Source organism: Trachurus japonicus, chromosome 11 (assembly GCF_045865225.1).
Source record: "Trachurus japonicus isolate A0001 chromosome 11, Traja_1.0".
In the NCBI taxonomy this organism is placed as follows: Eukaryota; Metazoa; Chordata; class Actinopteri; order Carangiformes; family Carangidae; genus Trachurus; species Trachurus japonicus.
The window spans coordinates 19,146,726-19,290,904 of record NC_140917.1 but is presented as its reverse complement, the minus strand read 5'-3'; the positions used below and the strand labels follow the sequence as shown (position 1 = coordinate 19,290,904).

At 41.1% G+C, this 144,179-nt stretch overlaps 1 protein-coding gene and 1 long non-coding RNA gene across 3 annotated transcripts; one reads left to right on the top strand and one right to left on the bottom strand.

Moving 5' to 3' along the window:
- Window positions 1-37,237: 37,237 nt before the first annotated feature.
- Window positions 37,238-101,624, bottom strand: tshz1 (teashirt zinc finger homeobox 1). Of its 2 annotated transcripts, none has more exons than XM_085791508.1 (3): window positions 101,528-101,624; window positions 65,853-66,548; window positions 37,238-41,210 (listed from the first exon to the last, which is right to left on the bottom strand). In XM_085791508.1, the coding sequence occupies exons 2-3, from the start codon at window positions 65,890-65,892 to the stop codon at window positions 37,864-37,866; spliced, it is 3,387 nt and encodes a 1,128-aa protein (XP_085647634.1). In that variant the 5' UTR covers window positions 65,893-66,548; window positions 101,528-101,624; the 3' UTR covers window positions 37,238-37,863. The 2 variants fall into 2 exon arrangements, with proteins under 2 accessions (XP_085647634.1, XP_085647633.1); XM_085791507.1 differs by lacking the exon at window positions 101,528-101,624 and adding an exon at window positions 66,791-67,227.
- LOC146978665 (uncharacterized) lies at window positions 68,141-80,970 on the top strand. The gene is made up of 4 exons (XR_015037109.1): window positions 68,141-68,484; window positions 70,362-70,446; window positions 80,427-80,560; window positions 80,632-80,970. It is a non-coding gene; the product is annotated as an uncharacterized LOC146978665 (long non-coding RNA).
- Window positions 101,625-144,179: the final 42,555 nt, after the last annotated feature.

Sequence of the window (144,179 nt, the reverse complement as noted above, 5' to 3'; positions counted from 1 at the left end):
TTCCCACGGGAACATCTATATAGGGCAAGAACTCCTTGCATCTCTCTGCCTCTCCCCGTCGGTCTCCCTCTCCTGGGTGGTGTGAAGTCCTAGTCAGAAACAGCCTCTAAAAACCTCCATCGACAAACAACCACCAAGTGTTTGGCTGTGGACACACCCCGGTCCTCTACGTCATACAAAAGCCGGTTCAGTCGAGTGCAGCTTTACAACATTTCATTGTTGTGACAAAGTTGTTCCTGATAGTTTATGGTGTTATAATCCACTTTGCTTGGAATCATTAAGGTGAGTTTTACTAATCATTGGTTTAATCTAGATTTTACGACACAGCACAGGATTCTGTTTCAATAAAATAATTAACCCAAATCTTGTTATAAAGCAATACTTGCTGGTGCAACCCACCAAGGATGAGGTAAATTTAGGGTAAAGTAATTTGTCACAATTTGCCAACCTTTTGTCACAAATCAACTTTGCAGAAAAAACAAACTCTGCATGTGTCTGCCTTGAACGTGCCGAGATTAGAAAGATAAAAACTGATAAATTCTTACAGGGGGTGTACTTGTTTGTGCTTTGAAACTTTTTTGATAGTGTGTTCTCTCTTCTGCTGGAGCACAGCTCCTTTTTAGCAGGAAAAAAAACAATATTTGAGTAACTAAATCGGAGCATAAGTGCGAGGTTTGTTGTTTTTGATTTCACTGATGCCTCAGGAAGGAAATTCTAGCTTTAGTGGTGAGGCTTTGAAGAGAGTTTTCTTAAAGGTGTGCAATGTTTTTCCTGTCTCAAAACAGCATTTGATTTTTATTTATCCTGCTAATGTCACGTATCAGGCACACACACAAAATACACACACACACACACGCTTACGCTTAGATCAGAGAAATGTTCCTTAAAGACAGAATATATTACTGGGCCAGACTGTAAGATTATAAATGTTCGTATGAGAATTTAACAAGATTTTTATTGCTCTTTGGTCTTGCCTTGCCTTCCAGACAACTTTGCATTATTTTCATATTCATCCACTTTGCTCTATCATAACATTTAGATCCAACGTTCACCGGGGGAGCCTGGCGACCTTGAGGCGAAGGTACCTACTGTGAACTGCAACATCCCTGGTTAGAGTGCGACTGAGGATCTTCTTTGCATCAGTCGATAATAGACGAATCTCAAACAAAGGCATAAAATGCACCAAAGAACAACAACAACAACAATGAAACTGTACATAATCCTGTGTATTTCACCTGAAATTATAAAGTCTGTTTTAGATGCTTTGACTGATTATTTGGCGAAGAGACTGTAGCTAAGATGACTCAAATTACAAGGACTGTTTTTATGGCTTCAGACACAGTTTTTCCTCAGATGTGCAGCGCTATATCGACCGATATGGTTGAAGATGTGGATTGAAAGCACGGTGAGATGTGGTTGAAAGCATAGGGGATGAAAAGACCAAGAAATAATAATAAATGTTCCTACACCAGCTGATCATGTAAAATGACAAAAAGCAACATGGAGAAAATTGTAAGCTTAGTTAGAGGTACACAGTCAGATTTGCTTGTGGTCAGTCCTCTGCTTTGCCATCAACAAGGTTAAGCTGTAAAAATCAATCATTCATAAGATCTGCACTGCCTTTAAAACAAAAAACCCACACAAAACCGTGTGTTTACAGTACACTTTCTGCAAAGACGGCCTCCTGACCCAAACACAATTCCTCAGCATCGCACAATAAACTGACATTTTCCCACTGATGTGCGTTATTCATGACTGTGTTGAGCGGTGGCTGTAAAACTCAGGTGCTGTGACTGTGTTCATGTAGTGTTACCAAATGATTCATAAACTCCGCTGAGTCTGCGTTTCGCTGGCATGTGAACATTTTTCTCCTGAAATGTTCGCCATAATAGTTCTGGCCTGAATTATAGCGTTGCTGAAGGTGACAATCATGTTGCCAAATTAGTCATCTTATTAAAAAGAAGAAGAAAAAAAAGAGACAGGGCAGAGATTCATCTACAGCATCCGTACACAAATTAAATTACAGTCTAATTTACAAAAAAAAGAAGAAGCCTCTCTGTCTCCATCACTGAAACACACACACACACACACACACACACACACGCATCAGCAAATCAATATAACCAGTTTTAAACTATATTTCTATCAATACCAACGCTGTAGCGGCTGTGGGTTATCTTTGTTTCTTTATCGAGTTATTTGAAATGACTCAACAGAGCGATGAAAGATAAAGTGAAAGAAGTGTTTCTCACAGCCAGGGCCCCCGAGGCTCGGCTCTTGGATCTCTCACCACTACACAGGACTCGTCATGCTTGTCATTTCAATGTTCCTGAAGGTCGCTTCATCTGAAAAGGCCCGGGAGGGAAAAGAGGTGAAGAAATATTCGCCGACGTCAGAGTGCAAAATAAATACGCTCACACCGCGAGATGAAGCCGTTCACATGTGATCACTGATTATGTCTTGGTAAACAAACACATATTTATGATGAGAACAAACTATGATTTACTTGTGATATCTTTGGGGGGGGGGGGGGGGGCTGAACGATGCTGATGTTGAAGTTTGATCAAATAAGATCAGATCAGGAAAAAAAAAAAGATTGCAACATTAATACACAATACAGATGAATACTAGTAATACATATAAGTAGGTTCTGGGCAAATCGTTGTACATGCATAGTATTAGTATTCTCCTCCATTTTGGACCTTTGAAAACCAATTAAATCCACCATTTGTCCACACATTTTAATCCCTTGTCCGACATATTTACTGTGTCGGAGGAAACCCAGCGATAAAAAATTGTGAACACAACAAACTTTGTTCATTTCCAACTGATGCACATCTTTTTTGCAGTAAATTATAAATGGCATCTGAGTCACGCAGCTGTTACTAAGAGATAGTGATAATGACAAGTCGAGGATTGATGCTAAAAGTCAAAGGCTGTTATTGTAGTCTGCTGTGTGTGCTGCTGCTGTTGGCCGTCTTGCACTGCTCTTAATACAAAGTGTTTTCTATCCACCTCAGTCATCTCCCATGACCCATGATGCTCTTATTTATTTACTGATACTTCAGGCTCAGTGTCGGATAGATAATTCTCTCTGTTTGAGAACGAAACCAGCAGAATTTCAGGTCTCTCCCGGTCTACAGTACACGTCCACCTGTTACGATAAGAAGAAACGTGATTCACGCCACACTCACTGAACTCAGTCTTCTTCTAGCAGTCATCTCTGCACTGTCCAATATCTCATCTACGCAAAGCTTAAAAATTCAGTCTACTTTTCCTGTTACTGCTGCAGCCCTCACTGCAGCAATAACAGCTGTTACTAAGAGTCATTACACCAAGTTTACTACAGAGTTATGTGTCCATATTATTTTATGGATTCGGTGCCTTAATGTTTAATGCTTTAATGTCATTTACTCAATGTGTTATCAATGTCTGTGCAGGTCCATTTATACTGAAGATGCAGCTGTGTGCTTCACATAAAATTCAGTTTGGCAGGTTTACATGGGCCAAGTGGCAAAAAGAAGGACTTCATTGTGGTGGCTGAAGATCTGTCTCACAATAGCTACACGATTGGTCATCACTGTCATGCATCCAACACATTTTAAGTTGAATATTAACGTGTGAGCTGTGATAGAAAAACATGAGATTATGTCAATGTCTTTCGTAAACTCACAAGCTCCTCTGTCTGTTGTGGTCGTCATTAAACAAACACATCTTATGCCACAATGAGGACATTGGCATTAGCTTGTGATACGAATCAAACTGCAAGACATTTTGTTTTTACTTGATTTGATTATACTATACTGGTCTCCTCCTTCAATGGTGAAACTGGTACCAGACGCTTTTACAGCTGGAGAAATGTTCTGTGTTGTTGCAGTTCCCGCTGGTCACCAACAGAGGCTGATAAAGGTCACGGATGACTTCATGTCCTGTGGAGCACATAGTGATACAGTGCTACATATTAAGGTAATGTGATATTTACAGTCTGCTGTGCGTCCTCCACTGGTTCCACTCACTCTCCAGCCTTCCTTCAATTGTCTCCAGTTTAATTGCTTTACTGCCCCCTGAATACCCTTCATTTCGTCTGCCTCTTTATCCTTTCTCCCTCTCTTTATTTTCCTTTTTCTCCTCACTGCTTTCTCTCTCTCTCTCTCTCTCTCTCTCTCTCTCACACACACACACACACACACACACTTCCTCTGGCCTCGAGTCAGGCAGGGCAGCTGCAAAAGGCCTCACCAATGCGGGCTGACGAGAAGTGACAGCTCTCTGTATCACTCCCTGGCACTGACAACTGACAGATGGATACCACTCACACACACTGCAGGGGAAATGAGGGAGGGAGGGAGAGAGGGAGGAAGAGAGAGGGGGAGGGAGAGAAGGCGGGGAGGAAGAGGAGAGCACCAAGCAGGATGATGCTCCAGCATTATTCCCTTTTCATGGAGTCGTTGTGCGATTGCGAGCTGGGTAGAATAAGCTTGTGATGCCAACCTCAAGCCCTTTTCTCCTCACACAAACATAAACATGTGTGCGCGCACAGTCGCGCACACACACACACAGACATAAAGAATACCTGCACTGTTTTTACTCGTATCCATGGTCCATTTAATGTTAAAATGGCCTTCGTAATTTAAAAAAAAAAACCCAACATAAAAATCTCATTTGTTTTCATTTGTTGTAGATTGTATTATAACTTAATGTAACTGACAAACTTCTTAGTCATATTTAATGATCCATCTGTGTTTATAGTTTTGAGCCAGGTGATGGAAAGTAACTGAGAGTGATGAGCATATGTTGCTGAATTTGAGTAATTAGTGTTGAATATATTTCAGACGAGTTATTCATTGTTCTGGAATTTAAATGGCCATTTGCTGCTCATGTTATTTTTTTTTTTTACCCCTCCATTAGGACGTGTGCTTATGTGCATTCACAAACACTCCTGTTTTCTTGATCACTCAACATGCCAGATGTTTTTAACATGTTGTCACTGATGTGACTATGTTGCTTGAATGATGCCAACACGTTCAACCTGTGAATGTGAGGATGTTTACAGTTTTAAGCTCTGACACTTTGGAGAAACTACACTTATCTATCAGAGCATTATGTCTATTTCCCCTTTTAACAACAATATCAATTTGCATGTACAATGTGATGACACCGGAAAGACAAGAGTCTAAATGTAAGATATGTTGCTTACATGGTTTCCAGAATGATTTATGAATTGTTAATAGACCCACTTGTATAATGGAGTGAAATAGGGAAACAGGCACATTTACAGTTGGCGGAAGAAGCTCTTTCTACTCTGCCAGTGACAAATGCTGATTGGCTTGTTGGCTTGTACCCGTCTTTTAGACACTGCCAATAATGAAAATTCAAAATCGAATAAGTATAATGGAAGCAATGCATTTCACACCATGACCATGCATCAACATCACTACTTTAAGTTTGTCATGTTAAACTTAAGCTGAACCTGAACTTGGTGTAGATCCCTCACCACAGCAGAGGGCAACAGGATATGGAAAATATTACATTACAGTACTTTACAGCCTATTCATCTGGCAGATGCCTTTGTATAGAGAGACATGCTTTTTTTTTGCATATGCTGGGAAAAGATTGGGGTTTAGTGTTTTTCTCACGAGGACGGGAGGAACTATCTGAGCAACAGCTGCTACAGAAAACAAAGACTAGTATTAAATGTTTTGATCTGCAGGTCATAATCAGGTCATATGGGGAAAAAACAGCCATGAATCCACTCATGTTAAAGATGTGGCTCATGGACAAAAAAGTTTTTTTGTGGCCATCACATTTAAGTGTAGCCTATCTGGTTACTAATTGAATTTATTGACATAAAAATGATAATCGACAGCTCTTTTTCTTTATAACCAACAAATAAAATCCCATATTATAGCCTCTCAATTTAGAATATTTACTATTTTTCTATTTTACATCATTCAAAGCTGAATCTCTCAACTGATGTGGACATTTTACAGTAGTTTCTAAAAAAACAAAAACAAAGGGTAATGATGCAAATAACCTGAAAATTGATCAGTAATGAAAACAAGTTTGAATACCAACCCTGGGAGAAGAAAAATATGTTGCACGAGCATCAAGAAGTAGAGCAACACTTTGCTTTTAATGCATCTAAAACCTTCCACTCTACTGCTTCCTGTCTTCACCAGGTGAGATATTGATCAGGATGACAGTATCCTACTACAACTGAACTGAGGTACTACTACTTCTACTAGTTTGCTGCTAATGTCTGGTTTCCATTCTGGTTGTGAAATGTAGTTGCTGGTAGATAGACAGTCAGAAATGACATAAATCATGTTGCAAGTTTTCAGTAAAAAAGTCAAAAACACTGTGGCTGAAAGACAAAAAGAAGAAGAAGGAAAAAAAATCAAGCTGTTTTTCTCCAATTTGCAGAAAGAACAGATCATGTGCCTCCAGACATGAGCTGTTTGCCAAAGTCACATAACAAACCTATTTTCACCTCGGTTGTTTGGCTTGGTCGTATTCACATGAGAATCAGGAGCCGAGTGGTGATTGTGGCGGTTACTGACTCGACCGTGCAGAAAAGTGGAGAGTGAGAAATAGAGAAGATGAAAGGAAATATTGCAGCAGTAAAGGAGATCCCGGGGGACTGACGCTGAGCAGACACCAATAAAAATCGAAATGGACAATAAAACTGCACCCGACAACAGCAGACACTTGTACATCAGTAGTATGATCATAATCTCAGAGCTGCTGTGTCTTTACGGTTTACCAAAATAAAAAAAAAATTTAAAAAAATGCAGCACTGTTCCTCAAATAACAGAAGATTAAATTAAAGCCTCCTCTCGGATCCGTCACACTCCACACTGTGACTGCCGTAAACCACCATCTACTCGAAGGAATCTAATTTTTACACTTAACTGTAAGAGTCAGGCAGGGAGATTTGGCAAAGTTGGCGTTCAAGTGCAACATGCTTAGATTTGATTTTAAGTTGGCACACACTAAGCATCTGCACGGAGTCTGATTGAACTAATAAGCTCATGCCTGAAACCTTAAGTGACACTCTGAAATAGCAGCAGTGTCAAGTCCCAAATGGGCGACGCCACACCAAGGCGATGATGACACGAGCATTGTGTATCGGAGGTGAAGAGTGTGGTAATGTTGTCAGTGCACCCCGAGGCCTCGGAGCCATCATCCAGCAAAACAAGAAGCTCGCCGATACGCTGTCTCGTTACTGGCTGCCACATATGCTGTCAGTCTTCCTACCGCCAGACTGCAGCTCCGATTACTTCCTCTCCACTTCCTACATCCCTCACAGACTGCTTGACCTTTTGTAATTACGCAAAATGATATTTATTTTGCCGTTTCTGGAGGGTAAAAATCTCCCCGAACATGAAAACTTGTGATCATGATAGCTCGAGTCTCCTGTGGTCATCATAAGTACAGTCTCTTGTGAGCATGATTGCTAGTGTGTTGATAGCTGAAGGCAGCTTGTTTTCTTGGAGAGAACAGAGCCTGATGAGTTTGATTCTCAGCCAGGAGGAGTGGTCGTAAAGAGGCCAGAGCTGCTGTCTGAAAACCCAGAGAATATTTCACACAATACGTCGTCAGATTACCGCTTGTGGTTTCTCTCTTGTATCAGGGAGAGAATCTTGTTCTTTTGGAGATTATTTGTTTTGACATTTCTGCTACAATGGAACGTGGAGAACGGCATGAAGGACAGGAAACAGATGCTACAACAAAACAACATACACTGGAATTGAAATAATAGCCTAATGTTAACACTTGCCTGCAGATTTTGACACTCAAAATAGGGAGGCGAACATCCAACTTTTTCTTTCCAGCTAATAATTCTTCATCTCAGGGAATCTCCCAATACAAAGTGCTGATTCAATATCTCAAATCTATAATGTTAAAAGGGCCATAATATGTCTCTTTCAAGACAATAAGCCACTGCAAGAAAATACATTTTTCACCCAGAAACAAGAAACAGTATTCTTTCAGATGACTAAACTTTCTCATCTACCACAGCATCATATTCTTGGTGCGAGACATCATACCTCCAGCAGCAAGTTATCTTAGCATATAGCAGGGAAACAAAATTGTCCGACCAGCAACCTCCAACCCAACAAACCTGCAAATTGGGTTTCCTCAAGCTATGACATTTTCATTAGTAAACTGTGGTGGCACCTGGATTTTTCCCTGTCGGTAGCCAAATGTTTTTGTGCGAAGCTAAGTTAGCTAGCTGCAAGCTAAGGAGCCAGCTGACCCTTCTTCTCTTTATTTCTCAAAATGTTTTATGCAATTAAAGTTAACTTGCTAAAACAATGTAGCGCCTCGCCACCTCCAAAATGTTTTTTTTTATTATTATTACAGATGAACAACAGTTCATCATTCAGGAGATATAGCATTGGCCCTAAATTTCTGAAGCCTACTGTAATATACAAGCAAAAAGAGATTTTTCAACAATGGCTATGAAGTGGAATACTTTTTTTTACCCCAAAATGTTTGATAGTATTTATAATGATGGAACGTTACGAGACGGAGTTGTTTTCGAGGTAAATGTATGGGTAAATGCAAAGCCGCCGATGCATATACCCGTCGGGGGCAGTCGTTTTTCGGCAAGGAGTCTCTTTTTTTTTTTTAAGTATATTTTTTGGCGTTTTTGCCTTTATTTGACAGCACATAGTGAGATAGACAGGAAAGGGGGAGGCAGAGAGAGGGGGAATGACACGCAGGAAAGGTCCGCCCGACGCGGCACCCGAACCGGGGACGCCTGTGTTGAGGACTGTAGCCTCTACATGGGGCGGCCGCCTTAACCACTGCGCAACGCACCGCCCCAAGGAGTCTCTTTTTGACACAACACTGGCTTTGCATTTACCTCGAAAACAACTCTGTCTTGTAAAGTTCCATTATTATTTCATAGCGGGGTGAATGTGCAGGTCACAACTGCACATTCACCTTGTCCACGAGAGCGTTTTGGAGTTGTTGGATTGTGTATTTGATGAGTTTTGAGGGAAAGCCTGGAAATAACATGAGCCTCTGTGGTATTAGCTGAGCAGCTCGCATCTCTGCCCAGCCGATCTAAAAACAGCTTGCACCGACAATAACATACCTACCCCTAAGACTATAGGGATTATGGCAATGGCCGAATTTGCCAAAATGTTGAAATATCCCATTAATAGTCGGGGGCTATGACAGAATGAATGTTAGAAACACTGAATTTTATAATGATAATGATGAAAACTGAATACCTGACCGGCTTAATAAGGAAACAATCTGCAGTGAGACTGATCCTGCAAATCAGATCTACCATTGTAAAAAAAAAAAAAAACTCAGCTGCCTCTCTTCCCACTCCCTCCACAAACACAACTGTTTTTTCCTCCATCTGGAGGAAAATAGTAAAATCTTCATATTTTCAGACACTAAAATAAATTCCTCCCATGCACACACACACATACACACAGTGCATACACACATGTACACACACACACAGAGAAACACAGAAGAAATCTGCCATGAAACGTAATCACAAAAGGTCATGTTGGTGAATGAGGAACAGATTAAATTAGCATAGTATTAGATATGGAAAATGATTTCTGTCAAATCAAACTGTAGCACAATTATAATATGTTAATTACTTATTTCATTAAGGAAGTTGATTGCAGTTCACAGACGAAATCATGCGGGCAGAAACACCTGGAAAGAGGTGATGAAGCTTGAAATCCCCATCTCTCCCTCTTCTGTCCCCTGCTCTCGTTTTCTCCCGGAGTCCTTGTCGTCGTTTCTCATCTACTCGTGCCTCGGCTTTTCACGTATGCATTAATTGCCTGAACGTGCCACACAAAAACGCTTCAAAGGGCGCAGGACTTCTCATTTGTTCATCAAAGGGAAGATGATGAGTAGTGTGAGATCATATGACCTACCCACAATGCTCCTCCGGGAAACCGAGGAGCAGAGAATCAGTGTGTGAGGTGGCCAATGAAAACATGTTGGGGAAAAAATGGAGGCAAAGGAAACACTAACAAAGATTTTTCATGGAGTGGGTTGGATAAACAAGATCAGATTTTACCAATTAGTGCTATAAAAACATGGAATTGTTTGTAAGAGCAGAAAACATGAGCTGTGGTTGTGTGTTTATCGTCGCATGATGAGAGCCGAGGAAAATAAAGTTTAAACCCTGACAGAAGGGTTTGTTTATGTGTGGCGTTTTAATTTTAGGACGCGACCAAAATTTCATCATTTTTGTGACAACAATTAAAAGGCAGCAGCCAACTGCCTTCTTTTGTTGTTATTGTTCTTCAGAAGGCAAAAATAAATCACTGAAAATCTGAAGATTGTTGTTTACTTGTTTGTTCAACACATTGCGACATTCATGGTCTCTTGACTGGACCATGAAACATGGATGAAAATGGCCATGACAGATATAAAAGGCATGAAGAGAAAACAGGGCTCTTCAGCTTGACAGTTTGAGGCACTGTCTGATGTGATGGCAAAGATTTATCATGTGAATACAGTAAATTACTGTCGGCGTAATATTCACATCATAACTCTCCACAGTCACGAGCCCAGGACAGCCGAGATATACAACTGACCATCATAAAGCATCAGACACCACATTAAATGCAGAGCCCAACACTAGCTGCTGCCTTACCTGTAATCCATCTATAGGCTACCATGAACCAACCAACCAACCAACCAACCAAGCTCCTCCAACCACTAAGGAGAATACTAGTCTGGGGCCGTTGACTCGCTGTTTTGGTAGGAAACGGATCCAGGGCGAGAGAGACAGACCTTTCCTTCAAAATAAAAGCACCAAGCTAATAAAATGCGATAAAACCCTTTAATTTAAGGAATATAATTTACAAGGAAGTCCCCGAGCCATTAAGTTAACATTTTGCTTTTATTGTATTACAAGTTAATGTTTATTTTATAAGTTTTATGTTGGTGAACACTTTTATTTTGGTGAATTTGGTGATTTCGGTATCCACTACAGACAGGAACCAGAATGCAGTCTAATTTGGTGATGCGAGGCCAGGAGAATACAGTGTTTAGTGAACTGAGGCAGAAACAATGTCAGTCTGGCAGCAGCAGTGACTTAATGGTTGTAGATAACAAAGGTAATATGTAGATCTAAGATGTAGTGAATGATCATATAAGAATAACAATAAGCAAACTAACATCAGCAGGAGAAATGTGCAGAAGCAAGTTTTCCAGGAAACCAACATCTCAGATGTACTAATTGAAGGCAAGATACGTTTCTACCCTCTACAAGTGACTTCCACCACCTCACACACACAAAAAAACTTAGGCCTACTCAATTATTAAGTTCAAATAACAAACAAATGGACTCAAAGAAAAGAAAAAAAAATGCCAACAACAACCAAAGAAAATCATCACAAGCAGATAGCAAAGCCGATATAGGACACAAACGCACATAGCTACACACACAGCCAGCAGCAGCACACACCAAGAGGCAGCACAGCACAAGCAGGAAACACTCACCTTGAAGCAGTATTGATGATGCCATAGTCCAAATTGCAACCATAGACTGTAAAAAGAATGGACGTAGCGTCCGTGACGTCACCCATTGGTTTTGTGGAGTCGTTTTTGTGACTCAAATATGGCGGCCTGAACAGCGCCATGTTGGATTGGCCGGCCGAGAACCCGCCCACTGGCCTCGAAGCAGCTGTCCACGGAGCTGCTCGGACCTGTCACTCAACATTTCCGCGCCCTAATTGGCCAGAATTTTAACCTAATAACAGTAAAACGGTAGAGTTAAAAAAAATTCACCCCCTCAGAGTGTGCGGGGGTAGAAACTATCGATTGAGACGAAAAAACGTTCTGACACCAGGCTTTTAACATGTTTACTGAGGATGTAAAGACGGCGATTTTAACATGGGGGTCTATGGAGAATGCTCCCTTCTGACACCAGCCCCCAGAGGAATCCGAGGGGATTGCAGTTTTTTGAACGCGGAAGTGAGCTTCACTTCTCAGACCGACAACTGCCCCCTTGATTGCAACCTGAAGAGAGGAAAGCGCCATTTCCGGTCTGAAATCCACGTCTGACATCACAAACGAGAAGCGAACAGGGACAATTCCTTCACAAAACGATCACAAAAGTATGGTAGCAGCAAAGTGTTAGCATCAGTTTTACACCTGAATCACAGCGGGTAATGAGCCGGTGCGAGTGGGCGTGGCCTGAACGGGTTTAAATAGACCGCCTTCAGCAGAGGGAGCGCTGCATATACACACCACCAGGAGAGTTTGCACATGTGAGTTTGAAGGCCAGTCCAGCTGCCTGCTTGTTATTACCTCACAGGCCTCACACCATTAACAGTAGGGTTTTTATTTCAACGTTTTTTTTTATCATGACTATTATTTATTCAATTTTTTTAAAGAACAATTCCAGCAGCAAACTTATCGTAGTTTGTAGCCTACATTCAATTTTTAAGTAGGCTAATGAGATTGAAATAAGAATGAACCTGATTCCTTCTGACTACACCTATATTATTCTACTTAGGATACTGTAGATTTCTTACCTGCAGCCTTTCATTAGAAGCGTGGTCCATAATAATAAAGAGAACCACTGTAACCATGAAACTAATCTCCATTCCAGTGTCAAGTGAATAAGGAGAGATCCTGGACACAGACAAAATTATTCATCATCATTTAAGATATTCACACGTCTATTTTGTCTTTATTTTTTGTTTTTAGATGAGGTTCAAAGTTCATTTGTCACCTGAATGTCCATGTGCTTCCGTCCATGATCAAAGCTGACGGGTTGCACCCACTACAGTGCAACAACATGTGGTAATGTAGCCAGTAACAGTAAAGTATATTGTTTATGGTTTCATTTTCCTTGTTCCATGTAGCTGCTCATTACATCTGCGTAGATGACTGAGTCCATCAATACTGCGCAGACTTGTAAAACTGTATTGCCATATCACCAACTTCTGAGCGGCAAATCGTTCCACAAAGCCTTCATATTTTTTGCAGAATTGGATGCGTTTCTGGTGTAATTTATTATCTAATCAGTGGCCAGAAAAGTTTAAGCTGATCTGAAACTCTCTTTGCCTGATTGAAAGACTGACACATCTTGTGTGAGTTACCAAAGGGCTGAAAGACTGCAAGATGATGGCAACACTAAATGACACTTGCTTCTGACAAGTGGCAAATGGAAAGGATTAACATAAGCCAATGAGCTACAGAATGAATATATGTTCAAACCTCATTTGAAGTGGCATCTGTGACATTGCCATGCCAATTTAGAGAGAATTCAATCTGCCGGCATCAACTCTCTAAAACTATGATTGGACTTGTGAAGAGACCAATTTGTTTCTAAATGTGTGCAGTCAGGCCTCTTTGTGATTATGATACGATATCTGTATCTAGTCTTGAGCTTCAGCTGTATTCTCAACTCCATCAGCACTCAAATTAGCCTTTCTTATCAAGTATTTGAGGGAAGATTAGAACATAATACAGTCTATCATTTTGAGAGGCAGGGTTAATGTTTGCTGGGATGTTTGAGAGGTTATCAGCTGTCAGTAGAAATTGCTAGAAAGTTGATGAAGTCTGTGTTTCATTTGTGACCAGCGGTTAATGTATGTACCAGACTTGTATTCTGGGATGAATTATTTTTGATGAGCCTGTCATTCCTTTCTCACTGATTTCATGCGTGTTTATACAGTCCATAAGGGTTTTGCCATTTATTTCTAAGTGCTGCTGCTTTTGGGTTTGGTTCCAAAAAAATATGGTGGATGTAACCTTTAAATTATGATACTATGTTTCTGTCCATATTGCTGCAATAATTTGTTGTTGTTTGTTCCATATATATTGCATAGCCTATATGTTTCAAGTTAGTCATATTATTTACTGTACTTGATTTAAGAATAACACACCAACAAATATGACCCCTCACAGAATAGACTTAAATGTACATATGCCAAAACGTAAGCAAACAGACATTTTGGCATATACATTAATCGCATCCATGCTGAGAGTAACCACCCTCATATCTGACTAGCTATGTTTCCTGTCTTTATGTTATGCTAAGCTAAGCTAAGCTAAGCAGCTTTAAGCTATATATTCTCATTTAACACTTGGTAAGTAAACAAATTAGCATTTTCCTGAAATGGCAAACTTTTTTTTACTTTGTTGCCTGGATATTTCAGTTAGTAAGCCTTTTGATTTGTAACCAGTAATTGCATGTTTAGTAATTGCATGTGTGATTTGCTGCTAAGTATAGAAAAGGCTATGGGGAATGGCGGGCAAAATACTTAACTGAATAAATTCAAATTTGACGTTATATTGAAGTGTGCAGTGCAGCATTTACATCTATAACTTAAACGTACCAGTATTAGAAGTCGGATGTAGGAGGAATGTGCATGAAATGCTGTGTGTGTCTCACGGTTTGATTATTGTGATGAATGATTATCATCTTTCTTGCTCTCACAGGGCAGCAGAGTATAGGAGTGACCAGTTCCTTAGACTATTATCTCTCATCTGTTTGTGCAAACTGCACTTTAATGCTTCAGAGGAGATGTGTCTGAATAAAATTAGAATAACTGGATGTGAAAGAGGAGCCTCACTCTGGTGGGGCCTGGTGTTAAAACAAATTGTGTGAGCGGGGTAGTGCGTGCGTGTGTGTGTGTAGCAGTAGACAGGATTCCTGCGTGTGTGTTATGTGTGCAGGAGAGCTTGCGTTTGCCCTGTCATATGATAAATGTTCTCTCTCTTATAATCTATGTGCTTCAAAATATGATGTATGTGAGGATGAACTTTGAATTATAACCTAAAGAGTGAATCATTAATCTTCTGACTTTGGTGGGGAGTGGACCAGAGGAATCCATTTTGCGTGTTTATGTTTTATGAATAATGCAATATTGCAACTGGCCAGCTGGATCTGGGCAGTGATGGTCAGACGTATAGAAGTCGACATACAAGAAAACAGCTCTGTTTGCTGAAATGAAAAGGAGGTGAACAGGAAGGTCAACAGATCCTATTAGGGTTTCACTACGTGCCACACGACCTCGGTATCCTAGGATACAGTTATTGCCTTGATGACTGTTGACTTCCTGGTCTACTTTCTCACTCTGGGGTATTCTGAACTACAAATACACCTCATATTTCACCTGCCCACACAATTTTCCTAAATTATTTGTCCAATTACAAACCTGAATGAGTCCAAAACAAATCTGAAGTGAATGTTTGCACAAAGTCAGCACATCCAGGTTCCACCTTGCCATCCCTGCTGCAAAACAAGCCTTCATTCAAAAGTAAATAACAACAAGGATGCCATTAAACTTTGACAGAGACTGTCAGACTGTCAGGATGAACCGAAATCACCGTGGTAATTAATTAATTATCCACTAACATTTCATTAAGCTCCATTGTCAAGTCAAAATTACTCTGGTTTATTACCTGATATATTTAGTTTTAAAGAGTTAATTAGCAAATGTTCTCATGCTGAATCACTAGTGAAAATAGTAAACATTATAGGTTGAGGATTTTAGGTTTGTTTTTATTACATGAGCCAAAACTCCCATGGAAAAGCTGTTTTCTATTCCATCTCAACATGGTGACATAAAGTAAACTGAAATTGATTGACTGAATTAAAATGGAAAAGTCAACAGGATCATGCATAATTTCATACATAGCTAAATGAACAGTTGCTTTTTCATTTTTTCCGCTACAGCGACTGATTTCTCATTTAACACGGAGCATATGATGGTTGTTCTCCACCCTCGTCAATAACCAGCTTTCTTTGACCACACAATCCACTAGAAACAGGCAGCAAACAGGAACATATTTTCCACACATGTGAACTAACATTATTTCTCAAAGGAGACATCCATCCAAAAGATAGGTTATTCAGTTTACTGTCATGTGTGACAAGATAAACCTCCTCAAATCAGAGGGTGAATCCTGGAAATATTTGACTTTTTTATTTTATTTTTTAAATAGACCCATTAACTTAAGGGGGTGATTTAAAAAGTTGCAGATTAATGTTTTTGTGATTAAATGATGTATTCTCTTCTCTCACCTCAGCTCCTTAAAATGTGAGAGAAGATGGACTCTTGTTCATTTTATTTTGCTCAGTAAAAATCTGTACATTTGTTCAGATCATTTATAACAAAAAAATATGCCCAGTTACACAATTTTACAGTCATTTATGCATCTTATGAGTCAATTATTGTTTTCCAGAGGGAGCGTAAAATGATGCACAATTGGCCACACTGCAATTTCAAACAGTCATTTAGGTCCAGAGGCCCCGGTGGTGTCCTCAAGCAGAGTGGCAAAACCCTTTTCACAGGGAAATGTAAAAACCCACCAACTTATCAGGTGAGGCCAGACACAATGTAAGAGGTGATTTACTCTGAGCAGGCTACATGTCACCAGGGCTTTCTTTGTTTCCCTAAGGTCTGATTTGAACTTAAATTGCTTCTGTGAAGGCTCGGCTGGGCTTCGCATTATGTTGCCCCTCCTACTGCTCAAACATTAAGGAGCCTCATGTACCGTGTTGTACTGTATCCTCAAACAGCAATGCACCTTCATTTCCCCAGTATTACTGTATAACTATCTGCCAAAGTGCAGAGCAGGGTTTTTAAAGTCTTATTTTCCACATTGCATTGAACAGAGCAGAAGCCGAAGCTGAGAGGCCCCTTTTTATTTGATGAGCGTGTTATTGTTAAAATGTAACTTGTAATTTAAGGCATTTTTTTTGTTATAAACTGATCATTCACATGCAGAGACATGGCAGTGCACTTAGATGAGAAGAAAACACATGTTGCCATCTCAAGAATGAGTAAAAATCGCTTAAGAATCATCCAAGTTGACACACAGCAGTGTATTCTTCTCATATGTTATTTATTTTAAATAACACAGAGTTACAGAATGTCTTTAGGAAACATAACTAGTAAGTGCTATAATTATGGTGTGAAGGGTTGGACTAGTTCCAGATTTGGGAAATAAAAATGATTTGCTTCCTTTCTGAAACTCAAACGAGAAGACTGATTCCACTGTCACATCTGTACGAGCTAGCAACTGGTTAGCCTAGCTTAAGGTAGCATAAAGACTAAAGGAAGGTCTGCCTGCTAAGCTAAATGTCTCTTGGCTGTAGCCTGAGATTAAAGGGAGCATTTAAGCAAAGGAATTTGTTGCATTTATTATATATTGACAGCCGTGTAGTTAAATGAAAGTATTGTCGTGTGCTGCTAATGGACACTTTGGATTCACGCATGTATCATTCATCCTTAATTTTATCCCATCTTTACCAGAGATGTGTTTAAGTTATGCACATAAATAAGAATGGATAAAAATTATGACACTTTTTTTTTAAAATAATGGATTTCAGTTCATTCATCAACATCCACCTTGCTTTCTCAAATGAATCACAACAGTGCTGATTAAACAGCTTTAACGCTTTATTCGGCTCTATTAATTATTACCTGTTCCCAGCAACAGGAGATGACACACACACACACACACACACACACACACACACACACACACACGCACACACACACACTCATCTGTAAACACACACGCTATCACAGCTGTGCAGCTGGCCAACTCACCACAATCATCAGAAACAAGATAGAGAAGGATATGGCAGGCAGGAAACTATACATTAACAAACTTGTAACTGCTGCCGGAGTGCCTCTCACCCTTCCTGTGTGCAGCCAGGCAGCCATAACCAGATGCATCAAGCACACATTACATCCCAATACCCTGAGTATTTACTCTGCCATACAGCCAGAAAGATTAGTTTAGCTGGAGAGTTGATTTATGGACGACAGAAAGTAATCCCTTCTTGTCCTGCGTGCTGTAGTCGTGCCTCCTCCTTTGCCACCGTGCTGAGCTTACACAGTCTGAAAGCCCTTGATACCGTGTTCGCCCTAAGGTGTAATGTTTGATAATATAACTACTGCTTCTGTCACCCAGACCCCCCACCTCATCTGCACCCACAGCCGAGCCTCCACCCCCCACAAATACATTACAGCCCCACAATGCATTGGGATTTATGAGGGTGTAGTGTCACGGGAGAAGGAGAGAGAGAGAGAATATGCATTGATTGAAAGCCCCAGATAGTCCCATCCAATCCCGCCCCAAAGAACATCAGTTATTTTGCATCCTGACACAGCGATTGATAACTTGTAAATGTGTGTGGGGATGACAAATGCAGATGGAAACTGACTCTGACAAAAATGATAACGGCATCGATCTCGAGGGGATGACGGAGGTGGAGGCGGGATGCTGCTTAAAATATTTAATAATTGATACAGAGGCAGTGAGATGTTGTTTGACCCTGGAGGAGTGTGAATGTCATCACAAAATTGATAAGACTTTGAAGTGAAATACATTAATGATGCGTCTGTGTGTGTGTGTGTGTGTGTGTGTGTGTGTGTGTGTGTGCATTTAAGTATGTATTTGTGTGTGTGTGTGCATGTGTATTTGCAGGGGAGGGCAGGAGGTTATGGCCTGTGATGGACGCTAAACTGCAAGATTTACAATCATTGTTTATCTTCAGGAAATAGATTTTAACATTTTATACTTCTCAAGGCAAGGGGTGTCAAAATCAGTTGTGTTGTTGTTCTTCAGTATACCTGTGTACTTAGTATAAACAAGGAAAAGAAATTCAAACTACAAAAGACATATTTGCATGGATTTCTCTGTGTAATTTCCTGTAATAGTAAAAAAAAAAAAAAAGGAGCAATGACCTAATGAAAAGCTCCTCTTTGAGATGAGTAAAATGTGTTCAAAAATCACGAGTCTGTAAAACAAAGTGTTATGAAACTAATTAGAGGTTTACAAGGATGTCTTCTTATACAGTAGTGAGTAGAAGCTGAATGAGTCCGGGTTGTTGCAGCTATAATTCACACTCCTCCAGTTTAGCTCTGGAGGCAGGTACGCACACTGTTAATATTGTAGGCTCCATATAACAGGAGAATGCTTTGATGTGCACTTGTTAAAACATCTGAATTCCTCTCCATATGGTAAATTGTGGACCCCTGTGGTGGACACAGTGGGACGCTGGACAGTTTCAGCCCCTCATACCTCCAACTAAACAACCCTCAAAATCTTCCTCCCGTCTAGTTTGGTATTAAGACAAAACAGTCTCAAAAGTCCAGAATGTGAAAGATCTCAATCCTCTTACACAGGTCTGATGTCTGAAGACAAACAGACAACTAATTAACAAAGTGCATGGGATTAAGGATGAGCGGTGGTGAGGTCCATTTTGCTGCTGCAAGGAGGAACCACCGTTAAATAATGTTATACTGTGGGTCCACTTTGTACAAGAGTAAATGAAACCTTATAACTTTTTGTTTGCTTGTAGTTTTACGACAGAACGATCTAATCCTCCTCAAAGCCTCTTAAAAGTATTACTGGAAACAGACAGAAGATTGTAACAAACAAACAAAAGCCATTATCACGCCGTGACATGATTAGCCTCTTCAATAGACACGTGGTGAAAATGGAAGTTGTGATAAATCTTTGGCTGAGTTACATCAAAGCAAAGTGAGGCCTGCTGTATCTAGAAATGAGGTTGTGTATCACAAAACCTTCAGTTTCCTGACCCTCAGCTTCATGAATGGATTCCTGAACAGGCCCAGGGGCCTAAAGGGTCAGGGCCCCTTGGTGGGCTTCACCTGCAAAATGTCACCGAAAACAACACATTCCTACTACAAAGAGACACGAAAAGAGGCCAAAAGAGACACAACAGGACTACAAAGAGATGCAAAACAATCACAAAAAGACATAAAATCACTACAAAGAGATGCAAAGCAGTGACAGAAAGAGACAAAACGACCATAAAGAGGTACAAAATAACAATAAAGAGACACAAAATGGTCCAAAAGAAACAAAAAACAACCACAGAGAGAAGCTAAATATCCGTAAAGACTCATGAGGTGACCACAAAGAGACACACAGCGACTACAGATGCGCAAAATGACAACAAAGAGATGGACAGTGACAAGCAACGAGACACAAAGATGAGAAAAGCAACTGCAAACTTTGCATCTCCTCCAGTCTTAGTGTCATGCCCCCCTGAAGGAGAGGTTGGCGCCTTATACACAGCCCATTGTCTCATAATCCGTCCACAGCCCCCTGCCTGACTGAATGGAAGTTAGCTGGATGCATACAATACTGTATAACAGCTCTGAGTGGAGGAGAAGTGGGGATGACTGGGTTTGTCCTCCCTTGGGATTGTGAGAACAGGTGCAGAGCAGGACGTTACAAATGCCACCGCTTTCATAAATGAACTTCTCCAAAAAGCCGCACTAAAATTCTGATTAAAGTTGGACTGATGTTCCTCAGAAGTTAGTTCAAGCTCTCTTTTTTAATACGTTTGACAACGCCTACCTCCAGAAAGAGGAGTGAGGAACTGAAGAAGCAAAGGAGCAGGATACGACAGGAGCAGAATGTGAAGAGACATTAAAACATTTCAAATGAAAGGTGCGTCAGAAGAGCTTGTCAGTGCATTACCGCCAAGATTAAAGGGGTCTCGGTGTCTTCTGTCGGGTTCAAGGGAGACTGCATGAGGATTTGGCTCAGACTCTTAAATACCTCTGTCGACTAAGATTCAAACAAACACTTCCACAATAATTACATGTTGACTTTTCTTCATTGCTGGAGGAGAAGGTAAAGCATTTTCAAATGAAACTCCTACATTGTCAGCATAAGTACTCTGTGGTGTTTATTCAAGTTGAAAATTGTTGAGACCATTATTCTCTGATTAGGGCACATGGCACAGGAAACATAATGCGTGCACATTTATAAAAAGCCTTTGGAGTTCAACAGGAATAAGGTATTTAGTTCAGGTATTAGTTAGGAAATGAATGTGCCATTGGTTGTCATCACGAAATAGGCAGCCATGCCAAAGTGGTTCCTTGAAGGTATCCTGCTTAGAGTGTTGACGTTTGTGCTCACTTTGCAGTTTCTTCTCTTTTAGGGCTTAATACACACAGATACACTTAAAGTTCCTTATAACCTGACTGAACTGTCAGGCTGGAGTTTGCTCTTTCTTCCTCGTCTTGTTGAAGTCCCTCTCAGCAAAGCACTGAAACAAAATCCTTCATCCAGCCACGACCTCTGACCTCCCCACAGTTAGAAAAACGACCCTAAGCAAATCAATAGAATAAAATATAATTACCAGCGCGCACTCAAGTTTCATGTCTGAGGCTTTAAAAGCCGGAGAGCTCGGAAGGAAAACACACTCGCTGTGTTCTCTAAACCAGTCAGTAGCTCAGTGGGAAGCCATGGACTGCTGGTGTCCTTAATAGCAGAAGCTGTCAACACAGACAGGGTTGCTGAACTCTAGACGGGCCTGTCAGACATCCAAGCAGCTGTGACCGGTGCTGCTGAATGCAAACATGAGTGGCCATTTGTGTGAACTTGGCAGGCTGAGAGGTGACTGTCAAAACCTGGTTTGAGGAGAGAGACGCACATACGGTACCTGTCCTGGTAGTGAGAAGTTCTTCAGGGAAAAATACAGATAAACAGTGACAGCTTTTCATGGTATCTTGACAGTATGTTAACCTTTGAAACAGCAGCGTGACCAAACAATCTCAACTCAAGGTCCACTTACTAACAGTAGCTTGTGCTGCGGTTAGTCTGAATACAAATGTTAATTGCAGGTTATTGGCAGAAGGTGAACTCTAGTCCCTTGCATGGAAGTCACACATGCTATATATTCATCCACCACACTCCTTCTGCATTAGCACTCACTATTGGCACTGGCCACGAACTGTGAAGTGCAGAATTGTCCAACATGGATCTAATCACAGATAGTATTGATTGAGTCACTTGGATTAGCATTAGCAGAAGTCTAACAGTTTATATGTGATGAATTTCTGACTATGACGCTGGCTAGTGGCCGAGTGCAGGCAACACAGATTTTCACAGGTAAATTTTTCGACTAACTTACGAGATGCCTCCGTCACATCAAAATTCAAGACACTACGTTGTTTAACTTTTTCTGTATTTTCCCCTGATCACTTCCCAGTAATTTCCTCAGAGATTCCTTGAAAAGAAATCACAGGGAAAATAAAGACAGTGTTCAATTAGTACACAACCAGGTCATTAATCCAAATTAATTACTCATGCTACCTGGAGAGTAAGCCAAACAAACCGTGACTCTTGTGTACTGAAAAACAAATATGTCAACATGTAAAGAATAGTTTTCAATTATAATAGTGCATTTATAGTGATTATGGAGGGGTTTAATGATGCAGCTTATTTTCAAAGAAATTTGAACAGGAATTATCTATTTAGGAATTAGATAGTATCTATCTATTATCACAGGAAGCCTATGGGAATTATTGGGAAAATATACAGTATAGCCACCAAATTCTGTAAATTCTTTACAATGTGTACTAAACACCACAGGTTTTGAACTGTAAAATCCAGTTTTCATCCGATTTCTACCGAATGCAGTTATTTCTACAGTACCAAACTTTATATGCTGTTTTGAGGAATTTGGATGCAGAAATAAAAGTAGAACATTTATGTTTTTTAAAGATATTTTTTGGACATTTTGCCTTTAATTGACAGGATAGTGGAGAGAAACAGGAAAGTGGGGAGAGGGACTGGGGAATGACACGCAGTACAGATCAGCACAGTTGGGAATCGATCCCACGATCACTGCATTGGGAATTGCCAACATGGGATGTGCTCTTAACCACTTGACCATTGAGTACCCTGGAACATTTATGGTTTGTTCAGGTTCAAAAGTCTAAATTATTACTGACACACAGATGGCTCATTTCTGCTTTTACTTTACTTTAATGCATAGCAGCAGCAGCATTATACTTGGTTTGACTTTCTTGTCAACCAGAAGTACAAACACGCTCCTGTTTAGTTTAAGGTTTATAAAGCAGAGTGCACCATGTGGATAAAACAGCACAACATTTCACTGAAGAGACACTAATTCAAATACTTAAACAAGAAAGACAACAGAGTATTTCAGACGTCAAGGTTTTAGAAAACCTCCCAAAGACAAACGGACGTATCTTTCCCACAGTAATGAAAAATGGCAGTATACAATAACCCAGAGTGATGCTAAGCTACTTAATGTAAAATTCTGCCCTGGAGACGAAGAGCGCGCTCTCTTTAGTTGACCAGTACAAGGACGTACACATGTGACAACAATGAAGACAAAAAGCAGCAGGAATTAGCTGAAAAACAGTGCCGACTGAAACAGAAGTGGCTGAAAATTGATTTCAAGTTCTGTCAGCGACGGTGCACACACACAAGAAAACAACATCTCTCACCAACTGCCTAGAGAAAACAAAACCGTGCCATTAAAAACATAATAGGATTATCGTTTCTGTTTGTTTGTCACGGTGGATCAAGAAAATTATAGTTAAGAGAAGAGCTTAGAGCCACATTGTTATCGCCACTTCAGAAAACGAGGCGCAGACACAGACCATTTGCATATTCATTTCCTGCTTTTGAAATTCACCTTTTTAATTAGTCTGCGTGTAACAATCACTTAATATCTGCAAACACCTTGACACCGAGAGCCACCACAAACATGTCCTCAGCTGCCGCGCACTTAACACGGGATCATCAAACAGCAGGCAAGTTACACAATGCTGATGTGTGTCGCAGTGATGTCTGAGTGGGAGGACAGGAGCTGCAGAAGAGAAAGAGGAGGGGGAAAAAAAGAACCGAGATGAAGGCTAACAGTCACGCATGAGGTTGTGGGAGCAGTGTTTGTTTGTTTGTTTTGTTGTTTGTGCGAAGAACAAAAAACAAGACAAAAAGTTGCAAGACAAGGATCTGATGCAACAGCACTGATTTAGATCATCCTGGTGTGTTGTCTTGTTTGTCGTCTTTTGTTTATTTCCTACCAGACTGCGGCGTCAGAGGGTGACAAGGAGGACTTCCTTATGCGCTCTCGCCTGCCACAGCACCAGACCATCCCCTCCCTGCTTCCTGGTTTCTCTCTCTCTCTCTCTTGTCATAATTATCCTGCATCATTACACTTTGTGTGGTGGTGGTGGTGGGTCAGAGATGTGATTCAGGACACTGCTGGCTGTGTGGGGCTCTGGGCCGAGGCTCCCAGGAAAAGATGTTTCTAATTATGTGAAGTTTGGCAGGAGGAATTCGCCTTGATTTCAAGTGAGGAGGGAATTTTTCCACCATGAAGACAACAAATACGAAAACATATCTATGTGTGTGTGAGTTGACATTTTGTATAATCTCATCCATAATGTAATAGAAAAAAAAAACACAAACATTTTGTTTGTTATTATGCAAAATGTTACGTATATTAAATTAGATTCTCCTCAGCAAATCAAGTTGAGTTGTTTGAGGTTGTGTGTAGATTATTAGATTCAATTAAAGACTGACCTGCACTTGATTTTGCTTTTAAATACTCCATCATGACACATTATTATAATCTATTAAATAAGCTAATCATGGAAGTTCAAGTTTAATTTAGTCGTCATTTCACCCATAAAAAAAAGAAAAGAAAAAAAAGAAAGAAAGCTCAGGTGAGAGATTGAGATATTTCTCTGAATAATAATAAAACCACATTCACTGCATTAATGATGGGAGCAGTGTGTTGAGGCCATTCACAGGCATCATTACTGTGAGCTGACAGCTGCCAATCAAACCTCTGATGAGTCTCTGATGCTGCGGCGTAACCGTGGAGCTCTAGTGGAGGTTTAGTGTGATAATGATCAGCAGTCGTGACAGATGAGCAGCTAATGAACAGAGCAGTGGAACAGAAACAGCAGCGCACGCATGCACGCACGCACGCACGCACGCACACACACACACAAACGTACAGTCTACACCAAGCCGCAGCCTCTCTTGATGTCGTCATAGGTTCTGATACATTACAGTGTGGTGATGTTGGTACCACAGTTACGCAAAAACGAGAGATCACATGAAGACACTTTTTCACAGCTGTGCATAAAAAAATGGTTTCAAGGCTTCAATTTTTTGTAGACCTCAAAGACAATAAATCTAACAACCCCCCCCCTGCTTTTATAACATAAAGATTATTTCCAGAAGCAGTTGGTGTGTTTATGGTTGTAAGAAATATGAAAATGTCTTTGTTCCGTGTTTGTTTGTTTTTGTCATGATTTTGAATGTGATTGCATTTTCAAATTCATTCACACATAATTTCTCAGTTCACCTTGCAGGTTTTTTTTTTCACCTCTATGAATTTTAATAAAGTATTTATAATTTTGTCTAATTTTGGAGTCAGATTCATCTTTAAAGTTGGTCAGAAACAGACGTAAAATAACAAGTCAAACTGTGATTTCTTCAGAAACGTTGAGGCAAGTAAATGCAGTGTCCTCCCACCGCTTTGTGTCTTTAAATAATATCAATCAGAAACGCTTTTGAGATTCCCTTTCATTTCCATCATTCACGCAGATGGCAGCTTGGCTCCTCTGACTGGCAGTTAGACTCAGATGACATGACAGATGTTATTTCATTTCTCTGTTTCTTGTTTTTCTCTGTTTGGACAGAGAATAATAATTGGATCTGTTGAATGAAATTTCCTTCCAGTTTCTCAGTTATCCTCATAGTCTGTGCGAGCTCTGTTTTGTTTTCAAACTGCAACAGATTTTGGTTTGGTTGTGTGTTTTTTTTTTTTCCCCAACAATCACACTGCCATTTACAGGGACCAAACTACTGTAACAAGTGAATCAAGTGTTTTAATAGAATTAACTCTCTGCAACTCTGAATATTTCTACAACTGCACTTACTGTAAAAGATGGATGGGGCAGCGTTTAGCTCACTTGGTAGAGCTCCAGTTCAAATCCCACATCGGGCAGCCCTTTCCTGCGTGTCGTTCCCCCTCTCTGCCTCCCCATTTCCTGTCTCTCTCTCTACTGTGCTATCAATTAAAGGCATTAAAAAACCCAAAAATATACTTAAAAAAAAAGATTGATGGGACTCAATGCTGCAGATACATGAGGCTTAATATTGAATTTATTTCATTAGTTCCTTCTTAAATACTTTTGCTCCATCAGCTGTCAGTGTGAAATGCCACCGCCTGATGCCTTTTTATTTTTTTGGGATATCCCCGCAGCACTTGCAGGTAGTGCAGCCAATTCACCGTATACTGTGTATCCAAACCTGTTTTATTCTTAGGGTCGGTACGTAGCACTTTCTGACATGTTTGATGTGTTTGCACGTCTTGGTGTGATGTGAGTGAACATAAATAACACAACTCTGAATATGTGTGTGTATGTGTGTAGTAAAAGAGGGTGTGTGGGGGGGGGGGGCATGTGGATGTTCCTTCTGCAGCACTGTCTTGTTGCCGCATTTCTTGCTGACAGGTCTGATCAGAAAGTGATGACAGCCTATGATTGTCAAAACGCCTGTCGCTGAGTGGCAGCTCGGCTTCGGCTCTGCCTTATTTTCCACTTCCCTTCCCCCTGGTTTTTTGTCACATCTCTTTCCCAGCAGTGGGGTTGGCTTAACTCAGAGTGAAGGTAAGAAGAGATGTGCACAGGCAACATGATGAGGAACTCAATCTCGGCGTGTTGTGTTAAGGCCATTGTAGGTGTCACGCGTTAATACTCCCACGACGGTGGAGAAGCGAGCCAGATAGTGACAGTGTGGGAGTTAAACCAGGAGTTGGAGAGCTGAGTTTGGTGAGTGCCTTGACAAACAAAGCCGAGCTGCTTCTTGCATTGTGTGCTGGACAGGTATGACAAGAGCAATACGTGGAGTTTCCCTAGAAAAATGCTCAAACCATATGCTTCGAATGGTGCACCAACAGATGCATTTCAGAATAAAGTTCCCCTTTTATTATGAGGACTGAGAGCTTTTAAGATTGGGTTGGCCGCCGCCAATTCAGTGAAGAATTTTAACAGAGCTAAAAGGTTGTGTTTTTTTTACATAAAGAGGATACTTTTGTTCAATCAGTGAGACATTCATTTAACTTTCTGAATTCATCAACTTCTGGCCTCACCTCCAGGATATTTCTTGGACAAAGAATCAATGCTCACATTTCCCCCCCAAAGAGCTCCTCACCTAACACGAAGTGACATGAATTCATCTGTTTTTGAAAAGAATACACTTTGAAATTCACTTACACTGAAAGGAAGTTGTTTGAAAAGGTGCGAATACAGTTTTGATGGTTAGTCGAACAAAGACGACTCCAATACCTCTTTATAAGACTTTCACATGACTTTTCTTTTCATTCCTCAGATGGCATACAGCTGCATTTTCAACAGGTTACATTGGGTTGGGCGGGCGACCTGATCAGAGAAACTGAATGAACTTCACTGGTATTGTTTGCTTTACTTACTGTTCTGGCCTCACCTCTGCAGCAGGCTGGAGACAAACATCAGCCTCTGAGGGTTTCACTGGAAACTAACCCTGAAGTAAATTTAGTGATCAGTGATCAGGGGTGGTGTTAAAGCTGTACAGACAAGAAACTGAATTTGAGCCCACTCTGGGTCATAAAATTAGTGTAATAACTCATCTATTAGACGATGTAGGCCAAAATTTGTGCAAAATTCTATTTTTGATTAAATCCGGGATGAAAGCGTGGTTTTTCTTTCTCGCATTGGATAATACAGGCGCACAGATTATACATCAGCCTGCTCACGATTCATCAGCCATTAGTTGGGTTTCCATCCACCTTTTCTTATGCGCATTTTCACAAAATGCGCATAAATACTTGAATGGAAACGCCAGAAATTCGAATAAAGGCAGTAAATGCGCATAAAAGTTTATACGCTTGGAGGGGGTGGATTTGTCAGCGTATCGAATAAAGGAAATGCGAGTTTTTGTGATGGAAACAGATTATGCGAATTGAGGCAGAGTTTGTGGGTGAAGTGCTGCTGGACTTCACCCAGCGACGCCCCGGTCTCCCAGCTCTCCTCTCTGCACACCGCAACACAAACGCGCTCCGTAACCCGTAATGTTTTGTTTATGACGGTTAAGACTACACAAACACACGCCGTAACATCGGTAGCCTATGTAACTTATTGATTTTTCACCGGCTTCGTATGTAAACAGATGCACATGGAGGAGAGGAGCATAACCAAAACAGCGGAAAAGCGAGCGGACTGTCACAGTTCCCTACTGTCTTACTGTGTAAATATCTCATGTTACAACATGAAAACCTGCAGCTTAGATTCAAGTGCGGCCTATAGGCTATATGTATTTTCTTTTAAAATGTAGCTGGTGCGGATTATACAGGTGCGTCTATAGTCCGGAAAGTACGTAAATTGTCCATGATGTTGAGTGTCAGCTGAGTGTCAACTGTTGGATACAGTCACGCTCTCTTATGACGTAATCTCACGGTAATCGTATAAACAATAATGAATGGAAACGGGCATAAATTCGCTTTGCTTTTTGCGCATTTTCACAAAATCCGCTTTTAAATTCGATACGACTTGGATGGAAACCCAGCTACTGATATTGGATCCGTCATCCGTCAATCAAACATAGACACACACACACCGAGCTCGGTCTCTCCCCAAACATTGAATATCCCGCCCTCTCAATAACAACCAATCAAATTTGTTTTCCTTACTCGGGTAAACTTGTGCGGCAACTCGTGACAACTCGGCGCGACAAACAGGACAAACGGCCATTTCTGTACACCTTTAAACTTAGTTGGTAAAGCAGCCGCCCCATGTGTTGAGGCTACTGCAGGTGGCCGTGGTTCAAATCCTGCATCAAGCGGCCCTTTACTGCATGTCATGACTGTACATTCCATTAAAAAGGCTAAAAAGCCCAACAAAAGCTGGGTAGCTGGGTTAGTAGGAAAATGAAACTATATGAAATCACAGGCCAACAGTAACTAACAGCTACTTCATGACAAAAAGACAACAAATCTTTGGAGGAATAATATTGTACTCACCTTAGTGTTATCTGTCTGGCAACAAGATAAAAAAAGAAGTGGACAGATAATTTAAACAAGCCCACAGTTTAGCTAGCATCATCAGTAAAATGTACAGTATATTACATTACAAATATCTGATCTTAATAATATAATATCTGTCCACAGTGACTGCAGCATATTAAACCTTTATCTTGATTCATCTTCATCTTCTCTCCCAGCGCAGGACATGAGGTGAGGGAGAGATTGTTGTCTTGGTTTAATACAATAAAATCCCACAGTGACGTGAAACAACAAACACAGCAACAGTACTTTCTATCCATCATGTCACAAGATAAAACACTGTGAGATTTAGCTCCTTGTTCGAGTTGTAAGTGCCTCACATTAAAACGTACCCAGATGCAGGTGGGCTTGTGTGTGGGAAACAGCTGTTTGGGTGTGTTTGGCTCATCTGACTAACTCATAATATTAAGTTACAGTTTAGTACAAAGTTCACACTTGTCACTGCGCCGCCACTCCTTCACCGCCCTGCTGTCGCTCCTCCGTCACTCCATTCTGACTGATTGTTAGATAGATGTTAATTAAAGAGTAACTACTAAACACGTGCTGGTGACAGCGACGAAAGGAAAAACAGCAACACGCAGCTGCTTTAACGTGGAGAAAGAAAGTAAGAGGGAAGGCTGACTTGACTTTGAGGGAAGTTGGTTGTGCTGCAGATCCAGGACACGACTTACCCTCAGTGGAGATGTTAGGCAAGGCGAAAGTGACAGGCCAACATCCATCCGCCTCCTCAACTTGTCTATTTATATGTATATTCATATTCATGAGCTATTGGACCATGTGCTGTTGGCGATGCATTTAGCGTTATTGGAAAAACTGAATCTCAGTCCTCCCCCCTGGCAACTGACAGAGAAAGATTGCAATGCCCAAGTGACAAAGGACTGGCAGGGCTTGGTGCTAAATCATTATAGTGACGTGGGCAATGAAAGCAGAATCTCATCTCTGGACTTGTAAAAATGACTCTACCCTTCACTTTGGGCATTAAGTGGATTGTTGGTTCTTCTATTAACACATCTCTTAAAGATGCTCAAGTCTGCGGGCAAGCTGTTCGAAGCCAGAGGAGAGGAACACGGATGACGTGATAATTTACGACTTCCTTGCTTCATGACTCTCTCAAACTTTTACCTCCATGTCTCCACGGACGAGAGCGCTCTGGCCCCGAGAGCGCGGCGCATATGCATCAGATGGGATGACAGTTAACCTTTGAGTCAGCCAGTAATTTTAAAAACACAGCGAAATTAAAGTGACTTTTATCATTGCCTGCTGCACAGAAATGCAGCGTCACTTCTCCGGCTCTGAGCACGTACTGTATTTATGCTGTTTGGTGGGCTGACATTTCAATAAGCAATGTTCTTTGTGAGAAAAAAAAAATTCATTTGTACAATGTAAACAGATTGTTAGAAAAACGACCAAAGTTAAAGTAAACTCGGCCCATATGTTACAGCAGAATGGAGTTTTTAGACAGAACTCGCATATTGTGTGGTGACATTTCTAAACTACAAAATCTGATTGGGCTTGAGTAAAAATAAATGTCTTATGATGTGGATTGGTGAGTTGGGTGCACAAGACGCTGCGGGCCATGAAACGGCTTGTACAGCAATTTTTCTAAAGCAGAAAACTGAAAATGTATATACATGATAGATTACGTGATACCGGGAATGATAAATATTCACATCATAGTCACACATGTAGGAATTACCCTTTTCATTTTTATAGATACCTGAAGAGAAACACTGTCTGGAAGCAGTTGAAAGTGCTTCCTTTGTGTGCGTATACCACACACAAAACACCACATAAACACAACACTGTGTCCTCTTTAGCGGTCTGTGCAGGCAGGTGTCATGTAGCCTGTGACTCTAACACTGCAGAGCTGCAGCACTTGATCATTAATGACACATGTCTCACTGTGCCTCTGACTTGAACACGGTCCAATCCAGAGTGAGTCATCAAAATGCCAGAGGGCACAGGTGAAAAAGCAAAACACTTCTGCCTTGATGTGAAAAAATGCCACTTTGTTTCACAGGGTTTTTACCCTGATAGAGAGAGCACCTGCGGTTGTCACTTTATTTGGATATTTTCTTTAAAAAAAATTGTAATACCTTTAGATCAACAATCATTTTCGTTTTTGGGATTCAATAACTTCATTGAATCTCTTTGCATTAACACCAATCTCATCTAATTTTTCAATTTTACTAAAGAAAAAGACATTTTCAGTTCATAATCATCACTGAAAACAGATTCCTCCGCTTCTCTTATTGATTTGAAGCTTCTCTCTCCTCCTCTGCTCCTCCTCTCTCCCTCTCCCTCTCTCTTCCCCCAGGCCCCAGCACTTTCTTCCTCAGTTCTTCCTTCAAGCCTCTGACAGTAGAGCTGCACATAAAGACACTGCTACCTTTGCATAATGCGGATGCACCTTCTGTAGGTCGAATGAAGCTCCTTCGACATGTGTCAGGAGCTCGCCGTGTAGGCTTGGACTAATGATGGCACAACGGCCAGCCCACTGCCCCTCAGCATATGCCCACTCTCACATAATGTGTGCGAGTGTGAGGGAGTGAGTGTGTGTGTACGTGTGTGCACAGGGGGTGGCAGGGTTCGTCATGCTGATTAAAAGCAAACCCCCCCACCCCCACCCCCACACAAAGCCCCTCAGAAAAAGACAGCAGGGAACATGAACCAGTGTCAGGTTGGCCCAGATGAGGACACAGGATCCGTGTCACCTGAATTTACCGGCCTAATATGACAGCCAAGTTGTGATCCCTTGTCTGGGACGTGTCACGTTTGCAGAGTTTGGGCTTATTCTCATGCAAATGATGTCAGGTTTGGACAGAATGTGAATGAGACTCGTCACACTGTCCAAGGGTCTAAACCCGACCACATGACAGTGGTTTCTCGCTCAGCTCAAGATAAAATAAATACGACATTTGACATTCAAACCTGGCAACCAAAACCAGGAATAGTTCAAAATAATGAGGAATTTGCCACAGCTCCACGACTGTAACCTATTTACCTTTTCTTAGGTCCTAAGTAGCACATACCTACACTCCAATAGGAACACGTGGAGTACATTATTAAAGACATACACTCACTCTCTCTGCTGCCCTGAGATTTTCCTTTGAAAAGCTTTTTTTGTCCAGTTTTGACAAATTTCCCATTCACTCTGATCCAGATTCTGAATGTCAAATACTTAATGTGAATGTCTTTTTATACGAAACGTTAAGGAAGACAGAATCGAACCCATTTTCTTGTAACAGAAAATTCCTGAAAATAGGATCCGCACTAAAGAAATACTGGGTGTGTCCTTTCTAAGGGCCTCTCTTTCTATGCGCACTCCACTTTTTTAAATAAATAAATAAACTTGTATAGGATGACCAAATTACAGAATGCACTAAAAATAAGACATTTCTATAATAAATATCTGAGTCTTTAAGATACTTGTGACAGTGTGGCACATCACACCTGTGGGCTTTCCAGCCATGGAAAGACACTTTGATAGATCCTTAAAGACACTCCATCCATTCAGCACGCTGGCAGCCGTCATTATTCTCAAAAGAATCGACTTTGTCACTTCTCCATTCTTCAAGAGCCTCTCCCTCTGCCTGATGAATTATGTTGTCTGTATCTTCCAAAACAAGGCTCATTCCTGACAGGTACACAACACTTTACAAGACAGTTCTGACTGCCTGCAGATCTCAGCGGGGACAGACGTGTCAACAAGCGATCGGATTGAACTCTCTGTCCATGATGAGGTGTCTCGGGTGATTTCAAACCTTCAGCTTCTCTTCAAATCCGGCGTTGAGGCTCAATGTTTTTACAAAAAAAAAAAAAATTAAGGTGCCATATTGTTTTGCTGTCAGAATGGCTGCAACAGAAATGAATGAATGTGCCATCTCAGGTAGATTTATTTATGGGAGAAACTTGTGGTGTCAGTTCTGATCTACGCCTTAAAACATCGTGGTAGAGACATCATCTGGGATGAAGTGATCATTCATATTAATAAAAAAATAATGCAAAATACTATGTGTATTATTTTGATGGAACAACAACACTATTTCTAATCAGAAAAACATGTCAAACTCTCTGAAAAGATGAAGGTTGACTCAGTCTCTTTGTTTTATATCACAGATAAAATGTCTTTGGGTTTTTGGACAAAAGAAGCAACGTGAAGAGATTGTGTTAGGTCCGGAGAAACTGCGATAAACTGATGAACAGGCCATGTGTTATTGTCAAGACCTACAGGTACTTATCAAAGGCTGTGCACTATAGTCATTGTCATTATTATTTTTATTTTGTCTCTTTCACCCGCTCTAACTTCTAAAGACAACCTCATGCTCTCGTTCCCTGTGAATGTAATGAACCAACTCTCCAGAACAACTTACACTAAAGCAACAGCACACTCCAGCTCAGCACTGTGGTGGAGAGGGATTTCTCTACATATTCTTCATCCACCAGGTGTGCAGATGTGTTTTTTTGAAAGCGAGGTCTTGTCATACAGAGCTGTGATCAACAGAGGGTTGCCCAGAAAAAGTGAGGGGTGGGGGTGGGGGTGGGGGTTGGGGGGGAGCAAGAGAGGATGAGGTTAATTCAGCGAGTCCTTGCTGTCGGCATGAGCGCTCATGATACGCATGTCACAAGGATTCAAACGCTGCCCTCGCCGTCGTGTGCATCTCGCTGACACGTAGTACTTCATGGATGTACAGATGTTACTACTCAGTAGCAGAACAGCTCACTGCGACTCCGAGCCTTCCATTCTGATTATTATAAACGGATAACAGGCTGCATCACGATGCCTCTTGTCATAAACACCCTTTTGTTTAACAGCAGATTCGTGCTGCTGTCTTGTGAGCCTCTGTTCGCCTGGTAATGGTGATGACATGGAGCCAATTTATTATGTGTTTGCTTTAAAGCAAACAAGAGTCATGAGAGAACAAACAGAACATTGACTGCCTGACAAAGTCATATGTGTAGCTTTTTGTGTCGGCGGTGACAGGACAAAGATGGTTCGCTGTAGAGATCATGTATGAAAACAGCCACATGTCGGTGCTGCATGTTTACAACTTTCTTAATGAATGTATTGGCTGAATGATGTGAACAGGACAACTCACAACAGTAGGTCTACTTATGCAGCAAAGGTTGGAGGCAGAGAAGCAAGGGATCACATTTTAATTCATCTGGAGACAAGTTCAAGAACAAATACAGTAGCTGGCTGACTTTATTGAATAAAAGACATTAGAAAACTATCAAACTTATTTTGTGTGCATGTAAGTGATTTAAAATCGAAGGTTTAAACTGGATCACAATATTTTGCTTCACCAACTGGTTTTACTGCAAAATGCAAACACCACATCAATTCCACTAGTGACCTATTACATGTTACTGTACATGCACAGAAATAAACTGGTAAGTGTGATGCATTGTTTCTGCTGAATGAGTCTTTCTGGCTTCACATGTTAGTTAACTTTCTATGCGATAGGCTCCTGCACGTTGTCACGCTTTATATGTGACTTTTATTGTATGTGACTCCTCTCTGTAATTCTCACAAGTGCTTCTTATGTTTCCCCGCCACACAGTGCTAGCTGCAAGGCACTGGAACTCTATTGTTTCTTGGGAAAAATGCCTCGGGCTAGTGTTCAAGAACTGCGTGGGGTGGGTGCATGTCGACTTAAATACCTTCAGTGGAGACATGCCATGGCCTCTTTTATCAGGTGTCTCACTAGCTGAACTATAAAGCTTAGCTCCACGTTAAACCATGAAGTCAAATCCCGATTTTTTATGACAATGTTGTATTCACTGTTTTTTTTCTAAAAGGGATTATGACTCCATTTGAAATTGCTCAAACACATTCACTGATTTGGTGCTCGTCATGTGCTCTGAATTGAAAAACCTCACATTTATTTAACAAAAATATTCAAATGTGTGGCACTAACAAGGTGCCATGTAGCAACGAGGATATGCAAAAGATGCTCAAAGTCGTACTCACAGGCTACCAGGGTTGCTTTAGAAAATAAGTGTTGCGTTTTCATCAGGTGGATGTGTTATATAATATGTTGACCAACTTACTACCTACCAGATGGACAGTTACACATCTGTGTAAAAAGACACCAGTATAAAATAGGCTATTCATTAATACAGCGAGCCCTGTCTGCTGTATGAACTTCACAGGTGTCTCATGATAGATTACCGAGTCGAATTAACATAAAGACTTCGACTGAAGAGGTCCCACTTGTAAAAACATTTGTATGATGTCTCTGTGGCCCTTAAGCCACACACTGCAGTCTCATCTCCCATGACATCATAGTGATGTCATGGGAGTTTATTAGGTTTGAGTTTGACTCAAATTTTTAACATAAAGTTTGAAAACTTATAAAATTGAGGTACCAGCTGTAAGAGATGTAGGCGTTTAGGAGGGAGAAGAGTCTAAACAAAGCCTCTGTTTAGATGCATTATGGGAAATGTAGGGTCAGTGATTTGGAGATTGGCCTAACGTTAGGGTGTCAGCCACTGCTGCTTCACTTTTGACATTTTTTGTGCCCCCAGCTTAAGGCAAAGGCAGTACTGATGATGTAAACACAACACTTCTGGGCAATAGAAGAACTGTAGCCTAAGTCAGACGAGCAATTTTGTATGTGCGTTAAAATTGTCAATATGCATGTACATATACTGTAAGGCCTTTACTAGTTTGGTTATGTTAATTGTATTTGTCACCCGAAAGACTTTCATTCCATTCTTTTGAGGTCTGAGCTGGCTCACCACCCTCCCTCCACAGCTCTGACTCAATAGCACAGCAGTGGACACAAAACCTGCAGCCTGCTTCCCCCATTCAGCCTCCTCCTATCATTAACAAAGCAATGAGAGAGTCCATTCTGGATAAAACTGCTGTCATCCTCACCCAGGGGACTCGAGCTCTGTCTGGCACCTGAGGACAGTTACCGTGTAGCCACATCACGGTCAGAGATCTCGACCCTGCAGGGTGATTGACAATGGAGGATCCTTGAAACCTGTTGCAGAGGACAGCCTTTCATACAGACTCTGGTTCTTATGGCAGTTGCTCAGAGTTATAAGAGCTGTGGCTCACAGTGGGAAAGCTGCTGCTCGCTCAGTGGGACCTGGAAATAGTCCAGAGTTTGCTACAGCAAGTTCCCTTTCAGTAGCAAAATTTAGAGGATTTGATGTGGCTGCCACAGTGTTTGTCCCAGCATTGCCAGCCAAGACGATGGCTCTGTTGGTGCACAAGAATCCTGCCTGAATATAGTATCTGTTGGGAAAGGGAGAAAGTGTCTCTCCCCAGAGCGCTGTGAGTTGTTCAAACGGGGCCCCTTTGAGGCCCCCAGTGCCCCCGGGAGGATGCGAAGGAGTTCATTTATATTACACAAATTCAGCAGAAGTGAGGGCAGCTGTTTATCCGCCTTCAGCTGGATGACCATGTTGCCTGTCAGAGTGCTGTCAAAAACCAGGCTGTCAAACTGGATGATATTTATGGTCCTGACAGCAGATGACTGGATGGACATTTCAGGACAGGGGAGCTCTCTACCTGCAGTGTGGTGACCACTTAACCTGGCACTGACTTCCTTTTCTGTGTGCCACTGTGTTTAAAATACTCTACATTTGAAAAAAATGTTTTGTAAAAAAAAATCACAGAACAAAAATCTAAGTGGAAATATTGGCACAGGTTTACAGTATGATATCACATTTCAAGTGCAGTCTGGACTTTATCTCAAAATCACTCAAACAACACTACAGTTAATCCAGGACATGGAGTTTATTTTACAACTGAGGATAAAAGAATGCCATTTTGAATAACTGGGTCGATGACAAAACCTGGAAACCTATCATTGAGTGAGATTTTTTTTTTCAATGTTATGTACAATACCATGCATCAGAGCAGATGCCAGTAAAATTCTGTCATTTTATGTAAACCACATTGAAGGACCTACTTTTCACTGAAAAAGGGCATTGTGGTCCAACAATATTCTGTAGTTATTTACATCTCCCCCATATTTGTCTAGAAAATAACATTATAAAAATGCACACAGTACAAATAATGTTGAACTGTAAAGAGCAAGATATGCTGACATACATGTATACATACTTGCTGATTATTCATACAATAAGTTTTTAACTTCATTAATTTTACAACTGTAGCTTCACAATAATAAAACTGGTAGCCTACTAACGCAAATACTGTACATGTTGAAACAACCAGGAAATTATATTGTACTAGAGAAACAAAGATTCTTGATATTTTGTAAGAATTTTTGTAATGTAATGGCAAATTCAAAACAATGTTGTTAGTCCTTAAATTGCCATGGCTTGACCAAGGAAATCAAAACTCAAAATGGTGATGTGCTGTAATTTTTACCCACACATGTCTTCATCAATTTACACTTCCTTAAAGTGCTGAAATCATCTAAACATTTTAGAACACCTTCTTTCACATGTCTAAATTAATAGCCATGTACCTTCATATAAATGTCTGTATCCGAAATTTGCTAACCAGGGATATTAGTTTTGTCATCTTGGTTTAAATTTCATTAGACATAATATGCTCACTGCTTTACATAAAAAAACATGCACAAACTGTCTCATAAATAATATGCAAGTTGTGTTGAAATATATTCATCTTAAAAACAGTGATAAAATAAGAGCATGGTCCAGTTTTAAAACAACCAAAGGCTCAGATAAGATGCAGTGCATTACGAAAGCAACAATCAGTCAGTGACTACATAGTGCCATGGCTGCTGCACCATTTTGGTACGTTCGTGTCACCAGAAGTTCGACTTTACAACACAGCTTTGAGCCACTGCATTGCACGCTCCTGCCATTAATGGATAATTGAATAATTAATGTGGTATTAAAGCTACCATGTTTTCATTACTATATACGTTGCAGCAATGCACAATACAGTTGTGGCACTATCTGTAATGACAGATTGTAGCTTAGAGTTATAGTGCAACAGGAATCTGTCATGCTATCAGCTTTATCCCACTTCATTGTTTGTCAAACTTTTCCACCTCTTTCACAAAGATGAGATGGTCCTCTGGTGACTTTCCATGTGTTTTGCAAAGGTGCAATTTAATTGCATGTTTGCTCACAAATGTCCGATTGCACAGTTTGCACTGATACATGGAGCCTGTATCTTCTTCTGTGAGTCCAGAGGAACTGAAGGTCTTGTCCTCCATTCTGCTGACTGCTTGCTGCTCTAATAAGTCTATGGATAGCTTTGACAGGTCCTTCAGGGTAAACCCAAGATGGGACTCCAAATGGTGAATGTAGGAGGAGGGAGTCCTGAACTGGGATGCACAGTCACTGCACAAAAACAGAGGCTGGCCAGAGTCAATATTTTTTAGGAACTTTGTGCTCCCTGTCCGCTTTAACTGGTATTTTACATTGGCCAGCCAATGAGAGATAGTAGTCATGGAGAGACCAGTGAATTTACAGATGTGGACCCGCTCCTGGGGTCCCAAGTCAGTAATTACAAACTTTCCATCAGGAGTCTCCCTAAGACTGGAGGCAAACTGGGCCTGGAGAATCAGGAGGTGCTGAGGATTCCAGTTTGACTGTCTGCCTTTCCGTCTTTGGATGGGAGATAGCTCCTCCAGGCCGTCCTCAAAAGTACAGCTATCGATGTCTGATTTCTCAGAGACTGAAGATGGGGTCGTAGACTTTGGTGTCAAACGGCCAGTTAGGTTTTTCACCATGTCTGAAATATCCATCAAAGCATTCTCCCGCAGAGGTGGAGATGAAGACTGAGAGAATGCTCTGAAAACTGGTTTGCTGTTGTTGTTGTTTGGTGTGGCAGAAGTACCCTTAGCTGTACTTCCATTTGCGTTTTTGGATTTAGTCAAGTCCATGGGTTGATCATCGTCGTCATCGTGGTACTGACTTGCAGGCTCTGCTGACTTAATCTGAGCTGAGTTGCTGTTGATCTTATAAAGCATTGCGAAGGGGTCTATGAAGGGGGTCGCCACTTTTGAAGCTTTCCCCAAGTGGTTGTTCATGATAGATTGCAAAGCACTGAGAGGGTTGACAAGTGGTTGTTCAGGCGAGTGATCAGTGATGATACTCAGGTTATTGCAGCCATTGCTTACAGGCTTTTGTGGTGAATCAACTTCACTCTTAATCTGTGTCTCTACTTTACTCTCTATTTGCTCTCCCTCTTTGACTCTTGACTCACTCTGGTCCTCTGCTGCAGTATTCTTTACCACCTTTGAGAAATTTTCCAGTTTGGGTGAAGCTCGCTTGTCCTTAGGATTTGGCAGTGATGACTTTTCGGACCTGTTCTTATTCTCGACAGGTTTTTCCTCTTTTTCATTCTTTACAGAACTTTTTCCTGTCACTTTTTCCACTAGCTCCTCCATGGCCAGCACATTGCTTTTGTGACTTGGAGGTGGAGAGGGGCTATTTGGTGAATGGATCAGAGTACCTAAATCAGAGGGCAGCATTTTTAAACTGTTGCTGCTGAATAAAGGCTGAACCTGTGCACACGAGGACAAAGTAGATTTCAAAGAACTATGGAGTTGATAGGCAGCATGAATGCTGGGGTATCCACCCCAAGTCGGAGTGCCTGTTTGGGCCTTGCTGATTGCACTTGAAACTGTATTTTCTAAAGACTTTAGGATGTCCAATCCACCTTTAGGTGCCTCTTCTAAGTCTTCTTCTCTCAGATATTGGTAAGATTTGGTCTTTACAGGTTTATCAGCTTTTTCAGAGGGATCTTCTTTCTCCTCTTTAATTTTTCTCTCCAGTTCCCTCGGTTCCATTATCTCCTCTTCCATCTCTTCATCTTTCTTTTCCTCAATTTTCTCCTCGGGGCTAGAGGGCTGCATTGGGGAGTTAGGCTGTGACTTCCCGTTAGGTGCTGGGAGCCGTGTGGTAGTTGGTGGCAGAGGAATCGACTGAATTTTCTCTTCAATGACAGGATCAAACACTAACTGCTTACCTTTTTTAGAGGCTGAATTTGTGACTTTAAGAAAGTGTCCTGTGACCATCATGTGGGCTGTCAATTGTTGCAAGGTATCATGCGAACTGCCACATTCCATGCATTTAAGAATTTGTGCCTTGCGTGCCTCAAACTGCCAAGTATAGCTTGCACCGTTTTGGTAACCATATCGATTGTTAGGAGTGACATAGGGATTGGTCAGTTTTTGGTCTTTGGGAGACTCTCCCAGGACAATGCCAGATGAGACAGACTCTGGAGAGCTTGGGGAAATCAAGTCTTGAAATGCTCTTTTTTTGGTTGGGGGTACCAGCTTTGAGGCGAGGGCTGGCATTGGTTCTTTTAGAGGCACTTTCTGATAGTGTTTTGTTTTGATCATGTGAACACTAAGGTCTTGCAAGGATTCAAAAGAGTGGCCACAGTACATGCATTTAAGAACTTTCTGGGCATCTTCCTTTCCTTCCATCTCCAACAGGGAACGCTTGCGTGGCTTGGACCACTTCTTGCTTCGATCATCCTCAGTGTCCTTATTGTCATCACGGTAGTGTCCTGTCTCATTCATATGCACTGTCAGGCCAACCAAAGTGTCATAGGCTGCACTACAGTCCTTGCACCTGAACTTGCTGGCACCAGTAAACACCGGGCCATAGAGCTTATTGTTTTGTCTGTAAAGCTGCACGGTGCTGAAAAGGCTAGGCTCAGGAAGCAGTTGGTATGGAGTATGCTGTAGGGTTTTGGCCAGCGCTGCCTGGTGCCAGTCATAGGCTAAACCTCCTGTGCTGCCAGAGCTTACACTAGTGCTAGTGTTGCTGCTGCTTGACACTGTTTTTGTGGTGGTACTGCTGGTGGTAATATTACTAGTGGCTGAGGCATTGCTACTGCTACATCTGTTCTTCATGTGGATGTTGCCAGGGCTATGACTGGTCAGGAAACCATTGCTCCCTTTGTGATTGGTCCCATTGCCATTACTAGCTGCAAAATTGTTCCCTTGTTTACTTTTGAGCATGTCCAGAGCAATGCTGGACCAGGAGGCATCCGAGATCAGGTTTGCATAGACGGCTTTCATTTTTGCCAGACTGTCCTGTAGTGAGAGGCCATTGATGGACTCTGTGCTCTCCTCTAGCTTCTCCTCTACCTTGTCTTGACCATCACTAAAGGAGGATGTGGTCTTAAGGTCCCCCAGTTGGTCGCTGGTGGTGCTGAGTGGAGAGGCATACCCAGCATCTGGGTTAGTGCCATTGCTGAGTGGAGAGTTTTGGCAGCTAAAGCGTTCTCTTCCGTCCTCGTCCTCATTGAACAAATAGTCTGCGTCTTGACCGTCCAGAGAGAGGCCATCATCCTGCAGATGTTCCTCTTCATCAATCTTGTCTGCTTTAAATTCATCCTCAGGTCCATAAGCTGAAAAACAAAACAGAGGGGAAATGTCACATTGGGTATTTTTCTTGGTATATTTCATATATATACAGACAAATTATGTATCTACCAGTGGTTACTATATGAAGGTGGTATGTGCAATAATCCTAAAGAGATTTTTGTCAATAGTCCCAGCAGAGGACACGGGTTTGCAATAATAAAGTGGCAAACATCCATATCTTGACAATGACAGATAGTCCTCTTCACTGCACTGCCTAATGAAGCTATTGAACACTAAAACTCAGCAAGGGTAGAGTCGAGCAACAGAAATGTTTCAGCCTCGTTTAAAAACAAGCAAAATTTCAAATTACACAGAAAGCAAATCTTCAGAGTTGATGATACTTATTAATCATGTAAGATGTGTTACTTCCCTGTAGAAATAAAAAAGAAGAAAAAACAGAAAAAAAACAAAGAAAAGTATGCCTCATTGATCGATCTGTTAAAGACTCACTTTGATGTTTCCTTCTCAACATATACCGAGTGGTAACACTGAATTAATAAGATGAATTTACTGGCTACATACAGTATGTGCAAGCATTTCAGTACATTCATCAAATATAAATCCCTTTTCCTTATCAGCAAATTGAAATGCTAGAACAGCCTACAGCAATATAGTCAGAAGTCAGTATTTCATAGTTTATTTTGCTGCTGAAGTGAGACTATAGATCTGTTCCTGACATTGATTCGCTCTATTCTTCCAACATGCCACACATACTATGGATTCGCAAGTAAGAGATAGTGGAGGAAAATGCCAGCTACATCAGCCTGCCAAGCTATGGTTGGCTGGAGTCAACTTGGCATCGGCAGTAGAAGTCCTCACAGCGTGATGCTCGGAAACGGCCAGTGGACATGACAAGCCGTGTTGTTACTGCCTGTGCTCCCTGAGTACTCACAGCGTCAAGTGTGCCATTTTAAAGGAAGAGAGAGAGGTTTATAGTATCAATTGAAAATGGCTGCCTTCTCTCTCTCTAAGAATTTCACAAGGCCAAATCCTGTACTGAAATCTTAAATCAATCTAAATTCTAGATGTCAAAGATTTAAAAAAAGATAGAAATAGCAATGAAATTAAGCCTGAAAAGGATCGTGTAATATAGGATCCTGAAAACAGATTCAAGTGGGAATATTATAGAGAAGCAGGAAGAGGGAAAAATAGAGGGTTAAATATGCAAAGGCAGCTCCCCCAATCCATCCCTGGTAAGATGCTTGTCTGAGGTGCCAGAATCAGTCTCCAGTGAGGAGGCAGATGTGCTGTCAGCTTCAAACAGCATGTAGCTCTCTATCCCATAATAGGAATGGACATTATACCTGATGTTTGTGAGGTGCCAGTTACTGCTGCCTTGAAAAAGCTGGAGGTCCAACAGCTGCAACTCTGCCTTGTGTGTGTGTTTGTGTGTGAGAGAGAGCGAATGTACCACCTTCCTCTAGTTAATTAAACTTTTCCTGTGCTAGCTTTGCTCTTAAGTGTAAGCTCTTAATTATACACAGGCTACACTGAATCATTCACTTGAGTTAGTCACTAAATTAGGAGATTTTAACCTTTTGCCAAAGCAGCTGTAAAGCTTTTTTCAACCTGTCTCCGTCCTCCCAATCAAGATGCAGCCCACTGTATTGAAATAAATGCAAAACTGAACCTATTCAAAGTCAATGTGGTGAGAGTAGTTAAAGACAAAGCAGCTGAGCTGACAAAGTGAGAGAAACCTGACAGCGGTACAAACACACACACATTCACACACAAAAAGCGCACCGACACTAAATTCTAGCTTTTTCCCTGCCATCCTCCGTATGCTGCCTTGACAGGCATCAGTGTCAGGAGTGTGTCAGTGTCAGCTCGAGGTGTCAGTGTCCACGCAAACAAGCCCGAGAGGAGGTGGGAGGGGAAAGTAACAACAACAAACACAACTCAGCCATCCCCCCCACCCCCACCCCGCTCGAGCCTCCTCCTTCACCATCTGTGTCAGAAAAGCTGCGGGTGCCACCGCCGGCTAATAAGGCAATCAGAGATGGAAAAGATGCTGACACGCCGGCTTTCGAGCGTCACTCAGAACAAAAGAGGGAGAGGGGAGGGAGGGAGAGAGGGATAGGGAGGGGATTAAAACGGGGGTGGAGGGGAGGAGTAGGGGGGAGAGAGAGGTGTCTGTTGTGGTTGTCAGTCAAAAACGTAAGCCCACTTTGTGCTGTCAGGGAGGATAGGGAAAAGAGGGGAAGTTTTGAAAAGAGAGGAGAAAAGATGTGTTTAGGCCAGCGAACAAGAGGTGTGTGTGTGTGTGTGTGTGTGTGTGGGTGTGTGTACGTGGGCATATCTGACAGAAAAAAAAACATGACAGGGAAACAAGTTAAATGTCCTGCACCAAACTATAAGTATGAGGAGAGAGGAATCAATTACATTTCTGCCATGTGTATGCAAGTTTGTAGCTTTAAGTAAGCTAGGCGTGGCTGATCAGTTGTGTGTGTGTGTATCCTGTGTGTATGTGTGTGTGTCAAGTGTCACAGTGTGTCAGGTGCAAGCAGAGATGCACGGTGGCTGGTGGGGGGAAAGCGAAGCCATCTGCGTCTGGAGAGGAGCCTGTCACTATTGTTGTGCCCAGAGTCCAGGATTTCCTGCTGCAGACAGGTGACACCACAGTAGGAGACCCCCCCCCACCCCCCAAGACACACAAACACACACACACACTTTATCCCTCCCCCAAGGCAGGAAGCTGTGTGAGGTCCGTACATGCAAACACTTGCACAACACTTTTAATACAGACTTGAATTATCAAATGTGACTGAAGTGTGAAAACTCTGAAGAAGGTAATTTCCTTGCCACTAAAAAAAAACAAAAAAACCCACAACACACACACACACACACACACACACACACTGATAATGCAAACATGTACACACGCCTGGACTGGACCTATGCAATGAACCTGTGCATACAGAAAACTGTCAAGTGTCAAAGCTGGTATTCGGCCTGCACACATTCAAAGTCTTATTTATCTATTTGCTGCTTAAATAATAATTTACATTGAACTCCCTTAACACATTGCCGGTCTTAGCCAGGACAGACACATGTGCGGTAGTATAACTGTGCTACTATGTACAAAACAGTGAAAAAAAGGGAATTAATTTTCAATTCAAACACATATTAAGTGGAACTGAACACATGCAAAAAATGAAAAAAACAAAAACAAAACCCATGTCTTTATTATATTGACAAATCCAGCGACGCCTGGCTGGTGTCAGACCTCCTGACCAGTTCCAATAGATAACTAGTGACAAGGTGAGATAACTTGAGTATGACATGGCACTGGCACAACAACAACACCCCCCACCGCCGCCTCTTTCTTTTCCATACACATCCACACACACAAAACACACACTTTCCCCTCTAAACCTTCTTCATTTATTCATGTTGTCTCTGAGAAGAGGGCAATCCCAGCTCTCATTTGCAGTGCTAATGTCCAATTCCAGCAGCTTTCACCCTGCTGATTTACCCTGCGTGGCCGAGCGGCAGCGCTGCATTGGGAGCGGGGCGGCCGGCGAGGCTCCCTCACACCGTTTAGCGACCCTTCAAAATGGGAGCTCTGGCGTGGCAGTCTTATTTCTCTCTCCCGTTTCGCTTTGTCACTGGCCCCTCCATTCCCTGCCACTCACCTCTGATGGCTTTGGACAGGCCTGATCAGTGTGTGTCATTGACCTGTACGGCGTGCATGAGTGTGTGTGTGTTTCAGCAGAGAGAAGGCTGTAAATAAAATGACATTATTATTTCCTCTGTCCTATCATGTAGAAAAGCCAATTATGGTAATGCTTAGTATGTCAGGCAATCTCTGTCTCTCTCTGCTCTCCCCCATCGTCTTCATTCTTTCTTTCTTTCTTTTTTTCACTCTGGGATAGTTGTGGCTGTGGTTTCATAGGACCTGACACTCCGGTTGTGTGGACGACGCACACTCAGGAAAAACTGGCACAGACCAAGACTCACAGACAACTGAGCACTAACAGATCCTCTTATACACAGACTCTAAATCTACATAAACAAAACAAAAAGAAAGAACACCACTGGACAAATCCAAATCATTACAAAATTAAGCAAGTTAGTTATATGTAAAACTCTCTCCATCAATCTGGATTTCTTTTGTGGCTGAAAATCTGCCAGGATCCCTCCCACAGGTTCTGCCTGCTCTGAAACGCTTTCACTTTGTTGCTCAAACCGAGGAGAGAAACTTTTCACCGTGAAATCCAAGTGTGCGTTTTGCATCGTGGCTGCATCCCAACACATAACAAAGCTCCATAGATAAGTGTTGCCACGGATACCATGTATTAGCCATAATTTCACCCTGCAGCCTGCTTGACCAGACATGTAAAAAAAAAAGCCCACCTAACGACAGCCTCCTGGCCCCACCCTACCCCAACCCACATGGAATAGACCACCATATGGCACAATAGCTCGGGGGCTTCTAATAGCTGGTGTGTCGTACAAATCCACGTTCTCGGCTTCCTCCGTTCTTCTGGTCGGGGGAAAACAAAACAACCAGTGCAGTCTGCTTATCACGCTGGGAGCTATGTGTGCAGACAACATTTCACATTTGACTTTTTTTTTTTGACTTCGATGATACTTGTGGCAGCTGCTCTGGATTCTGTCGTAAAGGTTATAAGAGCCTTTGATGTTTCTTATCAAACACAGAAATGAAAGATAAATTACTTTTTTTTCAAAACTTGGGACTGTCCTCGGGGCTTTCACGTACGTTCCAAGTAATTTGCACTTACTTGAACACATATTATGCTAATAGCCTTTTTAAATAGGTCATACAGACAGTGTATTTTACCTCTGGCTTAGCTTCATTAGGCCCCTAGAAGTGTACGTGTGAATAAAAGAAAGAAAAGAAAGACAAAAACAGTGACGGAGAAAAAGACCTAACAATGGCTACACACAGACTAAATCTGTGAAGCAACAAATATGAAGAACTGCAGCGATTCCTAAAGAAAAGCATTTCTGGCTCTTCCTTGAATTTCTCTTTTGTTATTCTTTTCTTCAATTTCTTTCTCTTGTCTTTGTCCCTGTGTGTTCAGTTCTCCCGTGAGCCAGTTTTGACACGCCGTGACAGTGACTGTGGTCTATAAATCACCTTTTCCCTGAACTGTCAGTGCCTGCTTGTTCTGAGATGAAACAACAGCCATTAGATCATCGGCGCTGCAGATTCCAGCCCTTTCTGCTCGACTTTACTGCCAACCCCCCCCCCACCTCTCCTTACGCCTAACAATCGAACGTTGCTCTGGTGCTGCACAGACATTTCAAACCATCTGGTTTGTTTTCAGGCAAAGTACAGATAAAGCATTACTAATGCTAATTAAAGATGATGTGAGTGAGATTTGCCAGTGCCAAGCAGTGATTCAATGTAGGCTTTATCAGACAGATGTCATTTGTTAAACAGATTTCTTTTACTACAAATATTGTTAGTTTCTTTACCATTTACAAGATTTTTCTTTGCTACAGTTTTCTTATAACACGCTTTACACGTGAGGAGAGTTTACACATTGTTAATTATCTAACATGCAGGTTAACAAGCTCTATTTTGGATCCGTCAGGAGTGGCCGTTACTTGACAGGAAGGAGTTCTGTTTCACTGTGAGAAGAATTAATCACTAACTACTAACAAGCTAACAAAATAACATGGTTTCAGTCTTTTTTCATAGATGCCGTCTTTTGATTTCACCTGCATTGCCCCTGACAGTGGAGCTTCCCCCGACTAAACAACAGCTGCTCCCATCGCCTAGCAACAACCAGTTGATGGATGACCCCAAAGATGGATAATTACCATAAATCACTATGGTTGTGTGGAGAATAGAAGCAGAAAATCATTGCAGGGAAAAAAAACAAGCTGAACCACAGTTTAAACTAGTATGCTGCCTGGTGTTTAGGCGTAACTTTGTCTCTCATGGATTTGTCAAAACGTGGTTGTTGGTGGATTCCAGCGCACACGCCGATTGGTTGGCGACTGGGAAGTGAAGTTTAATCAAAAGCGGCACTAGGTTTGTACATTAGAATCCCTTTTGGTGCATTTCCTGAAAGTGGCCAGTGTTTTCGGACCTGAATGAATAGAGGCTGTAAAATGAAACCTGATGAAATGACTCATGGGACAAAACCTGTCCTGAAGGAGCAGTGACAAAGAAAACAAAGTGGGCAGAGGAAGGAAGAAAGGAAACAGGCGAGAATGAATGATGGCAACAATGATGAGTTTAGTGCAGCAAAGAAGACGAGGGGAGTGGAGGGTGGGGGGAGAAGCAAGAATAGGAAACGTGTGTAGTCTGCACGTACATGTATATTTATGTACTGTGCATGTCTGAATGTGTGTGAGAGTGACAGAGGTAAATGGTGTGATACAGGCAGAGGGAGGGGAAAAAAGGCGAGAATAAAAAAAAAAAGAAGAAAATTAGAGGGCACGGGGCCAAAACAGGGTCTCAACCTAACCAGTTCAGTCTAGCCGAGTCCGGTTGCACAATAAGCCATCAATCAACCTTCTCTGCGCTGTCAGCCTTCCTCTCAATTCATAGAGGCCATCCACTTTGTACACTGCTGAAGAACAACATAGAGAAGAAAACAAGGAGAGAAAATATGTCCACACACACACATACACACACAATCTGATCCTTTACTCTGTGGGAAGGAAACACCTTGAATGCCTGTGAAGTAGCACAGCAGAATCCACGCACTCGTCTTTGCAAAATATTTGGCCCTAAGAGATTACAAGGATGAGGAAGTAATTATACTCACACTGCTTCTTGGTGCTGAACTACTGTAGGGGGTGAGCTAACTGCTAACAAGCTATCCAGTAGGGAATATAATTATTGTAGAATTATTCTGATTTAAAAAAAAAACAACTCTTTCCATACTGAGCTGTTTAGTTCTCGTATCTACATTCTTCTTGCGTTTTGCATTTTTGCAATCAACACAGAGTTACTGAAGAGGAGAGGAAAGTTGTGATAAAGGAAGTTTGTCAATGTGGTTGAAGCTTCAAGCTTCCTGCAATTTAACCTTAAATTCCTCTGCTTTTAATTTCATGGGGAAAAACAAAATGGTCAAATTCAACTCAGCCAATGACGGAGCCAGATGTTAACCTGGACCAGGACCGACCAGAACTGAACTCCATCTCCTTCAGAATCATAACATCATAACAATCATATCATGTTAGTAATTATCTTTGCATCTAGCAAAATTTGACACTTGATAAAATCACTTTTCTCCGTGGTAAGTCGAGGGTTGAGATAAGACACCTGAGTGAGTTACAAAAATCTAGTTCTACAATCTGTATACATTTATTTGACATAATTAAAGAATAGAAAGCCTCAGAGCCACTCCTCTATAAAGAACTAGGATATATATATATTTTTAAAAGGTGCAGGCAACTGAGAAAGTGTCGTCAGAGGTTAGCACTTTTAAGACCACTTGCTATTCATAAACAGTGCACATTTGCATGAAAGGTTAATAAAATCTGAATTTGATTCAAGCTCATCTTCGTTGCTATTGCTGTTTCAACTTCGGGTTTGACTGGGCCCTAAAGTATGGGAGCGAGTGAAAAGGCCAGGGTGACACAGACACAGTAACATTTTGTTGTGAGGGTCAAAACAGCTCATCAGCTCCTCTCTACGTTATCTACTTCCCAGTGAGGCATTCAAAAACAACCCCAACAGCAGATATCCAACACAAGCCTGCAAACAAGAACGCAGGAGACACTGTGAGAACAGGACCTCAGAGACCTGACTTACATCACCTTCCCAACATGCACAAAGACACACAAAGAAATCATAAGTTTTAAAACCATAAAGTCACTTCGGGGAAATTAATTAGAACCGCAAACCCTCAGGGCAGGAGGCTGCTCGGGACAACCCGACGTCCCCAAACATTTTAGTGCTTTTAACTGCATGTGACACCAGGGAAATTCCAGCAATTGTGCACCATCAAAACCGCTATCCTTTATGCATCGCCACATTTTCTTTTTCATTCTGCCAGCTCAAGTGACGGGCTGGAGCTGAGGTCTGGTGCTCCATTAAACAAAGTTCTGCTGTTTTGTTTCAACACTAGTTTAGGATTTAAAGCGTGATGAAAAGCATAGGGGCGTAACGGAGAATATAACAAAAGCATAAGATGAACCACTCAGCAGTTTGTATGTGTGCTTGTGTGGAGGTTTCTTTTTTTTTTCTTCCCCTCTTCCTGATGACCATGGCAATAAAGTGACAAAAGAAGAAGTGATACGAGGGAGGAGGGATCAGCGGGAGAAAAAGGGGTCTCTGAGGAAAGTCGGTAAATTATGTACTGAGCTCTCAAAGTGGACTTGTATCAGTAGCCATCTCACCCTAATTGTGTCTGTGTGCGACTATGCTCGCCTGAGAGAGTGTGTGTGTGTGTGTATGTATGTGTGTGTTTGTGTGTCTCGGCATACAATGGCTATGAGCAGCTTCACAGTCAGAGAGAGAGAGGCAGGAAGAGAGGAAGCAATCCTTCAACAGAGCACAATATCAGGCTGTGGACAGACAACGAACGGCTGGAAGGTTCTGGAAACCAAAGAAAAGCCTCCCTCACATTTCAGCCCCCAACGCCGCCTCCCAAAGTGCCCTCCATCTAACACTAACACACTCTTACACACACACGCACACACATAAATGGCACCATAACTCTATATCCGCAATCAATCTCCGCTATGAAGACACATCCATCTTCTGTAATGTTAATGGGAGGGTTTTGGGGGTTGGAGGGGGTGGAGGACAGGGGTAAAACAGAGGGTATGTGACCGTAGAGCTGACCTCAGAGCAGTGCGTGAGGTAATACAGGCTGTGAACGAGTGTAATAGAGACAGAGTAAAGGTTTGCGGAAAGAAAAAAAAAAAACGGGGGAAAGAGCCGTGTGCGTTTGTGTGTACATGTTAGTGTATTTATCTGAGTGTCAAGGGGTCAGGTGTGTGTGCGTCAGCGTGTGTGGGAGACGGAGACTGATGGCTGTCAGCTCGCATCTGGCAGGGAAAATAAATTAGCCTTATGAAGACAAATGAACGGGCTATGGAGAGACTAAAAACGGGGTCGGAGGGAGATCACGACACAGAGAGGGAAGAGGAAAGGGAAGGAATGAAGAGAGGGGAGACATAATGAAGGAGAAAAAAGAGGGATATTGTGCGTGTGTGGTGGCATGGATATGAAAGGAAGGAGATGGAGCGGCGTTGCCAGCTAAGAGAGTTCCTTTCGGCAGCCAGTGACCGTTCATTAAGAAGGACGGGCACACAGACAGGCCTGCTGCTGGCAACAGGAGAGGCTTTGGCTGCTGCTCCTCTGGCTGCGAGGGAAACATACATGTGGGTGTATGTGTGGGTATGTGTGTGTGTGTGTGTAGATCTGCTGCCAGCATATTCAAATTTAGAAAATCTATATGTTTATTGCCTCTTGTTTTACACATCCTCTCTTTCTTTAAACAAAGGCAAAGAGGCTGCGTTCAGAGCCACAGTGCAGCTCGGATGTATCATGTTGGGTTTGTATACTATGCTGGAAGTGGCTCTCAGCGTATGTGTGTGTGTGTCTCTTCTGCTTGTGTGTTAGTGTCAGAGTGTATCCATGTGTGTTCTATCTCCGTAGATTTGTCAGTGTCTATCCCATGACACACTCCCCTCGTTGTGAGTGGAGGAGAGCTCTCGGGGGGCTTTGTCACGCGCAGTCTGTTCTTTTCCTGAGGCCTGGCGCCCCTCGTTTGATAAATGACACATGTCATTCTGTCAGCCCCTGCCATCCGGGCTGGGAGGCCCCGAGCTGATGTATGGCTGCCCAGGCTAAAGGAAATCAGAGTGTTTTGGCAGCGCCCTGAGAACACGGCCTCTTATAAGGGGTATGTGTCTACGGTTGTGTCTGCGTGAGTGTGTGTGTGTGTTTGCGCCTGCATGTCTGTGATACTGAGAGCATGTTTAATTGTGTGTATATGTGCCTATTAGTGAGTGTCTGTAGAGTGTGTGTGTGTGTGCATGTGCATGGTCTCAACCTGTCAGGCAGACGGGCAGAGGGAGACAAATCATCGTCATGGCCGCCCCAGCTGTTCCCCAAATTTGGTGCGAGGAGGAGAGCGAGGGGAAAAAAATCCTGCCGTTTGAGTTTTAAACGGCTGATGCTTCCCAGAAACAGGAATGAGTGAGAGGACAAATGGAGCTAAGCGCGCGCACGCACACACACACATGTATATACACACACTCCCACATGCACGAACACACATAAACACAAACTGAATCAAAACTCTGACGCTTGAATAGGAAACAGGCCAATCCCAGAAGGACGCAGCGGACAGCCGGAGCGGCTTTCTCGCAAACAAGCGCCTACACCTACATAAACGCACATGCTTCAAATGTACACACATGTAAACACATGAGCACAAACTTTGGAGCAGGCATTTGCACCTTGACCAAAATGAAAGGCTGACAGGCAGGAAAAACAAAGCCTTGATCATGTTTACAGATCCGTCAGACTTGGAATCCAGTGTTAGCTTTCATACAAATATTTCCTTTCTTCACTCATTGTGCTTGTTTTTGATTAATCTTAATCGTAACTTTCATGTAAACTCCGAACCTCCCCTTCACTAAACTATCTCCTGTTGCCGCTACACACACACACACACACAACACACCACCCACATCCACAAACATTTCCCCTGGTGGAGGACAGTCCCACCTGGAGGTTGTGAACTCTGAGTGACCCCGTTTGATTGGGCGCGGGACGGACTCCCTCCCCCTCTCCCACGGAAAAGAGGCAGGAGAAGGAGGGGGGAAAAAAACAGCGTCATTAAGTTGTGAGTGATGAGTGGCAGCCATGGGTGACATCCTCCCCTCTCTCTCTTTCTCCCTCCCCTCCGCCATCCAACTGCTTTCAATGCCTCTCCCTCCCTCCCTCTCTTTCTTTTTTTTTTCTCTTCTCCACTGCCTTGATACTTTTCTCTCTTTCGCTTTATCCACTTCTCTCTCCATCCCTCAACCCCTCAAGTCATTTCTCTTTCACTCCTCTGTTGCTTAGCCTCCTCTTTTTCCACCCCCTCACCCCCCCACCCCCCTTCCTTTCCTCCCTGGTTCCCTTTTGTCCGCTGTCACTCTTTCTCCTCTTTTTTTCACCCTTTATGCCCCTCCTTCCATAGCTTCTTTCTGCACCTCCTCTCTCACTCTAACATACACACAGACACACACATACACACACAATGGTGTCTCACTCAGTGCTGTCTTGCTCTCTGGCCCTGGCCATGTAGACATTCAGCTCCTCCATACATAATAGATCCTAAATATTGAGAGGAGGGGTTCACATTTGCACCCACTCAGGACTGTATACCATCAGTAACTCCACTGTCTGGCAGTGTGAGGCTAAAAAAAACAGTTGCCCAACAGTAGTTTAATAGCATTTGAAAATGGCTGTTTAACCCACTTCTCTAGACAGACCTATCCAGCTGTGTGGTTTTTCTTTACAAACATTTGGATGCTCTGAACTTCTCTTTTCTTTTTTTTTCTTTAACGCGCTGTATCAGCTGGTACGCTACCAACAGTTAGTAATGTTTCAACAGCTTCAGTTGTAATCAAATATCTTGGAAAAAAGGCTACAAACTGGAGCAAAATGCACCAAACATGTTTTTTCCTCTATTCATTAAAGCTCCTCGTAGAAAACTGCTTCTTAGATTCACGATTCTCTATTGAAAGACTCGGTATCGAAGCACAAAACTCCTGGTTGTGTAATACACTCTGCTGATCCTGCTGATGATTATCTAGCTAAATTAACGTTTGTTTGGCATGACTGTTACATCATCTGGGTAGTTGTCCTGTTAGAGTCGGCTCAATCCTCTCCAGGCCTGAGTGAGAGTCTTATCTCACACACTGACATTCAACTCCAAAGTTTCTCATACTGATAAGTTGATATCAAAGGTTTTCTTGTGTTAAAACAGAGTCCAGAGCCGTATAAACAACAGCTGTGTTTTTCCGACTGAGACTCAGTTACAACAAAGCAACCTGTTGTTATTGATACCAGAGGAGCCTCAAGCTACTTCAGACCAGCACACATTTTTTTCTCCTTCTGGAAATCATAAATGATGGATACTATATTGACTTGTTCCCTCGTGTTACCTCAACCTCAACGGACCACGATGGAGGGAGGAAAATCATCCGACCGTCTTTTTTCAGATGATATGAATGATCACGCCGCTTTTAATCTGTTTCTACAGTAAGAAAACCTATGGAAATCAAAAATGCACCATGATGTGTTAAGCCTCTCAAATGTACTCAAAAGTACATTCTCTTGTTCTTTCCTCTAAACTGTGAGGATTTGCTGCTTTTTTTATGTTTTATTGTAGCAAAATGAATATATTTGAGCTGCAAACTGTTATATGTAAGTAATTTGATTCCATCACATTAGACTTTTATAGGTTGTGATGGGCATTTTCCACGACTTTCTGACAAGAAAATAATGGGCAGATTAATCAATAATGAAAATAATACTTAGTTGAGGCCCTACAAATCAAACCTACCATCGTCTCATATTTCAGATGGAAATTGTTATGCACACAAAGATATGCAGCTCCACTACACATTATCTTTGACTATAGTATACTTTTGGTGAATAAAACCAAACCAGTGGTTTCTCTGCAGTTTGATGCCAAAACGGTTGACTTGTCACTTTGGACTTTCGGGTTATTGTGTATGGCATAACGTTATAGGTTCATTGTCCAGGCATTTTCTCAGTTATAGCTAAAGCAGAAAGGTTTGCAAACTAAAGCTTCAACTATGAGGCAAGACAGGAAATTAATGAAATGACAAACTGAGAAGACGGAGAGGAAAAACAGATTGGTGAAGTAAAAGAAGTACGTCACACACACCTAAAAATGACTCACACACACACAGACGCGGTGAAACTGGGAATGTGGCCATTCTTGGACTTTAAATGTAAGGCCATAAAAATTCCAAATATACCGTAAGTATTCAGCAAGATGACAGATATATTACACAGACCTTCACAAAGGTGAAGCAGCAAGCAGTACCCAAATTAGAAAGCCAAAATACTATGAAAAGGAAATTAATGGAGCAGTTCGACAGGATTCAGAAGCCTTTAATGAATCACAATTTGTAGGTAGCCATGATCATCAACAAGAGGAAACTTTTCACGGTCTGACTGGATAACAGGCACTTTTCATTCCAGCTTCACAGAAAAAGAGGCAAGTGGCTGTTAACAGTTGTAGTAACATCACAAACTACACACAAAATCTTTAATTTAAGAGGTTGCTTTAGTCAAAGTCATGGAATGTGCACTTTACTAAATGGTCCTTATCTGGGTGTTATTATATGTTATTTCACTAGGTTATTATTTAGATTACAAGTGTAAATTGTTGCTGTCTGATATTGTAGCTGGTGATAGAGGAAGTCATTTCAACGCCTATGTAACAGTTCAGAATGTTCTGTCTCGAACAATGTGTCATGTTTTATGAGCGATTGATATATTTTATCTACAAGTCTTTAGAGGAATAGTTCCACATTTTGGGAAGAACTTGATTTGCTCTTGTCAGGAATTTACACAAGAAGATCAATGCCTCCATTTCTTTTTATTTGTCCACTCAGTAAAACAGTCAGCAGCTGGTTAGCTTAGCCTAGTGTAGAGAGTGGAAAAAGGGGACCCCACCAGCCTGTTTCTGCTCAAAGGTAACAAAATCCATCTTCCATTGACTGAGTGTGTAGTAGCATACTATAATTTGTGTAAAACTAAAAATGTGTGCTTTTATAGGGGTTTTTGTTAGGACTGTTTCTTAACCAGGCACATTAACAGTCAATGCTGGTTGCCTGCCAAACTCACAGTATCTTAAAACTCCAGCTGTCTGATAAATGTGGTGAAGGAAAAATTACATCCTCTTCAATAACAGTATTTAATGGAAATTGTACATCAAATTTGCATGTACGACGTACAGTGAATAGGTAAATGCACTTAATTACAGTCCACTCCACAAACAGCTACAACACAACACGTCACTCTTTGTTGTAATTAAGCCAAAGTTCAATGTTACTGCTGACATTCTTCAATATGAAAATGTGGACGGTGATGACAGAGACCAGAGGCAGATGGAGCAGAAATAGACAAGTAAACAGGCCAACAGTTGGGGCATCAGACAAACTGAGACACAAACAGAGACAGGTAATCAGAAACAGATGCTCAGGTGGACATCCAGCCAGCAAGTGAGACAGACAGACAGCTGGTTCGGTGTGTGGGGGGACTGAGTGACGAGAGAGACACACTGACAGAGGAGACATTTGGGTATACAAGAGGCCTCCTGCTGTTCTCTCTGAGACAGACAACTTAGAGGGACAGAGCTGAGCTTATACCCCCTGTGACTGTCACTGTCTGAGACAACACGCCGGCTCAGGAAAGATTTGGGAGGAATTTTTTGGGGGGTAGCATGTGGTGTTGTTGAATTGACTGGGATCACGAGACATTATATCCCTTTTCAACTGCCCATCAAGTGGAAGACTGAGGCCGATGGCTGTTAAGTGATTACTGTGTATGACCCCGAGCAAACTGTGGTCTATGGGTTTCTTTTTAATGAAAGCGTCAAACAAAACTGAATAGTGCCACATCAACAAAATATGCTTTCATTCTTTAACTGTGCAACATGCTTTATGGATAACTATCTGCTTAATGGGAACGGCTCTCGGAAAATATGTGACAGTCATGTGCTTAGACTTCAAAGAAGATGACACAAGACTTTACTGCCCTGTGACCTTTTGGATTTTTACAAGTCAGAAGTGTGACTGCAGAGTGTCGCTGAAATCAGACTATTCAAAAAAAGAGGTTCTTGATATATGAGAACAAGGCCAGCGGGCCTGAAAGAGGAGAGTATTAAGCTCTCCTTTTCAGATGTCGAGTTCATGTTCTTGTAACCAGTTCACTGACTCTTGAGCATCCGGTGAGAGAGCGATAGATGAGGGCGAGAGACAGGGAGAAGATGAAAGAAAATATGAGCACGGTAGAGGAGAATTGAGTCAGTAAGATAGAGATTGATGACTGATAGGAAGATGAGAAAAGGCTTACAGAGAGAGAGGGGGAGGGGGAGAGGGGCGGTAATCCCCCCAAAAAAAAGCCAAGAGAGAGAGAGGCTGTAGGTTTGTGGGCTGAGATAAAGATGAGGAGGTACTGTAAGGGGAGGAAAGAGAGATGGCAGTGGCACCACACTCGCCTGCAGCATGACCTTCCCCAGTGTCCCCTCTCAAGGACAAAGTGTCATCTGTTAACTGTATCCATTCCCAGATGGCTTATCTGTAGTAAACTAGTGTCCAAAAAATGATATTCATTGCTTCTCAACCCACCTTATCAGTTAAATAAACACTCCTTGGGGGATAAAAATTTCCGCCCCCTGACTTTTGTCCACTTGCACTGGCTACTGCTTGGATCTGCTGAGGCCAGCTTTTCTCAGCGCTATAGGTACTAAAAACCAGTAACTGTCGGGGGTGGGCCGGATTTTGCACCACATGCTGCACAGACAGTACAAAGCTCACTAAGGGCAGTGAAGGGGAGAAACTTTACCACGGGCTGCTCCTTGGTTGTATGTGTTTAATTAATGGTAATGTTCTCTCAATGTTTGCAGGGGGATTATTTTTCAAAACACCAAGAGTGTAACAGTTATCATGTGTATACATATTAAGTCCAAATCCAACCATTACCCAGGCAACCACAAAAAAACATAAACAAAATTGACTAATTCTGTTTGTGAGCCTCCAGCCTTTTTTAGGGTTGCTTTATAGTTTGGCGTGAAGAATTGATGCAACTTTCCATTGCAAAGTTTAATTTTCCTGTTCTGAACTTGAACAGAGTTACTACTGAGGTACAACACTTAGCTAAATACGAGTACAGGAGTTACCCATTTGTCTTTTACTTTTACTGTCTATTACTTCTGTGAAAACATTGACAACCCTTGCGTAAACGTGTTATCTGAAAATATGAAAAACCATAAACACATACAAAAAGAAAATCCAAAAACACAATGTGAAAAAAACCCCAAATATATTGTTTAATCTATTCAATTAATTTACAAATAAATGAATAACATTTGTGGATACATTCCTAATAATCAGCTTTGAAAAGGATTTTCGAATCAATTTTCTATTTGTGAAAAGAAGAATTTTTACATCTCAATTATCTGCTTTCGGAAAAATCCATTTGAATTGCTTTGCCACTGTACTGAGGACGCCATTTTCACTTTTCAAAATAAGAGCATACACTGTCCTGCTGTTCTTTTGATAATGGTACCTACTGTTAGCATCTTAGCACTTCACTTTAACATCAGAAAATGTTAGCTGAAAGGTAAAGGGCTGAAAGGTTGGGCCTGCAATATATATAGGCCTATACATATATTTAATAATCAATTAATAATTTCATCCGTAAACATCTATAATTGGTTGTATTTATTAACCTAATTATCAACTGTCAAAAGTCTAAAGCAAAAACATATATAAATGTACAATGATGTAAGACAGAGGAAAACAACACATTCTTACATGGTAGAAACTGCAGCTGAAATCAACCATTCATTTCAGCTCCATCTCATACTGCCAACACATCTATCATGTGACTGAGGGGCCGATACAGCAATCTTTAACCCAAGAAGGTGACACATTAGGATTTACTCAAATTCAAGATGTGGTGGCTGAGTCCTGTTAGAATTATGTGTGGCCAGAAGGGATGTCCAGCACACAAAAGTATTTCATGTTATTTTCTTTCTTTCTTTTTTTTGTGTGAAATACACACATTCACACACAGAGCTCTATTTCAGAGAAGTTCCCTTTTTTGAGATATGTCTGGGAATAAATTCACATCTTTCTTTCCCAAAGTCACATGACTGTTTGGTATCCTGCCTTAGCGATATTTAGAAATCGATTATTTTACTATTCATTTTATTCAAAAGTGAAATATCAGCTGCACTGCACTGTTCCAGTTTTCGTCCCGGCCTGTGTACTGGGCTCTAAAGATAAAATATACCTACCTGGCGACAGCAGAGCAAGTGTATGTGCTGGCGTGCGTGTCTGCACTACAGCACAGGCACATATAATCAGTGGCTAATAACAACACGGTGGGAGTCGCTGCCCCACCGTAAATCAATGGGCAAAATAATTGCTAATACACTGGTTATCGATTAGTGTGCCCGCCATGCACTCATTTTCTGGGGCGACTGTAGCTAAGCGCTAACGCAGTGACAAGGGTAAAGTGTTATTTCTCAGAAAGGCACACAGGCAGACAGCTGGGCAGGAAAAAATGACTACAGGGCCCCGGCAGTAATTCTTAATTGACACCTGTCAGAGCGATGGCAGCAGTCACAGCTGCTGCAGGAGAACGTCTACCCAAGTCCTGTTCATCTGTCACTTTTAATACCTTTTCTTCACAGCCTCTCGTTCTCTCCCTCTGTTGTCTTTTTCCCCCCCTTCGTCTCTCTCTCTCTCTCACCCACACCCCTGCTTCAACCCAGATGTTCAAGGCTGGTTAACAGAAGCAACTCAACTTCAAGGCCGGGCAGCGCAGGGCCTCCAGCAGCAGCTCACTCACTCCACTGCTGTTTTTTAATGCTTAGTTTGTGGATCAAAGGCAGTTTTTCGGTCTTAGCTTAACTGACTTAGCACTTGACTCAAGTATCGGCAATGAGAGAGAGCCAGAGATTCAATAAAAAGAGAGTACTGAGAATAATTTAAACCTCACTGTGCCTGCTCTGGTGGTCATGTATCTCCAGTCTTATCTCTAGCTTGATCACTATGATTACGGCAACAGGCGCCGCCTCAGTGGCAATTTCTAATACATCAAGTGCAGAACAGGAAAAAAAAAAAAAAACAGCTCAGTAATATCTTAGATCACTGGAGCAAAATGCAGACACCAATATCTGAGAGAGTCCTTCTGGCTTTGGACAAATTCGATCACAGCAGCCAACTCTGGTTCACTCTGTCTCTCCAGTAACAGCATCTGTCTGGTGTACAGTGCATCAATCACACAAGGACACACACAGCACATACTGTACACCCATTTGACATCACTGTGGATTTGATAATTAGAAACATGTACAGTTGTACTTGGATGACAAAAGCACATAAGACAGCTGTAGTGAAAAAGTCAGGGCACGGCAAAAACACACGCACTAAACACAGTGTGTATACAACAGTGGAAGTAGTCCAGACAGGGGCTCCCCTGAGTGCACATTGACCTCTGAGTGTACCCTGGACCTCCCGTCTTCTTGCCTTAAATCACGACTTGCCATTTTTCTCTTTCTTCTGTGCGTCTTTTCTCTCCTTTCTCCACACTTGCATTCTCTTTGTCTGCCTCTGAAACTGCTGCAGTTATAGGAAAAACTCCAATGTTTGTGTGTAAAGAGCCAAATGAATGCAGCTGGCCCACTTTGGGTGCCTGATTGCCCACAATACTTTGTTGGTTTGCCACACACACCAGCGTACGGTCACAGTGAGAACATTAGAAATGCGCAGCTGCAAGCGCAGTTTCGCTCGTCTAAAATCGTGTCTAATAACTGGAACTCTTCGTTTCTTGATGTTAAAAATAAAAAAAATGACCATGATAAATCCCTAAGGCCTGACCGCTGAGCCATGTATGCACACAACCACGTATGCTGTGTGAAATCCATGTGTTTGTGTTGGACTCTGGGTTTGAATTGTACCAACAGAATTTAATTTATTATCCCCTGCGCCTTTGCTTTCACTCTCCTCTCCTTTCATTACAACAGCTATTTTACTCAATCAGCAGCAAAACTTCGCCAGGTCAGTTGTGTACGCTTCACTGTAATTAGCAACCGGTGCCCTAAACCCCTTAAGGACAGCCATGTGGATGATTTCATTCTTGTTATTATTCCTGTTATTATCTTACATCCCCGACTGTACATTGTGGCTTTTGTTTTGCAGCTGTTTTGAATTGTGGCCAGGATATCTTTGTGAATGGAAAACAGGCACAGTGAAAATCAGAGACAATAAATAAGTGCAGGATGTATTTAAGTCTGAGGATGCTAGCGAGTTGGATTCCTGTGAAAATGACCTTGCTCTCTGTATTTCTTTGTCAAATCTCCTCGCGTCGTGCTTGAGTGAAAATCCAGGTTTTCCTGCTTCCTCTGAACCTCATTAAGCGCGGGGATAGTTTTACCTCGCGACTGCAGCTCTGAATGCCTTTACATCGTCACCCTGCTGGCGAGCCTAATTCCCACATATTTTCAATTCGACCCTCTCTTTTCCATAAGAGCAGTCATCGATCTTCATTTGTCACTTAACCTCCACGAAGATGAGGACAGAGAGCGCGGTTGTGTGTGAGTGTGCGTATTAGTGTGTGTCTTTGATTTCCTGGAGGCCTACCGGCTCTGACAACACATGCAAATGAAACTACGGGTGTAGTGGAGTGTGGCATAGCAAATACATCCACTGACTCCTTCAGTCAATGTCACCTGTTAATGACACTTTACATACACTGCCTTATCACCACATCAGAATATTTCACATTCACACACACGCACACACTCACAGGGCTGCACAAATACCTCATCTTGCTTAGTGATGCAGAGTCGTACACACACACACAAACACACCGACTTGCTCTGCTCTCATCTGTACTTTTCACTTCTAATATATATATATATTTTTTTTTCGCATAACGTAGCTTCAACTCCTGACAAATGTCATTAAATACTTTATCAGAAGCGTCCTGATAAAACCAACACAAGGTTCTAATAGTCATCTTTTGGTGCTGGCTGCTTAGTTGACAGGTGCCGTGAGCTAAATTTCTGCAGAGGAAATACAATGCAAAGTATAACAACAACAAAATGTACCAATGCTGCTCGTCTTAGAACTTTGTTCCTGTTCTGTCAAACAAACCAAAAAGCTGTTACCAGAGAGATCAGAGGGAAAAGGAAAGTATTAAGAGAAATCTCTCACATTCACAGGAAGCCACTTTTACTTTCTTAAACTATTTAAAAACGACTTATATTACAGGTATGAACTGGTTCGTGCACTAATCATCCAAACTTGGGACTACAAGCGCTCATATAACCTTGTTACAGGACTGCTGGTGTCCACCAGAGTGTTGGCTTTACGAGTCACACACACTTCGATTTGTCACGTCACACTGCGAGCAACCTCTGCTGTTGTGTTTACACCGGAACAACTGGGGGTGGGCATATGAGAAGTGGCTAACACCGAGTTGATTATATCAAGGCAGCTTGCAGACTTGACACCTTGCTGAATTTGTCAGCATTAATCGGTGGGGCCCTGTCACTGATCCGTCAGCTACCTGGATAATTAGGGACCACGGCTAACGATGCCGTCGGGAAGAAGGAAAGCTCACTACCACCACCACCACCACCACCACCCATCCACCCAGCAACCCTCAAGACATAATTAAGAGGCTCTTTTTGCATTGAGGTAGTGATAGTGGCAGTAACGTGGGATGTGTTTAGGGAAAAAGAGAGCAGCCACTGATGTCAGTGGAGACGCTCTCAAAGGCAGAGCCACTACTGTCTGTTGCATTCTGTTGAATCAGTGTGCAGCTCATCGTGGATACGAGCTGGACAAATGGTGCAGAGTGCTTTAATTAACTCTGTGTTGTGCTGAAGCTAAAGACACATCATTAAAATGTAGCACTTAAGTTATAGGAGGTAGAGAGTAATGTATATCAAAGAAATGAACAGCACCAACAGTGTGTGATGGTTACCTGAGTGTCTGATTTATGTTTAAACTTCTTAATTAGTGGCATCAGTGTGTGGCACACACACACACACAAAGCAGCCAGGTGCCTCACATTTCTATCAAGAGAGCAGACAAAAGGAAACTAATTACGATCTTCAGGTATGAAGGGACACATTTCCACACAGTCACGTTTGACAGTATCACAGCATGTCACTGTCTCTCCCTTCATGACTTGCACTAATTCTGTCAGTACAAAAACTGCTCATGGACTGTGTCCTGGTCCATCCCACTGTGGATCGCTCCGCCTCCTCTCCTAGTGCTGTCTCAATCACTAAAACTGGATGTTGTGCAGGAAAGGTAGTAAAAAGAATATGTATATTTTCTAAGCTAGACCTTTTTAACTCCTGTGGAATAAATTTAGCCCAGTGTCACACTGCAATCAGGCTGACATGTTGAATGATTAGTTGACAGATTCATTACTTAGAGTGACAGTGTTTGATTTAAGATATTGTGGCTGGCAAACTAAAAGCGAGAGTAGACGTGCTGCAATACCATTAATTTTCCAACAGCAATCAAAACTGTGACCTCACTAACATAGAATTATGGCTTCTTTGTATATCTCAGATACAGTATCTTGCATCCCCCAATGAAACTGATTCCCGGTTATTCAGCTATAATGAGTTCGACATGTTGTCATATTCAAACATGCTAATACGGCAAACAGTCAGAAATCACACAGGATCCTTTCAACAGTGATAAAAATAGGGGCTTAGGTGTCAAAGGTCACCTCCTGAAACTGGGATTTCTGCACTTACTATCAAACTCTTTCATGTCCCTCCTCTCTGAATATAACCGTGATGATGTGCAGCACTTCAACTACAGCTGCAACAAACTCATTGATTAAATGATTAGAAAAAATAAATATTAAAAAATTCCACTTTGACATCTTGCTTTTTTTGTAAGATGGATAAATATTCAAGTAACAGCCAATCTTTCTGTGTGTGAACCTCCAACCACTTAATGTTTGGCTTTATTTCCATCGTTAAGTGAAAAGTTGTTGCATATTATTTGTCTGTTGCACAACGAATCAATCAATTGACTAATAGTTTCTGCACTACCTCGAGTGACACAAAATCAAATGTAAGATTGGGACAGAACACGAGTTAAATGTCAAATATATATTTATTCGGAACAGATAAATAAAGGTAAAACTTCAAGTCGCTGTCTCAAAACAGTTGTATAATTGCAGCTCTCATTACATTTTATTCTCGTTTTGATTATTGTAATTGGATATTACTGCATTATTTATCTATCATTAATTACCTGAGCTCCTGCGAGAAATACCTCAAAACAGCTGCACTTCAGCGAGAGAAGACAAAAAAAAAAGAAAAGAAAAGGAAAATGACGACAAATGACTGCAGCAAAAGTCTCTGCTGCTCAAATAGCACTGCACTGAACTCAACTGCCAAAACTAACAGATGCAGTAATGTGGTTCCAAATGAAAGAACACTGATGTATTGTCACTGGTCATAATCTAGATAGGGTACAGCGCCATTACAGGGTCTAAAATCATCACTGTGACTGATGAAACAGCGCCCATTTGAAAATTTGAAACTCTGTCTCTGAGGGGTGTATGCAACATTTTGTTTTAGTGCAACTCCAAAGTGACAAATCTGGGTTGTGGAAATATCTGGTAATGCATTATAAAAATAGCTTGCATTTATAGGTGTGTACACCGTTTTACTGTTGAAAGTACACACACACTCTCACACACACACACACACACACACACACACACACACTCACACACCACACACACACACACACACACACACACACACACACACACACACACACACACACACACACACACACACACACACCAGTAGAGGTGTTAAAGTTGAAGTTAAAGCACTGGAAATAATCTACAGACAAAGTCTGCCAAGTTGGGATTGACCATTACAGCGTGTGATGTATGTGTCTGTCACAAAAACAGACAATTAAATCAATATTCAAAAGCTGAGAGGGAATGGGGCCACTTCAGAGCTCGGCTGAACGACCACAGCAGGCAGGAAAACAGAGAAAACAACACTTTTTCCTCTATCTTTGGGGGATTTCACCAGCATTTGTAGCAGAGGTAGAAACAGACACTATTCATTTTCACTGTGCAGGCTCGTTCTTCAAACACATTTCTCTCTATCCATCACTAAAGCCTCGCGTCAATTAGAAATTACAGCCCCACCGAGTTCAAAGTCTTTCCGTCACAACCTTGATTAAGTCTGCTTAACCTCACATTTCCACCGCCTGCTTAACATTCTACAGCTGTTTTATTCAGCTTTGGTCATTACTGCATGAACTTCAAAGGTTCCTCTTTTCCCGTCATTTGGAAATGCATGTCAATCACACACATCTCCCAGGGACATCAAATGGATTCAGGCAAACATGCGATTCTCTCGCACAGCAGCTCACGTCTGGTCAACTAAACGATGACGCTGAGGCCCAACTGTCAAAACCTAAAATGCTGTGGCACTGAATTCCTCTCTATGATACGACTTCATATCTTATTATTTACTTTTGCTGGGGTACTTTCTGTGAGGAAAAAATTATTAAATGTGAACTTTGAACACTTTATATAGACTCTCACTTAAAACACGCTAACGTTTTAATGTTGTAGTGTTACATTTGCTGTTAAATATTTGGAAAATTATAGGTTTTTAATACAAGAAAGTTGATTGTTAGCAATTTAATTATACTAAAGTTGATTTTCACATTGCATGAGGGTCAATAATATTCTCCTAGTGACTTACTGAGCAGGGTTGTTGTACACAGTAGTGATTTCATATATACTAGCCCCTTATTTATCACTGTCACATTCATAGTAAGTGTCATAAACACATCATTTTGCTGCTGTATCAGTATCTTTAACATTTAAGCCAACTTTACGACACTTCCTGTTTCTAAGGAATGAGCACAAAGGTCATGTCAGCAGTTTGCAGTGACCATTAGAGGTATAACCTCCCCACTTCACCCTGCAGTGTTTTAGGGCTATTTCTGTATGAGATGCTTCCCTGTGATCTCGCTACGCCCCAGCACCCCTCCTCCCCTCCTCCCTTGTTCCCTCCCCCTTGGGTATTAATCGCAAAGTATTTATCCCGCTTGAGAACTTTTCTTTCAATTTGTCTTTTCTTTGCTCCTCGGCGGGGGCAAAAAGTTATCCTTTGAGAGAGTCCAGCTGCCGGGCGCATGCGTGTCTCTATGGTGAATGATTTACTGATGTTTATCAGGAATGAATAGATCAAAGGAAGTCGCATGACAGGCGATCAATCAAGCATCAAATCAAGGATGGCAATCCCAGAGCGGAACACAAGCTGAAAATATGCCACTTTTCTCTTTTTTCTCCCCATTTCTTTTCTTTTCACTCTCTTTTTTTTTAAACTGGCACTAACACATCAAACGCGTTAGCCTGTAAAAATGAGATAAGATGAGCTTTGTTTGGAGAACTTGGATGCTGGCAAACCTAGTGGAGGATCAGCTTTAAAGCGTTTGAAACTGAAGTGCAGCTGAGCGCGTTCATTTCTCACTGGCAGATTTTGGCACCGGAGCGTATGGCTGCGTAAAAATGAAACAATACTGTTGCCAGTCAAACGTGCCTTCTTAGATTAGTAGAAATAAACTCATTACGGGCTGCTGAGACGATGCACAAGTCAAGCATCGTAACTCCACTGAACGCACCACACTGAACAAGACTCACGGCTGAACAGTGATAGAGAAGAGTGTTGTCTATAGGTCCTGTTGTCCTTGTATTGTGTCCTGCACCAGGCCTGTATACACTGCTGAGTAAACTTGTCTGAGTGTGTGCAGATAACCTGGTTTGTTTGGAGAATAACGTGTGTGTGCATGTGATTGTGTGTGTGTTTCTAATGGAGGAGGTGTTTGTTTGCAGAGCCGGGGCTTACCTGATGACCGCCGCGGTGCTTGCTGCTTTCTCCTCGGCATGCTGCTGCAAGACTTTCCGCTTGACTTTTCATGCAGAGATCAAAATAGCGGACGGAGCTGGAGAGGAAACCAGTGCAAACGGGAGGAAATCAAAGCCAGTAAAGCGTTTTCCCCTCAGTTCTTCGGCGGGATGATGAGAATTACAGTGCAGATCCCTCGCAGGGGTAGGGGAGGTGAAGAAGTCTCTCTTTCTTATTATTTTATGTTTTTGTCAGTCGGTTATGTCCGGTGAGAAAACGGAAGACTACGGAAGGATTTAAGAGCTAAACGGGCTCGTCCATTAACTTCTGCCGATCACATAAACTCATCGCAGGCTGAGTGGGTGAGAGGAGGAATAAAAAAAAAAGAAGAACAGAAGCTCCGTGCGGATCTCAGTCTTATCGAGCAGGGATATGGACAGCTGCCTGAGCCCCCTTCTCCGCGTTCCCATCAAAAGAGGTTTACACCCCCTCCTCACCGGACTATTTCATACCTCTGTTCACAGCAGACGTGAAGGAAAACGGAGCTTCTCTTCTCTCCTCTCCTTTTGCGCTGTAACTCACTCGGTGGTGGAGATGAGTCCAAACTGCTGCTTCTGCTTCTGCTGCTGCTGCTGCTGCTGTTTCTGCTCCTGTGGTGTGTCTCTGCCCTGCGTCCGTCCAGGTGCCAGCTTCGCTCTTTTTTTTTTTTTTTTTTTTTTTTTTTTGGAGGGAGAGGGGAAATAAAAGAAAATCAGAAAAAAAAGGGAGAGAGGAAAGAGTGACACGTTAGTCGAGCTGGGTGTATGTCAATCAGTCAACTATACTGTATCTGTGTCTATGTGAGTGAGTGAGTGAGTGAGTGTGTGTGTGTGTGCGCGCAGCGTTCAGCTTCGTTCCCGTCTCTGTGAAAAACCCCCCCTGGATAATGAAATACTCACATATACACTGTCCGCCCGATTGTCAACATGGACACTTGACGAATTTCTCAGAAAGTCAGGAGAAAACAGAGCAGGGCAGGCCCGCCCTCTGAGCCGCAGACTGTGAGCTGCTGCTGCTGTTGTTGTTCTTACTCTTCCCTGTTGTTGTTGTTTTGTTGTTGTTGTTTTTTGTCTCTTTATTATTATTATTTATTCTCAAAAGCGCAACGAGCGATCCCCCGGATATTCTCCGCAGTGGAAATGTGCGCACATTGGTGATGCGCGGTGCGTTCAGACAGCTCCCCACTGATAGACAGACACATCCAGCTGCCTTTCCGGCCTCTCCTTTACTCCACCCCTCCACAAGCGTCACCCTGACAGTCAGAGCCCACCTGTCAATCCGCTGCTCTAATTATTCACTGGGATGGCTTTCATTTCAACGCCTTCCTGCCCCCCCCCCCCCCCCCCTCTCCCCACCCACCCCCTCTCGCATACACACACATGGTGTAGCCCGGGGAGGGGGTGCGTCCTAGTCGTGGACACACTAAAAAACTTACATTAATGCAACAGAATGAGAGCTGCCTGAAAAAAAGTTGATGAGTGTGTGAGAAGGTTTGGAATTCTCTAACACGTTAAAACAGACAATGTGTTGCAGCCTATTGGATGAGCATTATTACACCGACAGCACAGAGAAGAAAAAATCCTGAATTTAATTTGCAAAAATATACAATTAACCAAAAGAGAAAAAAAAGAAAGAAAGAAAGAACAAGAGATCGATCACGTAAAATCAATAAAATCACCAATAAAGCAGTTAGACTTGGTTGAGCCTACACAGCGAGGATAAGCTTTGCTACACAGCAAAGTCAGGCCTGATTGATTATTGGGATCATTCTTTGCAAACATCAATCAGCGATCACCCAAGCGAAGATAGAGACACTGATCACAACAAGGGATGAGACAACTTCTCTCTGTCCCAGTGCAAATAATGTTTAGGTTTATTTTGAGGATAAAAACGCGATTTCTTCTCTTTTTTTCCCCCCAGCATTTGAGTTTTTACCCTCACACAAAGGATGGAGTGAAATAAAATGATGCCACAGTGCTTCACTTGTTCAGAGGGTCTGGATGAGCTCTCAGCTCTTGTCTCTAAAGTTTGCAAAAAGAAAAAAAAAATGTGGATGTTGTCGGTGACCTCTTTAGCGGGACAATGGAGGCTGCAGATCGATTCGTTACACCTTTTTAGTGAGGCTTCTGGTGAAGGGGAGGGGCTCTGGGTCTACAAGAGGCTCCATTAATAGCCTACACTCATCCTAACTATTATCCTCCATAAAGTGTTTATAAAGGGCACACAACTAGGCTTAATGTTATCTTATATGAGACGCCATGATGTGTCCGTTCACCGCAGACCCTGCCGGAGAGGACGGCGGAGAGGAGAGGGGCAGAGGGGGATCACTTCCAAAGTTTTGTTTTGATCACTGGGTAACAGAGGGGTGCGGTGATAATCACAACACAACTGGGATGGCATGAGAAGTGGCTCAGTCCAGACTGGGTGCGCTCCTCTAGCTACCCCCCTCCCCTCCCCCTGTAGCCGGCCAGCGGACTCGAGCCATGGGGAGACCGGCTCCAGCCCGGAGCTCTGGACCGGAGCATTTACCAGAAACTGGATTACAAACTTTACGCAAAACCGTCACTGCAGGCCCACAGCTCAACTAATTCTGGTGAGTTTCAGATTTTTTTTATTTTTTTATTTTTTACCCCTGCAGGCCCCCGCATTTTCCACAGTTAACAGGCAGCAGGAGAAAAAAGCTGCAGCCCGGGCGTCCCCCCTTTTTCCTGGTTTACGCACAGCGGAGGAGCCTCTGAAGAGGAGAGGAGGCTCTGCGTCTTTACGCTCGGTGGTTTATTGAAGTCACTGCTCAGCTCGCCTGCGAAACGGATAAGTGCGCGCGCGGAAGACGTCTGAGGTCGCTTAGTATGTGGTTATAGAAATACCAAGTACCGCCCCAACATCTGTCTGTCCCTGTCTGTCAAAGCGGCCTCGCTGCTGATTGATGGAGCCGACTTACGTCACTAATATTTCCATCCCAAAGTCTGCAGACAGACAGACAGACAGAGGAGCTCCAGCTCACAGATCATTACTACTTAACCTGGAGAGGCTTTATACCTCTATTTACTGCCTTTAAAACAATATAATGCCAGCAACATTTCATTTTGATTTCTTCAAATTCAAATAGACCATAGTAAATGGCTGCAATTTAATAACTTTTACAGTAGATGTATTGTAGCATGTGCTGGCTTAATGTAGTTTATTCCAAATCATAATGCTGACTATTGAGTGAACTGCCCCAACCTGTTTCCCTGTGAGGTAGATCCAGCACAACATGTATACTGCAGGGCTGCGCTCATAAAGGCAGTTATTATTGCAGTGCCTCACCCACATAACACAAACAGAAAAGGATTGTAACAATATCATAGATGGCGATGTGACCTGCCTAATGTTCTCTGCCCAGGCTGTTTATTTGACCTATTTCAATAATATAGAACAATATTATAACACACTTAAAAGTGAATAAGAAAAAAACAAGATGTGTGAGTGTCAGTGCTCATGAAAGATGCCCCTTGTACTGTAGATATAAGGGGAAAAAGAATAAAAATCAAGCCACCCAGTCAAAATCTAACAGTGTAAACTGGGCCGTACTGATGGAGTCATTCTGATTTTCTGGGGTTGTTGTGAGCGAGACACTGTCCTCACTGCACAGATATCTCAGGGAGCAGAGAGGCAGTGGAGGGATCACAGCAGAGAAGTCTGTGCAGGGTCTGATCCTGGGCCAGCAGGGGGGGACATGTGGTACCAGAGGCAGGGGCAGTAACCGTCTCTGCACAGGAGACTAGAACCCATTCACAGTGAGAGCACATGATAGTTTTCATCCTAAAATGCAAAGTTCTTTCTACTTTCAATGAAGTTTTTGTCTTGGTCAAGTTTTTTCTTTCTATTTTCTTTTTGTCTTTTCATTTGAATTGTTGTCACTGAGGTGAATTTGTGAATAATGAAAATCTTGTTATACACATGCAGTCGTCTTGAGGAGCTCTTATTATCTTAAATTACGGTGCTATTTTCTGAAAGTTGTAAATGACATTTAAACCTTGAAAATAAGACGTAAAAAAACAAGAAATAGACCTGCACCTTGGGAATTCACACTGCTCCTTCGGTAACCTATCACCCAATATATAAACATACATGTATGATCCATGTGTGTGATTTTTTTACGGAAACATTCAGCTACCTCTGATCAGGACTCAAACTGCTCGCTACAGGAGTTACACGACGTGTGATGCAACCACCGTGCCCATGTGCATGTATGACAAAAGCCGAACACAGAAAACAGTTGTTTCCCATCACTCCCCCCAACTTGTATACATGAAGCCCCTCTTCCACACAACTGTGACAGCACGATGACATGTCATCCTGTTTCCTTCTCTTCTGTTCGAAAGATATACGCCCTCAGAGCGCATGAGAACATCCATGTAGTCGTCAGGTATATTTACATACATTATTCTTCACTCTCTTTTGTCTCTTGCTTTGTTATTTTTCTAGGTTTGACGTGACCATCTGAGGAGAAAATGTTTCATAACATCTGCTACATCCGAGTGGAGAGGAGTACCGCAGGTTGTTAGATCAGGTGAGAGACCAGAACTCACATAAGCAAATAATGACATGATGTTTATGACACATGACAAATTTTAAGAATATTGTGTACGTCCTATTAAAATACAAAATTGGGAATGATATGTCAGACTGAAAATACACAACACACATAACATTAGATTTATTCTTAGGTTATATAATAATATCAAAATGTAAAATGTGACAATGTTCATGATTAGTTTAATTATTTGTCAAGATTTAAACACAATTTTCACATGAATCCCAGAGCTATATTTTACTCTTTTTTTATATCTAATGTATGCCATGTAACATTTTGAATTCTATTTTTTATTTTTTTTTTGTAAAATTAAACAAGCAGTTTTGGAAAATAATAAAACCAAAGTCCTGCCTTGAGCTTTGTGTGTTCACATTTTGTTGACATTGTTGCACAAGTAGTCCTGGTGTGTTACAGTGCAGTTCAAACATGCAGCACAAAGAAATGTACTGCATAAAAGTATGTACCAAATCGACCACCGCGCTGTAATCAGTCCTGTTTCTCCTTCTACATTTTTGTTTCTTCCATCCTTTCAGAACCTACTGTGTGTGTCCACCTCCTGCTCTCACAGACATCGTCACTACCACAGAGACTGTCACATGATCCTCTACTGAAAAACAACTACTTCCGCACTAAAATGTACAATGCTTTAATTCATTTACATCTTTTTATGACACCAGTAAACAAGTTAAAGAGCGGTTCCAGTGCATTTGCACCGACAAAGTATACAGATAAATACAATGCTTACGTCACATTCGCAGAATTAATATTTTGCCTCCGGGGTTTATTTTTCCCAGCATGTTTTATTTTTAGTTCATTTTCAGCTAAGTTTAAGGATATATTTTGGATTATAACACATGTAGCAAAGCGTATTGACGAAGATGATAATGACCTACGCCAAGAATTTAATGCCTACCTCTTAATATTCTTAAATAATTAATGCCGTGGTGCATATTTTGGCCTGTGGCTAACCACCCGAGCTATTTTGCAGCCATAAACCTCTGATGTCAAAAGATTTAGGCTCCTCTGACATGTGAGTACGAGCAGAGCGCAGCACCAGTTCAATGTCAGGGGCTTGTGGTGTTTAGCATGTCTTTCTGACAAACCTCCTCTTTCATATTTTAATGTTATTTGTATAAAGATCTGGACTTCTAAACTTACTCTTAGTGGACTGAAATAAAGAGTAATGCTCTCCCTTAATGTCATTCAAATAAGTTCACATTGGGAATGATGAAGACTCACAGCTTATGATAAATCCTCTCTTCATAATCTTGAGTAATCTTCAATCAATGATGGGTCCTATCAGATTCCAGACACTCATCGACAGCCTGAATATAAGAATATATAATAAAAAATTAATAAAGAAGAGGCTCTAACTTTGACATGAGCTATATCTCCACATCTATCAGATAAGGCTGCATAATTAAAATGCCAAGTGTGAGTGTAGAAAGAGAGAGAGAGGTTTTGATATTTTATAGAGATTTACTTTTCCATGACTTGTTTAATGTGTAGACTTAAAAACGATGTGTTGCTGCAGTTTTGACAATGCAATTAAAGGTTTGTAATCCGCACCTGAGCTTTTTTTTTTTTTTTGATTTTGTCAGTTTGGACGAATAATGTGATGAAATGCTGCGCGGCGGTGACAGATGCAAGTTTATTAAAGGATTGCAGTCTCAGAGGGATTCAAGGTGTTATTTTATAGCGACGAGGAGGCTCCAGAGTGAAGGGAGCGGGAAGCAACTTCAGTTTGTTTACATGAACTATGAAACTGTTGTTCAGCAGAATATATATACTGTGCTTTTTATCCCCCCACCCCCCCATCTCCTATCTTTCTCAGTATGTTTTTCTTTTAAACATGAGCTACATTACATTACATACCACCACAGGCAAAAACTTTATCTGTGCTCAAGAGACAAATAGTGTGACACACAGATTTCCTGCTTCCTGGAACAACCTTGCTAAAAATCCTTACCAGCTCAACTGAATAAAGTGACATATTTCACGTTTCAAAATACCAGCCTCTCTGACATGCACACTCCTTCCCTCTCCTCCTCCTTTGCCTTTTGTTTTCTTTGACACGTGCACTCCAATTAGCATTTTTCAGCCATTAAGGAGGACAGAGAAACAGCCAAATGTTTGTCTCACCAAGCTCTTTTTCCGACAAGACTTTCTGAGCCCCAGTGAAGGAAGGAGGAGGAAAAAAAAAAAAGAAAAAGAAAGAAAAACATTCAGACAGACTCAATATTATCCTCAATGTTAACATTATCTTCTTCACATAACAATTACCAATAGCTTTGTCTGTGAAACTGATGTGACAATGCAGCCACTTGCGTTTATGATAGCGGTTGTCAGTCTGCATTTGGAGCAATTAAAATGATTAAAATGAGTTTTTATGAGGGAACACAAGCAATGAGGATTATTTTCCTCCTCCCTGACATTCTGTAATCTGTTAAACATTTTCATTTTCTAAATATTTCCATTTCTTAGATAGAGGAGCCACGTTTCAAATGCCCGGTACGACTTCTCAACACGAGAAGCTCCTTTTTACCTTTTGCGACGAAACACAACAGTCTCTTGAGGATAACACGCAAAAGCTGTATCATAATGCTCAGTTAAACAGCCAGGATACCGTTAGAAGCCGAGTTTTGCTTGTCATCAGTCCTCTTGTGTGTCAAATTAGAGCATCCTAATCTTCAGCTTTTACTAAATTTAAATCTGCGAATCTCAAATTACACAGATCCCTCGCTGCGGGCTTCGGCTGCAAAAATCTGTCACTGCTGCTGGTGTGCTGTACATTAAGGAAGGAAAATGCTCTTAAAAAGGTGCTTTTCTGACATTAAAATGACTTGTGTGCACAGCGCCGGTCGATCCGTGTAGTTTGAGGCATATATTTATGAATAGGAACCTTTAATTAGGGCTTGTGTTTCCTCCCTAGTCACATTGAGGGATGGTCCTCGCCGACATTCATTAATGATAATCACCAAGAGCGATGGCATAGCTACAGGCCAAGTCTCAGGGGACCCGACACTTGAAAAGAAGCATTAAATTACACAGAGGGACTCTTTAATTGCAAAAAGGAAAATATATAGCCATCATTGTTAAATATGATCTTTTGTAAGCCTTTACTGGTTCCAGGATTTGTCTAAGGGTTCCTTATCCTCACAGTCTTCCAAATGAATCTCCAGCTATTTCTGCGATAATACGCCACTTGAAAAAAAAACAAAACTTCTCCTCGCACGTCTACAGTAGGTTTTCTTTATCGAAAAGCTGTGAATATATGATAATATTACAGTGGCGTTTTGTTGCATATTCAAACTTGGAGAATGGAAATCAAAAGCAAGAGTCACATTGTCTGAAAAGTTGAGGTCGACTTCAGAACAGGCAATTTGCCAACAAACTAAAATCTGTAACCTGCAGTTGTCTGCTTTAAAATTGTACATTGGCTTCACTGGTCTTAAAGCAAGTGCACATGACTTTTTTTGTTTTTTTGGAAATGACACAGTTTGGGAATCCATTGTTGACTGAAAATGTTATAATAAAAGTAATATATATTTATAGAACTTGGTAGAATCACAATCACTGTGAGAGGGGGACCACATGAGACACTCACTATACAGCTGGCTACTTGCTAGGACAATAATATGGAGGTCATGATTTACTACGAGGTCAAAGAGGCTCAGTCTACACTTGAGGGATCATTGTTAAAATTATTGATGATTGATAACTATTTCTTGTAAGGTAGATTTTCTTTGGTTTATGTGTTGTTTTGTTTTATCTTTCTTGTGTTTTACTTTTCTTTCCCTCTTCCTGTCTGCCTCCACTCTTCTTTGATCTTGTCCTTGTGGGGAAGATTAAAAAAAAGAAAAGGAAAACAATTTGTTTCATATCTTGTTTGTGAATGAAGAGATCTTGATCAGGGGAAAGAAAAGAGTGGTGCATGAATACTCACAGACATGAGCATTCACACATTCATACTCATACACACCCAAACTCCTGACCTAATTGCTCAGTCTCACTCAACTAATTAATCACAGCTGACTTAACATAGTGACAAGGTTAGGTAGGTGACATTCTCCAAAAATCCGTCTTTCTGCCTCCTCTTTTTCTCTTTCCTGTTCTGTGTCTCGCCCTTATTTCTCTCTCTGGTTTGTTCTGTCTTTATCTTTCCATGCTTATTACTATTCCTCTTGTTCTTCCCCATTTCTTTCCTTCCATCTTTCTGTTACTCCTTTCTTTCTCTCAGTTCTTCTTTCCCACCCTTCATTACTTTGCTCCCCAGCTTTTTTTTTTCTATCAGATCATGTGTAGCTTGAATCTAAATGAAGAGCGCAACTTGGCCCACATCTATTTTTACCTGGTATTGGGAGGGAGGGGGGGGCTTTGCAGAGGTGAGAGTGGGCATGCTGGGAAAGAAGGAGGGTTAGGGGCGGGGTCACAATGCTCCATTAATCAAAAAGAATGACACTCATGTCGTCCCTGACAACCATCCTGCCACCCGTACGTCTGTTCCCCTCCTCCTCCATCCCACTCAAACAGGACAACTTTAGTGATGGGGAGGGTGAGGAGAGAAAGAGGGTGTGGGGTGGCAGCACGAGGAGGGGGGGGGGGGTGTATGAGGGGGGGTGAGCGAACTTTATTAATCAAGCATCTCAGATTAATTGTTATGAAGTGTCACCCATAAATTCTCCATTTGGATTTAATAATCTTGGAGGTAGACTTAACAATCTCTGTCGTGATTTGAGTTTTATTGAAGAGGCTGCAGAGACAGAGAGAGACAGAGAGGGAGAGAGATGCAGTGACACAAATAGCTTCTCAGCGGACAGTCCCTCTCCACATGACAGTTATGAAATACAATTATCAGCAAGATCTGCTTAAGAATTCATCAACTGCACCCCTGCCTTCCAAGGAGGGAAGGGAAAAAAAATCCTACATACAAAGCAAGTCTTAACTGATAAGACTTCTCTTTTCCCCGCAGCCCTTAAACTATCATTTCAATTTTTCTCTGTCTCAGACATGTTAAGTCACTGTAAAGGTATGGTGCACATATTGCTTTGAAAGCGCTCTGTGCATTATATTAAAGCATATATCATTAGGTAATCAGGGAATATGGTAAATGACACACCACATGCAAATCACTGACATAGTGAGTAGTTTGTTTGAAATGTATTAGCCGTTGGTTTGCATTGGGGTCAATAATACCAGTTAATCTCCCCGCGCAGTGAAAATATACTGTCACTGAATTGTACAACGCCCTGTCAGCTCTCAAAAGTAACAGAATCATAAAACGCAAATGATTTCAATCAATTGTCGTCTAATTGTAGTCATATCTTTTGAAACGAACGAAGAATGGCCACTATGTAGGTTGACAGTGTGCATAAAATTAGCATAGCTTTGCATATTGCAGTGCCATTAATGTTAGTTTTATTGGAGACTCGGGTTATCCTGCTTTTTTTTGTACAGTGGCATTGTCTTAAAGGAACAAGGACAAAGCAGTGATAGTTATAGAAATGGTTTAATTCAACTATCATTAAGACACTTGAGCAAAATGGAGCTAATTTCTGCATCAGAGAGCAGAATCTGGCCTTGTTTCTCTCTCTCTCTCAGAACATTGTTTTGTCTGATCCAGGAAGCTATTTCCTAAGAAAAGTAATCTGTCCAGTGAGGCTGGGTTGACAAAAGAGATCTGAGAGACAGAAAACGACTCTGTCTTTGTTCAGAATAATAATGGAAAGTCTTTATGTGACAATTTTTTGGGAAATGCTGGAGAAGCTCGTTAAACACGCGCCTTTAACTACACGTTTCCCCCCTGTGCCAGATATCATCCTGATCAATGACGCCCGGCCCCTGTGAAAAATGACGATAGCTGGATCCGCTGTAAATGTTTTAGATATCAACGCTTATTCATCCACCGTCACCCGACGCCACGGCCGGTCCCTCACTGCCACCGCAGCGGCCTGTTAAATTCGAGCCCATCTTCTCCCATCAGTGATTGCGGTTGTCTGCTGGTGATGTGTGACTTCTGAACGATTCTTAAAACTTTGAGCTCATCGGTTTTACTGGGTCGGGAGCACTGATTCAATGAGATGGTGGAGAAATTGTCAAATAATGTTGTGACACTTGAGCACGGCAGGAGGCCAGACCACAGGCGCAGACTCAGTGATGCTTGTGTTAACACGCCTGTGATAATGTGATTAAGACCAGAGGAAAGCAACGCAAATGACAATATTTACTCTTTAACCAAGTTATTTCACATGAATTAAGGTTGTTATTAATCCTATACAAAAATGGATTAACAGAGCTTTATCAAGCTCTGAGAAGAAAAAGTCCAAGGGACTCTAGCAAAAAATATAAAACGCCTTTATTAAGTGGCTATTTCATTACGAAATGGTTAAAATACATCAGTACAAATAAAAATTAGAGACTGGGATACAACCCATGTGTAGCGGCAAACAGCCTTCTTCAGCCTTCGTTTGACGCTACACATGGGTTGTATCCCAGGCTCTAATGATGTATTTTAACCATTTTGTGATTAAATAGCAACTTAATAAAGGCTTTTTATATTTTTGCTAGAGGAGTGCCTTGGACTTCATGTCCTTACCAAAGAGCACCCTCGCTATATGCTGAAAAAAACTTCCTGAGCACCCTGGACCCTGTTTGGCTTTATCAAGCTCTATTGTCATGTTTTCTTCTATCTAATTCTTGTTCTTGTTTATTGCTGCATTGTTTTCCCCTCTGCTTATGTGTCGTATGCTCTCACTGTTATTGACTGACTACTGTGTGGAGACTGAGGTATGTTTACATTAAGTCACAAAGCCTTGTAGCAGCCATAGTCCGTCAGGAACGAATCTGACTACCTAACACTGACCATATGCACAGCTTTGTAACCATGACGATAAAGGTAGTTATTTTATCATTTTAAGACATAATCCCAAACTGAACACCTAAATCTGAACAAATTTACACCATGGCATTGTCACATCTAAACAGATGTAGTTTTCAGAAATCAAATGTGTAATCTCACCACATATTCATGACTACTTCACAGTTTATTTCCGTCCTCATTTCAGACATGTGCTTGAGACATGCTCTAACATTTTACATCTTTTTTAGAAACTCCCTTCCACCACAGTTCTGTCTCGTCCCACCTGCAAATCAACCACCTTAATAAAACTTGACAAAAGATACATCCTCTCTGTGAAACCGGAAAAAAAAAAGATCCAATCCACCGCCCAACTGCCCCCACCGCTCATTGCGTCTGCCCCAGTGGTCAAGGACACCCATATCAGTGGACGTCAGGGTAGGCCCCATCCATCAGGGGGCTATGGGTAATGGAATCAACCAGTGACAATGATCATCAGCACTGCAAACAATGGCCCATAAACATCCCCTGACAAGTGGTCAGATGCGAGAAAGGTGAGGTGGGGGTTGGGTGCGGGTTTAAAGGAATGTGTGTGTGTGCGTGTGTTTGTGTGTGTGTGTGTGCGTCCATATGTGTGAGTCAGTCAGACAGACAGAGGGGGGGGGGGGGGCTGTAACATGAGGTGAAACGGTGCTGCAGAGTAGCAGAGAAATGGTGAGGAAGATATCTCCCTGGGGATGATATGGTGGGCCAACACGCTACATCTGAAAACAAATGTCCCCCACGGGTCGGAGTTCAAACACGGCTCAGCTTATTTTAAGAGTTTGCATCCCCTACCGCCATTCTCTCTCTCTCTCTTTCCCTTTCCCTCGCTCCTTTAAGATGAGTTTTTATCTGAGTTTTGTTTTATCTGATCACTTGCAGCGAGTGAGGGCCTAGGATAACTGCAGATAAGATTTATATATTATTTTTTTTTATATATATATACACACACACACATGCACACCTCTGCCTGCCTTTTAATGAAAATTCTCATTGACTAGAGGAAATTGCAAAAATGAAAAACTTCCAACCTACATAAAACACTTCTAACCTGAGCCTAAAATTGCCTCCCCTGCCAAAACAGTCCGAGCTAAATGTGGGCATTCATTGTTTCCTCTCTCTCTCTCTCTCTCTCTCTCTCTCTCTCTCTCTCTCTCTCTCTCAGAGTCAGTGTTGAATAAAACCCAATTAGAGACAAGTTGAGGATTTCAAAGAAAGTAGATTTTTCTTCTCTACATGTTAAGTTTCCATCGCAACGAGTAGTTGTTGCTTTTGTCAAGCTGGGTGTTTCGTCACTCCATTTTTTTGTCAGCTGGTTTCTCTCTCTCTCCAACACACACACACACACACACACACACACACACACACACACACACACACACACACACACACACACACACACACGCGTACACACAGCAGTTTAATTAGCCACCATTTGTCTCAGCTTTCCCTCTTTTCCTCTGTTTATCCAAACGTCAGGAATGACACTGGCCAATTAGCGCAATGAAATAGTTTAGCCCTCTGTAACACTTGGAACGGTACAAGCCATGTGGGATATTTACTTGGAGCTCAAGGACTGGTGTGTAGCATCCATGTGCTGCGTGTTTGTGTGTGTGTGTGTGTGTGTGTGTGTTTTTGTGTGTGGAGGTGTAAGGAGTGGGTTCAAACAAAAGAAAACAATGAATGAGAAGTCACAGCAGGTGTTGGATAAAGATATTTCTGTTGTTTTTCTTTTCTATTACTGGGTCTATATTATTTGTATAATTTTATTTTGGGCTCATCGGGCTTTGCTATTGGCAGAAAACGTGTGATTATGTGATTTATCGATTCATGATTTTATGTGTTGTCATTAGTGGCAGGCTAAACTGACCTTCAGATTGGCTCTCTCGTCAGAAAGAATCAGAAATACAGGGCAACATCTGGATAATGGGTTGCAGCAGTGATTTAGTAATTGTCTCCGGGATTCAAATTAATAATTGGCAAAGCTTTAGCTGAAGTGCACATCTAAGTACTCTTTGTCGCTCACTTGTATCTTCAGAAAAAGGAAAAAAAACCCAGAAAAGGCAGCTGAGACGATATCATTAGCAGTCTCTCCAAATTGAAACAGTCATCAAGAGTATCTTTAAATGTCTCCGGAAGCTTTTTGTTGAGTGCAAATGACATCTTGCTCATTTTGCTGGTGGCTACATGACTGATGTGTTGAATAAGACAGTCCGTTTTGACGCTTTTGAAGGCTGCCGGTTTGAAGTATATGATTCTGAAGTGCCAGCATATGCTTAGTGAGATAAGTAATTTGACACACAGACATCACAGCCTGCAAATCTTTCGTCTGGCTGCCTTGAGTGTCCACGTCGGGCGCTTTTTCAAGAACACTTTACAACTGTCACAACTGACTGTCAGCGCCCAAATGACACACGCAAACGAGCTCATTTTGAACACAGAATAAGACGCCTGTCACATCAGAAAATATAAATTCATCCGGACTAAAAAATACCGATAATTTGATCTCGGCCGTTTTAAAAAATTAATTTGCTATTTAAGAACCAAAGGAAATCTCCTTTTTAACATTGGTTTGTTCATTAGAGTAATTAAATTAACTGCTCATGCTGCCGAGTGAAGCCTGATTTAAGGCAGTAGTCATTGAAAGCAACGCAGCAGTAACAGAGGCGTTCAGAAGACAGCAACGCTTCCCCTGCTGTTATTCCTCTCTCTGAATAAGATACATTTGGCTGAGCTAATACCAAGAGACAAACACAGCATATTACTACGCCCCAAATAAAGACACTGTATATATTATGTGTGTACTTATTGTATCTATGTATATGCTTACACACCGACACGTGCACATTCACATACACGCCAGCTGGGAGGTCAGACCTGCAAACGAAGTCGCTGACATTGTGACACTTCTTTGGCAGCGTTGTGCAAGTGTCGTCTGCAAACAGGCTTCTGAATAAATGGATCTGAAATGATTTACCTAGGGTATCTGCCACCTGAGCACAGACACACACACACACATAATGCCAGCCTCTTCCCTCCCTCGCCGTTGTTCCTACAGAGACGCTGACGCAGAGACACACCAACACCAAGAGGGAAAAGAGAGAAATCTGGCAAAAAAAAAAAAAACACACAAAAAACACAGCTTCCTATTGTGTCGCCCTGAGTCACATTATCTGACAGAGACGTACCACGGTGAGTTTCATCACACACACTCTGGACTCTCTTTTTGTGATTTGAGTTGATTTATACCCATTTGTTTTCAGACAAAATGGAGAATATGACTGAGGTCATGCTAAGAATAGCCACTTCCCTGACCTTGGCTTCCCCGGCAATGTCTGCAACATTATCAGCTGAAATATCCACTGTTACATGCTAACAACAAGAGACGTGTCTGCAGAAACAGCAGCGGCAGCAGCACAGGACCACTGGCTTTAGGGCAAGACATCTGGATCACAGAGGCTGTTTTCACCTACAAGCCACTCACAGTCATCCCTGAGAAGAGCACATCTCTTTGTTTGTGTGGAAAAAAATGCAGCGTATTGGAGTTAATAAAGACACTGTGTGAACATGTTATGTGTGTATATGTAAATTCTTGACACCTTGCAGACATAAAATTAACGGTGGATTAAGCTCTGTGTGTGTGAGAGCGTGTGTTTGCCTTGTTTGATTCTAAAATGACAATCTGTCTAAATGCGGCGCTGCATTTTCCATGAATGAGCGTCTCCATGACAATGCAACACGCTGACCCAATACATCAACTGCAGGACATGATCATTAAACTGTTAAACACTGGACATTATGAAATAAAAGATGCAGTCCATGTTTATTTGTAGGAGACAAACTGAGCGGTAACACAAATAAGTCGTGTCTCCTAACAAATATCTGCAGCTGAAATTCGCTCCCAAACATTTCACGACTACAGCTTGAAAACCTGATGTGAGTGACTTCATTAGAAGCTTTTACATAAATACAGCGTGATAGATGCGAGCTGTCACGTTTCAATACCATTGCGACACAATTTTCTGACAAGTGACACAAAATTTGGCAGTTTTTAACAGATGTATGTGTTTTTTGTTTTCATTTAAACAGCTTTCAAATCACGAGTCTTAGTGACAGGGACGACATTTAGTGATTTTAACTGTGTAATTAAAAGAAGAAAGTGGAAGGTGGAAAATTTGCCATATTTAGTTTTAAGTGTGAATTTTACTGATAAACAACAAATATCAACTCAGAGATTACAAAACGCTCCTGCAGGGCTTGGTCCCGGTACACAGAGGGTTAAGATTTTGACTGTCCAGCTCTGATGGGAGACATGTCCCCGGCAGATGGGCAAAAAAGTTGACACTGGTGCAAAGGAGAAAAACAACAAAGTCAAGAGGTGAAAAACGGAGGCATCAGAGAGATACATCATCATCCCACCTCTCTGACACTCTGTAGGGCTTGACCTTACCAGGCTGCTGGGTTGTCAGAGTGGCCTAATCAAGTAGTAGGCAGGGCTGCCAGACCTGCGGCGGTCTGAGAACATGCACAGCCCTGACTTCATCAGTCCAGCTGATACATGTGCATAAAGAGCGTGTTGAGTTTTTTAAAAGTGACCATTTCACCCTTCTCTCATATTCACTTGGGTTTGTTTTTCACACAGACAGCGCAGTGGAGAGGGTGTTCAATGGGCAAGTGAATGATGAGAAAACTTTCCTTAACAGAATAGAAACATATAAACTATTAACATGCCAATGCCTGTTAACTTGAACAAATGCAGTACATGGATTAGAAACTTTATCACTGTATGATGTACTTAAAGCAGGGCTCCAGACTGCCCCTAAATGGGGGCATTTTGCCCCTAAAATTTGAGAAAGTGCAAGTAAAATTTTCATCTACTTGCACATGTGCAACCAGTAAATTTGCTGTTAGTCTGGAGCCCTGACTTAAAGTACACTGACTTTTATTTCATAAGCTCCCACTGACTGTAAAGTAAAATGAAATAATCATGAGCTTTTATTTTGAAAGGTTAAAAATATAGGACTTCAGTTATCCTGTAAAGCAATGAATTACACCGCTGTCTCAGAAATGTCTACATGTACATTCTTTGCATATTTTTAACTCACACAGCTCAACCCACTAACTCACACAGTGTAATTAAAGACAGATCTTAATTACAACAATGTATTTTGCGCACACATACACACAGCCTCAGATTTTTTTTAATACGATAGTGTTTAATACCACTGCTATCCACAAAGTCCAATTTAAAGGTGGCAACTGAGAACATGAATATCATTAGAGCCGTATTAAAAAATATTATTGACCTTTCCGTGGCTGTGTGAGTGGACATCAAACCCAACTTTTTAAAGTCTCTCCCATGTAGAGTGTTATTAACATATGCTGGTCTTAATAAATTATCTCTGTCACATTATAAAAAAAATTAAGCACAACTCTACAATTTTATGAGCCTGTAAAGGTGAAGGCCATGCATATTAAGTTTTTCATGCACCGTGAACTTTTGAGGCATGCTACAATAGGTTACATAATTAATTTCTGCAGGGAACCCTGAGCCGTATATTTTAAACATTTCCCTCAATCCTAAAAAGGCACCTTGTGTCGGGGAACGTAAAGATGTAGGAATCTCCTATATCGTTGTGCCTGCTATGGTTCAAAGTTCAAATTTAACTGTCTTCTCGGCTGACAATAACTTCAGGAACAGTTAAAATGACACGTGTTAGAGGATAAAACATGTTATATTGAAATAGCCCAGAAAATTTGCAAGAAGTAAATGATGCAAAAGGCTTCCATCTTTTAACATCACACTTTCACCTGTTATGATGAATCGCCTCTTCAGGTTCATAGTGGGAGGTCAACATGCACTACAATATGAACCAGTAGGTAACAGTGTAAGTGCACAACAATAATAACAGCTGTCACTTTCTCTACGTCTGCTTCCAGGTTGTAGATATACTGTACTGTAGTTTACAGGTCAAGCGTTCATTTCAACCAACATGTAAATCTAAAACATGCTACACTTGTCAGTCTTCACCTGTACTTTTTAATCTATTTGTATTCAGACGTGGGCTGCAGCGTCTGAGTGCATACAGGAGATGGCCATTTGCACTGAGCCCTCGTCACATTGCGGTTGTTTACTGGATGTAATCATCTGGTTTACTGATGGAGTAAATTTAAACCTGCATGACATCCTCTGCGTGCATAAGAATGTGAAATCCTTTTGCTCCATTTCTTGGGATAATTGGTTTCTGGGGCACTTTTTTCCATATCTTCACATCACCTGTTTGTCTCATCTTTTTCCCCTCACAAAGATGTTTTCAAGTGTGGAATGTTAAGTGTCAGGCTCGAGACCCATCTGAGTTGTTTAACAGGCTCTGAAATCCAGTTAACATCTAACAAGGTGATTATGATTGTGATTATTAAAATCTCATGTGTCGATCTTTATCGGTTCAGTGCCACTATTCTATGTACATTCATTACTCTACCTATTAGCCAAGGATTGGTGCTGTTAAGATAATCACTAAAGTTCCTTGATAATACTTTTCAAACATAAGAACCAACAACAAGCAAAATAATGGCAGATGCCCTAAGCGATGCACTTTGAGGGGCTGAATTTAATTTGTGCATTTCCCTCTAATTATTACACGTCCAGCAGTTAGCTGTCCTGGTCTTGAGTGACACCATAGACCAAAATGCTGAAGACGCCACATCTATACGTTGTGGACACGACAGACATTGTAAAGTCAGTAAGCATCACACGCAGAAGAACTTTTCTATCTGCAACACCATCCAGCTGAGTTTTGTTAAAAGTGTACCGTGTAGCAACAAACCAAAGGCTTTCGTTCTTTGAGCATTGATATCCTGTTGTGATTTTCATTTGAGTCACAGTGTGTAAGACTTGTTAATTTGATAAGCTCAGTCTCTCTCCCTCACTAACTTTCTCTCTCTCACACACACACTTACATACTTTTTCTATTTTAAACTGAAGCGACCAGTGTAAAGCTGAGGCCTTCTCTAACTAATCCAATCTTCATTATAGCTTAAAATCTGTACATTTCGCTTAAGGTAAGGTAGGGTGTCTAATTCTTGGGTGAATTTAGGTGGTTTAAATAATGCATATTTCTACCAGTTTGATACAATGGACGGCTCTCAAGCCTTAGCTGCCTCTTCTATGGATAGGAATCCAGTCAGGTGCAAATCAAAGCTGTACCAAATTCAAAACGCTTTGTTGTTGGACTTGGGAAAGTAACACCATGTTGTGGTGATAGAGTTCAGAGGGAATTATCAGGATTACCATGAGGGTAATATTTAGCTTTAATTATTCCACAAACAGAGCACATGAGTTTAAAGGTATTCAGAAAAGAAAATTGAATTTGAGCCCACTGTGGGTTTTAACATCAGTGTAATAACTGATCTATCAGACGATGTAGTCCAAACCTTGTGCAAAATTCTACTTTCAAGTAAATCCGGGATGAAAGTGGGGTAGTTTTTTTTAACATTGGATAATGCAGGAGCACGAATTATGCGTCACGTTGCTCACGATTCATCAGCCAATGCTATTAGATCCGTCATCCGTCAATCAAACGTCTGAGACACACACACACACACACACACACACACACACACACACACACACCGAGCTTGGTCTCGCCCCAAATATTGAATATCCCGCCTGCTTGATAACAACCAATCAAATTTGTTTTCCTTACTCGGGTAAACTCGTGCGGCAACTCATGGAAACTCGTAGAAGGAGGCAAGACAAACAGGACAAACGGCCATTTCTGAACATCTTTAAGCTTCATGATTTGATGCTTCTTAAAGCAGAAGTAAGCGATCCGGTGGTTTTGGCTAACTTCTTGTCAGCCGATGGAGTTAGCAGTCCCCGCCCTCGTCCCTACGTCACCACATTCACACGCATCCCTTGGCTGCACACACAGAGAGGACCGGCCCTTTATGCCGTTCTCTCTCCTCATTGGATAAAGGTTGTAGGATACAAGGAAAGTTTTCTCCTCGGCTTACAGCAGAGCAGAGTGACTGACAGACCCGTGTTTCAGACCAAACACTCTATGTAAGTGATTGCTGTCGGAAGATAGAACTATTTAAGACTTATATTAACACAAATATTCGGCTTACTTCTGCTTTAACAAAATCTGTTTTATAGTTGAATTTTGTTCTCACATTCAAATGAAATAGCCTTGTATTTTGAAGTGTCATCTAAAATAGCTTCAAGTCCATCCAAGAATGGGAAGTTCTCCAACTACTGTACCACTCATCTAACAGTATCAAGTAGTTTATCCTATATAACATATAACCACTTAATATCCAGGCAAAGATTATAGTCATGGTTTACAAACACAAACCGTCTTGGCAGAGATGAAACCCCATTTTTTATTATGTTTATATGATTCCTCTTACTGTGACACCATTGGCTGGTCTGCAGCTGTACTAAGTAAATAAGTACAAGTGAGAAAAAGCTGCTGTTTCTCCTCTTGCTGCCACAGATGTGAAGTTTTACCACAGTGCAACACTGCAGATCCCTCCTGCCTCTGCTACCATCAGCTCTACAACACAGACGAAGCTGGAAACAGGCGAGGTTGCACTGTGGAATCGGCCCCGACAGCTGAATGATGTCAATACAAGAAGCCAACATTTCTGTGTACTTGACCCCTTCCCGACTAGTACGAGCCGACACCAATATTGCTTGCAGTTGCCACTCAAGGCGTGACAGCAGAATGGACACAGAGGGAAAGTTTGGTTCTGTTTCTTGCTCTTCCTTATCTGCCTCTAACCACAGTAAAAAAAAAAGAAACAGCCAATCCAACGCACTCGGGGGGAAAATGACACGCAACAATAGCATCCACCAATAGCACTGTCAAACAACGCCATCTCTCTCGGATGTTAAAAGCTTTAAGAGCTGAGGCCTCTGTGACATCCATAGCCTCTGGATGTCAAAGATGGTTGAAGACTTGAGAGCAGGCCTCTGTTTTAAAAATACTGTGTGTGGGTGTGTGTGTGCGCACGTCTCAGCGCAGCAAAAGTGACATTTGAGGGGCACTTTACAGAAGCCAGCGGTTGCTAGGGATCTTCTGTATCACCTAAAGAGCCTTTGTCAGTCATTGGAAAGCTGTCACCTTTCGGGGGGCCGATACGGTAGGGGGAGCTGGCTGACAGGTAGGAATTAATGAGAGGTGTATGACAGCAGACCTCGGTGCTCTTGCCTATGTGTGTGTGTGTGTGTGTCCACATGTGTGTGCGTGCGTGCGTGAGTGAGGTCCTTTCTCTCAAGAGGATGAACCACCTTCTTTGTCATCCTGACGCAGGAAGAATAGGAGGAGTGATGTTAGAGAGGGACAAACAGATTCAAGAGATTTCTTGGTGTTTTGAGTGAAACAACTCTTTTGGACTTTGTTATCTTTTCATTTGGGTGTTTGATTTATTGGTATAATCAAAGTCACAGCAAACAAACTGATCCTATTTCAATAGCTGGTCCCTCACAGCCATACTGGTGTGTGATTGTCATAATAAGCACATGTACACACACACACACACACACACACACGGATTCAGCGGTTCAGGAAGCAATCACCCAACATGTTTCCACCCGTGTTCACCTCTGCCTCCCTGGCTGCATGAAACCACAAGTACAAATCCTTGCAGAACAATTGAAGAGTCTCTTCAAACATGGTGCCAAATTACATTCTCTTTTACTAACGTCTGTCTCTGCCTGCCTTGTGTGTGTGTGTGTGTGTGTGTGTGTGTGTGTGTGTGTGTGTGTGTGTGTGTGTGTGGCCTGATGTAATAATCTGTGTTCCCTTCCACATTACACACTTCTCCATCGCAGTAAATGAGTTCTGTCAATGTTTCTGCATCTCAATTACACAATGGAAATAATAGGCAGAGGCAGTGCAGCACGAGGAAGAGGCGGAGGAGAGGAGGAGGAGGAGGAGGAGGAGGAGTGAAGGGGCAGCTTGTCCGCAGAGCCCAGAGATCAAAGGCTCAGTCAATGACACTCGGTGGCTTGTTCTTGCTCAGTAAAATGCACCATAACCGTCATTATTTACAAATCAGTGGCGTTTAATACATCAATAAATAAAACTGACAATTTAACATGATGCAGATACTTTGTCCACGCTGTGGTCAGATGAGTGCCGACCAACGAAAAGAGCTGATTGGTTGGTGGATGTTCGGAGGCCAAGTGGTGCAATTATATTCTATCCTCAATAGAAATCTCCTAAACCAGAAGACAAGTCATTGTGATGAAAGTTTATTAGCTATAGTCAAAATAATCCATGTTAAAGCAGAAGTAAGCAATCCGGTCGTTTTGGCTAATGCTGCGTTCCAGGCAGGCTTTTGAAATGGTAAATTACAGCTTCAAGTCACAACTTACGACTTTGTAGCGTTCCAGGCAACCCACTCATGTTTTTCCGACCTGTTTTACCTGTGAACGTCACTATAACGGCCACTCGTAACTTCCGACCCGTGAACTCGTACCAGATCAAACTGGTACAACTTCACAGGTCGGAAAAACACGAGTTACGAGTTTCCTTGAACGCACCATAACAGTCCTCGTCCCTACGTCGCCACATTCACGGCGTCCCTTGGCTGCACACACAGCCCTGCATGCCGTTCTCTCTCCTCATTGGATAAAAACTGTAGGATACGAGAAATGTTTTCTCCTCGGCTCAGAGCAGAGCAGAGTGACTGACAGACCCATGTTTCAGACCAAACACTCTATGTAAGTGATTGCTGTCGGAAGATATAACTATTTAAGACTTATATTAACACAAATATATCACTTATTTCTGCTTTAACACAAGCAGCTGTCTTGATGCACAGTCAAAGAGTCAGAGTCCACATGCTGACAGCTAACACTGATATAATAAGAGCTCACCAGCGTTAGCACCAACTCAGCTAACTTAACTAAGACACATGCTAAGCTACAGTGCTAATCATGGTCCTTTCCTCTCATGGTCCAAAGAGTTATGGAAGAAAAATGTGTATCAGTTTTTGCAAGAATGATTCCTGTATTTGCTAAGGCAACACAACCGTAGTACTTAACAGTGCAATAAGAACTGTACTTTACTGCACTACTGTCTTCCCTCCACTTTTATCTATTTATTTATTTTCAAATTACTTGTAAATTGAAACCTTATTTTTAACATAATCAGTGATGATGTTGTTTTAATAGTGTCTTTTTGCTTACTCCTGTTCTCTTGCACCACAGTCCTGTGTGCTGTGTAGATTTGGCAAATAAAGTCACTGATTTTGATTCTGAAGAAAAACAGAAATACTTTATGTGAATATCCTACATGATAGTTAGCTAGTTGGCTAACTATCCTGTAATTGAGCTACCAAGCTAACTATCTCACACAGCACTAGCTTATTGACCTAGTGGTCTTTCCACTCAATGCCAGTCAATTTCAAATTTCAGTTGTAAAGCTTGCACACATGGACAAAAAGACAACAAAGGTATTTTGTAATATTGGTTTATAACCCAATTTAGATTCCAGCTATACATAGAAATGAGAAAGCTATTATTTTGCCCAACTCAAAACTGAAAAACCCTGAAAAAACATGTACACATACGCTCGTCTGAAACATGACTCAGTGTATAATTGGCTTTACTGAACTTTATTTTCCAGATATTTGAAAATAAAAAACTGTTTTTATTCCCTCACAGTTTGAGAGATAAACATTTAAAACCAACATTTCCTTTGGAAAACTGATGACCAGAGTCAGCAGGCCTAAGACACAAACCAAGCACAAGTAAATAGGAAAAATAAGGTGCTCAGATGTGTGTGTTTTCATGTGAGCCGGTAAATTCTGATAGGAAGATGTTGATTTAAATAACTGACTCTCTAAGGATCTGACATAAAACTGAAAAAAGAAGAAAGAGATAGAGAAAAAGTGGGGGGAAAAAAACAGCAGCTTTCACCGAGTGAGTTTATCAGCTTGGCACCTGCTACTGGAACATTCTTGATGAACCAAAGGTTGTCTTCATTAAGCGCATTAATATTCATGACGCATGGTAATTTTGACACAGAAAAGGTCTTGGTAACCTTTTCGCGTGTGTGGAAATTTTTTTACTTCTCAAGGAAATTACAGTCCGGCAATGACTTAATTAATGCTCGCTTTCTTGGCCACGGTTTGAGGGCCTGTCAGTTTGGTGCAGTGCTGGCTGTCAGGCACGCCGAGGGCTCAGGGAGAGAAGGATTGAAGGAGAAGAAAAGACAGGAGAGGAGAGGAGAGGAAAGGAGAGGAGAGAAGAAAAATGCAGACAGATGAAGTCAACATGCACATGTCTTGCCCACAGAACATGGTAATAGGTTTGCCTTTTGCCTTTAAATTTGTTTCCCCCACCTGTCTTTATTTCTCATTTTAATTTGCCCTTTTACTCCCTCTGACTTTTTGCACTTGCACTTGATTTATGAGAAGTAACTGACCCAAATAGATTAGACATAATGTATGTATATGTGTGTGTCCCTTTGAAAACTGGGATTAAACACACTCCACATACAGTAAAGTCACCATTTGTAACTGAGATTAATCTATCACTCCTTTTCACTCTAATTAAAACCAACCGTGCAAGACTCCTGTGCCTCACTGCTGTTATGACTGACATGACTTGAGGATCTATTGAATCAAACCTCTGTAGAACTGTCTAATGGATGACAATTTTACAACAATATTCATGTTCGTCTTCCTTGTTTGCAGCCAAGCCACCCAGCAACACACGCATACGCACCTCACACACTACACAAACTAGTTTCCAATATAGTGAATCACGGCGTGTCGCGCTCTAACATTGGGCAGTAAAAAATGTGAACATAAGGTAGCATTTCCTTTATCATGTCCCATAAAAATAGCAATTTGCCCAAGCCCTTGTAGCACAATATGGAAGGCGGTGTGTTTGGCTGATAATGTTGAGATGACAGATCGTTCCATACAGGGAGGTTTCTCTGCTGTCTGCCTGCCCCGTGCAATAAATCGCAGAGGAAGACCAAAAGGGAGAGAGAGAGGGAGGAGGTAGTTGGAAATGAAAGAGGAGGGAGGGCTAAAGGAGTGACAATGAGAGACTATGAGCTCGGGTCAGGGATGTAGTGGAGGGCAAACCCACGGACACCCAGTTGAATACGAACAGGAAAAAATAAAACATTAGAGATGCGTGGAGAAACGCACCTGCACGCGTTCATAATTCATGATTTTCTCGACTGTGGGAGAGGCAACTAAATAAATTTCATCAAATTATCCTCATGTGTCAGGAAACACGTCACCATCTGATCACCCCTTAGTCGTTTAAAAAAAAAATACCTGTACGCGACTGAATTTTGCATCGAAATTCAATGAACGCTTTATTAAATCCACATACATGCTGTTACATATTACAGCATATTGTCTGCATTGTTTAGGTGACACGGATATATTGTCACTCTGTAAATATTTCATTCATCACTTAATAAATTAATCTATGCCTACAGCTCCTGCGTGCATTTGTGGATGTGACAGTTTGTTGAATATGTAAATGCTCTTGAGTCAGATCCTGGGACTGATAAAGTAGCTCTGTCAATGTGTGTGTGAGTTACACTTTTTCCTGCTGATGATGTGTGCAATGTGTGCGTGCGTGTCTCTTCTCCTGTGCTGCTTTGTTGCTTTGATCACGCTCACTCAGCTCATTGCTCACTGCAAAACCTGCCTCAAGGAGGGCGTGTGTGTGTGTGTGTGTGTGTAAACAAGTGTGTCCTAACTATGTCCCTCCAAAGTTGAGTTTATTCGTGTCACCGCTGCAGACTAAAATGTCTCGGCTGCTGTGGTCTGTACAGATCCACTTGTACACTGTATTTGTGTTCAAATATAATATGTAGCTTATATTCTGCAAACAGAGTTGGAACATGAACTAGTGGCATCTTTTACCATGGTTACAGAAAATACTCATTTACTCAATAGTCCTCTTTTAATATTCCCTGCAGATCCTGTAGGAATTGTACGAACCAGAAACTCAGATTTATTTCAGTAAATTAATCTTAAACCTTGTTAAAAGGATTCGCAGTAAAGTCCAGTGGTGTGTCAATCATGTTCATCAATAATATATAATATACTGTCAAAGTTGACTCATTTTCTACATGTATGGAGCCGGTGTTTACATTTTTAGGCCAGCCCTACTATGAGTTAAAATGATTACGTCTGACTTCAAACATGTATGACATTTTCAAACATATTTGGCATTTTCTCTCATGGCCACTGTATAGGTAGCATCATAAAACCCAGAGGGCAGCAGGATGCACTAAAAATGGATGACATTTTCTTTTTTTTCCTTCACTAACTAGCCATCTCAGTGTTGTAACAAACTCAGGGGTGAGATGATCTACAGTGCACTAAGAAAATAATCAATTCAACAAGAGAAAAGCCACACTGCAGCACACTTCATGTCCGCCTCATTGGTTGTTACATCAGGATGTCCCATCATGCATTATTCCATGCATAAGTATGATACTCTTGTTTTAATGACCCTTTATAATAGAGACAGTGCAAGGACTTTGTTTGCTTTCTAACCACGAAAACCTTCATGAAGCAAATCTTTTGAATCAGCAGTTCATTCAAACACACAACATCAACTGTTATGACCGTCTGTAAACAGAGTGGCCTGCAAACATTTCCATTTATGGTTTGTTAGATGGACACACTACATTAGTTTAAGTGTTACAGGCCTGTGATGACAAATAACACAGGATGACAAGTCCTGTATCTGCCTTTGTGCCTTTTTCAAACGTGATACTCAGCCCTTCATCTGTCCTGCCCACTGTCTCTCTCCCACTTCATCTCTCTTTCCCCCTCTCTCTGCCTTGTATGTCTGCCATTAGGCAGATATTTGCCAGTCTCATCTGTATCATGTCTCCGACCGTCCCCATAGGAGCACCACACAGTTGCTTGCTTAAGGATTCAGGAGCCACAGCCCCATCCCACTCACCGATCCCATGGATCAAACTGACACTTGGTCAGCATCAGCACATTATGAACTATGGCCACCTGCCACCGCAGACACATTGTTCCCTCTGTAGTAATGTGAAGAATATAGAGGGGACTGGCGAACTCGGCCTGCTGACAGCTTATTCTCTCTCTTATCTCCTCTGTGGTGTGCGCCTGTGAAAAGTGGACGTTGGGGCCGCATTGAGATGCTGGGGTGTGGATCATGCTACGGGCCTGTGTTGCCTCTCCTGTATCATGACCTTTACCCAGAATTCAAATGTTTAAACCGGAGCTCTGGTCAGTTTTGCGAGGTCTGTCCTGCATAGATGTGTAGACTTTTGACAAAATGAGATGGAGCGTTAAGAAGGGTCACTTCTCTTAGATGAAAATTTGGTTGTTTCCTCAGTTGCACAGTTTTCTCTACACTAAGCAAAAAAACAAGATGTGCAAATATAGTTTCACATTTACATGTGCTCTGGTGTAGAAAAAGAAACTGATCCAGATTCAGGCCCCAACTAGGACTCCACCTCGCATCTGGCTGCCCCCAATCATTCAATCACCCAAACAGATAAAGTAAAGCAGAACTTGAAGTAACAGATTGTAATACCGCTGCACCTTCCAACCCCACTGAACAGTTTCTTTGGATTTTCATCATAACGATGCAATCTCCTGTGAATGCGATTAAAAAAATGACCTCATTTCCAAAGATGAATCAGACCAACACAGATACAATCAATTTCTTTTATTTCCTATCTTTCAAAAAGCGCACACACAGTCGCTGAGCCAGACAAATGTGTCTCTGCCCCGACTAAAAATAAAGAGGCTTCTCTGGACTGGACTCTCCATGGCTCCCCTTTAGGATGTCTCACCACTCCTTAGACCCTGGATCCCATTGACACCCTTCATGTATGACCAGGTGGCACCCATCCACTGAATAATGAAACAGGTGATTAAAGTGACTGATGTCCGGCCATCTATTCTCCCAGGTCTCCTCTTTAATGCCGCCATTAGGCTCTTGTGTCCAAACTTAGCTCATCAAATGGCCTCATTTATGGTGAACTGGCAGTGTGCAGTATATTGAGCGAAGATTGAGGAGCACTTCACATCATCTACGATTGGATTTACACTTAAGGATTAATCTGACAGTGATACTGACAGCCTGTGGCCAGACACTGGAGACGGGTGAGAAAAATGTATTTACTCAATGTGCTTCAGCTTGTAGATACAAAACTACCAGTGTAATTATCGGCATGTTCTCTCAGCAAGTGCTTCTACATAATTTGAATTATTTTTAGACACAGAATATATATGCCAACCTTAAATAGGCGTCTATAAACTTGCAATAAATGACTTCCTGCCCATGTGGTGGCAGCACAAAGGAGTTGTCAACACAATTTTGAAATATCAGCATATTTTATATTGATAGGGAAAATGAAAAACAATCCAGCTGATATAGAGCAACATGACATTTGGACCAATATTCACGTTTGTTTATTTTTGTCGTTAGTCTCCTGAGGGAAATACTGTATCTGGCTACAGCTGCTTATCACTGTTAGCCTTTTCCTTGCTGTTTTACAGTAACATACTGGCAGCATTGTTGCCTGCTTTATATGGTAAACAACTGCTACAGTATGAAGCAGGCAACAGTGCTGCCAGTACAGTAAGAAATATGTATTACTGAAAATATACAGAAAAGTTCTACAGTCATGCCACACACAACTCACTGTAACTAAAATTAGCTGAGGAGCACAAGATTCAAATCTTGACTTCACATAACAATCCAAGTATGATTGGTCATCTGTAAGCAGAAACAAAATACATAGGGAAACATGACTGTGTCTTAGGCCTTTAGGTGTTACTGATAAAATCAACAATGCTTCTGTTCTGGAGACCTTTTTCCACAGGAACAACAAGGCAGAAAAAAGCCCAGGTGAAGGAAATCATGCCTTTTATTCCATGAAGTGTCCTCCAGTACACCGTGCCACTGAGCCAGCATAAAAACCAAGACCCTGGAACTGAAGGAGCTAAATGGAATTCAGCCGTCATTAATTTCATTATCTACGCCTGTACTTTTCCGACTGCACCATGTCAAAATGTCCGCGGTGAAAGAGCCTCATGTGAAGATCCAAACCTTACTTTAACAACTTATACAGTGACTTTTTCTCCGCAGCAACATTATATCAAAGCTAATATTGCAGCATTTACCCCCTATTGTGTTTTTCCTTAAATGTTATCCTGATGAGACACTTAAAGTAGCATCGCTCAAGTTGCTTTCTGAGATGGAAGACCACCAAACATCTTACGTGATCTCCAGAGCAGAGGCACCGCGTGGCATTACTGTCACCGGGCATGTCAGTCCTGTCTATTAAAGTTGGTGCCTAAGTGGAGGGGGGACCCCGGCGTGTCACTAACACTCGGGCATTACAGACAGCTAAATGTGCTAATGGCCTGGCTAATGTAGTGGTATTCACCAGTGGGTTGACCACACACACGCTCACGCAAACGCTCACACACACACACACAAGAATGCATGCATGAAGTGATCCCTACGTTCAGCCTCACTCATTCTGTCATTCAGTCACAGTAGAGGTACAAGGATATTCACTCAGACATTAACGCACAAAATGGGAAAAGGGTTAAAGACACTCACATATGGCATGCCCACTCAGCCACTCTGTCACTCAGAGGCACAGGTAGATAGTTGGACATAAAATAGTCTGCCCCGTCTTCATCTTTTCTTTCTTCTGAAAGATGTATTCTTAAATTAAGAATCACCCACATTCCTTGAAGGCAGAACTGGAGCAACACGATCAATTAGCAGATTGACAGGAACTGAATTATTAAAATCAGTGAGCTTCTGTCTCTGTGATGCTAACCTGGATATCCTCAAAGTCTGGACTCTTGGTCAAACAAGCACAATAACGACATCACCTTGAACTCTAGAGTTTTCTAGCAACGAAACAACTCACCAAATAAAAGAAAAAGACTGACAGATTAATCGATAATGAAAATAATTAACCCAAACCCCAGTCAGAATGACCCTTAAAATCCTTACAAGATTTGAATGATGATTTTTTTTTAGCAGTTTTACAAAGTTTAACCTTTCTTCATTTGCCTGCACAGAGCTTCAATGTAATCTGTATGTTTCAACCTTTTACACACCCACTGGATCACAAAATCAATATTGTCTGTCTCGCATGCTGGTGTATTCTGTAAGCGCTCACAGTCAGGAGGCCTTTGCTCTAAGTGATAGGTCTACCTGTACATGGATGTCTGTACACTGTACGCCGTGTTCAAAGTCAAGTTTTCTGACTGGCAAAGCGATAATATGAAAAACGTCCCACTGAGCTCAGGAAGTTCAGTCCTGTCTCACTTTAATAGTCACCTCACGCTGTTGCCGCTCTAAATACAGCTTGTTCTCGGTCAACTTGCCTGGTTAAGGGAAGATGAAGAGAACCTCCCTGCCAGGTCCTGTAGATCAAGACTTGACATCCGTGTATTTGTAACAAGGTGCTACCTACGGCATCTCTCTGTGGGACACTGTACACTCTTGTGGAAAGATGGTAACACTGATGCAAGGCTTTGAAAGCAGCAATTAGCACTCCTGGTGGTCCACACTGTTGTGTTTTTTTTCTCCTTTTACCTTCCCCATTCTCTTCTTTAACTTCCCCCTGGGAATAGCTGTTAAGGGATACAATTAATTTTTTGACACAAAAATGAAAGTGCTAATTCACCTGTGATAATTAGAGCTATTCTTACCGCATGTTGATGAATGTAAATGCAGTGTTTATTTATTAATTAATTTCCGCCCTGCCGTCAGAATGAGAGCTCTCATAATTGTGTGATCTCGACTTAAGAAGGAAGTCTCAAAGGAAATAGATTATAGACCTGCCCAGCAGTAATGAAACATTGTCAAAAAATGTTCAGAAAAGTTACAGCATCTTCACTTTGATGTTCCCTTTTTTAATATATGTCTGAAGGATGTTTGATGGTAAGGGGCTTGTGCTCAAGAAGTAGCATGGAGTTGATGAATTCTGTGGGGCACATTGGTGAGAGGTACGACTGTCTGCTTTAACATGTTCTCTCATTCAGATCATATTACAGTATTCATTTATTATCATTACCATATTTGGAAAAAGCAATCTCAAACCACACAATGAACACAATGAAAGCCTGTGTGGATCAACATCTACTGTGTGACACCTTTGGAAAACACCAGTGATTAATGTGTAAAGCAGTTTTAGGAGCAGGTGAGAGAGAGGTAAGAGATTTGCCTTTGGATGCAAGAGACAAAAGGGTTTCTTTTTTTTTTTTTTTTTTTTTAAAGTTCTGAAAAACACATGTAGTCGAGACAAAGAATGTAAAAGAATTATTAAATGAACATATATTACACGTGCCACAGAAGTCTAACTTTCGACTTGGTTGTCATTAGTGCTCAGCTGATTAATCCAGTAATTGATTATTTATCAATCAAATAACAAAACATGAATCTGCAACAATAATTACAACTGATTAATCATTATGATCATTAACCAATCAAAAATGAGAAAAATATTTACATACAGCTCCCGAAATGAGAGGATTTGTTGTTTTTGTCTGTTGTATATGTCCACATTTTCCGGCATTTTATAGCCTAAAAGATTAAATGATTACTGATAAAATTGTGGAGAGATTAATTGATCGTAAAATTCATTCTGTTTACTATTCCGTGAGTAATTACACTCAGAAATCACAGTGTTTTTTGTCTTCATCTATTCTCTCTGTACTATTTATTTTATTTTATTTGTTGCAGTTACTCTCCAACCTTGGTGTCGGCCTGTAGGATTATTGACTCTGTGAACCTACAGTAAAGCTTGACGAGGTGAAACTGACACTAAGACAGGTCAAAATGTTCTGATAACCCCTTTGTACTCTCTGTAGATGTGCGAACACACATGTTTGAGAAGAGCAGTTTACCATGACGACACCGCTCAGCTGAGGGAAGAGAGCATCATACTCCAGCTCTGTTACCAAGGCCACCATGCACAGTGGTAACCCTCCTCATTGAAGCCACGATAGAAACACAAATGATCACAAAATGCCACCTCACAACTAAAGCCTGCTGCACTGGTTCAGCGGATAAAGGACATAAATCTCACCTCCCATCCCTGTGTCAACTGGATACAAACAAAGACAACATGACTGAAATTTCAAAAACCCAGGAGCAGCAACAGTCTAGCAGAAATACACGTGGTAACCTATCGCCGTCACCATGGAGTGGTCTTAAAGCACTCCTGACTCAGTCAGTCAAGACAATCACTGTCCAGCCAGGCCCGTCCCGCTCCATCTTGCCTGGCAGACACATAAAGGCAGCCATCTTAAATCACGTCTCGCGGCGCACATCTAATGACTACTGAGCCCCTGCATATTTCAACATTAATTCATTAGAGGCGGGGATTGGGGGGAGGGAGGAGGGGGGGGGGGGGGGATCAGCGGCAGCAGGGAGAATCCTCAGCGCACTCTGATTAAGGCCGTTATGTTTTATAGAAGCCATTTTTCAATGCCTCCTCTGACAGCACTTGAGGTTATTAAATTGCGGGCTTCAAGGAAAGAGTGAGAGAGAGAGCCAGAAAGTGGGAGGGAAAGGAAGAGAGAGAGAGAAAGAGAGAGAGAGTGGGAGAGATCACGGAAGGAAGAAAAGGAGAAAAGACAGATGGAGGCTGGAGAGAGAGAGAAGGAACGATTAACAATAGCGAGGAGACAGGTTGCCAGGTCTCCTTTGGCTGCTGATAAAGTGAACTTGTTGTGATTTGTTTGTGTGTTACCTGTGGTTTCTGGGGTTATCTATATCTCATAGGGACTAGATTAGTGTGTACGCATGCTGTACTGTACATAGAACGCAGCTATTTTCTCTCTGTCAGTTGTGATACAGGGATTGAGTGAAGATAAGCTACGGAGGACACGACTGTGTCCACTGAACGACCTTGAATCAGATCTCTCCGCTGTCTGCCACATACAGTAAATTCACAGACTGTAAACAAAGTTACACAACGTTTTCTTTCTATCCAACGATCCCTCTGGTAGCTTATATATATTTTTTTAACTCCTATTGTGTATATAAATGTTTTATTTCTTATTCCCATGGACCACACAACATATCAGATATACAGCATTTCCAGCACAGGAGTAGAATGATAAACACTTTCACCCGCTGACAACATCAACACATTGACCAGAGTTGTAAATGGTGATGGCAAAACACAGAGCTATACAGATGTTTCCTCTCTCTGTGAATACAGAACTAGTTGATTACAGACTAAAGGAAACATTATTATTGAATTAGGTGGCCTACTGACCAAATACTGAAAAATGACTTTCCATGTTAGCCAAAAGGCTCAACAGATATCAAGCCAGATTTGTTTTTATTTGGATTGCTTTAATGATCCTGTATAATACTGTAGAGATTCGTGACCAAACAGCTGCAAGAATACAGTATAACTTCAGAAAACAACCTTGAGTGGACTCCTATACTGTAAACAGGCAAAAGTGTAAACCTATAGACATACATTTCCTCCTTAGCTCAAAGGGGTCGAGTATCTACACAGAGGCAGTTTTATTTTATTTTATTTTGGGGGATGATGGGAACATATTAAGAATACTGATGGTCTGCAGAGCCTGCTGAGAGTTTGAATCTGCCACAAGAGAGTTTGAGAAGAAGTCTGGATGGATGTTTTGATACTTTATGCTCCTAGAACTCACTATTGGAAATCATTGCAACTGCTGTGAATTCATTCTGACCATACAGCCTTTACACAGCAAACGTCTAAACATCTCCAGTGCTGGCTGTTTATATCACAGCTGACAACAGTGGGTAGGTGAATATACAGTATAGGCCTACTTATAGCATACAAAGGAAGCCCAAGTTTAGTTAAAGGGGTGTGTGCTGGCTGCAGCTATTATCACATTATCATTCTGCTATAGAGGGAAAAATGCACTGGTTTGTTTTATTCCTCTCAAACAATCACAGTCATCTTGGATGCAGAAACAGTGCCAGTGTAAAGAGTCATTGGGGAACTTTTATTAGAATTTGCACATGTAGGCTAGCTAAAAAGCCTCAATAAATAGCAAATATTGTATTGACTGTGTGATTGGACGTTCCAATGGCGGGTTCACATCCAGCCAATCAGACTTGTCAGGAGTAAACTCTCCTCACGCTCAAGATGAAACAGACACAACTTCTGTCGGAGCCTTTCCTCCCCGTGTGCCCTCACTTGGCTCACATTAATAGGCAGTGGCTGTTCCTCATCAGCCAGTATCTCCTTCAGCTCCAACATGGCTGCTCAGTGTCACGCTTGTCAAGAAATTGAGTCATCACATCCTGACAGCTGTTGCTTTTCACACACTGATGTGAGGGATGTGTGAATATATTACATAAGCTCCAATATTGAGATGAAAACAGGATGTACACAGACATGTACTTTTTTATACTACAACAAACAAAGTGACACTTACGGACATTAATCGATTATTAACCTGCACCATAAAACCAGTTACTACTTACACCCCAGATCCACTGGGAGTGGAGGCCACTGTGACATCCAGACGACCCCCTGGACACAAGCAGCCCACACAGTTCGATCTGAAATCTCATACCTCTCCCTTTCATTTAGCAATTTCTTCTCTAAATCCTCATCAGAATACATTGGCACATCATCTGCATTTGGCAGCATATTAGCTATGGCATGCATTCATGCTCTGCCACTCTAAACCTGCCAGCCAACAATATTATTCTATAAGAGAGAAAAAAAAAAGAAGAAAAGAAAAAACATCTGGGTCTATTTCCATTTTCTGATCCACTTTTTCATGCATCACACTCACACAACAGAAACACGGTATAAGTGGTGTGATTGGCCGAGAGAGTGATGGTTAATCGGCCCTTTACGTATCAAAACAAACCTTTTCATCTTTCATTTCGATCAGTTTTTAGCAGTGCTCTGTGGGTATGAGAATCTATTTACTGACATTACATACGTTATGTAGCACTTTGTGTTGTGATGGTGCTGTTAAAACACAGCCTTACATTTCTATCTGTGACACTCTGTCCAGTCAGTCTCCAAACACTTTGAGTACACGCTTTCACAGATATTCACACACACACACACACACACACACACACACACACACACACACACACACACACACACACACACACACACACACACACAGCAGCAGCAGCACTGTGTTCAGTACCATGTCCTTATCCTTGCTTTATCCCTGTCATTTATGACGGTTGAACAATGCATCTGTTTGGAGCCCACAATCAGGATATAAATGGTTTCATCCCCAAAAACACAATGGCCGTGAATTTTTAGGGGAGTTCATATCCAGTATGATCATTCTAACTGTGTGCACATGATTTTTTACATCCCCGCCTGTTTATTAAAATGTCTTTTATGTGTTGTGGATGCCCCCCAAAAAATGAAACGTGCTATCATCAATTATTTACCAAAACCCACTACTTAAGTCTGGTTGACCTATTTTGACATCTGTCAAATCATAGCCCCAAGAAATTGAAGTTAGTATATTTAGAGAATATATAGATTATGGAACCTGACTATTTGTTAGAAGAATCTGTTTATATTCTTAAGATGTTTTATTGCATCCTGATAAAACAGACATGGGGTTTGAGTTGTATTTCTACTGTCAGATGTACAGTTAGGAGATTTATGCAGTTAAAAAGACAACACAGTATAGAGGTTTTGACAGAAACTGCCAGAGAACCAGTTGGATATGCAACTGATATTGGTGATAAGGAGAAAAACTCAAAGAAACCAACCTCAAAGTCAATAAATTAAATGTAATTGTTCCCTAAGTTAAAATCCCACTGGGTTTTGACTTGTCGTTCATGGTAATTTAGTATTTTTCTTTAGATATATTGATACATTTAAAAAAAAATAACCATCAGCTGCAGCCCTATATTGGATTCAATCATACATCAGTGTCCAATAAGACACAAAAAATATTAAAAAGCCCATCAGTGGGATGGGCTGGGAGGTGAGGACGTTGGAGAGGGAATGAACGAGACCACCTAATGTGAAACCGGAGTGAAACAAATGAGACAGAATGTTTGTACAGTTGAGAGGCAGAGAGGATAGAGAGAGAAGAGAGGGGGGAAATAAAAGGCAATACAGAGTGTCAGGGAAAGAAAAAGGCTCTTACAGGCTAAATGACGCCTGATTCCCTGGATATTTGGGCTCCCTCTGGGGAACATATAGTTGTTGCCTGGCACTGACAATTTGAGAGGCTCCTGAGGGAAACAAAAAAAAAAGACACTGAATAAAGCAGACGAACACACAAGCATCTCTCTGTGGTGCAGACTGACAGTCCTACCACATATCCTAGAAACCATCATACCGGCAAAGTCCCATGAAATCACCATTTGCAGTTATCAGGCTGCATACCGATGCAGAAGAGAGCAAATAGTTTCAAACCTGAGACAAGTATCAGACGAAATAAAAAAGTTCCACAAAACAGTGAGAGTTATCAGTCCAACTCTGCCACCGATGCCGAGCCGCCACATAACAGGAAAACAGGCAAAATTGTTGGACAGAACCAATTTGAACACATGTAAGCTTTTTATAAATACCAGATTTTCACCAGAAATGGCCAAAATCTATGAAATTCAAATATCTATCAAGTCTCCAGTTTGCCAAGAAGCATGGTTGGAAATCTGTCTGTCACAATCTTGTTGGAATTGTCATCAAAACTAAAAAAAGAAAAAACAAATAAACAATAAACCCAATATGTAGTGCCCACTGTGCAGATTTTACTTGAGATTTCCAGAATACCAAATCCAAAGACTGAATGCAAGACTGTTTTTTTTTCTTTGCAATGGCTGAACATCTTCATTTTGAAGTGCCAAGTGATGTATTTCCAAGACATATTGGTGGCGATGAGGATCAAAAGAAAGAGCCAAACCAAGTGACATACACATGCAGCATAATAAAAATTCATTGAATCTACTCCACAGGCCAAAATGGATGGTGGCAGCTCGGTCATATTGCATCTGTGCAGATGGGGTCAGGGGTCATGTAAAGTTGTATGAGAAGACTGTGTGCTTTCATGCATCATGTAGCAGATAAAGATTTTTGGGGCCGAGAGAGAGAGAGAGAGAGAGAGAGAGAGAGAGAGGGGGGGGGGGAGAGAGAGGGAGAGTGGAGGCTGGGGCCAGCGCTCAGAAAACAGCAACAAGGAGCCTGTGTGTCTGCAGACACCATCTGCTCGCCTTTATGCTCAGGTTTTCAGACACCACATACATGAGGCTGAGGATTTGCCACGAAGACATCCGATTATTTCAGATGATTAAGTCAGTTATCAAGATTCTAACATCCAACATGGATTGGAAAAGCTGTAATGCGACCTCTTGCTAGTCGTGGTCAATTGGAGCAGGAATTACTGTGTGCAGACTAAGTTTATATTTTGGTAGCTACAGCGCTGAAACATTCAGTTCCCTGCCGTACTTCATTGCTATAAGTTGGTTAGTAGTTCTAGACAAAGATACATCATTGATCAGTCACCTGCATATGTACATGTATAAAAATGTTCAACATTTAATTTCAACAACTTTAAGCAAAGAGACTTGGCAACACCTGAAAACAGAGCCCAACAGACCCATGCTGATAGTATTAGCCTCATGGAGATGTATCAGTATCAATATATATTATGAATTTGTGATAAGAAAAGCCAATAGAGAAATGGAAAAGCTATGATTTAGGCAGCTGATAGTTTTAAAAACAGTTGCCATAAGTTTATTAACCATAAACTTGCAAACAGTTCTTTGAGAATCACATTTAACGGATTCTTAAAACGGTTCTTCATGTTACTTTTTATAAGTAGTATATAAGTATATGTAAGTATATTTTTGGGGCTTTTTTGCCTTTAATTGATAGTTTTTAGAAGAGAGAGACAGGAATTGGGAAGGCAGAGAGAGGGGGAATGACATTCAGCAAAGGGCCGCCTGAGACGGGATTCGATACGGGGGCGGCTGCAACAAGGACTATAACCTCTATGGGCGCCTGCTCTACCAACTGAGCTAAGCAATGCCCCTTCTTCATTTCAAATAAAATAAAATAAATGACCTTAATAATCATAATCGAGAATTGGGCAATCGGAATTATGAACCACCCTAACTGTTCTGATCACGATTTCTGTACAACAAACTATTTGGAGATGTAAATGCACTGAATGTGTGTGTTTAAGTGTGGATATATATCCATGGATGTGTTGGTGAAAGAGAGGCGGTGAGAGAGAACACAGGCATCTGAGAAGCTGTGAAGCCATTCATTTGACTTCTTCACTTTTTATTCAAATAGCCTTGACCTATTTGTTGTTCGATGCCAGCCCTTATTTCATTTGATCCACCAACAAGCCGAGAGCGATTATTCCAGCACAAATGGCATGGACTTGACATGGGCCCAAAAGCGTTCATATACCTCTCTGGCCTGAGGCCACAGTTTGTCATAACACAGGGAATTATGTATTATGCCTGCGCCCGGTGATGACATCACAATAGCAGGATGAAATATAAGCTCTGATATGGCTAGCTGATTGTGGAGAGCTGCGAGGGCTTTCATTAAAAACAGCATATCGCTCATAAAAAGATTAGAGCTGGACAGCTGTTTCCTGATAGTATGAGGCCTCTGTAGTGGCTTCATCACAAGCAGGGACACCTGAAAAATATAAAATGCTCCAGCACTGGTGTGCACTGTGTTGTAGTACTGCAGTTTTATGGCAGCAAACCACAGTAAACAAAATAACAGTGAAAATGTGTAATGATGCTTTATAAGCATTCAAAATGGACCAACATTCAGAGTCATATTTGACTGATAACATACATGATTAGACATAATGATATAGATACAACCAGAGATCTGAAGAGATCTGAGACCAAAAAATGTGCATAACAATAATCAGATGCAGCAGGTTTACTCTAAAACATTTTCTTTACACTCCTTCAAGCTTCTAACCCACATAATTTATTTGACAGCTAGTTACCATGTGCTTAGAGATTACAACATGCAAACAGCACAAAACCATGATACTCATCTCAATAAGTTAAAACACCCAACAATAATTAAGGAGCCTATGTGATGTGGTATAGAGCAACATAAGACAAAGACATTTATGTGATAATTCAAGATTTGTAAATAGAGTTATTTAGGATTAAAGGATTTAGCGGGAGACTACTGTTCACCAATTTTCCTGCCATTAATGTATGGACTGTATCAATTCAATAATAAATAGTCTAATTCAACAAATTAGTTATCTAGGACTTTGTAGTCAGCTTTTTCCTGCAATATCAACCTCTCTCTCTCTTTCTCTCTGCCACTGCACAGCTCTCTACAACCCCCACAGCGAGCTGTACATAATGGAACAAATACATTGTGTGGTAGACAAACAAGAGGAAACAGTAAATGCTGATTGTTTAAGAATAAGGGAGGTGTACAGGTGCCATTTCTAATTTGGTGGGAGAGGCCGTAGGAGGACGGCCTTGAAGAGCACAAAGCAGCTGGAATCAGCCTCATAAACTCGCACAACATCAAAGACTCTTTAGCTTGTTTCATGAAAGGTGTCTTCGCTCCTCGGCTCTCACTGTCTGCGAGCGCACTGTGAGCGTGTCACTCTTGGTATGAGTTTCAGGAAATCTTGGCATGAAAGAAAAAATTACTCTTGCCTCCACGAAAAAGTGATATTCCTCCAACACAACACTGTTTACATAAGCAAATGAAAAATGAAAGAAGGCAGTCACACACTCATCTGCGCGCCTAGTTTTTTTTATGGGTAAAGAAATAACATCTCAGGCTTTGTCAGGAGGAATGTTGTGGAATATGACATTTAAACACCAGTGTGAGCAGTTAGTTCAATCTGTGACAGGTGTGTTAGACGTGAATGTAAATCAGTTTCACATATGCTTTCTTTCTACAATGAGTTCAGAGCACAATACGCCATGCGAACAAAAAAAGATATACTGTACAATAACATCAATAACAGCCTACAGACTGACTCTGATCAGAGCTGGTGTTGGATATGTGGTTGATTTTATTCAACTAGGAAATCCAAATATCATTTTCTATCACGATGCACTCTGGGGACAAAAAGGGATGAGCCGGTGTCATCACAGTGTGCAGTGAACTTGAGAATACTCCAGTGCTCATTAACGCCAGTGATAATTTAAAGAGCAATTGTCACAGTCGCTGCTGTATTTTCATGGGGGTTAGAGCACAATAGCCATCCAATCCAAATTAATTCTGCAAACCTTTCATTTAGTGCTGTACATCTGGAGGAGGCATTGAAGCGCATGTACTGTAGGATTAGGATTTGGATTATTACAATTGAATGACATGATCTGTGGTGGTAAATCCCAATCCCAGTCTCAAATTGATCAGCAATCATTTGGTAGAATTACAAAAATACAGAACATTTCAGTAAAGCCACACTGTCCACCATCAACCAAACCATAATAGTTGTGCTGACAGTAATAAATTAGAAGTCTGAATAGTTATATACAAGTACAGAATTGGTCATATTTTCACAATGTTTCCAAAATGAATGTGAATCATAGCCTACAGTACTTCACCCAATGACTTGCCCAGCGATTCAAACTGAGTTGGTCATTTATGACTCATTCCACAACTAATAAAAGATCTGTAGGTGGGATTAAGAATGGGAACACCATCTGGTGGTAAGTGTGGATGGGACTGAAGCAGCTGCACACATTGTTGTGCTGTTGTGACCAATGGAAATAAAAACCCTTCAAAGGAAAATTTAAATTAGCTGTAACAGTCTTGATGAGACATTGAGAGTTCAACATGAAACTTCCTTTACTCACCAAAAATGCTCTTGAGTGGTAGAAATCAACCCTTCAGTTTTACTTCTACATATCTTTAATTTTCTTCTAATTAAGTAGGACTGTCCCGATTAATCGACTTGGGTTGGAGATCCTATTCTAAGGAGCATTTTTTTTAAACAAAATTCTTTGAAATCCTCTTCACACTTTGATTGCAACCAATTAATTAAATGCTTTTTCAGAAAAATGAAAAAAGTCAGTCACCTGTGGGACAGACAATGTGAAAACAGTATCCAATCTTCGTGAACGCGATGTTAAAGTCAATGGGCTTTATGCACAGCTCCACTACTTCCTGAAATAAGCAAGCTCCTTTATTTCCTGTCTTACATTATTGGACCATTTAATCCAGGTGTGTCTGTCCTCACAACAATGGTCAGACACACCTGGATTAATCAGTTGGTCCAATAATGTAAGACAGGAAATAAAGGAGCTGGCTTATTTCAGGAAGTAGTGGAGCTGTGCATAAAGCCCATTGGATTGTGATGTGTCTCTGTCTCTCTCTCCCTCTTCTGCGCGTACCGCTCTACCGCACTAATCGCGTGCGCGATCAGAATCTACAACGGGTTACGACCGCAGAAAAGACGACAACAGTAACCCAATGTACCACACCTCAGTCTGGTAAGTGGTAATCTACCTCTAAGCTTTATGCTGGATGGTTTATAGCCCATAGCCCTATAATGAAGTCAGAATGCTAACCAGCTAGCTAAGGTCCATGTAAACAGTCTTATCACTTCGGTATTCAGCCAAGACGTAGTGCTGCGCAGAGGGTGAAACTCTTACAAAAAGTTATTTTTGTGGAAAAAACAAACAAAAAAGCTCACTGACTTAAATGTATCCAGCCACCACTACCATACATATCATATTACCAAACAATCTTACAAAGGATCAGCATAGATCTCTGTGATAGTGACACTGTTTATAAATGACCACAAACAAATTTGTCACTTATTTTAGCTCGGCTGTTTTTGCCAGCAGACACACACACACACACATATATATACTGTATATATAGTATATATACACAGACACACACACACACATCAGCAAACGCCCCAGATTATACATGTGCTATTACAAAGATAAACCAAGAGAGAGCGGAGAGAACGAGGCATAAATTGCTAATGTAGATTGCAGGAAACCGACCAAAATTGAGAACAATGATAAGACAGAGAAAAAGGAAGAAGGGGACAGGGACAGAAGACAGAGAGATGTGGCCATTACAGGTGCGCTCATCACCGAGGGTAGCGTGTGTCGGCAGGAGAAAAGAAAGTTCCCTCTGGAAGACAATGGCTTTGGACAGGCACACAATAGCTTCATTAGAGGGTTCACATTATCAGGTCATGGGAGATAGAGGGGAAATATCAGAGCCGACACATTCGAACGATGCCCGTCGCCAAAGCCTGCCAACTTGGTGAGAACGAGCCCCAGCTGTGACGAAGGCTGAGCTTCTTTTTTTTTTATTGTTGTTGCTGTTTGTAATCTGATGTTCCTGAAGTTGGCAGTGATGGGGAAATGGTCAAATAGGTAGTGTGTGAAGGGAGGGAGATTAATGGTCACTCACATTACGTTCTATTGTAATACCATCCTCTTTCACTGTGCCCTTATAAACTCTCTCTCACAGATCTGATGGAAGGATATACAGGTTGAAAACAACATGGCTGAAAGTGTGCTGGTTTGCAATGAGTAAAACTGCATTAAAAGCAATTTCCAAATGGAATTAAGCTACATCCTGTCTTTTATTTTGTTGTTTGCAGGAATCTTTCCTCCATGAAGGGACTGGATGTCATTTTAAGACACCCAGCAGACCTTTACGAGCTGCTTAAGTGTTGAACATGGAGAATAATTACAGTAGAAGGAAACCCCTACTCACGTCGCTAACCCTTAGTGCTACACGTGAACCCTCTCCGAGGTGCCCTCTATTTGCACCGACCGGGGTATCGATCAGACGGATCAATCACCCTCTGCTGGTGAACAGGCCTTTAAGTGCTCACGTCACACTTGTTCAAATCAGGAGACCTGTCATACAACACTTAAAATCAATTATCAAAATTAGCCCCTTAACCCAGGCTGCCCCAGACTGTACTCAAACAAAGAGATGACATGACAGCATAAAGGGGACTACTTAAGACTCAAATGGAGCGGATAGGAAAAGGAGGAAGTCTTGGTGTCTTTAAGGATTGTTCTTTACCGTGTTATCTTATTTTGAGACACTAACATCAGCTCCTCAGGATACACCACAATCCTGTTTCTCACTGGTGACACACATCGGATCTCCAGAAAATCAATGTGGTAATTTATGGTACGTTTCATTAGAATTCGGGGATAGTATTTTCTGACTTTCTGATCGACTACGTCATCAGAACCACTCCCTGAAATCAGAATAGAATCTGTCAATTATTTCTTAATTAGCCATTTAGTCTTGTGTTTGTGTCATTAGACTAGTATTGCCCACTGTGTTTTGCAGCTTCTACCTTCAGTATAGACATGTTATGTTGGTTGCACTTGCAAACTATCAAACAGTGTGTTGTTATTGGTTGGTATTAGCTAATAATGCTAAGAACAACAATAGCTACCAAAAAGGTTGGTTTTCTGACTTGTTATCAACTCGTCAATAGGTGGCTCGAAAGCTGCCAGTGACCCACCCTAAGGTTCTGAGAATATAGTCTATACCAGACCTGGGCATTTTGTGGGTTGCGGGCCGGACTTAATCAAACACTCAGACATCCCTGCTCCTCTTCAACACCAAATTATTATCTGTCAGTTTTCAGTCAATAATGCCGTGGGTGACATGCAGTGATATCAATTCCTCTGGACAACAGAACTTTTCCAAGAAATCTGAATTATGTAGCAGATCTCTTGATTTGTGTTGTGGTGTTGTTGTGTCTGTGTGTTCAGGTTTGGTGTCAAAGATCTGCATCATGATTCTGTCAAAGTGACACTGATGTGAGGTTCAGATAATCTTGTGATTTTGGACATTGATATTTGACTTGTTAAAATGGCAGTTTGAATGTTTTGATTACATATTAAAGTATCTCTCAAAGTAAATAAGAACCATGTGCTTAAATGTAATATTAATAAAATACTTGAATTACTACATTCAGTAACCTAGTCCAGCACTTTAATATGTTGTGTGTTTGCAGACACCATAACAGAAAATCCCATTCATGGTTGCACAGCTAGTGTGAGGTGTTTCCCCATGTGTGGAAATTGGTTTTGGATGCTACTACATGAAAGTTTAATGTTAGTGGCAATGTCTTGCACTTCATTGGATTTAGGGGAAATTAACACTCAAGTAACCTCTGGCAAACTTGTTAGTCAAGATAGTTTCCCATTCCCCCAACACAAAGCCCTCATCCTAAAACCACTTGTTACAACAGACTAGAACACACATTGAAAAAATATAAATAATGATGCATAAATCCAGGTTCTGCCACCTGTGTAAGCTATGCACCTGGTCTGTGTGATGCTCATCCACCAACATACGCGAGTAAGTGTTTGCATACAGTATGTGCATCATAAGAAAGGCTGTTCTGTTTGAATATGAAACCTGAAGGGAATCCATTGAAGGCAAATATTGTTTCCCTATTTATAGTGAATAATTGGAAATGAGCTGTGAAATATTTACAGTACTCTAAATTAAAATGTAAGTAGAGGATAAACATTGTTAATAGCACAATGTTAACAGTTGGGAACACTGATAGTTTTACAGCCCTTACCTGATATGCAATTCCAACCACTGACCAGCTGATTACTGACAATACAAGTATTAAAACTAGTGAGCTAAGCATTTTGCTTCACTGTATTAAGACTGAATGACATTTCAAACTGTAGATCCTTCTGTTTATCTCACCAGGTACTGAAGGTGACACTGTTAAGCAGACAAAACACCCCAACTGTGAATTCAGGTCAGTGGAGATGTATCAGTGAAGTGTCACCTAAACTCCCCCTGAGAGAATCCCTCACTCCCCTCCTGACGCATTTTCCCACATTCTGACTTTCTCCAGCTTTTGGCTCTTTTGGCTGCATACTTATATTAATATATATATATACACACTGTACAGTATATATGTCTCCAACGTGCACCTTTCTCTTCAGCAGGGAACAGCCTACAAGGTTGCAGCCCCTCCATGGATGTGCCCATGCCATGGACATAAAGTATTCTAATTTCAAACAAGTTCACTCTCACCTGGGCGCTGGTAATAAATCTTGTTTGGTGACAAAAATAGATGTCCAATTAAAGCAGAAATTGACACAAAAAGAAGCGAATGAATAAAGATTACAATTTCAAGGACAGCATGGTCTGTAATGAAAGGGATAGACAAATGTTAAGCTTATCTATAGTAATTTATTAAGTTAATTCCTCATACAAAAAAGCATCAAACAAAAAACTTGAGAGGAAACTGTGATGCAGGTTGTTAAGGAGACAGACAAATTCAGTAGTGCCTGTAAAAGTAAACACCTCATCCAAATCGACATGCCTGAGATTGCCAGAAAACTTCTGCACATCACTTTCCAAACATGTAACTTGTGATCCATCAGGTCAAGCTGCACTTTAAAATCTGCTCTAAGCTCAAACTGAGATCACACCCAAAGTCTCAATTCTGCTCGACACAGCTGAGACTTCCTTTGTCTGGAGCAATGTTCCTACTCAACTGTGTCCGTATGGGAAGTTATGTGTAACGGATGGCAGACTCTTTAGTGTGATGACAATGCATAAATGGAGTATGACACTCCCATCTCTGAAACCTGGGAGACACTTATCCTGTGCAAATCAGCCATTAACAGAAGTCATGTGTTAACAGTTTCTGTACACACACATGGTGTTGGAAACTAATCTCGTCTGAATAGGTTGCGAGGCAGTTCTGTGCTGTGATTTTCAAACAGCCCTGGAAATGAGACCCGAGGTGGACACGGCACAATGCAAGTAAAGCTTGTGATCTTGTGTGCTTACTGTATGTGTTAATATAAAAATGTCTTGTCTAGTTTTGTTTTTACACTTATCAATGTATATCAATTTACAGGATTTAAAAAAATATTAATGCATTCGTCTGCCACCTACCGTAACACTCTCCACTTTGGAAAGAATTTCAGAATAAAAGCTGAGCGCTGTAGTTTGTAGCCACCATTTCTCAAACATAACTAAATACTACATACGTAGCAAACTATTCTTATTTTGGTGTGATTGTTTATGTGAGTAAGACAGTGTATGTCGGCCTGAGGAAATATCCCTGCACAACAGTTGGATTATTTAAATTTGTTTTTTAGTTTGTTTGGGTTTTTTTTCTTGGTTTTGAAATATTTAATAGTGGGTTTTAATCTCTTCATGGTATTTGTCTTTAATAATTAAAATGCAGAATAAGCCGTTAACTTCTCTACCTGAGTTGCACATGCAAACCGTCTCTATTGTTCTTACTTTGAATCTTTAAGCCACTTTTCTTTGCTCTTTTTAATAATAGAGCTACAAGCAGGTGCTCACACGATGACAGAGACACTGCACTGATGGCACGCTGCTTTAGAGACTTGAGTAAAACAGCTACAAGTTGGTCTTAAGTGAAACTGCTGGAATGATTCAATCAGTGGAGTTTATCATACAGACAGCCTAATGCAGAAAGGCTTTTGCCATTCACTGTTTTTGTCATTGGTGATATCCATCTGGTTATAAATGGAGCTGTCATGATAATGCTATGAAGGATCACGCTAACCCCCATTTACCAATCTCTTCGTCAAATCCCACAGGGTGGAGCTTTGATTACTCCCGCAATTAGTGATGTCAACCTCATGTATGAATTAAGTATTCAGGTTTGTGTTTTCAAACCAATTAGCCTACTCTCTTGCTATGACTTGTTGATTAATTATAGATATTTAGAAGGAGACATTAAATATTAATCAAAATTGAATTATGTGGCATAATTAACCACTAAACTTTTCTATTTTTTCCCCCATCGCAGTATGTTTTGGCTTATATAATCTCATACTGTTTGTGACACGTGACAGAACTGAGAAGAATATGTGACCTTGGCTTATGCGAAAAGGCGTTGAAAGCATTAACAAGGCGCTAATAGCTTTTGTGGGAATGTTTGCTGTACTGTCAGCAAGTTGCTTTAAGTGCTCAACGTTAACACACACTCTCAAATCCAAAATCAATGGGCTCTTAGAAACCTGTTGTACTGATGCAATGGAAGACTCTATTTATCACTTGTTTATGGCTACATGCTATGAAGTGAGGTAATGGCATTTATGGGTATTTACAGGTGACATGTTGAGTCCTTAAATAATATTTATTGCGTCTGCCACTCTGCTGCTATTGTAGCCAATGTCCTTGCACAGATGATATAACAGATATCTGCTCATATACTGAAGGAAAGGTATGATTTATTGCAAGGTCACAAAGGTTACAGAGTGCCTTACTAGCAAATAACAAAATGTATCACCATCTTGTGTTATAACAGCCAGTCTGAGTTACTTCACCATGCTATTAGCACTGACTGGCGTGCTATTAAATATAAAGTTTGTGACTGAAATGCTATAAAATGTTGATGTTGACGATTGTCTGTTACCGGGCAGATTTGCTGTTGTGGTCTTCTTCGTGAAAATCTGGCCAACTCTTGACAAAGGATTCATCCAACCAGCGAAAAAGCGACACGGGGGCCTTGCAAATGTTTGTCTCCATCGAGGCTGCGTGGAACTATAAGGCAGCCAGCTGGTAAAAACAAGTGTGAAACAAGGCTTACACATTACTTCTGCATCTGCGATAAAATAACTGCACTGATAACTGCACTTTTAGCAGATTCCAACTTTGTGATTGATGTAGTTAGTGTAGTTCCACACCATCAGCATAATGTTGCAAGGGAAACATAAGGGAGAAAGACTGTGGCATTAGTTGCAGTTTTGCTCAATTTCTAAGTGTATTGATGCATTTCATAGCACATTTCAGTAACCAAAGAGAGTGTGATGAGATAAGGAGATTACCGCACTTATCATAATCACCATTGAACGGCTCTAAATTTGCATGAACACACAGTTTATTGCACTGGGATAAGGCTTACAATAGCAGTGTAGCATATTTGCTCATAACCACAGGTAAATCTGAATGACAGCTGTAAAATGTAGCAGCTAATGGAATGCTAATTTCACTCACGATGCCTTGGGAAACAAAGATTCACCAGGCTCCTTTAGCTAATAAATTAAACGGATATCTGATAAAAGCTTAGAGCATATGCACAAACACAAAACACCACATAAAGGCAGCTACACATACATTCGTATTCAGCCTAATGTGACGAAGTAATGACACTGGTGAATTCTACTGATACACGTATGAAACAGAAGCTAACTTATATTAGCCATGTCAAATTAAACAGCAATTATTTTACTCCACATGCATAACTTTATTTATTCATAACTACAGGTGCCACAACTCAGTGATGACATAATTGCATGTTGTTAGCTTCATATAATCCTTTTTCTTTTCCAGGTTTGAAATTGTATTTGTTTAAAATGTAAAGCCTTGTTAACTCCATAGCAGACTTAAGTTACCTTACACCACCTAAAGTCTTTGCCTTGAGAGACTTTGCATTTCTCCATTCATGTCGTTCCTCTTTCTCATGCATAAAAAATGGCCACAAATCAGCCGTACTCCTATAAAGCACAATAATTCCTGAAAAGGGGCAGTTTGCTCTTTGAAACGGTCTCACAGAGATATACTCTCTCTGTAATGAAAATGTTCGGTCAAGCCAATTAAAGCCGAGCCATTTTGTCTTTGTGTCTTCCCTTCCTCTGCAATTAATTAAACGTGGTTACAAAAGGAATATTCTTGTGGTTTGAATGCCGGCAACAGACCTCCACTGGTCATGTACTAAGGTTGAATTACTATGTTGTCAATGAGGCTATTATGTGAGAATTAGGTTTGAGCTTTCCCCCTTTACAAAATGCTATTGTATGAAACGATTATGAATGCTGCATGAAGACGACTGACTCCAGTGAATGTCATAAGTTGTGGATTTGATTACTATTGAAATCTAGTCAGATGTTCTGCCATTTTATTAATTCCAATAAGCTTTACTTTCCAAGGAAATTCACCTTTTTCTCTCTCGTTGATGCATCAGCTTTTCTGCTCACCTTTTGTTTCCCTTATTCTCCTGCAGGTCAGTGCCGATAAAGAAATTTCAATTTATCAACACTTTACCTTCTTCTGAGGTTGAATTCCGGGGTATGAGCAATATAGGAACCTGCATATATTTTTACACTTTCAATATGGTTTGTGGTTTGTAACATTTTTGTTTTGTTTTTGTCAACTATTTTTTTTCTTTTCTGTTGCAAAAATAACTTTGCACTCTCATAAAGACCAGTCATTCCAACAGTAAATTACACATTTCATTATCTACTACTTGGTTCTTCAAGTTGTGAGTCCACAACAATGGCTACCACATAGGGTTTCACCTCATGTATAATAGCAAATAAATAAAAATAAGTTAAGAGTAAATAAAAGTCAGAGCACATTAAAAACTAAGCAGCAGAGCCAGACTGTTACTGTGTTCGCTGATATCAGAATACATGTAAGTTAACTCATACAAACTATAAACAAGCAAATATATCAAATACCTGTGACAAGGACTGTGTCTAGATTACACATTTTTGGGGCTGTGCTGCAGCACCTTTTTGCTTATTGGACATTATATATGACAACGTAATATATTTGTGAGGGAGCAAAAACTGTCCAAAAACATCAGCCATGCCGACATTTATCAGAAGGGCTATTCAACACAAAACCATCTGAAGTTTATGTAATTTTAAATGATTCTCAATGTTCATAAATAAAAAATAAAATGTTATGTGTGAAATCCACCTGCTTAAATAGTATAATGTGTGTAACTAACTATAACATTGACCAAACAAATCACTGGCCTACATGAGCTTCCAGGATTCCTGAGTAATGCATATTTCATCATGTACAATGATGATCTAAAAAGTGTCCTTGAATAAAGGGGGAAAGAAAAAAAAAATCACACTGGGTTAGTCATCCCTCCCAAGGTGATGGAGTGTCTGGTCATGGATCATTGACATTTTAGGCTCTTTTCATCTAGTCCATCCTTTTGTTGGGTGTTGTATGTACCTTTAATTTGATCCTTTGACACCACTAATGTATATAGAGCAAGGAGAACTTTTTTTGGCACTAAACTGCTGGGAATTCACCTACAGAGTGTCCTGGTACGACTGCCCTCAGGCACAGAGGATGTAATATACATAAAAAGAAGAGGGGGGGAAAACGGTCTATTTTAGGCACACAAAAAGGCCTTTGCAATGCTACATACAGTACTACAGACATTAACTTATCACCTTTTTATTTTAATAATAAGCATCAGGTGCTCAACATGGGCAGGAGTGCAGACCTCTTAGTCTCACCACAGGGCTACTTATTATTATTAACATCATTTGTCTGGATCTCTTGCTGGTTCAACAGGCACTGTGAGGATGACATGTTAATAAATGACCCTGGGTACCTCTTTGGCATAGGCCTGTTCCTCATCTGCCCCCTCAGCCTCATCAGCAATACACGTGCACACGTGCACACAGACACATAACATCCAATCCCCAACAGGGACAGGATGTGGCGATTTGTTTTCCTGAAGGTCCCTACTCTGTCTATTGTTGTTTGCACTGAAGGGGACAAATTCAATTCATTCTTGTGACAAGAAAGCTGTGATACACAAGAATAAGAGAGGAAGGAGGAAGGAGATAGAAAGCAGGAGGCGGAAAGGTAGGAAGATGTGACAGTCCAGGAGGAAACAAACCGACGAGGAAGAACAGAAAAACTTGGTGAATGCAAAAATATGAGACAAAGTAGAACACAATGACTGAGCTGCTGTGCATAAGGGAGTTAAGGGATGCAGCTGTGCAACCAATGTACTTCTTTTTCTTGGCTTATAAATCATACCTGATAATAATACAGTGAAGAACTGCTGTGCAGATTGAAACTTCAATCATCAATAATCGAAGCCTGACACACCTGGACTGACGGCCACTCCCACAACCTCAAGCACTCAAGCATCTATAGGCAATCACTGCCTAGTGTTTCAGCATTATGGTAACATGGTTAAGTTAACTTGACCTGGTCATCACTTAATTTTATCCTTTTGTATTAAATTGTGTCATATTAGTGTTTAAAATCTTGAGCTATAGCCAAAATAAAGTGACCTCTGTAACTGATATATCATGTTCACATGAATGGGACTGATGGACATCACAAACACATGAGCCCTAAGACACGGCTACAAAAACAACAGGTACAGTTACGGCCACTGCTTACTGTAACAAGACTCACTTATTCATTTGGTAGACATGATTGACTGAAACATAGATTAAATGGATGTATACTACCAGAGCCATTACTTCAAAGAAAGCTTGAGAAATCACCAAATACAGCAGATTTTCTTTAATTTCTATGAATTCGTGACCGCTTTTTTTTTTTCTCCAGAATTTTAACTTTAATAATCCACTTCAAGGTCAACCAACAGGCTTCTTTTTTTTGCTCAGTAATCACAGAGCAAGATTTTGCTCCATTGCTCTATTGAAAGCCATCTGTTTGTCAAATCACTACGTTTTTTTTCACACTGTGCTGCATTCATTGTCATTTGATCAGTATTTTACGACCATGATTACCATCTGTATTTAAATTCAATTGACCTGGGGCTCATTTTAGGGGCGTTGCAAGTAAAATACAGATATTGAATTTAGTCCAACAAAAAAACTGAACACATGTTGCTGAATAAATAATGCTACTGACCACTTTTGAAGTTGTGGCTGCTTCGTCTGTACGGTCCTGCTAACTACTGGAACTTCATTATAACAAACTAGTTTGTAACAAGCTGTGTAATACTTCATGAAGGAAATTTGTGTAAAAACATGCCATAAGCACATCTGATGAGGGAAACACAATGTACTTCTCTCTTTTAAAGACCTACCTACAAAACCCACTTCTCCCTCTGAATCTCCGTGTGATGCGTCCCCTGTGAACTGTCACATTAATAATCCTATTCTCATATTCAAATGTTCTGTCGAGAGCTAAAGAAAGATGGAGTGCCTTTGCCATTGTGAGGCCAAGATTGAAGACATGTCCCATTGACATTGTTAAAAGTTTATGAAAATATATGAATCCTCAAATGCCATTGGCTGGTGGGACTGCCAACTCCTGCACAGTTTCGGGACAAAAATCAGCCTTTTAATCAAAATGATTGAATACAAGCGAGTTGGATTCAGGGATGTGAATAAAAAAGTAGGCAAGGGTCGATGTAGAGAGTGTGTGTGAGTTTTTCTTATGGTGGTGGTGGTTTGGGGCTGGGTGGGGTCAGACAATAGATCTTACTACACACATGCAGTACAAAGAGATGTCTGATTTCTCTCCTGGTCCACCTGCACTTGTAGGGATCAAAATTTCATATCAGCATGATAAGACTCTTTGAGTCATCGCTCCATCGAATGAAGACATACTGTATGGTGTCACATCTGCATGCAAAGCCTAACATATACATTCTTTCGACTTGTGAGCCTGGATGACATGAAGGTAACTCGGTGTCGTACACCATTTGCTTTGCATACACAAAGATGTTCATATACAAACGTAAAAGTTTGGTTTTGCGGTGTTCTGATTCTGTAACAGTAAATACTCTGTCGTGCTTCAGCTTTCCATTACCCAGCGCATCATTCTAGTTATTGAGGATTACAAGGAAAAGTAAGGATTTTAAAGGAGCTTATCTAATTAATCCTGAAGAGAGAGTCCTATTAGTCCTTGCCTCTTTGTTATGGCAATAATACTTGATGCAGAAATATCAAGCTTTTGTCGTAAATTCAGCTGCATCCCCACAGCGATAAATCTCACATTTCCATTTAAATGTTCTTCAAGGCCCATTGTCTTGCATTTCTATTGACAGAACTCATCAGGTAAAGCTGTTGCCGCTTTTGGTGGAAACAGATCAAATCTCTGGAAATTCAACCCAACACAAGGAGCGAGAGCCTCCCACTCCTCCTCCACGCACCCAACTGTGGTTACTGGCCAGGACTGACAGGATGATCTCCTACACTTCTGTCTCACTGGGTGAAAGTGATGCTGCACATTTAAATTTTTAATTAAAATATTATTTGACTTTTTTGATTTTTGCAGTTTCTGACATATAGTCCTCATGTCTGACCTCCAAATGCACCAGCTTGTAATAAATATATTTAAATAAGTTCTCAGTACAACTTTAAGAACCATACCCTCAACTGAGAATTTGATAAGTTAAATCACATTATGACAACAGCCCAGCCAACCAAGTGTTTAAGGTCAATACTAACATCGCTATTGGAGAGTTTTAACAAATTTGATGATGTATAATCTAATATCCCTTATTTGTGAAAACTCAAACTTTCTAAGATGCTCTTTCTAAATTATCCCAACTATATCTGTGGAATGTGTGTACTCACAGAGGAAGTACAAGTGTGTCTAAATTCTGCAGTGACCAGGTGGACGTATCGTTGCTGGCAGTCTGTTGAGAGCCGGTGATATGGAGCTCTATTGTGAGACGGGGAGAATGATTGAGTGCCGCGGGCCTACAGCACTCGTCCCGTCTGTTCTGTTGCCACTCTATTCCATCATAGGCACATTTACCCTTAAGGGAGTCTCCAGAGAAAACGGGTGCTGACCTTGTGCACCTGTGCTTCCCTCGACACGGCTGGGGGAGGGACGCTCACTCACCCAGGAGTTTACTGTCCCTCCTCTACCTGTTTGGACCTTTCACTTCCTTTATGTTCTTGAGCAAGGACAAAATGCTTTTTATAATTAGCTTACTCTACATTTAGAAATGTTCCACCTCTTAAGTCACCCAGAAAAGAGCTAAAAAAAAAAAAGAAGAAGAGAGAGATGAGAGGGGCTTTCCATTCACATTCAAAGCCACTGCATCTCTTAAAGCCTCATTGTGGCTGAGGATAAATCTGGTGTTTCTTCACGTCCCTTTTCAAGCTTTCATTATAGTGTGGGTGTTCTTGATGAGTGGTGAGCTGGAAATTATCCTGAGTTGGAGCGTCAGCGTGGAATGTCAGTCCGTTATGGCCTGTCACTCAGTGCAGACAGATAAATTACTTTGCTGTCAATCTGGCCATCAAATTAAACAAATTGTGAGACTAATCAATGGCAAACAGGAAGATGAGAAAAAACAACTCTTCATCATAATGCCGTGAATACATCAAATATAAGATGCTTTTTTTTTCTCTTTACACTCAATTCCTTTACAACCATCCTCATTTGCATGCAATGCTACTCAACCATCCCAATTAGGGGGACAAAGAAGGGAGTAATTGCAGATTAAAAACTAGAATGCTATATGTAATCGCATGGATCAAAACACAATTAAAACTTCATCTCAACCTGTTATAGCTTGCTGACAAGCCCAACCCTTCTCCCTGATCTTAATACTTTAAATCATATAAGGGAGGGTCGTTTGCCGACGGACAGATGAAAACACCTCTTGCGCCCAACAGTAAATTAATCGCACCAATTATTCACCACCAAGAGACGTTTAATGCAAGCCTTTGGAGAAACGAAAGCTGGGCACTCAAATCCTCTCATTTGTAATTGGCTGTCTACTTCAATAATTGATTGGAACAAATGTGAAATGGATGAGAGGGTCTAAGTGTTCTCCATCACACGCTTTCTGGTTCAGCAAGTTCACGGGCGACTGCTCAAAAAGGAGTCCCACTGCACAGATTTAGCAGATTTTTATATCATCTGATTGCTATGCATGTAAGTGCAGGTAACAGTAGTGAGCCATTCATATGATGTGGTGTTCAAAGGGCAGTTCGTCCTGATGTGTACGAAATGTTGTGGGATCTAAGGTCAAATGTCAACAATGCAGAGACAATAAGACAGTCTGTTCCAGGAGTTCTTCTATAGAGACTATTTGTTTTCATTTAATCAGGCATGAGATTTGAAGTACAGCTGACTCCCTGCACCTCTGAAGATAAGAACAATAAAAAAATCACGAATATTATTCAAATTATAAATTCAATTTACTTTATTTCCTCCACTGAGGAGAAAAAAGCTGGAGAAACCTCATTGAAGTTCTTTAAAAACAGCAGTTATAAATGTTTTTGTTCTTGACTGATGAAAAAAGGACCATTGACCTTAAGGCAAACAACTTTAGCAGGATTAACTCTCCCCCACGCGGGAGCCTTGAACAAACTCTCTACTGCTGTTAACCACAGTTACAGCAACCAACGACTAAAATGTACTTGGTGCTACATTGCGAAATTAGATTCTTATTTGCTCCATGTGTTTGTGTGTGGCTGCGTGCATGCTTTTCTGTGTGTGTCAAGATGTCATGAAATGAAAGCCAACATGCCCAGTGGGGCCCTGAGGCAGAAAAATGAATCAATGATGCTAACCAAGAATGGCTTAAAGGGGCATGTGGGATGTTGTTCTCCTTTCACAGTCTTGTTGAAGACAACAAACGCACAATGTTTCAAATGCATATGCAAAACACAAGCACATACTCTACACGTGCATACCGCCACTGCAACAAGTGCTTGATAGGGAGTATTATGAGTAAGCAAAGCAAGGGAAATGGAGAATTACCGTTTGATAACTGTGATTACACAATTAGTGATCGTTGTCTGTTTGGATATGATGAATAAAAATCATCTTGTGGAATAAAAAGTACTTTTCTTTCAGTTTTTTTTTTCAGAAGGTGATTCCCAACATTTACAGTAATGGCTCTATTAAAATAAATCAGCAACACCCACAAGTCATATGTTTAAAAAGGTGTATGTCAACCAACACTCAGACACTGCACGGGAGTAAATTATAATAATTTTGATTATCCTTTAAAGAATAATGTGGAAGTAAACATGTTTTCCCCAGCAGGGGATGTTTTTGATTTTTTTTTTTTTCAGTCCCATTAATTATCTCATGATCCCTCAGATTTATCTTGTAACCACTTTGCAGGGTCCTTGAAAACAGTTTAGAGTCATTTAGCCGAAGCTGTACGTCGCTTCATCTGTGTTCACTTCACTCATTCGGACCAGTGGCGGTTTCTCTCATGTCTCCTTTGTCCTCTCTCTCATCTACACCAGTGTCACTGTAGAGGAGCATAAGATCCTGTCGCAATAATGCATGATAGGAAACGGAAAGCAGGTGCTGAAATGATCCCCTTTCATGCTGAATAATTGCACCACCCCCCTCTACCCCACCCCCCCACCCCCCCTGGTTGCTTAGCAAATCCTCCCCACAAGCCTTTGCTGCTGCTTGCTGTGGCGGGTCCCATCCACCTGCCAAGGGCTAAACACTAGTCCATCCATCACCGCACCACTTGACAAATACATTCCATAATAGAAGTTTATTTTTTATGGGAGGCTGAATCAGAGGCCTTCCCATGCATACAAAAACGTGTCAGAGTTATTTATGGGACCTGCTGAGATGCACAATATGTCATATCAAACTCCTATTTTCCCTTTCCTACCACCACATCGCCTGTCAATATCACTGCAGCTATCAATAATGTGGAACACCGGCAGAGATAAAGCCCTGTGGAGCTGTGGGTCAGATGGAAGAACGTCCTCTCCTGCTGCTTGCGGAACACACACACGCACCAACAGTGATAAGACTACACACACACACACAAAGATGTACACGTTTCCAAACTGAGCTCATTTCTCTTCTGTTTGTCTTCTGTTAGTATTACAGACTTTCACTTACTCATTTGTGCTGTATTGATTGTCAAAACATGGTGCGCATGAAATGCACACAACTGACAGGCCCATGCTGACATGCTTACAGCTAAAACAGATGCTGAGGTTACTTTACAGTGGTCTGCTTTGTTTATCCCATGTAGCTATGCAGGCCTGGATTTGTCTAATGGTAATCTTTCAAGGTTAATTTAAAGCATCGAGAATAAAAAAAAAGTGAGAAGAAGAGTAATGATTTTGCCAAGTGATGACTTCATCCTAAATGTACAATACCTAAAGCTAAGACAAGTGTTTTTTCTTGTATACAGAATGAGGTAAGTAACGGCCACAAACCACCACTGCACATCATGTGGAACAACTGTCTTAAATGAACTGATTGGTGCCTCTCATTTGCTGATAATAGATTTGCATCTGTCTGAAGTCTGCTCCTGTGACAGTTACTCCTTGTACCGTTGTACCACGTCGCAGGTATATAACCCTGCAGGCTGGCGCTGCACCACTGTCACAAAGACAACTGTCTGCACATCTGTTGTACACGGCAAATAAATTAAGTCCGGATTAAATCTTGTCCGTAAAAGTTGAACTGATTTACAGTCACTTTCGAGATTCGTCATGCGCTTGATGGTTAATCACATTTGCAGTATCCTATAAATAGCATGATTTAAGAACATTGTAATTTAACACTACCTTCTTGGATGCAGCGTGCAGGAGAGGGTTAGGCCTCATTCTTATGTTACACAAAATAGTGGCGAGCTGTGCTCAGACAGCCACAGTTGCCAAGAACACAATGGAATTCGATGCACCGACGGCCTCATCTGTCTCAAGGTGTCCAAGTAAATTCATTCACTGATGCATGCTCCAATTCCACTCCCAAATCCAAGTTGAGCAACATATTAATTGAAATCGAACACTGTGTAACAGTTCACCTTGGACGCTTTATGTTAACAGCAAGGTCCAATAGTGTCACTATGTTAATGATCCTACTAGCTCACTAATGAACAGCTTTGCTGAGCTTGGTACAACGGGGAACAGACATGAGGGGCAATATAGGGAAGGACAGAGGATCCATGTGTTTTTGGTCCGTGGAAAGAAATTAACAGGGGAACAATAAATATAAACCTACAGCACAAACTGCTATGACCTTAACAATAATTCTGACATTTCACATGAAAACTGGTGCATAGGAGTCAACTGCATTAGAATAATTTACAGGTGATATGTTTCTTCAGGCAAATATTATATTATATAGACAACATTTTGGTGATTAAAATGTGATACCACTGGTTTAATTTATCTCTGTTTCTTTTTGTTGTTTTTTTTATTTTTATTTCTCTGGCCCTTTGTTGATACAGTAATTGCATGTTGCCACTCACTTGTGGTCCATTATGTTCTATGATAAGTTAGTTGTTGAACAATATCAGACTGATGATCCATCAGATGGTCAGCTGCTTTGGCTCAGAGTGAAACATCTCAACTATGAATGCCATGAAAAAAAACAATATTTCTGGACTCTGTTGATGCTAAAATTCTGAAAAAACAACATGGCAACACGTGATTAAAAATAAGGCGACAAGACTTTTGTATGAAGATATTTTGTGTTTAACCGAGTTATAGGGAACCAAAAGAAAAGTATGCAAATGGTGCCACAGAGAATTTGAAATGAAAGGGACAAACAGCTTAAAGAGAGGCATCTGGATTTGTGCACAGAATTCAGGGTGAGTGAGTTTCAGCTGTGTGTGTGAATACACTGTTCATGCCCCGGCGTCTATTGTTTTCAGTTTTTTGCTATGATGTCGAATTTAATACAGAGAATCATGGGATTTCTTTGTTATTAGTAGTGACGACCAAAAGTCTCGACAGCTTCAGTGCTACATGGACTGTCATAAAACTTTGTGATTCCCGGAGAATGAATCCCACTGACTTTGGTGATTCCCCTGACTTTCCCTTCTGACTTTTCTCCTTCTGTCATTAGTGGGTTGACATTTGTGGTTCTGAGTGAAATGGCTCAGCAACTATTGGATGGATTGCCATGAAATTTGGCAGACCCATGTCTCCATCAGGATGATGAACTGTCATCATTTTGGTGATCCCCTGACTTTTCACCTAGTGCCATTATTGCAAGTATTTAATATGCTGATGTAAGCATTTAGTTCAAACTGCCACTGTGTGCTAAGAGCAGCCTCACAGACATGTACTGTAACTGTGGCTCATATAGAGTCCTGTTAAACTAAAGGTGTGTATTATAGAAACTAGGCAGTCACAGGCAGAGATTTAATTGATCCATTTCACAATTTAAACACAATCACAATTTTTTAAAAATCTGTAAATTAAAAGACAGTCTGTGAATAAAAGGCGTGGCCAGCACAGTGTTCACTTTCTAAAATATAAATCTGCCAAGATGTTGGGTTATTTATGGGTCAGCTCTGAGAAATGGAGCTGTTTCCTTCACCATGTGAGTGACTGAAAGAACAATCCTGTCATAAAACCCATCCTTAATTTGCCTACAGAATTTTAACAATCAACAGAGCATCATTTTGTGGATAAGAGGGTTTGCAGAAGACTGTCGCAGGGAGAGCTGCTGGGAACCATCGCTTTTCCACACAGGGCTTGAGGCCTGTCAGTCATCTTGACAGACATGTCCTTTCTGGGTAAGAAAATGCCCCAAACAGGGTCCCCAGATAAAAGCTGACAAACCAATCAAAAACAGAAAGAAATTAAGACTCTGAAGCTGCCAATCACAGTGATTGGCAGGATTTACAGGTAACTCCTTGCCAAGCAACAGAAGGAAACGACTGCTGTGGATCAGAATTCCTGAGAAAGAAAGTGCAATTAGCTTCTTCTTTGGAGTTTTTTATGGCTCATCAACATTACAGCTTGAGATGGGTACACTGTAGCTACATCTAAACACAGAGACACTATTCTGGTCACTAATCAGGCATTGAGAACGCAGCTAATGTTTCTTCTTCTCCAAAAAGTATAGGGATAAAGGCATTTTAAATGCCAAGGAACTGTGCCTCACCATAATCTGCAATAGTAGGTGTGAAAATGTTATATGTTTCTAAAATAAGAGCAAATTTAAACCTTATTCTCTTTCCCTTCATACACCTACCAAAAGTGTGAATGAGCCACCCACCATGTGCTTTCTTTTCCTTTCAAATAGGTTGTGGAGTTAGATGTAAACCTATGTCACCCACGCTTCGCTTTTACAGTACACATATCTGGGTTCAGCGGAACCTGACTGACTTTTGAACTACATACTGTGTTTGTGGCTTTCATGTAGCTCTTCATAACCAGTGTAATCTACCTAAAAATTGCTCTCATAGTCTGATGATACAGGTATCATCCAAAGCACTCTTTCAGACTTTAACTCATATTGAAACAGCACTGTTCAGTCTCATTTTACTCTGCTTTATCTTTCAACACATACTTTGGTGCAACACAGTAATTATTAATTCATAGCAGGATGTTCTCCATGCTTACATTAATCTGAACCATCTATTTTAGGCTATAGGAAGTCTAAAGTGATATGCCCCGATGTAAGGCGGTCGAGAAAGTGAGCGAAAAGGGGTGAACCGGAGGGCCACGCTGTTAATCATAAAAGACGGCTGCTAATGACAAAATGTAAAACATCAAATGACAAAACTTTTTCAGCCCCCTAACTAAGTTCCCTGGCAGGGGGGCCTAGCTTTCTCCCTAAAGCCTCATGTTAGCGAGCAGCTCACATAATGATCCACAAATCCCTCCACAGTGATCATGACAGACCACGGCCTTCGGTTGCTTTTATGTGCTAATCCTTAAAACATGCTTGAAAGAAACAAAACATCTAATGGTGATGGGGCCGAGTCAACTTTTCCACTGATTATCCGAGTGAGCGTGCATTCATGTGTGCGTGGAAGGGTGAAGTCGGATGATCCGTAACGGTTTGACGTGAGTTGGGTTGCAGTAAGGCCGGTGTCACATTATAAAATGAAGTCATGTTGAAGGGAGAGAAGTGTACGTCAAGCTCATTTTGCTCTCTGTCTAATGCTGTCTAGGCCCATGTAGAGTGCGGTGACACTCAAACAGCTCCAAATGAGCACTGATGCCCTGAGTGTTGATGTGTTATGCCATTTGCCGTTTGCCTCATTCATAACTTATGATATTACTCATGGTAATGGCGCAGGCCCTTTTGCCAAACATAATGAAACTTGATCAGTAAAAGGAATCTCAAAGTTGGCTGTCATTTCTGTCTCGATAAATATGTTAGAGTAAGTTGCCGCACATCAAATGTTAAAATTCCTTGATCTTATTGCACAAGTGCAACTTTTTCTGAGGCACATCTCAAAAGGATAAGTGGATTCTACCCTTGAAACATTAATCAATACACTTCAATTAGCATCAGCTGTACATTACGATATGTGCTCTTTTGCGGAAGGCTGGTTTTTGGATACAATCTTGATAAATAAAAAGGTCATGGAAAAAAGCTTGCTCTTTAAAAAATACCAGAATACACGAATCGGGGAAAAAAAAGGTGAAATTGTGACATTCATCCATTAGCAGATCATGGCTGAGGATGACTGTAACGCCTAGTCCACATGGGCACAGGTATTAAACAAAACTGGGATTTTCCTCCTCTGGTCTTGAAATCTCTATCCATGTGTAAGAAACTAAAAAAAAATAAATAAATACAACAATCATGTCACAAAAACAGTTATTTCTGTCATTACAGCAACAAGCCAAACTGAGTTTCTAAATGTCCTCTGGCCAAAGTTTTGCAAAAGCTCCATCACTGACCTAACACGGAGTTTGCGTGTGGATGAAAGGTAAAAAATACATAGAGGAAAAATACCCATGCCAGTGTGGACGGGCCCTTAATTACAGATCTGTGACAGGACGTGAGGTAAGATCCACTACATTAATGCCAAATGTGCTACGTACCGGCCATCCACCATGCCCAGCTCCACACCCTTATTTTCCGCCTGGCTAAATCGAGGGCACACTATTTCCTAAGGAGTTTTGTGTTTATATTGAAAAAAACAAACACATCTGGGCAGGACAGTAATAGCAAAGGTCAGTAAAGGATTCGAAGCTCAGTCCCACCACCAACAGACAGTATTTGACACAGTTTTACAGCCATCAAACTGTTCATTCATCACCAATAACACAAGGTTGCAACCTCTTCAGGTACACCGCAAAGCTATTTTGTCCTGAAGCATTAAGTTGTATTTCATTGCTCATACAGCATTACAATTACTTTGATGTTGACCTCATTGCGGCTGTTTATGTTTACAAGCTCTTTCACGAGTTCACAGTTTTACAGCGCGCTTTATTTACTGCAGCTACAGCGGGTTTAATGTATGTTGTCTCATAAAGAAAACACGATAAAAGTAGCTGCACATTTACTATTACTCTCTGGTGGCTATTCAGTCTTGTCACATATACAGACAGCCACACAACAAACAGCTGTTCAAGACAATGTGTGTTTTAGACCAGAGTGGTGATGTCTACAATTTACTCTTAATCGCACCTCGCTTACTTGAAGGTTGAGTGCGTGTTTTGCTTGTCTTGAGTGGATTATTTTGAAATCTGGATCAGAAATGACAACATAAATGACATCAATCACATACAATGATCTATAACTGCAAAATATTATAATCTATATACTGTTTTAATGACCTTTTATTACTTCTTTTTCAATTATATGGGTTTTTCCGCTGTTTTAATATGAACACTATGATATACTTGTAACATCACAGCTATACTAAAAGACAAAATTAATTCCAAACCATAGGTGTTTTATCAGTCCAACTAATGCTGACAAAATCCCCAAAAAGACAATTGTCATCACTATTTTATCGGCTTGAAAAAATGTCAACCATCAGCACTATTGGGAAATCCAGTAGAGTGAAAAGCCCTCGTTCTTTGCTAATCAAAATTTCCATTTCCTATCATTTGGGAGTTCTCAATGCAGGATAGCCTATGCTTTTATCCCAGGTGGAGGTTTAATTTGAAGCGAGGCATGGAAATTAAAAAGCCAGTCTATGTCTACCTGTCAATCAATCGTTTGTTCATATGGGAAGCCTTCCTGCTTAGGAGCTGACAAGAGTGAGCCTATTTGATCTGGGCTTTTCAAAGAGATACAAGACTAGATGGCCATCAGAAATCATTTGCTTCTCACCAAGACATTTTAGTGCTATCTTGACAGGACACAATCACACATGGGTTAATACAGGAACTATCTTGTTAATCTCTACTATTATTATTCGTTTTGATTTCATATTTTTATGATTTTATTTAACTAAAACTTGCTTGAGCACTTACCATTCACACTTTGCACTCAGAGGAAAGGAAGTTGAGTGCAGCATTGTAGTTTGTAGAACATTTGAGACATTTCTAATCATATTGAAGATGCATATTGGCAATGATCGTGGTGTAAAAGTACACATCCCTGTCATTCTTTTAGAGAGTAAATATCATCCGACACCTCCAAAAAAACAGCTGGACAGAAATGATGTCTCTTTTTGAACCACAGTCTCTTTGCCAAGTACCAGGCAAAAGTTGCTGTACTGAATCTGTAAAGATTGTACTTTTATTATCACGAGATGGTGTATAAAGATGATGATGATCCAATAATTCAAATTTATGAGGTAAAACCATCTCTGTAAATTGGACCTGGAGTGAGCAACTTCTGGATTTCCACACTGATCTCCTCCTCTCCTGATGCTACATGATTAAATTGGAGTGAAAAATGTACTCACACATAAAAAAAGAAGAAAAAAAATCAGTCAAATCCTTTAAAATGTTCAACTGTCCCTAAGTGTCATGCTGAGGTAAACTAAGTATACATCCTTTGAGATCACTGGCACACAACTACCTCAGAAGTGGAATTGCTGTAATCGTCATACTCATAAAACATGCATAAAAGAGTATTTAAGAGTCAGCCTACGTCAGTGTCATAAAGAGTGGATGCACTGAGAAATACTACTCACAATAGGTCAAGTGAGTGCAGCACATCTATAACTAAGAGGAGGACGAGGGATCTTTCCTTCTGAAAAAAAAGAAGACTGTAGAGCCATAAAATGTCACAGTTCTTTAAGTTCATATGGATTGGTGCAGGAGAAGCCCAGACAACAAAACACCTCTGCATGCAAAGCAAAAATTTGTATGAACAAAGTGTTGCTGCAAAAGCCAAGCACATATAGTATAGGTCCCATTTCAACTAACTTTAGTGCACATTACATTTTGGAAATTGAGCACGACTGCCCATATGTTGTGCATGAGACCGTTAGAAATTGATTGTTATTAGCCCATAGATAGTTCACTCTTCACTAATGTCTGTCACAGGAACAAACACGAGGCAGATGTCTCTCCACTAAATCTGTGCCGTCACATTTACACAATCTACACAACAACCTCAATAAGAAATGGGAGCAGCACTGGTGATTTCCAGTGATACACCATCAATAGGAAAGACTATCACTACGAGAATTTAAATCCCAAATAGCTCAACAAGTTGCCAGCATCAGTATCAGTGCCTCTGCAACAAAAAAAATAGGAAGATTTAAGAATAGACTCTGTGAACATTGCTCAGTTGTGCAAACCTGAAAGAACTGAATCTTTGAATAATATTGGTGTACCTTTAAACAATACAATGCGTAGTTAGGATGTCATGTTAAATGATCTGCACAATCCAATGCTGTTCAGGACCTTTGTAAAACAAAAGCACTTATAGAAGGCTGAAAAAATGTTTCAAACTGTTATAAAAAGCCAAAAAAATATAAAACTCTCTCCACGCATGTTCACAATACCTGCCTGTTTATCTGGTCTGCCTTTTTAATGTGCACAATCTGTATGTTGCACAAACAGGCGTCGTACAGGAGCACCATTCAATCCCTTTGATGCATTATTCATATTTATGTATTTGCGTTAAAAATTCAACAGCACCACAAATGATTCTTCAAAAAAACAAGCAAGAATATATTGTGGAGCAGTGTACGATAGATTTGTAATATCTTCCTGTGGGCTTTGTTCTTTTAAACTGCACACATAGCAGCACTGAATTACCCGATTAAGCACAGGAAATGGCTTCATTTGCTTGTAATTCTCATACACCATGAAAAATGCAACGGTCAGTTTCTACAACAAGTAACAACTGGTTTCTTTTAACTAAATTGCTAAGCATGTTGGTGGTTAATGACTCATGAAAATCAATTCTAAAATTACACATATAACCTCCTCTCACAGTGTGTTTTATGAAGTATTCCCTCTTGATACTTGGTTACTTACTGCACAGTGGCCACGCCCCTAAAAGACAGACACTGGTTAACAGATGACACTCCACTGTATTTTGAAACGATAACAAAATTATTCCACATGAATCAATTTAATTGCTTGGATGGACAAATGAGATTCAAATAAATGTAGGCATATTAATGAGGACACTAATCCCCTTACGCAGGGTTTGTCCTTTCCATCCATGTCAAATTTGGTCTCCTGTATAGGAAAACAAACGACACAACTACGACATCAGAAGCTGACAGTACCGTCGCATACCAGCTGAGATCTACTTCCACAATGCTCTGGGCAACAAAAATGTTAATTGGGCTTCTAATGTGCAATTTGGTCAGCCACACTCTGTAAATATCACTTAACATTGATGGATTAAGCCAAGCAGAGTGAGTGACTTGTACATCCATTCTGCTTCAGCTGTCCTTCATACGACCAAGAATATTGTCCCCAACACAAACGGCCATAAGTAATTATATAAAAAAAAAAAGGATAAATAAAAATGTTTCGCTTTGAGTCATTGTAAGCAAGATTGGATAAAATCTTACTGTAAATTGTTATAATATATCATATATTTTAAGTCTTTTCATAAGATTTCAAGTAAATCATATACAGAGGTGACTGACTAATTCCTGGATCAAATCTATGCAGGAAAAAGTATGTTACTGGCATTAATGGCACCCTGAATAACCATTATTTATTATTTTAAAAGGGAAATCCATGCACACAACAATGGCTGTCTTGTAATTGTCCAAAGTTAAGCTCACTATAGCCTTGGAATATATGCAGACAGACATGCATTATTTTGACAGTAATGCACTAAAATGGCCTATCAACAGCAACAACTGTTCATCTCCCTGAGACAACCTATGTTGCTTATTGCTGTACATTAAGACCTTAAAACGCTGCCAGAATCCCATTAATACATCTCATTGCATAAAATTTCCATTTGATTTGTATTCAGAATTTTAGATGACCAGTAGAGCACCAGAAAACCCTCATTATTTCATATTCAATCAATCACTCATCAGCGAGCGCCTGTATTATGCCAGTTTTGGCAGTGTCTGGTTTCATCTTGATTATGGAGATTGGCATTAAAACCAGAGGAACAATGCAGCCTCCTCGCGCATGGCCGTTCTTGAACATGTCACAATTCTATTACTATTGACAAGCTGCATTATAATGTACTTATGTGTCTTCCTTGTCTTTATCAGGTTTGAGTCAAATGCTTGAGACACTGAGCCCTGCAGAAAATTCACCTTATTATGAATGCTAGCTATTGTCTTTCAACTACAGCTATACTGTATTTTAAAATAACATAATGGTATAATAAACAAAGGTGGACAATCTGCTCACATTTGTTTAGCCTATATTCATTCATGCCATTGAAGAGTTAATGTCTTAAAAAGGAAAAGAGAGAAAAATCAGTATGTAGAAGATGTTTAATAGCAGGCCTAGAAACTTTAGAAATATAGTCCTTGTATTAGAAAATATCTTCAACAGCACACACAGCAATGATAATATTTTATATAAATGTGATGGCTCTCAATGGAGACCACTTCCTTTTGTTTAGTTGGCTGAATAGTATAGGTAAATAAGCTCAGTTTTATAGTCAATGACAAAGAGCTGGGATGTGAGGAGACTTTTGGTGACCATGGTTTCAGAAGTCCTATTCATTTTCTCTATAGACAATATTAGATGATTGACAGACCACTTACACAGCTTGGTAGATGGTAAAGAGTTCACTACACCTCCTAATGTGGATTCCTAACACAGAAATGACGAGAGATTATAGAAATTACAAGTATTTATGATGATTCTGAACATCTGCTATGCAAAAAGACATTTCTCCTCGGATAAGCTGAAATTATAAAAACTTGTGGTCACAACATAGCCCTACAGGATTGTTACTTTATCTGTGAACCTGTTTCTATGTGAAGTAACACTGAGGATATTATTTAAAACAATTGGATGGAGGAATGCAGGGTGCAGGGTGCAGGATAAAATGCCGTCACATCCAGCAGCTCCGCCCTCTTCACCAAAAGCCATTCCAAATTGTGGGATTTTTTTTTTCTTTCTCCATTTTGCATAAAAGCTGCAATAGATTCTAATTCTTGAAAGATCACTGCATCAGGGCCCGTGTGAATTGGCAATAACATCCAACAAGTCACAGTTGGATTCCACAAACAGCTGGATTCGCACCAGGACATCAGTTCGAAAGGAGTGACTGATGAACTTACAGAAATAAAATGTGACAATGAAAGTTATTCTAGCAAACAATGTCAGGGACAGCACTTTCATCACCACAGCAAATGTGCTGCTGTCACACAACAGGAATCTTGGGGTGGGGGGTGGTGTGGTGTGGGGGTGGTTGAGGGGTGGGCTATCTTAGTGGCCACAAACTTTTTCAATTTCACTGTCAATTTCCTGGGTAATTACTGGTGCTTTTGATGGACTTTTTATGACACTGGCTCCCCTCCTGCGAGACGCTCTACGTGCTCAGCTGCTGGAGGATGGGGCAGCAGTTCCCACTTTTGACACCAATTCCCACCTCCCATAAGTGGACCTTGTCATCACCGGTGACCCCTGTGGCGTTCTCTCAACAGAATGAGTCTGGCCAGTGAGGCCAGCTGTACTTTATCTGCACCACTAGGCTGAAGATGGGTCGACTGGACCATGACCTCTTTGTGTGTGTGTGTGTGTGTGTGTGTGTGTGTGTGTGTGTGTGTGTGTGTGTGTGTGTGTGTGTGTTGGTGTGAGGGATAAGTTTGGGAGAATGCACAGCAGTGGAGTTTTATACGCGCTGAATATTAAAGTGTCCTCAACTGTCAGGCTGGTCAGTAAAAATGTGCATTGATGATATCTATGATGTATAAATAACAGATAAAAAGCAGCACTTAAACATCTATTTCCTCTTAATCTTTCCAGATCAGTGGGCTTGACAAATCAGCCAACAAGAAAAGGGCCAGTGTTCAGGGCTTATTGGCCAGCAACTGTCTGGATGGCACTCTGTCTAAAGAGATCAGAACACCAAGCACATCTCCCGCGAGATCGACGGGCCGACAAACAGATGAGCCCACAGGCCGGGGGTCACAGATCATTAAAAGCCATCTATCAGGGGCTTTCAAGGCCTCTAATTCCCCCCAAATCGAATATTTCCATGTAAATATGTCAAAACAGGAATGAAATTAGCGTGGTAGTTTATTGACTGTGATAAAATCTGAAAAGCACCACTGCACATAATTACATACTTGTCAGAGCCATAAAAATTAGCTTTATTATCAATGGAATGGTTTTGTACAACTTCATTTAGGTCCGATGTCTTCCAGATGGGGCTGCTCTCTGCACTTGAACAGTTTTTATGCAGCCCCCTCCTCTATTCCACACACACGCACACACACACTTGCACACCATCGTCTTTTTCATCCCTTTATTCCCATGCTGAGCAGCAGGAGAAAAAAAAGGAGTTAAAGAGGAGCTGATGTCTATGGCAGAGTTGAGGGCCACATCAGCTGTGTCTGATAGCAGAAGTTTTTGATCTCATTAATGATACTGGCCTCCATTGTGAACCTAATCGCATGCAAATCAAATAGTTGCTGATGTTAAAAAGATGCCGAGGTTAAGGGGGCAACTATTTCATTCCCTTTCAGAGTTGATGCCCTTCAACAAGGGAGGATATTCCAACATATTCTCCCACTTGCTCACCATTGTGCGAATAACTGCACTGGTGCTCTAAGCGTCTCAGGCAGCCGGTATCTGGTTCGTTTCGCTTCTCGTCCGCCTCTCTGCCCCCACCGCTGCCTCGCTGAAGCGTCTTCTAGCATGTCAGTCGGCTGCACTAACAGTTTTACTCCCATCTTTTATTTAGCTTTTCATTATTATTTGTTGCAATTGTTCCATCTTTTCCTAACTCCATTATCATATCAATTATCATCTCAGTCACACATCCTGATTTCCACTCATATCACATTTACATCAAGTCGATAATGCATCCCCGTTACTGAATTATTTAGTTAACAACTTGAACTAGAAGGGGGGGATGATTCATATTTAAAACAGACACCTATTCTTAATGGCAGCCTCTGCTTAATCCTTTAGCAGAGTTGACTTGCTGTGCTTCTGTCGCTCTTTTGACATGCACATTTCTCTCTCCGTTCAAGTGGCTCCCCTTTCCACAAAACAGCAAATAAACTGAGTGCAGTCAGATGGTAAACACACCTCACAGCTAAGCTCCTCTACAGAGAGATTCTGATTTGTCTGCTTTTATTAAATGTTTAGAAACCACAGGAAATGCAGCAGAAACCGAAGTATTTGAAGCCAACGCTGTATAAAGCATTATAGGAGAGACAATCCTCCATCATCTTTTGTGTAGTCTACTTTCCCCTCACTTAGGGTTAGGAGCTTAATGTACAGACTGATTGATTGAATTAATGCTTTGAGTCTTCTGATCACGTTAAAACCATTCACCTCTATGGCCGAGGAAAGCACTGTGTGCGACCAAAATACAACAGGCCACCAAAACAAAACATGTTTGCCATGTGGAAGTGTGTGATTGATAGAATGTAGGCCCTCTGCAATGCATGCTGTGGATTGGGCAGTCACACTCATCTACTGTCTCTGTACTGACAACAAAAAAGATACAGTAGGCTACCTTTAACAGTACCATATCTGGCTGTCCAATATATCTGTGCTCATTGGCCTTCAAAAACAAACATTAAAATTAGTATTTGAATTGATTTGCCACTGGATCGACACTCAATATTTATTTCATAACAACTACTGCTCATATGGTCTGAGTTTTGAGAGGCAGTGAGCCACGTCATCAGTCACTGACAAATCTCACTGAATGGAAGTTTTCCAAAAACAGTTATCACAACAGAAGTTTGCAAGATGATGTCTGACCGTCACCTTGCTTTGCTGTTTTCTCTCTTCTCTTATGGCCTTTGGGTTTACAACATAGTGTTAGGCTACTTCAAGCAACACAACACACCGCGAGCTGGTGTGAAAACCAAAGGCCACCAAATAGATGGTGGAATTAGAGCACGCTGGTTTTGTTAATCAGTCACAAGAGTCATTTGCGTAATCTCCTCTGGAGCGTGAGCACACCTCTGAACGCATGTTAATTAAATAAAAACACAAAAACACACCCACCCTGTGTCTTGTACGCTTCAGACAGAAACTGTTGGATGCCCAGGTTGGCAGAATATACAAGACCATACGTAACACTCTGACTCTTGTGACCTACAGTAAGTGCTGCTGCAAATATTTAGGTGATTACCACCTCTCACCTTGAGGACAGGACCTTGGAGAAATGCTGCCTCTGCCCTGAGAATTTGTTTGATGGAGGGATCTCATTACCTTGGACAAAGGATGCAAACAACAGCAGCCCAGAAATGGTGATTATAAAATGTTAATGCACCTCCCATGTTGCCCATGCCGGGCATTCAAAAACCTCTTCAATAGCTTAACCTATTCCTAATGAATGTATTAATGATGTTTCTGCTCTTGAGAGTCACTTTCCAGGTTGTTTGTGGGCACAAGAGTCTTTTAAAATTAACTCTCCTTTTAAACATACTTTCCCTTAATGCTTCCCCTGTGCACTGTGATACCTTCTTTAAAAGCTCTCAAATTGCTACAAGTAATGTAGCAGAACTTCCACAGAGTATGACATTTTAGGGTCAGGTTGCGAGTTAAAGGATCAATGGTTAATATGGGCCGTCAGAGTGCTATAATCTGCTTGCTTTAAATATTTACGTTAATCTTCTGTCAAATTTCTAAAAAAAAAACTAAAAAAAAACACACATGCAAGGAAGGTGAGATTTCTGCAATAAGTGACACAACAAAACAAGAAAATTAACAGCGAGGGAAAATGATAATAATACTCACCTCAAAATGAACAGAAACAGTTTGTGAAGCAGGTACACTACTGTATATAGCCTAATATATGTGGTTTGCTCCGTATAGGAATGTTGTCATATGTGGAAACACTTATCAGAGTACAAAATTCTTTGGCTTATGATGTCTGCAGGTATCTCATTATTTACACTGCATCATTGTAACACCTTGATCACTGACCAAGGAGCCGGTGAGACTGTGATTTGCATTCCCACTGAGACACTGGACTATATTAAATCTCACACAAACCGTTTAAAACGTGAACCACAGAGCCGGTCTCTTTCCTGATTCAAGGAATGCTCGACATCTCGTGGAGCGCGTCAAACAAATGACGAGCTCGGTGATACACAACGTCTGTTGCTGATAACAGACACAGCGCTGATGCTAAAATAAAGCACAACAACGGGGGTTTGAAGTGAATGTCTGAGCTTTCCCGGGACACATCTGCATCTGGGAATAAGAGCATGTTACTAATCCGCTTCCTCTCTCTCCTCTACAGAAACCATTACACCAGCGTCTATCCCTCATGTCCACCACAACTCTAAAAAGACTTAAAGTGACATATAAACAACACAAATCACTGACAATCACTTTCAGTGTGTGTGAGCAGGAAGCGATGAGCGGCTGACATGCCTCACACACATCTGTCACAGTCCAGGAGGAATTAACCACGACTATCATTTGATTTGACTCATGGTCTTGCTTGAAAGGCTTCTGCCATTGTTTGTCCTCTACCAGGGGTGACTGAGAGCTGAAACCAACATCTATCCACTGTGCTATATTTCTGAAGTCACCCCCTGTTTCAGATGACCATTTTCCCAAGATCCTTCTTCTCCCACTTGTCTAATTACCATAGAAGTCTTTTTTCAAACACCCCCTCCATCTTTCCCGAAGGAGACCACATGCAACTATAATTGCCTCCCTCATTAGTTATGTTTTCACAAGACGGGATAGGGGGCAATTAATTTTATCACTTAATTTTGTCACTGATATTTCCACTGCCTGGGTATTGATGTGTCCACCACCGCTGGGCCCATTTTTCAGGAAAATTAATTGACAAAGCAGTAAAATTTATCAACATATCACCAGATTAGGCGACAAATTGATGCAATAAGGGAATCAATTGTGTTTCTGTCATCGGGGTGCAACGGTGCAACCCAGAACAGAGCCGGACGAACCAGACCACTGCGAGAGTGACTTCTGTGGCAGGTGCTGTGATTTATGTTTTTATTTAGACAGGGGGCATAAATCAGAATGAGTTACAAGTACGGCGCTGCCTCCCCTTGAGAATCGCACAATCGCCTGCACAGAGCACATGCAGCACACACATCGTTCACACACATAAACACACAAGAGAAAGAGCAAAGATATAATCAAAGACATCCAGAAAGAAATCGATAGGAAAAGAATAGGGCAAAGAATACTGAATAGATGGGCTGAAGCAAAAACAAAAGTATTACTGAAGAGTGAAAGATGTGTACTAAGTACTGTGAAAGAAAGAAAGGAATAATGACCAAGAGAAGGAAATAAAGATCTTTCGATATGTTTCTATTCATCTTCTTTGAAAATGTCTGTATTATTGGCAATCAGCTTTGGGTTGCAACTAATGGCCATTTTCACAATTAAGCAGCTAAAAACACACATGTAAGACTGTCCAATCTTTGCATTATCTGGATAGAATAATTCAGCTGTAAATAGCCGTCCATTTTTTTCTCCATGATGTAGGTCTGTCCTTAATTCTGAGCCAAAGGGGAAAATAAATTATAAAAAGCACATGTTTGAAGCTGCTTGGAACATCATCTGAGTCCTGCTGTCCTCCAAACCTTTTCCAAAGTCAAGATTGCTGAGGTTCTGGCCCATATTTTCCATGACTTTCCAAAAACACTGATCTAACATTTCCACCCAACTTCACGCAGTGATTGGTCAGGTGTACAGGGGTAGAAATGTTAGCAGGGGTTTTGCAGGGTTTCCATCACATTTACCGCTGCGAGTGCAACACTATAAATCCATTCCAGGAAAGATCGTCTGAAAGCATGCGACTGTGTTTCCCTCACTCTCCTTGTTTCCTGTCAGTCTGGCGAGGAAAAGAAACTATTCTTCTTTCATTGTTGTGGATGCCAGGTGCTGGACTCTCTGAGGTGAACGAAGGTCATGAAGTCCAGGCTTCATTAAGCTCCACAGAGCTCAACCGTGCACTTAAACCAGTTTATTGTGTCTTCTACAGAAAACGAAACCTCCTTGAATAGTTTTAATAGGAACCCATCTACAGTGTGACCCCATCAGCACATGCCTGCTGAGCACTTTTAGGTGGTGACCCACCGCTTGAGAAACAGTATCCTACTCTAACACATGACCTTGGTTGTCTGCATTTCATCTGCTCAGCATATACGAAACAGTTTGCGTGACAGTCGGTCTATCAACAGCGTTCAGCTGACCCCCGTGCAATACCTCAACCCGTTGTGAGAACAAATTGAGGACAAAATGGCCACAGCACATCACCTACTGTTCCATCCTCTCAAGAGGGCATGCATTTTATCCTCAGCAGAGAAGAGAGCACGACACAGGAGAGAGAGAAGGTAGAAAAAAAACAAAACACAGTATAACAGAGCGTCTAGAGCAGCAAGCAGGAGAACTGCTTGGGCGCCGAGACTGTCATGTCTGTATAAACAGGCATTGATTTTTCTGTCCAGTCCTGGCACTTCAGCCATTTATTCTCAGCTTTGTGGTTGGGGCCCAGCGGGGCTGGAGAAATTCTGTTACAGTCCAGTTGGGCCCTTGAGGCCTGTGTATGAGAATAGATTTCACCTGTAAACGAGGAGAGGGACTGGAGCCACTTAACAAGGGCAGGCTGTGTCACCAGAGGGCAGAATGGGTGAAGTCACACTGGATGGATAATGACACATACTGTGTAAGAGAGGGAGAAATGAGAGACGGAGAAGGAAGGAATACGTGGAAAGAGTAGAAATGATTGATACGGTAGAAAAAAAGGGGAATGGAGAGAGAGAGTGTTTAAAGCTCCGGTAGAAAAACAGTAAGGCCGAAAAAGCTTTTAAAATACCATCATAATTCAACTTCCAGTTTCACAATGTCAACATAAACTTAAGAAAAATCTATCTAAAGCCAATTCCTTGATAACACTTCGGTTAGAAAATAAAATAAGCACATCAAAAACGTTGGAAGGATTTTTATTATCTGTAGCCTTGACCTTAACATATACTGTAAATGTTCCAATGGTCTGCTATGGTCTGACAAGGCAAACTCAAGTGACCACAGGTTTGCCCTCAATAAATTTTTTTTATTTGCACCAAATAAAAAGAACCAGAAGTATGTTTAGTTTAGGACTCACAAAGCGAACACTACAATTGAACGGTATGTACGTCCATGGGCCTGTAAATCTCAGTCTGACCTTACAGATGAACCTTAACAATGTTTGAAGAAATACAGTCGGCAATATACTTGTATTGGTACCCTCAAACCTACAGGAGAGGCTTTATCAGACATGAGGAGGAGCCTGGTAAGATCACTTCCTTCTAACTCCACATTGACAGATTTCTTCTTTTTTTTTTCATTTTCAAACTTGTGGTCTTCAGCGCCACTGACTCAACTGAGATAATTCATTAATCTTTACCCCCAATGCATCTAGAGCCTCAAAAAAGTTTTTGAACAACCCCCCCCACAAAATCAGCAGATTTGCCCTTTAATAATTTACTCCTATTATACCAGCCATGACATGAGCTAACACTCCACACCACATTGTTACTGAGGCAGCCAAGATTGAGGGCAATCAGACAGACAAGTCGCGTTAGACCCATCCAAATTTAAAAAAAAAAAAAAGTCAGGAGCTTGATACAGCTGGACTGTCTGAAACTGTGTGCCACTGATGAGTCAGAAAGGTAAGAAATGTTTTTACTTGATAAATCACGAGAGAGGAGATTTTGCCTTAATATTAGAAAATAATAGTCCAATATCAGTATCAATACCCACTTACAAAATGCAAGTTAAGTCTGAATTCAAATCAGTTATATGTGTGAAAAAGTGTGCTGTTTGGAAGAAATGCGAGAATTCTGACAACAACCCACGCTGCACCAGTTTTCCAAAGGTTTTTAAATGGATTCATACATTTATGTCGATTTCAGACAGCTGCTGCTTCTTCTTTCCTTTTACATAATTTGGTAATATAATTAAGCTGACTGCACTACTTGCAATTTTTGAAACAGCTGAATAACTTTTCACTGAGCGCCATCCACTGCCTTCGTTCTGCTATATGATCAGCGACCAGTTTATAAGAGCTGGGACACCTGCATTTATTGTATGTGTTCTGCTTTTTGCGACATGTGCATTGGGAATTATGGTACAGACTTCTAATGTTGTACGTTGCCCTGAGGGACTGACATAAGAGAAATAAAAAAGTACTCGTGTACACCTGGCAGTTCTGGAGCTGAAGTTGGGATAGAGTCGGGGAAACTGTGCTGTACATTTAGGAAGCAACTGGGTTTAAGCCATTGATCTAATGATCTCATTCAGTCACTTCGTATCTACATTTATACTGCTGTCTATGGAAATCACTGCTCCAAGAGGGTACAGGGAATATTAATTTAATCTGTGGTGATGTTATACTGCACATACATGTTGTGCTGACCAAAAACAAAGGAAACTAATCTTCCAAACTGGATTGATATGGCTGTGTCCTGGGGACAGTAGGCACCACTGTAAACTAATTCAATTGGTCAATCAATCAATCACTCACGTGCCATATCTGAACTCTAAGTCTAACACTGACAAAAGGTTTCACCATCTGGCATCTGTAACAGCCAGGTATTAAAAAAAGAAGCATCACTCCTGCTGTTAACTTCTCTTGGATATAATCATAGCTCTCAACTCTTTCTGTAAATGACTGACTACATCCTGTGGGCTAAAGAATAGGCTACTAAAAAGACCAGTGGGGACTTACTGGATTTGTTTGTGCTCCCAAGTCAAATGGTAGCGTGTTAGCCTGTGGATATTCCTGATTCCTGTTGCCTTGGTTACAGTGGAGAGACAAGCTATTGCAGTCTTGGTGCAATAATCATTTTTGCATTTTAATTTTAAACACTTATATTATCTGAGTGTTATGTTTTATTGCTGCTAATTGATTGACGTTGGAGTTTTGTTTATTTACCACAGTAATACACATCAACACAATTATAAGTGGAATAAACATTGGTTATCAAATATAGGCGCCTACTTAGTATTCTGAACTCTTATGGCGTGAAAGGTGGGTCGCACCACATACTCCAAATGCTATGCATTTAAAGCTCCACACATGACACATACTAAGGGAGGAAAATGTATGAAAGTTCTACAGCCTTGTATGTTTCAGCTCAGTATATTTTCATTTAGGATCTAAGCTTGTTAAGGTGCTATTGACAAGGGTGAATTGATTTTGATGTACCTCTCTCCTTTCCCTGTTGTCCGATTGATTAGCTTGTTTTGATATTGGACAGCATTATACACAGCAGTGCCTCCTCTCTTCACAGCCCACTTGAACATACACATGGTGTCACACATGCATGGAAGTCTATTACAAAAAAGAAATCTGTGCAATAATTTTGCAATGCAAATTTGAATTAACATTGATTTAAAGAAAAAAAAAGATTCTTCTACTGTAATTACAATGATATAATAAGCATAAGTACCAAAACTTAACTGAAGCTGTAATAAACTGTATACTATATTCAGAGAGAGTAAAGGGATTCAAGTGGTTTTCTTTATGAGTAGGGCCTACAACTACATCATGACCTAAAATGAAATGTTGAAGATGTTTAGTGCATCATGTTTGGCACACTTCTGTCTTCTCATCTTCCTCAATCTTTTGTAAGTTTCTATCGATGGAACTGTTGGCACAGCTTGAGACTGAATTCAAAAATCGAAAGGGCTGCTCTCACATTTATGAGACAAATCTTAGAAACGGCAACTTCACCATCGGGGGAAACCTGTAATTGAGAGGAATTAAAGACAAACAGTGAGCTTCAACTCTCGTGCAGGCATGCACGCACACACACTGCACAAAGTGTGCTGCTCTGTGAAGTTTCATTGGAGAGTGACAGTAATGATAGTGTGTGAAGGTTAACTCCTAGAGAAACCGAAGCACTCCTGCTGAATGGGAAGGAGAGGGGCAGGGTTGAAAAGTACTTATTAGTCAAACTGGGTAACAACGGCACCGCCCGCACAGTATAATCAAATCACTCTATATACCTACTTGCGATCCCGCATCTCAGAAGCAACCAACCCTGCAACCTTGACAGCAGGGTTATTTTTACTGATACTTTCCCTGCCTATTGTCTTACGCACTTATTGAAAATGGCGCCATCAACAAACAGAAATAAATACAATGAAGGGTGAATGGAGCAGAGAGGGTGTGGGATTTTGGGGAGGTGGGAGGAAAGCTATTGTGAAGACGCGCTCCCCTTGTTTTCCCCTCACTGCCCTCGAGTTAACCATCCAATTGTTTGTGGAATACATAGAGTGCCATGCAATTTTAATGACCCCCAGCATGCGCAGATTTCCTGATTCACTTCTCGTCAGCCCCCAGTTTTTATTTAGTAGCAAACACTGCTACTTGTCTCCACTGTGATCAATACGTGGTGTCTTGGAATGAGGCAACGAGTTTTAATATGATTTTATGAGATCAGATATCTCCCTTTGATCCCCCGCCGCGATTCGTCTGATCTCCTATATCCGACAGGCTCCAGTGTTCATATGCATATTATGTCTAGGAACACGAAGAATGGAGGAGAAATATGTGAGAGGCAAAACAACAGTGTCCCTGTTCAAGGAAGTGTTTGTTAACCAGAATTAATAAAAAAACATGCAGTTATTGTTGTTGCTGTTGGTGTTTTGTTTTAGCTGGCACTGCTGCTTGTGAGAAGCGCACATCAAGCAAATTAACACTTGCAGCTTTGTCCTTAATTGCACATATGAGAAAAGCATGGCTTAGGAAATGCTGTATGTAAATAAGGTTTCATTTTGTTTTGTTGGCTGCTGCTGGTGTTTTATCATTAAAAACAGGTACTCCCCTTACTGAATAATGTTGGCCATGCACTGTGTAACAGCGCATTAAATCCCAACTAACATGCATAGTTTACATGGAAACTTTATAAACCAGATCAATGACCAAGCTTGATTCAATTACTTGTGCAGACCTAACAAGCAGCACTGTTCATTCTTATGCACAAAAAGTTCTCCGACACAGGCTGGGCCATGTGTATCCCGGAAACAAAGAGCATCTCTTTGAACCTAATCCGTCTCATCTGTCCTAGCACCAGAAGACAATTAGTCACCAGCTACACCTTTGCAAATGTTTTTATTATAAGCTATCACTTATTACAGATGGAAAGAAACACTTAATAACTACATTATTTGCATATTTCTTCGAATAAATAAGTGCCCAATTGAGATAAATTCCAGTCCAGAAAGTTTGGACTATAAGCTTTTATGCTGTTTCTACCATCTAATGCCAGGTTCAATTGAACTTTACTTATGTTTCATCTGAAGTTATTTTAGAAATGACTATCTAGGGTTAGACACTGGCATGCCACTGCAATCATTGCATGATGTATGATTTCCGTGTCCATTCTGAAGTTCACATGTTGAACTCTCAGAACTGGAGTAGTCGTAAGCTGAGTCTCAGACTGCTAGAGGTAATGAGCAAGTGATAGCATCACAGGCTGCTCGACGGGATGAAAGAAACACCACAATAAAGAGAGGAGAGGCCAAAGCAGTAAATATCCCTGGGCCACACAGTGCAGATACTAATTGCGTTCCCAAACTCAAGCGCAGTAAATAATGAAATTTTAATTTCTGCTCTTGCCATTGCGTTTTCCTCATTCATGTTCAGATGAATGTTTCAAAGAAATTTACTGTGGCCATGAGGAAAAGATGGAAACTCGAGGGGGGTGGGGGTAGGGAACAGAAAATAGAAATAGAGATGAATATTTGTTCATCAAGATGAGTAATGAGCTGAACGCTTCAGCATTAGGTTAAAAAAGTTTTTTTTTTAAATCTCACAAAGGGTTGTAACCACACTTATTTGAGAATATTTTCAAAACTAAT

Coding starts and splice junctions, on each gene's coding strand:
- tshz1 (XM_085791508.1), bottom strand. CDS start 65,892: ATGCCGAGGAGAAAGCAGCAAGCACCGCGGCGGTCATCAG. Junction 41,211..65,852: donor AGCACCGCGGCGGTCATCAG/GTAAGCCCCGGC, acceptor TTTGTTTTTCAG/CTTATGGACCTGAGGATGAA.